Here is a 144,179-nt window from a genome sequence, read left to right as displayed (position 1 = left end):
AATTCGTGCTAAAGAATCCTTTCTTCTTCCTTTTCGTCACCCGAATTTGTAATGTTTGTACCAGGCTGGTATAAATCTTCCAAGGATCAGTAAATTTAATTTCCTTTTGTTCTTCCTCAAGTAATTTAGCCCGCCACTGGTCGCCACCTAGACAGTTAAATAACTGGTATGTCACTAACATGGATCTTTATTTAAATATACGCGTGTCGTGGCTGGACAGGCACTGTTTTCTTTTGAACGCGAGTGCCTGAACCTCTCGCTCTTGGTCTGAAAATCCTGCCGTTCTGAATGAAGCAAACAAAACTGGTAGAGCTGAGCTCACCGCCTTAGCGCACTAATCAGCGCAAGCTATTACAGCTTTCGCTTCACAATTTAGCCCTGAATTTGGCCGTGCAATCTAGATCATCAGCGGTGATTGTAACCACGTTTACATAGGCGAAACGGGAAAGTTCCCCAGAAGATTGAAAGAGCATCAGCGCGATGTTGATAACCACAAAGTGGCTTCCAATGCGATTGCCGAGCACGCGCACGAAAAAACGCATGATATCGCCTGGGACAACGCCGCAATTCTTTCCAAAGAGCGGAACCTGACGGCACGGCTTTTGCTTGAGTCATCATTCATCCAGACGACACCTGATACTATGAACCGGAAGGAAGGGACGATGCCACCCGTGTACATACAGTCATTACGTCATATTCTGCGTATTCAAGTTTCGACCACTGCCATTTTAGCCTCATTGTGAACAAGGAACCCGTATGGGTTCCGAAACGTCAATTTGTTATTACTTTGACTTGGTCAGTGACTGTAATCTTTTGCTTCCAGTAAGAGAAAGCCTAGATGAATAATGAGAATTAGCGAAATCTGATTTGGCTACCAATCTCTTCCCACTCTCTCCTTCCTCTCGCAGTTCCCCTCTCTATCCTCTCCCCAAACGTAGAGAGGGGATTTCCCTCCCTCGATTTTGCTTCTGATAGGCGCCACCTTTCACGATTGGCAGGTGGAAATGAAATTAAAATAAATTTGTTAAATTGCATTCAAATCGAATCGATTCATGAATTAAGGCCTTTCGGCTGACGCTGCAGATTCCACAGCAAAGTGCAAAGCTATATGGCTAAATCAAAGCTGCAACAGATTTCACTGCAAAATTCGAGACGGCGTGCTGCATTCCATGAAAAATATCGAACAATTTCGCGAAGGTCTAGAAAATCGCAGTCGAGCTCAAGGCAGAACAAAGCCAGTGCTCTTGCCGATTACGATAAAACTTGTGCCGGAATAATCCAGCCTGTTGTAATGTGAACGACTCGCCGAAAGGTCAGATGCGAAAGAGAAACGCGCACACACACGCGCACACACACAAACACACACGCACGCACGCACGCACGCACGCACGCACGCGAGCAACGCTTTGGGTGATTCTGCAGTATCCTTTTTCCACTAATCTACGAATGTGGATTACCACCAGGCATGTTATTTCTACTCTGCTGCGTTCCGGTGCATTTGCTCAAATAGGTACTGAAAATTGAGGGGAAAAAAATATCAGGGGCGCGATCAGGCTACATATGTAAAATGCGTAATAGCTGTCTTTAATATGGACACCGCTGGCTCACAGCAATAAATAGAATGGACAACCTCCTGAATAAACACAAAATATATGTAAGCAAGATATATATATATATATATATATATATATATATATATATATATATATATATATATATATATATATATATATATATATATATGATCGCACATTCGGGCCTTTCGAATGTACCATCGTGTAATACAAAAAAGAAGTGTGCTTCTGCTAGCCTCGTGTGTTCATACAAACCAACAAGAAATTAAAAGAAAGTAAGGCATCTATTCACCCACCCGAGTGGCTCGGTATAGAGTCCTTCTTCTAAAGCGGGAAATGCGAGTATATAGTGGCGGTGCGGCTGCTGCCAACACTCGAGCTCCATCATTCATCTTCTTTTCTTCACCATCTGGACATATTGCCGGAGAAATATGACGCGTAAACTGATGGCGGGTTTCATGTTTGAGAAGCGAGCAATAAATGTAAGTAGGGCTGTTTATGAGGATATTTGGTTCTCGTTCCTTTCTATGCGGCCGTCCTCTCCGAGCCACCACTTACGCTGGACGACGGCTCCAACCTGTTGGGACATTTTGTGCTTTCACATCGGCCGGCGTGACTCCGGAAAAAGCATCCCGCGCAGACTGTGGGTGAGCGTAGCCGTGAGTGATGACTTTCACCGATTATGAATGTTTTAAAGAAAAATAGGAGGCCGAGATGATCTCGACCTTTCTGTAAATGCAATGGCTAGGAGGCGGTTTGTGTGGGCTTTTTGCGTGCTAGTGAATACTGCCTTATCCGAGAAGTTAAAAAAAAGGTCTGAAGTTCAGTTATTGAAGACCATGAATGTTTGAGTTTATATGGTGAGTGCATTCTTATTTCACACTTATTAGAACTCTCGCAGGGACGTTATTCGTGATTGCCGGTTCGTTATGGTACAACGTATTGAGATGCATTCTTCATTTAACGCTCTTGATACCCACTTTGCTCAACACATCTGAACGCGCATGTGACCCCACCATTGTCGCGGCCTGTCAGGTCGCAATAAGTAGTATGTCTGTAAGCTTCTTTGTGCGTTGTCATGAATATTGGTGCTACTCCCAGAAGATGTGGGAAGCGGTCGCCGGGCTTCGGCAGCGACAGCACATCCCTTCGTGGGGGTCATTGTCGCAATGCTTTTGCCGTAAGGCCAAGCATAATGCAATATTTGCTGCGAGGCTCGTACCAGAGTCTGTGCACTCTCGGTTGCTCCTCCCGCATAGATGGAATATGGCGCGACTGCTGCCTCATAGCGGGCCTCTCGTTCACGACGTAGATGTTGAAGGGTATTGCGGCGCCGCTTCTTCATGATTTCTTTGAAGTTTGAGGGGTCCAGCGTGCGGGTGTGTGCACTCGCTAAGGTTGTTTGTGTGTTCGGCGTGGTATCCATCTTGTATGCTGGTGCTGGAACCTCGCTATTGCAGCACTCACTGCCTCCGATGGCGGCGTGTGCAGGCAACTAGGAAGTCGCGTCAGTGATATTGAGCTTGAGGCCCAGTTCTTGAAATATATATCGACTGAATCGATGACGACTCTCGGGTATGTGTATGGGCTCTGCACACCCGTCCACATGTTTCATATGCGCGAGACGAGTACGTGGAGAGGTAGAGTCTATGCCTGGAGTCTTGAAGAGGAAATGTTCGTTGGGCCCTCTCACCTTCTTTGAAGAGATCTGTACGCAGTGTCACCGCAGTGTCGACATCGTCGACGATGGGGCCGCAGCCACGCTCACAAAGCGATGGGTGATGTTTACCCACGCCACTCTGCGGACATGGATTGGAATGCATGTCCGCATTCCAATACCGCATTCCGCATTCCATACCGCATTTAATGCGGTGTGTCCTGTTGGCCAAGAAGATTTTGTTTTTATGAATGTGAGCCTGCAGCAACACATCCAAGGCAGTCTCGTGATCTCAGGGATTGCTGTATGTGGGACGGCGTCGTAGGCCTTGCAAACGTTTACGGCAACCACAGTCCTCGGCTGCACAGACGAGTGTACATCAAAAACCTGATGCAGCAGCGTGAGCAGCGCGTCCTGAGGGCGTAAGCAGAATTCTGTTCGGTGAGAATTAAAAACGGTGTTGAAAAACGTGGAAACGAGGGCAAAACGGCACCATAGCTTCGGCTCCTGTTGCATCAGCTAGGTCCAAGTTGTTGTTGTCATCCACAATTGTGTCCGTGTGCAGTTTTTCGGCCTACTGCTCGTCTTGTGGCCTACTTGTCCTGCCGTAGAGGCCTTAGGAGCCGTATGGCTGGAATAGGAAATTTGTGGCAGCTGCCCCGCTTCACCACAGTAACGATGGCTTTAGCTTAACGGTTTACGTTTACATAAGCATTTAGAAGGCACTACCTACTGATCACGTGTCTACACAAGCGGCACTCCTCGCTTCAAGCAATACTGGTCCGTTACATGAATTACAATCTTTACGTTCGTCAAAAAATGAAACGCTAGTCAGATCCCCTCCTTGGTTCTATACGATGCCGGGTGAGAATAGACTGGGGGCCTTTGCGGCCCCAAATGTAAGATGTGAAAATTCATCTGTTGCTCGCAAGCTTCAGGCTAATGCTGAAGGACGAAAACACGCTATAGTCCCGACCGTATCACAGAACACGCTCTCGCATTATCGCGTTATGTTCCCTGACAACTATAAAAAAAACCTGATGCAAAAACTGAGAATGCCTTTTTAATGACATGCTGCCGTGTAACCACCTAGGAGGCATTAAAAGAAAAGCAATGTTTCTGTCTTCCCTATAGCGCACTACCCGCTCAATGACAGCTTCGTGCTGCTCGCCAGAGCGTTCAGCGCATTTCTACGTCAGGCGCTGCAGCGTGTGTCTGCGACCGCTGCCAGGAGCGGTGAACTTCAAAATAGGCATGAACAGGCTCGGATATTTTTTTCTGTCCTGGTTGTTGTTTTACCGTCCCCTAACGTCATGATTCCTGAGCCGCTCCATCTGAGGCAGGTGCTAGAGGTGCTGATACTTGGAAGCACAATCGCGGTGTAGATTCAAGTGCTGAACGCTCCAAAAATGTTTTCTTCCTTTTTCCCTTTTCTTGCTTCAGCAATCCTATTGTCCACAAACTGATTACAAAGTATAGTATTTCTCTCCTGTAAGCCAGATTTCCTTCAGAACGCATTGCATTGGAGTCCATGAAATATTAAATCCGCGTTTGGAGCAAGGCTCACATCGTCAGGTCCTGGTTTTCGGACGATTGATCGACAAGCAGCCTGTGCTGTAGAAGCAAAAATGCAAAGCCTCTTATGTGCCGGGATAAAAGTATGGATAACAAACCTTTACAAAATGCACATATTCCTGCGTGTAACTTTATTGCTTACTGATCTGCTGTATCCACGTGCGGCGAGAACAGCGCGTGTAGTAGCACAAGCGCTCTTCATGTGCTCTCAAAAGCCCGAAGAGCATGTCTACCCTCTATAAGGAACGAAAACGCCTGTAGTCAAGGGGGCAAAAAGGGCGCTTTCTTCTTAATTTTTTGCGCAATATGTAATGTAGGCTAGAGAATGACCATTCATGCCTCACCGATGCCTAGATTTGCTCTCACGTAGTCTTTGTTAGCTGTAAGCACAAATAAAAAAACGCCCTGAATTGTTCGCCTACCTCTGTTGCGAATGAGTGACAGCCCCCGCTTCTAGTTTATTCGAATGGTTTTTTCGTCAGCAAACACGTCATTAACGAAGTTTTAGACCACAATGCACGCCCCTGGATTTATCATGGTATTCTTCTTTGTAATGATCAATTATATCCGCTCAGTTATAAAGGTATACTCATCTTGTTTACCTTTGTTGCAGTGAATGTCGTAGCTCACAAACAATTTCATTCCAACATCGTAACGGCGGCTCATTTCGCGGTGATTTAACAGCATTCGGGCAGCCATGTTAGGGAAGAATTTTTGTCCTTCGCATTCAACTCGTTCCACAGAGACGGCTTTCCGTCCACACATCTCTGCTTTGTTCACCGCACACGACGGCTCTCGCGAGAGTGCCTCCGAAGATGGGGTCCTCAGTGTACTGTACCGAATGCGGAAGAAGGAGGAGCAGCAGCAAGGAAACAGAGTGGCTAAATGACTTCGAGGACGTCCTAAAAGCAGGATAGCTCTGCTGACTGCCGCAGATGGTGGCGCCCTTTTGCGCCATTCTTTCTTTCGGCAGATAATGCGGGTGCCACGCTGCTACAGTGACGCGTAAGCGCCTCGCTGCCGTGTTGTTTTTCTTTGCATCTTTGCTTGTTTGTCCTCGTGCTCCGATCAATAGCGGCCAGCTTTATAAGGCCGCCGGCTCCTCCAAGTGCCCCAAAAGTTCCCGGCGGAATTGCGCTGGCAGCACTTCCTCCTAGTTGGTGAGAAGGCCCCGAATTCTTCGGTCGCAAAAAGTGGGAGATGGCCCTTCCGTAACAGTGATGGAGGTAGAGCGTCAAAAAGAAAATCATGAAAATATACGCCCTACCCTAGCTGTTTTTCTTTTCCATGCCGTCGCCGAGTAAAGGTAGGAAGCATGGTCTCTTCCACTACCAGTAGATGTCATCGCTAGGTGTGTTAGAGGCACTTTGGATCTGGCACAGCTCGGAACATTTACTGCAGTAACTAATCTCAGGTTGAGGCGATTCCAGTGAGTCTGCAGTCGAAAAGAGAGCACTAATATTGTCTCTCCAATACTGAAGTGGAACTTTGTTGAGCATTTGAAACAATGCGCCATTTGAAGCCGCTCTGGTAGAAGGAAGATAAACTCGCGCTTTACCAATGTTATGGATCTATTGATACTGTCCTTCACAACATGTTTATGAGCTGACAAATTTATTGTATTTTGTAATGTTTATTTCTTGTATTGTGTGGTATCATTTCTTTTCGCATTAGGCAAGAACGGTGACAACATAAAACGAGCGTTGACTGAGACTTGCCTTCTTATTACGAAAAAATTAGGAGGACCTTAATCTCCACCTTAAAGCTTTTACGCGACAGTGTTTATAGTCATTTGATACTTTATTTCTTAATTGGTACCTATTTCTAATTACATACACTCATTAGCATACATGTCTGTATACAAGGCCACGTAATTTACCACAAGACACACAAGGTCTGCTTTTAATTAAGCCGAACAAACGTGCCTCACTTGCCTAGAGGTAGCACGTCCTACCCACGTCTGACTCGGAACCCAAAGGCATGGGTTCGATTCAAAACTAATCATCCAATTGTCTTTTCAGCGTAATCAATTCGCGTTGCATCCTTAGATGTCATCGCGACATTTGTGTCATTTAACTCACTTTTGAATATTTTCATTCCACAGCTCAAAGTGTGACGGTGACGACGCGACCCTCTCGACCAGTCGTTATTTTTTTGACATGCCAACGCCAACAACTACGGCGGTACCTCTGCTGAGAAGAAGCTCAAAGCTGTCTCGTAACACATGCACGTACAGGCAGGCTGGAACTCATCAACTGCAGTCGAAATTCTCTCATTGTAAAATCGAAGCCTTCTTCATGATGCACAAATCTCCTTTATTAATGCGTTAGTTTTCTTGCAAGAAGAGATCACACAGAAAGACATCCCGAAGCCGAAGACTGAAATGGGAACTCCGGCGAAAGGTAAGTAAAATAAGGATTTCAAATAGCCCCAAAGAAGAAAATTTTAATTGAGAGCATACGTGCTATTGCTGCTATTGCTGTTCTTCAATACGAAATTGTTGTTCTCTTCAGTAGAGGATGGGAAGGTAGGTGTTAAAGGGACTCTGGGGACAACTCCGTTCAGTCATTGTGCTCTGGAAAAAATGATGTTTTGGCTGTTTAAGGCTATTTTGACCTCTGTCTGGCAGCAAAATGCGCATTTGTCGCCCAGAAAATTGGACTTGAAAATCTTCCCACCAATTGATTCAAACTCGTAATGCCCTTGCCTGCACTTTAAGGTAGTTACCTCTCCTCCAGCTCACTCCCTTGTTCCTTTGTTCCTTTTTTACCCTCATGTAGGCGTATTCCTGTTTAGAGTGTGAAGCGATGTGTTGCCACCATTTTGAGGTGCATGGCGATGTAGGGTAGCCTTTGGGATCATCGGTCCAGAAACGGTGTCGACGTAGGGCGCTTTACTTGCGTAATTGGCTGTGACGCCGACAGCTGTATGTCTTTTTGGCATTTTCTAGCTTACAACAGCTCAGTTTTTAGTGATAGAGGTCTCTTTGGGACTAGAACGCGGTGGCACTCGCCGATACAGGCCAATTTTATTTTCGCTTAGTGTCCTTTCGAAAGGTTATGTGAAGTTGTAGAGTCCCGTTTCACAAAGCGTCAGTGCCCCGTCGCGTCAGTGGCTCATGACGCTTAGATTAGTGCCCCGATCGGCTTGTGTTGCCCCCCTTCGAACGTATTGTGCTGCGTAATTGTCAAGATAGTCTTGACAATGAAGCAGCCATGTTGCGGATAAGAGCGTCTCCCACGGTCCCCTTCGTATAGATCATACTGTTTCTTTCTTCATCAAAATTTATTTCCCCTCGGGCCACACACATCTTACACTGCTCATTTTCTGCACTCCCCCCACCCCTCAAAAATATCTGGTTTCGACAGTCTTCCTGGGTGTGTGCCGCAATGAACGGCAGTGCTATGGTCGTTATTGAAGAAGCAAACCTGTCACAGCAGGTAGACGCTCAAAATGTCTAGAGATTTTGGGGGCCACCGGGCCATCGCATGTGGGTGGGTGTATCTGAAGGGAGAGATCCCGCCCGCAGCTTTCAGTCATCAGAAACGAAAGAGACATTCCTAGCAGCCTAGCAGGGGCTTGTCCCGCCCGTATTTCGTTGTCTTCATCGGCGTGTGTCTTGTTCCTGCTAACCAAAACAGATCAAATGCCGGCATTCGCAATTTCACGCGGGACTCCGGTAAAGATATGATGACGGGCTTAAATAATTGCGAAATATCACATGCGCTCAGACCACACAAGATATATTCAAGCGCTTTCAGGTCGGCAGTACTGATCGACAAAGGCAACAGATATTTAAACATTTCTCAAAAGTAAATCGCTGCTTTCGTTTTGCGTTCTGCAATACAGTTGCTTAGCATGAGTACAGCGGATGTTCATACGCAGAAGTTCTCCAAATAAAGTCTAGTTTGGATAGGATTATTGGTTAATGCGGTTAGTATTTACCTCGGTCTGAGTGGAGACATTCAATATTACGCGCCATTAAATTTCTACAGAAATACGATATGTTGCTTCAGCGGTCGTAGGCGCTCGTAGAGCACGAAGAACGATTTCTATGTAAAAGACACCATGGTGCACTTTTTCGATTATGCTGCCCGTTTGAAGCAGCGGCTCAATTTCGCCGCACTCGCGAATGGCACACCCACGACGTCTCTGAATCATCCTGGGAGTCTAATGTAGAGCTGATGCCACAAGCTCGTCGCGGTGCAACAGAAGTGTTCTGTTACAAGCAGAGCTCGGCTTCTTGTGAACAGGGAGAGCCTGCTTCGATACAGAAGTCGCCCACTTTGGCAGAAAATAATGGTGGTAGACATATAGAATTTCACTTTTAAAACGTGCACATCGCGCACCATTCCTGCCCAGCCCGCGCGGTGCATATATACCCTTGGTATCGCTGGCAATTCGCGAAGTTACCGTGAGACGGAGCTGTGGTTCATGTTAGGTCTGAAGGCTAGGTGTAGCAGGCAGTACGACTTTTTAAAATATTGTATATCGCCCCGAAATGTGGTGTTTGCAATTCTGCCCGCCGCGCGGCGCTCCAATACACTGTAGCGCAGCAAAAGACGAGGACACAAGAGACGAGAGACGAACACTACGAGCGCCAACTTCCAACAAATTTTATTCTCCTGAAGCATCACATTTATACACCAGAAAACAGTAATCACACGTGCGAACAGTATCGATTTCTTAGAAAAACGAGCTCTTTATCTGAGAGGAGAATGGAAGGTGTGCTTACACACGAGCATCCTGACCTATTTATCTTTTCGGCTTCAATGATTTCGCGCGTTAACCTTTCTCTACTTTTTCCTATTGCAAGACTTTTATCAAAGAAAGGCTTACAGAGTTTTGACTTGCATGCGAGAATGTGGTCAACCAGCGATCCGCCTTGCCCGTTTCTGACGTTGCGAGCGTGTTCCATTAGGCGCTCGTTCAGACATCTCCCCGTCTGGCCGATATAGTGTTTCCCGCATGACAAGGGAATTTGATATACAACACCTTCATCGCACGTGACGTAGGGCTTCTGGTGCCTAGTTGCGCATCCGCGCGCTTTGTTGGTGTTGGTTTTTCCCAGTTTGCACAACGTTGCAAATTTTTTCGGCGCCGAGAACACGACGGTCGCATTCGCTCGTTGACCAATTCTTTTTAAATTGTGGGAAATCTTGTGTAGATAAGGTAATACAACAAGGTTTTTCCGTTCACGAGGAACTGGGTTTGCGTTACATTGATTTTCGGGTTTCATTCTCTTAACAAGTTTTTCTGCAACAGAAACTTGAACATGGGAGGGGTATCCGGCATTAGTAAGCCTCTTGGACTGCTCTTGAAAACTATCGGTCATCATGTGCGGACAGGATTTCTGGAGAGCATTTCGAAAACATAAATTGACAATACCTCTTTTTATCAGTTTTTAATGAGCGGAGTGACATGGCAGCATCGGCTTGTTGCTTCCCGGCTGGTAGGCCCAGCATATGTTATGAGCGTGAAAGGTGAAGTTAATATCTAAAAATCTAATGGAATTATCGATGGGCAATTCGCATGTTCAAACAAGCGGTTTAAAATGTTCTGTCATGGTAGTTAAAATGCTATGAGCCTTTGACTCAAGTGAGCCTGGGTCACACTTAACTAGAATAAAAAAGTCATCAACAAATCTAACGACCTTGATTACGTCCAAGCTGTTAAGGTGGCTGGAAACAGCCTTGTCAAGTTTTGTTAAAAACAGATTACTCAGAATTGGCACTATGCACGACCCCATGCATATCCCTTCTTTCTGAAGGTAGGGTTTTCCTTCCCAGTTAATGAACGTTGACAGCAAGTAAATAGCTAAAATTTCTAAAAAACTGCTCGCCGACACACCCGCCGCATTCTGGAAAGCAACACACCCGAACTCATCTATGCACTCCTCTACACAGCACAGCACCTTGTCGTTCGGCAGCGAGTAATATATATCCTTAACATCCACTGAAAATGCAACCATGCTGTTATCAGAGCGCGACCGAACAAAGTCTAAAATTTCGTCAGATTTCTTAACCATAAAGGGGTCGTCAAGCGGTAAAAGGTTAAGTTTGCTTTGTAAGTACATTGAAACCGTTTTTTGCCATGTGCCAGTTTCAGAGATGATCACCCTGAATGGTTTTTCTGGTTTATGGGTTTTTGCACTGAAAAACACGTCTAAAAAATCTTTTCGTCCATCACCTATTTCTTTAGCCAGCTTGGTAAGGTTTAACTTGTTGCATAGCTTCTTCGCTTTAGCTTTTACTTTTGACATCATTACTTTGTTGCGGCAGTTAAATACAGAAGACACGGCTTCGTCAGCCTTGGACTTGTAAAGTTCACACGATAGAATCGCAAAGCCACCTTCCTTGTCAGCAGGCAGCGCTGCTTAACTTGCGTACTCTCGCTAGAAATGTCTAGGTTGTTCTCGAGGTATCAAGACTACGCGGAACGGACTTTGTAACGGTCTCACGACCGGTTACGACGAGTGCCTACTTGGCCGAGTTTACTTCGTTTTGTTGTGGCCACAAGCTCCCCGTTACCAGCAGCTCCCTTTCAAGGCTTCTGTCAACCATCATTGTTCCTGTCGGTGCCGTATCGTCGCTTACGCCGCTCACATCTTCTCTTCAACGTCGGGCATATGTGACCTTGCCTTCAGTAGTCGAATATTTACCACGGCTGAACAGCTATATATCCCGAATTAAGTGTTTATACGCGGTTATTTTAGGGCCTTGACATTACTGAGAGCATTAAGTTTGCTTATCTGCAACGCGGGAGCCAGAGAAATTTCTGTCATCGCTAACCTTTGTGAGAAATCTTTCTATATGAGAAATGAATGTTTATTCAGACAGCAGAAATTGCTTCGTGCATTCGTCAAGCCTAGAAAGAGAAACGGTAATAGCTAAAGACGAGAGCTTTAGTCATAACTTGAAGGCTAAGCACTTGCAGTGCACAAACTAGCACACGTGTTAGCCTGAAAGTAATCAGTACATTGAATATTCTTTTTGGAAATATATATTAAGCACCATAAAACGCATGCGAGTGTTACGACTAGAATAGCGTAATTACGGCAGCTTCGTCGTCACCGAAACAACCAGGCTATATGATCAAAATGTGCGCATTAGGGAAATGTTCGCCGGCAATCTAGGGAACGCGTGCTTAAAGCTTGAGCCACGATACTGTCTTAATCACCTTTGGCGGGAACAAGGAATCGTGTAACATCGCGTACTATCGGCGCACACCAACGAGGCCGTGATGTACAGTCTTTGTCAAAAATATACAGCCCAAGGGGCTTGTTTCCAAGCACTGTAGTAGGGCTCATAAGCACATTTGACAGTCCTAAGCTTGCGAGGGTTGATGAGTTAAATTCCTCCCGCCTTCGTGAGATTAAGGTCCCTGAGTATGCAAGAGGCACCGCACTGCAGAGCTCAGAAGCAGACCCCTTGGGCCGTATACTTTTGACAAACACTGTACGTACTATCGGGGACAGAAGTGCGCAGGACGCGCCAGCGCTCGCAAAAAACGTATATCACTGGCGGCGGTGTATTTTTCTCTTGCCGTGCCTATTCCTGCTGTAAGGGACGGTCGTGGGAGAATGTGCTAAGAAGGGTGTTCCAGACTATACGCTTCTTACGCGATGCAACGCTACGGCAGCAGCCAGCTGCTGGTAAAATTCAAAAAGAGAATCAATTCGCCGGTGCGTTATCAGTTTGGCGGCGTGCGCTAGGAAGCGGGTTAGTTTTTTCTATTCATCGTGAGGGCTGCTTCTCGCGCTAAGCACCGGGGACGCAGAAAAAGAGAGAGAAAAAAACGTTTAATGCATAGAATGTTTGGGTGCCCGTTGACAATTTTACCGCCGCTCTTGCCTGGTCCTCCGAATGTGAGCTGGACAGTGCCGCCTCCCAGTTCTCCGGTGTTGGCTTATTGATTTTTTGTATAGCTGGGGTTTTCCGGCCTGTCCATACCATATGGTATAAGTCAGCCGCTTCACCGAAGAAAGCGCAGTGCGGATCTTACGGATTTGAAAACATGTAGCTGAATTTGACAGGATTTATATAAGTATTCGATTGCAATTTCCATAAAAAGACCACGCAGAGCATGAGCGTTAAGACGAGCACCCCTTGGCGGGCGAAATGGACGCGCCATTCTCGCACCACTAGGTGGCTGTGGTGATGCGGCGATGCGTTTGAGCCACCCTCGGCGCGTCCTGGGTACTTCTGTCCTCTATAGTACCGGCGTATATGCGCAGTGCGCGTCGGACATGTGCTGCCCCAAACATATAGGAGGCTGTGACTGCACATATAAGCTTGTTCCTCGCAGCCCTGCTCGAATACGCGAATAGTAATCGAGGCCACACACTCCCCGTTCCCACTATACGTGATTAAGGTGGTACTGTATATTGTCACGTAGTGGTGACGGCAATCGAAGGAGCGTTGAAGACGGACAAAATGTCTTCTAAAAGAAAACTGTTTATTGGGCTGACTTGCGCCCACAATGGACTCAATCACTCGGCGGCGGCGAAGCGACAAGCGTGCTCGGCGGTCGTCGAACAGAATGCCCGCCGCTGTCGGCCGTGCTTAAGTTAAAGTTCATAGCGAACCTTTGAGATAAAGCGTGCAAAGTTACTAGAACATTCCGGAACAACGTAGAATCAGCTCTGCCTGGCTGCGATCAATGGATATAAATCTAGTCGCGTCTTGCGTCGCAAACAAAGCTATAAAGTGGTGTGGCGGCAAGTTTCAAGAACGAACAAACACTGCAAATATTCGCGGCATTACTCCCCTCTCAAAGAAGCATCGACCCGATGCATTAAAACAAATAATGCGACTAGTAACAGATAAAACAGATCTTGCGAAAATAGAGTATGAAAATGTAGCGTCCTTTAGCGCGCATAATAAGGCTTCACCCGGACTATATGGACAACTTCTGGTCGTACGCGGCGTCGCTGGGATGCAGTCATTGCGTCAGGGATGACTTCATAATCCAGTTCACCTAGCCGACGAAGAACCTTGTACGGGCCGAAATAGCGGCGCAAAAGCTTTTCACTCAATCCACGGCAGCGAAACGGCGTCCAAACCCAGACTTGGTCTCCTGGCTTGTATTCCGCGTTGCGTCTTCGTAGATTGTCGCGTCTGGCGTCGGTCCGCTGCTGATCTTTGATCCGTAATCGGGCAAGTCTTCGAGCTTCTTCTGCGCGTTGAAGGTAGGCGGCAACGTCGACGTTCTCTTCTTCTGTAACGTTGGGCAGCATGGCGTCTAGCGTGGTCGTGGCCTCCCTGCCATGGACGAGCCTAAAAGGCGTCATCTGGGTGGTCTCCTGCACTGCGGTGTTGTAGGCGAAGACGACGTAAGGCAGGATGACATCCCAGGTTTTGTGTTCGGCATCGACATACATGGCGAGCATATCGGCGATGGTTTTGTTCAGGCGCTCGCTCAGTCCGTTGGTCTGCGGATGGTATGCAGTTGTCTTCCGGTGGCTCGATTGGCTGTAACACAGGACGGCTTGCGTTAGTTCCGCAGTGAATGTTGTTCCTCTGTCTGTGATGAGCACATCAGGAGGGCCGTTTCGAAGAAGAATGCACTCCACGAAAAATTTGGCGACTTCTGCTGCTGTTCTGTTCGGTAGGGCTTTCGCCTCGGCGTAGCGGGTCAGGTAGTCGGTCGCTATGATGATCCACTTATTTCCAGACGTTGACTTTGGAAAAGGGCCAAGCAAGTCCATGCCAATCTGCTGAAAGGGCCTTGAGGGAGGTTCAATGGGGTTCAGAAATCCTGCTGGTCGTGTGGGAGGGGTCTTTCGTCGCTGACAATCTCGGCAGGTTTTCACATAATGTGCGACATCGGCAGACAGTCGGGGCCAGTAATACTTGCCTTGAATGCGGCGAAGGGTGCGAGTAAACCCGAAATGTCCATCTGTCGGCTCGTCGTGTGAAGTGTGTAGAACTTCTTCGCCGAGACAAGCAGGTAAAACAAGGAGGTAGGCTGTTTTGCTCGCTGCAAAGTTTTTCTTCACAAGGACCTCATTCTGCACACAGAAGGAAGACAGTCCTAGCTTGATTGAAGCGAGGGGTGAAGAAACCTTGCCTTCGAGGTACTCGATGAGGCGTTTTAGGTCGGGGTCCGAGCGTTGCTGCTGAGCAAAAGAGCTGGGGCTGATGGGTCCCAGGAAGGCGTCCTCATCGTCGTCCGGCGGCGGTGTATCTACAGCGGCTTGTGAGAGGCAATCGGCATCAGAGTGCTTGCGTCCGGACTTGTAAAGGACGGTGACGTCAAACTCCTGGAGACGCAGACTCCATCGAGCGAGTCGGCCAGAGGGGTCCTTCAAATTGGCAAGCCAGCACAGCGCGTGGTGATCGCTGACCACCTTGAACGGTCGTCTGTACAGGTAGGGGCGGAATTTTGACGTAGCCCAGATGATGGCAAGGCACTCCTTCTCAGTTGTCAAATAGTTAGCCTCGGCCTTGGAAAGGGAACGGCTAGCGTATGCAATGACTTGCTCCAGCCCGTCGCTTTTTTGAACGAGGATGGCGATTAGGCCCACGCTGCTTGCGTCGGTATGAATTTCAGTATCGGCGTTTTCATCAAAATGCGCGAGGATCGGTGGGGACTGTAAACGACGCTTAAGTTCCTTGAAGGCTTCTGCTTTCGGCGCTTCCCATTTAAACGGCACGTCAACTTTCGTCAGTTGGTTCAGGGGCTCCGCGATGCGCGAAATGTTTTTCACAAATTGTCGGTAATATGCGCACAGTCCGAGAAATCTGCGCACTGCTTTTTTATCGGCCGGTGGTGGAAACTGTTCAATAGCAGCTGTTTTCTGCAGGTCTGGGCGTACTCCCTCCTTGCTAACGATGGGGCCTAGAAACAGCAGCTCTTCGTAGGCAAAGTGTCACTTCTCTGCTTTCAAGGTTAGGCCAGACGACTTGATGGCGTCTAGTACTGTTCGAAGTCTTTTGAGGTGCTCTTCAAAGTTCGAGGCGAAGAAAACGATGTCATCTAAATATACCAGACAAATTTCCCACTTCAGGCCTGCCAGCACTGTATCCATTACTTGCTTAAACGTCGCTGGTGCGGAACAGAGACCAAATGGCATCACCTAGAACTCAAACAGCCCATCCAGGGTGACGAATGCTGTCTTCTCGTGATCTCTTTCGTCGACCTCAATTTTCCAGTAGCGGCTCTTGAGGTCCATCGATGAGAAATGCTTGGCGTTGCAGAGGAGTTCCAGCGTGTCGTCGATGCGGAGGAGGGGGTAGACGTCCTTCTTCGTTATGTTGTTCAAGCGGCGGTAATCCACGCAGAATCGAAGTGCGCCGTCTTTCTTTCTCACTAGAACAACCCGTGCCGTCCATGGGCTCTTTGAAGGCTGGATGACGTCGTCGCGAAGCATTTCTTCGACTTGGTCCCGGATGGCTTGTCGTTCTCGCGGTGAGACACGGTAGGGGCTTTGACGGAGAGGTCGGACGTGTTGGTCCGTTATGATGCTATGCTTGGCAATTGGCGTTTGTCGGACCTTCGGGGAAGTCGAAAAACACTCACTGTGGCTTCGAAGCAGATTACGGATCTGGTCTTGTCTGTTTCGGGTCAGGGCTTGGTTGATGTCGAAAATAGGCGAGTTTCCTTGGTCAGGCGAATCTTCTGCGGAGGGGTCGGAGAGGGCGAAGGAGTCTCGTACGTCGGATATTTCGTCGGAGAAAGCAATCGTCGTTCCCCTGTTAATGTGCGGGTGTTCTTCGCTGAAGTTATTCAGCAGTACTTCGGCCTGGCCATTTCGGAAATGTGCGATGCCTCTGGCGATGCTGATTCCTCGGTCTAGAAACAACTGCATGTTCCTCTCGATGATGGCTTCAGCGTTATTGGCTTTCGTGGCGCCTACGGTCACGATAACGCTTGAACGGGGTGGGACGCCCACTTCTTCCTCCAGAACACTCAGAGAAACGTGATTTTCCCGATTTCTCATCGAAGCGATGGCTTCGTCCGTCAAAAGCGTGATCAGCTTGGATCGCAGGTCGATGATCGCCTGATGCTCATTAAGGAAATCCATACACAAGATCACTTTGCGGGAGCATTACGGTAGCACAACAAAGGTCACAGGATAGGTATGTCATTTGACAGTCACTCGCGCTGTGCATCGTCCTGATGGCGTAATGAGGTGGCCCCCTGCGGTTGCGAATTTGTGGGCCATCCCAAGCCGTTGTGACTTTTCTCAGCTGCGCAGCGAATGTTCCATTCATCACCGAGTAATCGGCTCCTGTGTCGACTAGAGCGCTAACTTCCGGCTGTCGATAGTCACTTCTAAGTCGGAGGTCCTGGCTCTTGCATTGCATGTCGCTCTCGGCTTCGGCTCACGGCTTCGTCGCGTATGCGAGTCGCGGGTGTGGCGTGTGGTCGAAGCTTTTCTGGGTGGCGGCGTCGTTTTGAAGGCAGTTTGCGTCGTGGTCGGGGTTGTCATTTTGTACGGCGTCGGTGCAGCGAGTGCTGCTTCTTCATGCGGCGTCGCGGGTGCAGTGTCTTCATGGGGCGTTGTCGGTGGAGAATCTTCGGTGTTTAGCTCGTGAGCAACCTCACCTCCAGAGGTTGCTGTCTTTACTTTCCCCTACGGGGGCTGGGAGACCTTCCTCGTACCGCGGCTGCGTACCTGCAGCGTGGCGACGCAAAGCGCGAGGTTGACGGCGATGGTGAGCGCGAAAAGCGTTTTGGCGTGTACTCCTCTCGACGCAGGTACTCGTCGATTTCCTGCGGACGTTGGCCGAAGCGTGGTCGTGGGGGCGTTAACGGCAAATCCTCGAAGACTAATACTTCGGTACGGGCAGTGATGATTATGGCCGGCTTCACTGCCATGGAAGCACAACGGCCGGTTGTCGGAAGTTCTCCAGGCGTCGCATTTCCTGGGGCTTGAGCGTCGATCGTAGGCAGGGTAGGCGGGGGCAGGAGGGTGGCGTTCGGGAACAAGTTGTTCATGTCGGACAGGATGTAGGGGTTTTCGTTGGGGCTGAGGAGTCCTTACTGCAGCGGCGCAGGTCATGGCCTGAGGTTCTGTGGCCATCGGGGTGCCAAGTGCCTGTTGCACTTCTTCCCGTACCACATCCATCAGAGTCGCTGCTTGTGGCTGTGAGGAGGATAGCAGTAATCAGCGTAGCTCCTCTCGAATGATTTCGCGGATAACTTCCCGCAAGCTGTCGCTGGTGGTGGCCGTCGTGTCCGAACAGATTGCACAGGCAGAGGAAGGACGGTTGTACTGCCGAGCTCGGACGTCGAGGGTCTTCTCAATCGTGCAGGCTTCTTGCATGAATTTCTCGACCGTATTTGGCGGCTGGAGGACGAGGCTGCCAAAGAGATGTTCTTTTACGCCGCGCATTAAAAACTGAACTTTCTTTTCCTCGGTCATCCCGGGGTCGGCGCGGCGAAATAGGCGCTCCATCTCCTCGACGTAACCACGGACGGGCTGATTCGGAAGCTGGATCTTGGTCTCGAGAGGTCGTTCTGGTCTTTCTTTCCTCACGACACTGGTGAATACCTTCAATAGTTCTCTCTTGAATAGCTCCTATTTCGTAAGGGACGACGCGTGGTTTTCATACCACGTGCGTGCGGAGCAATCCAATGAGAAAAATACGTGTCCAATTTTTTCCGCATCATCCCACTTGTTGAATGATGCCACGCGCTCAAATTGGTCCAACCATTCTTCGGGGTCTTCGCCTAGGGATCCATTAAATGTTGGCGGCACCCGCGGCTGCTGCAGTATGATCGGTGTCGACATCTTCGGCGAGGTTGCGGTGCTCGTAGCAGCGTCTTTTCGCGGTCTGGTGCGGTCCGGCAGGGTCCCAAACTCAGGTTCCTCTCCCTGGAGACGTCGGTTGGCTCGCTGAGCTACTGGCTCGTCCTCGGGTGCGAAGCGCTGAGGGCTGGCGTCACGACTTGAAAGGGGCGTTCGGAACATGAAAGGCTACCCAGCACCTTCACCAGATGTCACGTAGTGGTGACGGCAGTCGAAGGAGCGATGAAGACGGACAAAATGTCTTCTAGAACAAAACTATTTATCGGGATGACTTGCGCCCACAATGGACTGAATCACTCGGCGGCGGCGAAGCGACAAAGGTGTTCAGTGGTCGTCGAACAGAATGCCCCCCGCTGTCGTCCGTGCTCAATTTAAAGCTGATTGCGAGCTTTCGAGATAAAGCGTGCAAAGTTACTAGAACATTCCGGAACAACATAGAATCAGCTCTGCCTGGCTGCGATCAATCGAGGTGAATCTAGTCGCGTCTTGCGTCGCAAACAACGCGATACAGTGGTGTGGCGGCAAATTTGAAGAACGAACAAACACTGCAAATATTTGCGGCAATATAATGTAGCGTTCCGCGCGTTCGGTAAGGAACTCGGAGAGGTTAACTTGAGTCTAGAATTATAGTCTAAACGCCACCACAAGTTGCAGATGATGGTCAGCGTTTGCATTAGTCGCCGTTCCTCAAAACGGCCAGCATAGAACTGCAATGCCTTACAGGCGCGAGCAAAAGAGATAAGCACAAATGACGCCAGCGGAGCGGCAAAATCGCGCCTCGAGGCTGGCCGCAGTTTGCGAACACGCCTTGTTATCGGTGTGTTCGTAACCGCAGCGCCGATCGTTGTCGTCTGCCGCTCTTGCGACGCGTCACTTGTGGTAATATTTTTTGCTCGCGCCTGTACATAATGGCGCTTTGCAGAAGTCTTTTCACTGAGAACCGCGTATTTGCAGTAGTAACAAACCACAACTAATCCTTGGCTACCGAGTGACGACCATTTTTTCCTGCCGGTGATGCACTGTAAGCTATAAGTCAAAACCAAAAAAAAAGTATACCTTTTAACTTTGTTGAGGCATCATGGTGTTGCATGAACTGAAAAATATATCTACTTTATTTCTACACGACGTCTAGTGGGAGCACTGGTCTTTGTCAGGCCCGCAAAGAAAAAAGCCAGTAGGGCGGCGTGTTCTTCGTCCGAAAAAGCGATCTCTTAGTAAACTGCCCGTGGCTTCTGTAGCCCTGTAGATGTGTAGCGTTGTTGGATGTTTCATGTTGTTGTCCGTTGCGACTGATGTAAAAAAAAGCTATTTTTTTAATACAACTTCTGCTTAGGTGTTCAAATAAGTGTAAGTTCATAACGCATGAGGGGCCAGATTCACCCATTTTTTACGTCAGACGTAAGATATCTACGCGATTTGTCGAGAAGTTAGTGCTGAAGAGTCATGACAACTTATGAAAATGGCGCAACCCAGTCCCGGTGACTTATGAAAGACCATATTTGTTAATTTATTTCTTGCCTGACTAAGTTTTTCCGCATCTTGTTTGTTCCTTCTTGTCGCACTCTTTAAAGTAACCAGATGCTGTTGTCTCGAAATTTGGAAGGGCTTATGATCACAATGCTTATTAGACCCGCCTACAAAAGGTTCATCATATACACCACTCTCCTGCTCTAAAGCGAGTTAGTGTAGTGTACTCAGAATAATCCATCAAGGGAGATGAATTTTAAACAAAATTTATATACCTGCGCTGCTTTTCTGTGCTGTCGGTGGGTGGTGATTGTGGCTATTTTCTGGTTTTCAAATGAGTCACCGAAAGCACAAATCCAATCTCCACAAAGCAGACGACACCTTGCTTGTATAGTGCAATCTCCTTGATTCAATGACACCCTTCTGAGCTCTTACAGATAGGTTTAAATTTTCTTTCTTTCCTCACACAATATCGGACTAGAGCGATACTTTACTGACTGCTACGTAGTGCGATTTAAAAAAATGTGTAATTTGGTGCTTGCTTGCTTTCGATTTGTTCATTATTGATTTTATGTATCCTAATGCCCCCTCTGCTTCGACCCAAGGACCCGCAGTATGTTCTAAATAAATAAATACATCTGGCCTCGTTAATTATCAGTCGAACCGCCTAAAGCAAATTTTGTGAAGTTGTTCGTACCTTGCAAGTCAAAAGTAAACACACGGCTTCACCAGAAACCGAAGCTGTTGCAGGGCAAGCGGATGGGCTCTAACGGAGCCCCAGTGAAGAACATGGCGCAGATTGACTTCCGACAAAGAGAGCACAGCGCTCGCGTGCTCTCTTGTGCCAACAAAACAGTTCTTGTGCCAACAGAAGCGGCACTTACCTGAGTACTCCTACGACCAAGAAGTCCTTATGGTCCTAGAGGTTGTCGTAATGCGGTGCATGTAGTTGCCGTTTTTGAAGAGCTGGACGCAGTCAATATTCGAATTTCTCCCTTGCGACGCTAGTTGAGTGGAGGATTAGGATGAAAAACTTTATTAAACAAAAATGAGTGGCTCTTGGTTATGGGTGAGGCCTTCATTCCAGGGCTCCACTGGCTTGAGCGGCCCTGCGTGCCTGTTGGATGAGGGCCCGTTGGCCCTCCCGGTTATCGCTGGTCAGCAGCGCCTCCCACCGCTCAACAGACGTGTTTTCCGTCTGTAGATTGTTTGGTTTGGCCCCACATCCCCACGAAATGTGCAAGAGTGTAGGGCGGGCCTGGCACATGGAACACGTGCCGGCATATATAATCTTGGTTGCATCACTTGTAGTCTATGGGGGTTTGGAAACTTGTGATATGTATGTGCCGCCAGGAGACGGCGTCTGTGGTGCCTAATCCCCGATGACAAGGGGGGGCTCGGGTGTGGCGAAGACAGTGGAAATCAAAACGTTCGATACACGTGGAGGGGGTAGAGGGGCAAAAGCGAGCATGGTGGGTGGCACCCCCGCTCGGTTGATGATGCCTCGAACATATGCCCCCTCCTTTCTCCCCAGTTCCTCGTGGTCTGTAGTCCAGGTGATTCGATAGAGGTTGGTGAGGGGTGTAGTTCCCGTGAGTCGGCTGATGTGGTTGGGAACTCGGCCGCGCAGAAAGTTTAGAGGAGAGTGTTGTGAGTCTTTGCTTACATGTGCTCCTTCGGCCTTGGGACTCGTCCAGAGCAGTATGTCAACGTTGTATGCCTAAGCGGCTACAGCGCGGGGCTGGTTGCTTATCAGTGGCAGAGGCCATTGTCCTGCAACCTCGGTGGTGGTGGTATGATAATGATGATGTTGTATTCTGATTTCATACATACAGTGTTGTGCACCTCTGTATTATTACATGTTGTTTCGGAGTGCAGTGAGACGCTACGTAACGCAGCGTCTGGTGAATTTGCTGAATAATGCTTACAGCAGTTGGTGTGCCTTTATGAAGTTATGTAGAGCTTGACGCAATGGCCACCGTGTTTTGTCGCAGTCTCCACAAATTGTAATACGAAGTTGTTATTATGGAGTAAAATAGTAAAGCGGCGGATTCGTTTTCGCCTCTATTTTGTTTGCGGCGTTATTTGTTTGTGTCATTGCTTGTGCTTACAGTGCTTGTACACCTGAATGCGCATATGCTCTTCGACATCGTTTCTTTAAATTTTAGACACTTGAGAGAGCTTTATGTATCTTTTTACACGCCTTTTTAATCGTTTAGCAGCTAATTCAGAAAGCGATCCGTAGCCTGCGGTAAGTGGAAGATGTTTCTTTCTCACACGTATGAGAAAATAATTAAGTTGAGAAATAACGAATTACACACACACACACGTTCTGTCGCAGCACTTTTTATTGTAGTATGCTCACTATTATGCTACATGGCTACAAACAATAAGCCAAAAATTTATTAGTTATAGAAAGGCTATATCCGCAAGCAGTTATTTTTTTTTGGCAATGATCATATCGTCGACATGTAAACGAAAGAAAAACAGGTGATGTGTTTCCAACGATGAGGCTATCAAAATATGATGATCTCGAAGATTCACGTGATCGGTAATGAATCGTATATACAAGCATACTTTCTCGAAAAGGAATCAGAAAGAGCGGTCCTATACATAACACGTGACACAGCCTGACTGCGCGATCTATAGAGCCAATGCGACGGCCAGCGCGAAAGAACAGTTGTCGTTGAAGAACATGCTCGTTACGGCAGTTCCCTTCAAAGCACCACAGCAATAAGAAAAAGGCGCCCTTTTCTGCACTAAGCAAAGCCTAATGAAATGCGGCTTCTGTTGAGTTTTAGCGACACCGACTTTGAACGCTGTCAGCGAACTTGCAGCACGCGGGAAATGTCACCTTTGTAGATTTTCTCTGATTAGCCCCAAATTGCTATTTTTTTAATTCTTAGAAACATTCGTATTAAGCAAAAAGTCAAAACAAATAGTTGCTGATAGCGGGGAAAGAGTAATCGCGAACCTTCGTGAAAATGTGAAAGAATTTTCGGATATTACGAGCGACATGGCCTATCTACAGAAAAACTGATCATCAGTACCGGCTCCAGGCTCCACTTGAACACTGCCATTCCTATGGCAATAGTTTTCAGTAAAGCAGAAAGCTAAGTGCGCCGGGCGAGTTTAAAACTGCGAAAGCAGCCTTGAGGGCTGTACGAATATTTTAGCAATTAAGACCCGCTCCGTTCCCCCGTCTAGACACTAGATGATCGGCTCGAACTGCCTTAATTTCCTAGTGCACCGAAGCCAGAAGCTGGATATGCTCGAAGACCTTTGCAGATTCCGTTTTCATAATAAGTTTTTGAGGATTAGCCTGCTTCGTACTTTAGGCCATGCAGAAAAAGAATGTTTGCAGAGTATTGCTGGATGTAAAACGAAATGTCTGTCGTTCATTCAAACGATTCATCATCATAGTGCTTTTGTTTTTGTTAGAAATTCATGCGAATTCATCTTCTTCCTCACCTACAGCATGCAGTCAAGAATGCTTTTACTTACGACTTCTAGTCAAGCTCGCCAAAATTACAAGCGTTGCAAAATGAAATTGCCAAACAACTCCCGTGCGCTTATAAAGCATTGCCATGTCTATTTTACTCTTCGCTAGGCCGAAGACGACGTTGGGACTTGAATGGTACTCAAAATATTTTGTTGTTTTCGTTTCTCATCAAGCCTTCCTTTGAGTGCATTGGGATTTGCATACAACCTACTGACTGGTTGAGGCTAAGAAGGAAGAATTTCCGTGAATTCTATCAGGGAACATGTAAACGGCCGTATCACCCGAATCGATTGACGTAACAGTTTAAAAACTCTGCGCAATTCGCACGCCCCGTTCCTTTCATGACAATCTAAGTAAAAATATAAATCGTTAGAGAAACTGTCTGATGAGACGTGGCTACGCTGTAGCCACAACCGCCTCTCCTGCACTCCAAAATGTTCAACTCTTGTTCGGCTGGGCGAGACACAGACCTTGCAATTAGTGACTTCGGCAAATGCAACAAACTGAAAACATCACGGACACAGTTTGCATTTTCAGCTCGATTTCGCACATAATAAACGACATCATGCAACTTGTTTTTTTAAAAAGCACAAAATATTTCTTTTGGGTTTGCCAATATCACTGACTAATAAACTTCGCCATATATTTCTTTAAAAGCAGTGCCTCCATCAGCGCGGAGTGACACACAATGGTTGTGCACCTCGTTAAAGTGCGCATTCTAAATTCGAGGATTTACAAACGCAGTATAAGCAACGTCTCGTAACAGGCATACAGTCATTTCCAAAGTTACGCTTACACTTGGACGTTCGCATCATGAACGAGCAAAATCCCCGCCGCCGAAATGCTGCGCACTTGATGTGCGCAGAGTTGTGCCAAATTTGAGTTGAGGTGGCGAGAGCGCAACCTCATGCATGCATTCTTAACGGGTAGCCGGGAGCGACTAGATTTTCTCCGTAGGGTGAAATCGGTCCCGTACGAATCCCGCTCGTCTCCGGGTTTTCTGCCAGAAAGTAAGCAGAGGCGGCGGGTTTCGCTCGTCCTTGTCTCTGAATATTCAAGTGTGGAAGTTGGACAAGGCTGGCCAGCGCGAGGTACTCACTGAAGCATAACGCTCCTGTAGCGCGAGCGTTACTCTCGACGAATGGTGCATGCATGTGCACACATAATCAGCACAAAATTCCAAGAAGACAACAACCTTTCGTTATCACATGGTCATCAGCAGCAGGCAGAACAAATGAATGATTGGAATGATATGCACACTGAACGTATAACACTCATGTACGGAAGCTTTATATCTCACTGCCATCGACAGAAGTACGTTGTCAGCTAAATATCTACTGGTGGCACGAATAATAAAGTTTTTCGTTAGAGCATAGCGCACAACCGGCAAAACCTTGAAGAAAAGGTAGTTCATTAAACTTCCCATGTGACAGGCCTTGTGCTATAAAGAAAGGGCAAGTTAAACTCATGTGTTGTGCATGATTACCAGTAACACAACATCGCCCGGAGTCGAGTAATACCAGAAAGGGTTTCTCTATGACTGAAATGTGAGCACACCCAAAAACAAAACAGACCTCGGCTAGATTAGAAACACACCCATGCATAACCCTCTCAAAAAATAAATCCAATTTTGACGTTGTGTAACGAGGTCAGCGAACATTAAGAGTGGCTGATATTTTGTCGTCTCATGTGCTATCTGTATCTCAGCACTGCTAGTTATAATGTAGCAGCTCATGCACAAGCCCAGGGTTATTGAACATCAGTTTAGTTGCGAGGCAAGTGCGGATGATTGCAAGGTACTGTTTTTAAAATATTGAAGGTAATGGTCCACTCCTCCGATGAGCAGCGATATCCTTCTTTTAAACTTTGTCCATCGCTAACGAGTAGTTGAGAATGTCATGGAAAAGAAACGGACAGCACTTTTCACGACAGCAAAAACGTTCATAGCAACAAAATGCAAGCGTCCTAAAGAGAGATAGATCTGTTCATATACTGATTGTTATAGTAGAACCTTACGGGATGCAGACAAATTGCGTTCATAAGCAACTTCCTGTTGAAAAATGCCCTCGTCCAGAATTTCTGGGTATGAGCGCATGTAATATCCTTTTCTCTTGCGTCCTTTTTAATACATATTAAACATTTGAAATCAGACCAGCATACGCACTTTTCTATCTTCATATAAATGGAACCGCCAATAGTGCCGTCTTTTTTTCATTGACGTCAAATAAGCCCCTCTAAAGAAGCGGGCATCACTGAGCACGGCATGTGATGGCAACAAATACAGAAATGCGCGACAAAGAATTTTTGGAGGCCTGTAGCAAGCTCAACAGTTTATTTTCTTTTTTTTTGCGTTGGCTTTTCCTCTTAAAATGACCAATTATATAACTTCGAGTATTTTTTAAGTTTCTCTCAATTCATGTAACGTCGCCACCGAGCAAACGAATTCACTATGTTTCCATTAACTATGTGCATGAGAAGCGCTTCCGTTCTCTTGCTTGAACTTTCTTTCATGAAGTTGTGGCGTTCATGCAATGTGGCGTCCATGAAATCAAGGCGATGAGCTGGGCTAGTTGGTGTGTCATCATTAATTCAATGATGCGGGATTAGGGCAAGACACGAGCTTTGCGAGCTATGCCTGTCTTCTTCTTTGTCCGTGTCCTAGTTATATGCACTAGTTTTTTTAATTAATGGCGTCATTGAAGCCTTCTGTCGATCGGCAGTGAGAAATTGCGCTTTAAACAGGGTGAATTCATTCATTAAGACCGCCTAGAGTATGAGAGAGCTTCAAGGTTTCTGCTAGTTGCACACTTGAGACAGCGCTAACACGCTTCTTCTTCTTAGTCATTGTTTCCCGAAATGTAGCGCAACGTTGCATTATCTGTTCGGGAGGCATTTTGAGTATCATTATCACTGTGAACACAACCTCTGCCTCCAAGCAACCATAGACAAGCATAGGCATTACCTCCAGAAAAGCACACAACTCGAAGTGACGAGGCCCCGCGGAACTGCGACGGCTCCCACATCTGGAATAAGTATAGCCCAAGGGCGAAATGTTTGCAATTACAGCGCACCGTCGCGACAAAGCGCCGTGAATATTTTTCTCTCTCTCTCAGAAAGTCAAGTCTTTGCACACCACAATGGGACGGCACCGAAGGGAAGCTTGTTGAGGTGTCTTCTCTGGCGTCCTGCGCAAAGCGAGCAGCACAACCAAATGTATCGCCGAAACGTCCTTTCCGTCCATTTCCTTTAATAATTCACTGCCCCGTGTCACTCGGTATAAGCACTGACACAACACAGCACAGCAAAGCACTCTCGACGACGTCACTCTCACGTGATCACCACGACATCACGTTCCGGAAACGTCGCCATTCGCAGCGAGCAGGATCGAGGCTCGAGGTCGAACCACGCATGTGCCGTCGGCCACGTTCAATGGCTCTCTTTCACCAATGGTGGCACGGGTAGTTGCTGCGCAGAATCACTGATACGCGGCCGATAGCTCGAAGGGTGCAGATACACGGGCACTTCTTCATTGCCTTCTATGCCGGTAGAGGCACTGTGAGGCTATGGTGAGATGTACGAATAGCCCGCTCTGAAGGCCGTCCAATGAGCGCTGAGTGAACGACAGTAAGCGTGACGTCACAGTCTGTACGTCTTCTGCAGGCTCTTTTTTTTTCCAAATCGTCGACTTGAGGGGAGGCGACTGCCGTTGTGTGGAAATCAGAGCCCTTTCCCCACGCGCGCATTTGGTTCGACTGTCTTTGTTTTATTTTGCTTTTGTTTTGCATTTGGTCCCACTTTGCTCGCCCATCAGTCAAGGCAACGCTGGGTTTCTAATCTCCTTGTGTGTTCGATAGAGTATACATGAAAAGTTATCAAGCTTGTAAAAGGGTCTAGTTCCTCGTTTTTCATGGATAACTTCTTTGAAAGGAAGCCTAAGATAGGTGCACTTCATCATTAGAGCAAGCTAATAATAGCAGGTGGTTCGCACATGCACATTTAGAAGTATTTAGAAGAAAAGACACTTAGGGAAGAAAATGCCGTATGAAATTTTTTTCCTCACCTTAGCATGCACGATTTTTTTAGCGAGGGGCTTCCAGAATCTCTTACGTTTTACTTATCTACTAGAGAAGAAGGCGATGTAGCGTGTGCGAATGGTTACGGCAATGTTATTGTGCTTGTGCCGTCCAGTTGTACTTCTTCGTGCGCTTCTTTTCCTCACTTTCACATCGGCCAGTATTATTGCGCACATCTTGTTACAATTCCTCTTCTGGGATTATTTAATCACCAGAGGAAAAGTGGTTATTTTAGAATTTATTAGAAAATAATATAGTTTGCTAATATCCTTTCGTCTCCTGCTTCTTGCCTATAAGCTTCAAGGTGACTGTCAAAACTGCAAAAAGCCTAATCCTTGCCTAATTTCAGTTACTGGAATTCTAATATACTATCCGGCATTAGGTTGTATTGTTTTTCAGCCGCTGTTTCACTGCTTTTTTTTTTTTACACAAGCACACATATTTTTCAATCCTTGTATTTTCTAATGGCCACGAATATAGCACCAGTGATGCCGTCAAAAAAAGATTTCGGGTTATTCTTTGAAACGTAGACTATGGAGTATATCAAGTAATTTCATTTAGCTTTCTGGCTGAAAAAGAGTGTTCGATTATTTCTTACTGGCACTATTTTCGTACATAAGTTTTATTATGATATGCTCATCTTGATTAACGCGATGTTTGAATGTCACAGCGGAGTCGGCGTGTGGCCTTTGCTTTTCAGCTTGAATTAATCCTCGATACTACGACTATCTAAAGTGTTGGTCCAGGAATGAAGCAATGAGTTCTGCCGCTGTATGGCGGCCACAAGTTCACGGTAATACTCAGTATGCGTCGCTTTCTATCACAACCATATGTGGCCCTAGCGCCAATAGAAAGACAAGTTTGAAAGAAAATAATATATCCGGGACTTTATGATCACTAGCTACGCACTGTGTTTCGTTCTACTAAATAACGACCTAACCTTATTGAAAATAGTAAAGTAAGTGTTCGTTCCTCCTGACGACATCAGGATCAAGGGAGTTAACACGACTATATGACAGAGATATGTGCTTAGTATCATCGCGTCATTCGAAAAGATGCGCAGTTTAACGATCTCTTAATATCAGGCGTGCACCTGTCACTGGTGCCGTAACAAGGTAGACAACGAAAGGCGAGAAAGGCAGTTTGAGTGGGCAACGCTGACGAGAGTGTAAAACAGGAAGAGCGGCTCCTCGGTTCAGGGACTATGTGCTTGAGAGAATCGTTTTCGTACGTCTGCGTTGAAAGGTGCACTCGCAACGGTGACGTAATGAGTATCGCAACAAACGAGCTATCTCCTGCTGTAAGCTAGAAGCTCTCTAAGCTAACGTCTCAAGAACGCGTTTCCTATAGACTAAGTGAAAGCTGTGCCGTCTGTGTCGCCCTAATCACAGAGTTACACATCTGCGTTGCTTGGTCGGGAAAAAGAAGCGTATGTACAATAGTACGGGGTATACCTGAGTTATATGTATGCAGTGTGTTTCCTCTCCTGAAGACGTTTGGTTCACCGAAGGAATCAAGAAGGCGAAACTGTCTTGTATTGATACATGATATATAGATACGCTTATATATTCTATAGTAATATGTCAACATGTGCCTCAGTTTTTATCGACAAGGCCAGAAATCAGGGTTAACTGAGAGGCAGATATGTCCATATCTAGAGCGAACTACTGCAGAAAAGTGGTTCTTTGAACGAGGGTAGAGTACCTTTAGAAAATCATGTCGAAGTTAAAAAGCCAGTGACAGCCGCCTAACAACCTTCCTGGTGCCAAGTCGCGAAAAGCACAGCCATGCAAAAGTTTTCCATCAAAGATTTTTGTACAAGGAAGCAAACCGTGGGGGCTTTGTCAGTGCAGTGTTATTCTCATTCTAAAAGTACTTGGTCATGACCTGTAAAGCTGTATGCAAGGCTGCACACTTCTATAACTACACAGATTTGCACGATAGCGTGCGAGGTTGATATATGTGCCAAGCTTCCCTTACGAGAGGTTGGGAGATTCTGCAATATTATCTTTCAATCGCACAGAAACAGTCATCATGAAACCGAACATAATGAACCACTCTTTTGTTACACTTGTATGCCATCTCCAGCAGATGTAATGAACTTTGGCAGAAATACTCCTCTTACGTCGGTAGCTACTCTTATAAACCTACTACTGAAGTCAATCTAGAAGCGAGATCAGCTATGAATCACGTATAAACCAAGACCGCACGGTGCTGCTAATTACACCGCACGCACATAAAACAAGAAAAACGAAAGCAACTGTTTCATATAACGCGCAAGAAATTATTACAACTAAATTCTTGCTCTCACTTCACTTTCTCTGGGCACTGCGCAGTAAGACACGTCAGATCCGAAAGCAACCACCCGCAAGGCCAGAACACTTCTGTCGTCAGCGGCAAGCTTGCAGGGGTCACGAATGTAGACGGCCACTTCTTGCACGCACTGATTGCTCCTTCTAAAAGCAAGCTTCACTATTCGATGGCTCCCTCAGCGCTTGCCAGTATAGATTTAGTAGTGGCTGTGCAACACAAGTGGCAAGCGAGACGCACTTTCCGGGAGAAACAGCGTGGCCACCAGAGTCAACGCAGCACAGTGCGCCGTTGGGATGAGTCACGGGGACCGCGGGGCTTACGCAAAATTGGCCTGCATAGTTGGTGCCTGGTCCGGTGTGGTGACGCCGTTGAATATACCTGTGCGAGAAAAGAGCAGGAAACAAAGTGATGAAAAGCACTGATATTTTGCGCCGGTTTCTTTATCACTCACGCATGTTAAGCAGTACTTTGCAGTATAGGATCCTTATTATGACTTCGATTCCTCGAGAGATAAATCCCTCGAAACTCTTGCCGATCAGCTGAAGCAGCATAGTGGATGTACCGTCGGGCTGCTCAGTTGCAATGCAAAGCGTCGCCACCAGAACGCGTTAAATTGGGCCAATATATTTCTTAGCGTATGGCCTCAGACGCGGCAGTCCGCGCTGCAGCATCAATATTCTCAAGAGGCGCACCAGTTCGACAAATCGACTTGGATGTTGCCGCAGTTTCGCAGCAGCGATCGAAAACTTGGTTATTGTTGTTCATGAGTAAAATTAAATTTCCATACGCAGAATACAGTTATATGCTTCTATGTTTACATTAAGTTTTGTTTTTGGATGTGTTGTGCTTCAGTGAGGGCGGTGCGTTTCCGATGACAACGCAAATAACCACGGCAAATTCGTTTCCTAGATACTTCCGGTTCCAGATTGTTTCCACTCGTCGCCTGTTACATCGCAGTCGTCATTGGCTCTGGCATCGCTTATTCACTAATTCATTTTTGGTGCGATATCACTGATTTCATTGTATCATCACAGGACCATACCGTACTGCGTATGTGCATGACGTGAGCGCAGAAATGCGTTATACTGTGAGTGAATGTGTGTATGGATTGTAGTACTACAATGGCGTATGTTCTACTGTGACTGAATATGTGCATATATTGTGACCTCTGGAGTGGACTGTGTAGTGGACTGTGTGGATTGATTGGGTGCATAGATGATGACTGTGGGAGAGAATGTGTGCTATTACAAGAGACTGTGCGCATAGCGGGGTAGATGCGACAGTCTTTAGGACATTTTAATATAGAAAGGACGCTACGGTGGAGCAATTGCCGGAAGATAAAGCAAGGCTAACCCCACCTGTAGCATTTAACACCTCAACTCAACTCAACTCGCAGAAATAGACCATCTCGAAACGTAGGCGCGCGCTGCCATGGTTAATATCCTGGCGTAGGCTGGCACTTGTGCACATGTGTTACCGCCAGTTTCACTTGCGTTTGAAAGAGTTTAATGCAACAGCCGTTGCATGTTCGTTTTTTTTTTTGCCTCATCGCGAAGCGATTAAACCTGTAAAAGTAAGCGAGGGAACCACCGGCGGCGCGAACAGATGAGCTTCACTGGCCACAGCACGAGAGCATTCATGCTACCGCCGCAGCCGATCACGCCTCGTGGTAAACTGCGACACACTCTCACGCTGTGCATTGCACATCGTCTTCTTCATCAACCAATGCTACTATCAAATTAATATTCGCGCCTTGAGCTATGTGGCGGTAGTCACAGAGAGATGTGCGCTGCATGCGCTGGCGTGGACAGCGTTGTGGCAGGAACACGGCACTAGAGCGATACGTGTTGACGGTGACAACACTGCTGCAGAAACGTGACACCGGAGCATATGCCGCCGGCGTACTTTGAGTAAATTGGCATTGACGACAAGAAGGTTCAAGATGCGCACAACTGGCCCTCTGGGTCAGCGGACACTTCAATCGCGCTTTCAGATACGTGGCGGTGGTGTCCACCTGCAAAAACTGCGCTTTCGCGCCATATTTCGTGCTTAGCAAGTCTAAACCGCCAGCCTATTTTTTCCCCCGTGAGTCTTTGCGTTTACTCCGAAAAAGCAATGCAGCACACCCACTCGTAAAAGCGGTTTACGTAAATGAAGCGAGATTCAAACTTTCTGTCCCACTGTAGTAAGCTGTCCAACTGCACATGCCCTGCACTTTTCGTGGAACCTCCAAGCCGCAACTGCTTCCGCTGCTTCAGCCATTCGGTGCTCGCTTCAGGTCTTTATAGGGAATCAATGTTAGAATATGGACCCAGGTGAGCTGCTTTGAAACCAGCTGGGTAAATGCCAGCAGTTAAGGCGACGGTGAGCGAGGCCTTCATTCGGTGGGGAAAAATTGATGACAGCACCAATAAAGAATCATAAAATAACTATATCAAATGTTCATATAACCTATCCTTCACTTGCCTCTTTGTGACAAAAAAAAACGATAATGTGGACTCAAGTTTAACTTCTCAGAAACTTCGCGGTATAGCGTTTCGTTACAAGGCGATGCTCGCTATCCGGCCAGTCATGATATCCAACGAGTATGGTACCAGCCAATCACCGATTGCGCTTAAATGAGACGACTTTTGTGAGCCTCTCACCTGGTGCCTGGCCCTTGGTTTAAACATAGCGTTCAAGGTGCTGGCGTAAAGTGCTAGTAGCTAGATGTCGTCACGGCATGGTTGCCATCATGGAGAAACTATACCAGAACAAGTGCGCATTTTGCTCGCCCTGCGAATGTGCGATGACTGGGCCGAAGTATTTGTCCTATCGCGCAGCTTTTCGAAAAGCACGAAAAAAACAAACAAACAAAAATTAGCTGCGGTTTAACTACTGCTGAACCTGGTTAGAGAGCGAAAGCTATGGTGTATCGGGCAAGTAGACACGGCTTGGCGTCTGTAACGTTGCGTGCGTTCCGCACACTAGATAGGCAGCGCGCCCACCCTGGCCCCCTAGCAGCTGCCAGTGAAATTAATGGTTCATCGCGAGAGGTTGGTCGCCCAATTAAAGCTGCGGCCTATTCTGCCGCCCTCTACCGGCGAATCGAAAGGTCAAAGGTCAAGTGGTGCAACACCAATGGTGGAGCACATATGGTAAGGCCTATAGCCCCACTTGACCTCTCGCTCACTTGAAGGTCAATCGGCAATGCACGGCGAAATAGGCTTTACCTAGTCTAGTGAAGCTTTCACTTCAAAAAGCCAAAATCTGCCGGCGTGATGTTGCGACTAGAGCTCGTCAGTGCTGCAACAAAATTTTTGCTTATTATTATTATTATAGCTTAATGTTTGCTCTTTATTTGCTTTTAGCAGCTGCAAAGCAGCGTTACTGGTACTTACCCAAATGTGTCAGTTTAGAATTCTATGTGGAAAGAAAGACAAAACGGAAAGTCTCTCGCTTTATCGGCGCCTCATCTCAGGCAAATTAGTGATGGCTCCTAGGATCGCGTATTTCAGCTGCTGGGCTTTATAATTAACGGGCCATCGTCTCGTAGGCTCCGGAGGCTGTGTAGCGTTTACGCGTATATTCACGTATGCATAAACATATATGCTCTTTTACACGTAGTGTTGATTCACTATGTGTTCATTGATCGATCGATCTGTTAATTTATTCGTGTATTGATTGATTGACTGATTGGTTGGTTGGTTGATTGATTGATTGATTGATTGATTGATTGATTGATTGATTGATTGATTGATTGATTGATTGATTGATTGATTGATTGATTGATTGATTGATTACATGTACTTTTCTCATGCATAAGACTGTTTCTTGCTTGCTTTCCACGCTTCACAAGCGGACGAGGACTTCGCAAGCGCGTTTGTTGTTGTCTTCACCCTATGCTTTCCAAAGGTTAAAATATTCTAGCGTATTCCACGACCCCCTGCGATTACAGGATGATCATTACTTTACTAAGCAGGGCTTGTCTAACAAATGCCTCGATTTCCTTTGTAAAAGAAAAAAAGTTCCTCCGAAGTCTTTCCATCGGGGTTAACTGCTTCGCGCTGCTTTCAGCATCGCCGCCGAGCGCAGCAGATTCATGAAAGAGTGAGATGAAGCGGCGAGAACGAGGTTAACGTATTGCCGGTTCTTGCGAGCATGAATGAACCCTGGGGATCTTTTCGTCTTCGAAAATGCACACCACAAAGAGAAAAATAAACATCAAAGGAAAAAGTCACATCTCCAGCGATTTGAAATTAGACCAAAGCGCATTCTGGAGCTACGATGACGCCGAAAGAATAAGGGATATAGAAAAGACGTTTTCAATTACGATTTTACATTTTCCACCGCCGTCGGCGGCCCCCGCGCGAGCAAGCGTAATCACCTCTGCTGAAGAAAGACAGATGCTGTGCTACACATAGCTGCCGGAAGCAAACGAAGACGGAGGGCTCCACGCGGGCCGATCAGAAACGACGATATGAGTTTCTCTCGCGAAGCGCACGCCGCCGGACAAGAGCAGCAAGAAAGTCCTCGCTACTTGTATTTATGATTTCTTGAGTTTTGTAAAAAAAACAAACAACGTACGCAACTAAATACGCCAAGGTTGGGGTCTGATGTACCAGCGGGAACCAGATAACTGTGATATCATGATCGCCGGTCTCTCAGTGCTTCCGCGAACAAAGAACGCTGTGGCCTAGAGGGAAACTTCTCAGTTTCCCTTTGTTTGTATTTTCCGCTAACTTAAACTGCTGTTTAGTAGTCTGCTCGCCAGCACCAGGTGGCAGAGTCATCAGACCTGAAGCGCAATCTGCGAAGCCATGTGCCCTTACGCCTGCCGTCCAATAGTGCCGGCAACGGTCAATGCGTGCGTGACTGTGTGCTCCATAGAAAGTAATAGCACGGCTTCCATTACGAGGTAATGGAAGAGAAGCATGTACAGCCGAGAGCAATGCCAGTTTCGTTTTAGTTCCGCCCTCATTCGGTGATCATTTGCGTGCTTCGAGATGACGATTCGGGATGAGACACCAGCGGAAAATTCTTTGCCCAGAGTCGTTTCGAATGGCATGAAGCCAAAGCTTACGAGAAGAGGTCAACAGTCACGACTGAAAAGTGACAACTGAAGAGAAGGTGACAACTGCATGATTACGTCCATTGCATGATTACTTCGCCTACGATAGTTGATTTTTGGGCATGTAATATGTTCAGTTCTATACAGAGTCAGTTTTTGTATTGTATACGCTAGCCGCGTTTTCCTTGCATATAACATTGCGTATAATATTGTTTTGTTGTCATATTGCAATCACGTATCTGCACTGCTCTACCTTGTTATGGTCTCTTGGGCCTCGTCAAGCTGCCCCGAGCAGCTTTTTGCCCACGAGCTCCAACCATGTAAACTTGTGGCGAAATAAATGAATTGAATATAATTGAACTAAAGACTGTGCAGTAAAAAAAAATGGCGGTGGTTTAGCTCTGGTTAAACCTCGAGTGACGCGACAGCTACAACTGGCTGAAAGTAACTTGGTCACGTGACCAACCGCGTGATTAACAACGTGATCAGCCACGGCGCCGCTCCGCCGGCAGCTGCTCCACGCCATGTGACCAACCACGTGACAGCACGTGGCTGCGCAGCCACAGAGTGGCGGCGCCGCCACGCTGAAGGCTCGAAATGTTACCGTAATGTAGCTATCGCTACAAAAACGCAGGTCTGCAGTCAGTACAAACCAGGCCCCGTTGGCTATCGAATTGCCTAGTTTCTCACTCAGGATGCCGACCTTATTCATTGTCTCGTTGATTGTTATCTTTGTCTATGAACGCCAATCAGTCGCGAACTAATTTTCTGTACAAAAACATACAGACAGGCCGATATCAAACGCGAATGCGCCCTTTGGCGCTGGAGCTCACACTTTCAGCGTGGAACACGGGAGAGTTTTGCAACCTCCGCCTCAAGGCACTGGACCCTGGACTGCGCCTTCGTCTTCCACGTAACTTAGCACGTCGCGAAGCAACAATGTTATGCCGTTTATGGATCGGTGTTGCTTTTACCAACCACTATGCTTTCCGGATGGGGATGGCCGAAATTCCGGCCTGTGAAAGCTGTGGTTGTGAGGAAACCATCGCTCATCTTCTCTGTGAGTGCCTTGCATTTGCGAGTGCAAAACATACACTGTGTTGTGCCCTGGACCGCCTCGATCCTCGCCCATTAACAGAGCAAAAGATCCTGGGTCCGTGGCCACAGCAGTCGACTGCCTTCAAAACATACAAGGCACTCTTTGCCTACTTGACAGCGACTGGATTGAGTGACAAATTGTGACAGCGTTGTGCTTGTGTGTGTGTTATGCCTTTTTTCCCTTCTCTCTTCCTCCTTTTATTCCCCTAATCCCTCTTCCCCAGCGCAGGGTAGCCAACCGGAACCCTTTTCTGGTTAACGTCCCATCCTTTCCCTCCTCCTCTTTATCTATCTCATAGGGCGTACTTTTTCACTTTGCAGCGATGTACCCCTATTGTAACCGCTTTGTGAATATGTACTTCGATATAACTTTTGCGCAAAATGATGAATCCGGTTCGGTTGCAACTCAAAGTATGCAGGCAAGGTATTTTGTTTTGCTCATAGGAGATGCTCGCGTTTCATTCCGGCCTGAATGTACCCCCTTTGTCAAAAGTAATCGAGCAGCAGATTCTGCTTCTCAACCGTATAGTGCGCCATTACGGCGCATCTAAAGATCTAAAGGTGTCAAAACGTGAGGACCAGGGCTCACCTTACTTTGCACAGATTCAGAGCTTAAGAGCTGCCGTAAGGGCTTCGCTGCGCGGCTAAGAAGCAAAACACCATGGCCCGGTTACTTCTGGCAAAGACACTGTGACTCTCGTAAATACGTGCCCTTGTTCTCAAAACTCTGTATACATGTTTCGAGCGATCTCATTAAAACCATCGTTAAAATGAAATCGTCTAATTCTAATTGTCTCATTTTGGGCACTCGAGAGGCTCCAAGGCAAGTGTGAGCATGCCGACTAATGTTGCATTATAGCTACCGAAAAAACGTTTTAGCATTCGCGTCTCCTTACTTCCTACGAACGTTCGCCTGCGAATCAGCACACTTCTCGATATCTGTGATTTCGCAGATCGCATTGGAAACGTTTGCAGTTCTGAATTAATACAGCGATGACTGCCGCTTTGTGGCTGATTTTGGGAAGCGTTTGTCTAATGTAACTTCTCGTTAATATGTTATCTCGAGTTCTATCATGTGGGACGGCAACGGGATATTAGGTAGTGCGTCATTAATGCTGCCAAAGTTGACATCGTAAGTTTTTAAAAGCGAACAAATGTATCTGTTAGCGCGCGACCCTGTCGGCATAACAGCACTTGAAATACAATGGGTAAAAAATTAATTCGGTTCCAATTTTAGTAACCAGGTTGAGTTGGGAATAGTTTTTCAGCGCATGCTTCAAGTGTTTCTTGAAAAAAATATATAAAGCTCACAATAAAATGGCTGTCTTTGTAAGATTATGTGGCTTGCGTTCGATTGTCAGAGTTGTAATTCCCAGTTCACATGAGCCCTCTCATTAGGCCTACGCGTGGAAGGCGATACTTCAAATGCCCGTACACTTCAGAAATTGGGCGACGCGTAATCCGAAACACTTGGAACAGATTAATCTGGTCCCTCTCGTTATGCCTTCCTTTTGTCGTCGGAAATCGTGTTGAACGTGTAACTGTCGTAGCATTCCTCGCAACAAAATCTAAATGATACAATCAATGTCATTGCCCTTACCACATTGCGCTTGGCAACAAGTTTTTTTTTAAGACACTAGATGTTTGTTTGTAGATAAACTCAGAAAAATTTCCGTTCCTCCTTTCTTCTCCTAAGCGAAAATGGGGAGCGGGTAAGATGCATAAATTTTGTAACTTGTTACCTGTTTGCCCAAGTACAATCACGGGCGTGACGATTTGGGCGAGTTGATTTTGACAGTGTCACGTTTAGCACAAACACGGGATGGGACATGAAGACGAGAACACACACACTGACGCTACTAACAATCAGGATGAACAATATGAAAAAAAAAACAAGTAGAAGCCATACGGGCGGAAATCAAACGCGACCTCCGTCACGTTGGCTCACTCCTTAAGGTCTCCCGTTCTTTATCTTGCAAAGCAAGAGATGCAGCGCTCACGGGCTCAGAGCCATATTGATGAATGTTTCCGTGCCTCAGCGATGTCACGTGTCAGCTGATGCCTGTCCGAAGAGATCAATTTTCAACGCTCAAATCCTTGCCTACATCTCTTGCAAGAACGGCAATGAAATGTAAAGTGACCTCCAATGCTTTGGTCTACCTTGCGGCCATGTTCTCAAGAGTCGTTCGTTTGTGGAAAGACAAAAGCACAAGGTAGACAACGGCTGCATTTACAGTCCACAAATTTCATTTGGTGTCTCATAGTGCATCACCCGTTTCCATGCATAACCTCGCCCGCTGTTCTTTTCTTCATATGCCGACCTGTGTCTGTGCAAAAAGTGTTAGAAATATGAGAAGGAACAGCCTCTTAGCATGAAGTCAACGGTAATATATACCACAAACATAAGTCAGAAAAATAATCTTTTTTTTTTCATTCTAAGTTGTTTTCCTGCAGCCTCATGGTTCTATTATTGCCTTTTCAAGTTGTAAGCATAGCCTTTTTTTTTTCTCAAGAGTGATAAACTGCGTGTTGCATTAATACGCGGGACGTGTCAATGTCACAAGGCATGCTCGGCAATTTTTGACGCTATCCGCAGAGGCAGCTTCGGAGGTTGCACGCATTATCATTACTGCACTGTAATCCGCCCATGATATGTCATGGATGTGATAACCACGCTAGTGAGGACAGTAGCAGGCTGCGCTCTTTCGCTTGATTGATTTCGCTCTTTTAAGCGGCGCGTGTTCACCGTATCTTAGAGTGACAGATTGTGTGCTGTTTCGTCATAACATTAACTATTGCGGAGACATAACAAAAACATCTTTCCGTAAAGTGGCATAGCCCTGATTTGGACTTGTCTCTAGAGAAGGGGGACCAGCCATCGTTCTGCTGCTGCAGCCTGAAAGTCACAGATCCTGTTCCCAACCTCACTGACCGCATGTCCCAAATGGCAGAGCGCGACAAAGGCTGCGGGCTGTAAGCTGAGATTTTCCGATTGCTGAGTAAAGAATGTCCCCGAGGCAGCCGACCGAACCGTTACAAAGCCATTGTAACCTTTCACAGCATCATCGCCCTTCACAGCATATGTGCTATCCTTGCTCCATCAGTGCCACGTGTTGCCATATGGCTGAGGACACCAGGCGCACTTTATTTTCCTTGGCCCAGACACGCACACACGCCCTGAGCGTCAACCGCGTCTCGTCGAGCTGAAGCCGCACGCGGCGCGCAGAGCCAGGCCAAGCCGGCCGCTCCAGCTCCATCTCGCTAAGTGGACCGCCGACAACGGTGCGCTGGGGGTGGTTTTCCTCTCTTGCCTGCTGCAAACCTTAGCTCTGTGGCTCGCCTCCTTTGACACCACAATCGATGGCAGACGTTATCCGAGGCGCTTACAAGGGCAACAGCGGCAGCCGCTATCGGCCTGACAGCCGTATTATACCTGCGTGTTTGCAGAGACGACGAGCGAGTACATTCCCGTGTTTCGTGGCGTCTCGATACGACAATACGCTCGTCAGACAGAGAACAGAGAGAGACGCAAGAGCACCGAGTAGTCCCTCTTTTTTCGCTTTTTGTCTTTTTTTTCTCCCTCGTCATTTTCTTTTACAGCCTCCTTGTTCATACCCTCCCCACGGGCGGAAACCTTCGTCCTGTGTCCTCTTTTCCACGTATGACGACGCAGTTTAATACGTTTCTTTCAACTCTGCGGGCTTTTGTTCTTGCGTCGGCGCCAGTCGTTGCCTCATTCTTTTTCTATTGTTTCCTTCCTTGTTGTTATTCTCCTCCGCGTCCTCTCTGTCCCCTCCTCTTTCCACCGCTCGCTATGGGACGGGACAAGTGGCGCGAGTCTCGAAGACGAATGGCACCCGGTCTGGCTCATTGAAATTTATGGCCGCGACAAGAAGGAAGGAAGAAGAGGGGGGCTGCACTTCCACTTTCAGGTGGCTGCCAGTATTCGCAGTGCTCTTGTGTTTGTGATTGCTGCTTCGAAGTAGCGCCCGCCGCCACCTTTGCTGCTGTCCTAAGGAGAACAGCGGCAGCGCAGTACTGAGGGCCAGCAGGGCTTCCAGAGTGGCACTGTTTGTTCTTTTTCGTGGTGCAGAGCAGGGGAGGCGCGCGCACTGCAATATGCTGAGTGCTTCTGCCACTTTTATTGCTGCTGATCTGCTTTTTCGCTCTTTGTTTTATTTTTTGGGGGGTTGGCTTCCACTGAGGGACAACGGCTGTCATATTTTCACCGCGTGACATTTCTGCGCAGAAATTTGATCGCCAAGTGGTGGGGACGTCGCCTGATTCACGGTTGTTGCAAACGGCTGCTCCTTGTACTACAGAAAAAGAATCGATTGTCAATAGCAAAAGGCGCTCTGGTAATGCCTTTGTGCTCGTGGGAAGATGAATCTGGCGTATCTTAAAATTTCTGGCGAGCAACTGTAGCTTCGGCAGATATTATTGAGGCTGTACTAAAATCGTTGAAACGTAACAAAGTACGCGTCGCCAACTATTGTTTGAGCAGAAAAGCTGTAATAATAACACCATTAAATCAAACAGCAGTGCCAAGTGTTCTTTCTTTCTGACGGCGATCATGGATTGAAATAACGCAGCCGTTGCATTCAAAGGGTACGAAAGGCAGTCAAGCTGCATAAAAACAATATTTATAATATCTATTCACGTACAACACGTGGGTAATTCAAATTCAAGATTAAAATTCGTCATTGCTGTTTGAAAAAAGCGTCGGTCACTTTGTACAGCAAGAGTTTCTCTGCATTGAATGTGCGTGTTTATTACGCACCAACCCGGCAGTGATCTTCTACTACGTCGCAGTATTTATAAAAAATAAAACAACAGAATTTGTCGATGCCCAGAAGATGAGGAAAAATCTGCTTTTTGATAGTAAGAGGACCAGTATACGAGGTGCGTTTCCTTACAATGTCACGTGGTACGGGAAGGCGTCTTGCGTCAGTGCCGTCATGTGGAATGCCATGCTGTGTTTTGTTTGTGAATCAGACAAAGCCTGCAATTTTTTTTTTAGAAAACACGACACACCGTCAACTGTGTTTGTAGAACGAAGTGGTGGTCATGTACGCGAGAACGAATCTGTAATCCGCCTAGAATAAAAAGGAAAACAAACTCGCTGAAGGGCGCTTTGTATTTCTGTTGAGCACCGACGTCAAGAAACTTTGAAAGCCGTTGATCCAACGCTCATTGCGCTATACGTATATGAGGAGGACAGGTTTTCTGATGATTGATATCGAAAGCATTGAGACATGAACTTTCGCCTTGGAGACGCGAATATTTCGTACCATCGAGAATATCGTTATTTCGGGGATCATCTATGCTTGTACTGGTATTAGTCTGTTCAGTAGTTTAATTGTGCCTCGCCGTGAGTTGTAGTCTGCACCTCACCCTGAGCGATATAACACGCGTCATGTTTAAGCGACGGCACTCAAGAGCAGCCGCGGCGACAGCGGCGCCGCCTAGCGCTCCTTCTAACGGCAAAAACAAGCGTCCATATAAACGCCGAGAACCTTAGCAAGTTAGTTACGCCGCCGTATTTGGTGATCTCATTTCTCTGTGCCTCTGCCCACCACGTATAGAGCTTCTCTCGAGGGATGCACTGCGCTGCGTTGCGCTCGGGCGATATTTATCAACGCGCAGCTTAGGCGCTCCCACGCCGGACGGCACCGGCTTGGGCGCGCAGTCTTGGTTCGTTTAACCCCGCGTCTCTCCATAAATAGCTTCACGCTACTGCTATTAACGAGCCACCTTGCGTACTGCACACCCCTCCGTATAACAAGCGGTGCCAATGCTTGCGTCGCGTTCCCTTTCATAAGATTTTATGCACTTTGTGCACAGGTCCATACTTGACTTTTTTATTTTCTTGGACATATACGGGGCTTGTTAATGTGGTTGACATTTTTAAAAAATCGAACTGCAGCATTAAAAAATTGACTAACTGGCACTCTGCGCATGGTCACTACTGGTAATCAGCCGCCTTAGTTTTTTTTTTCTTTTTAACCGTATTGGTGGGTTAGGTTTATTCTGCGACTGGTATAAGTGCGAGATCTTCCAAGAAGAGGCTCTACTTTCGTTTTCAAGACATCAGTAACAAGTTCCTTATTTGTGTTTCCAGTAGAGCCTTCCAGGCCTTAAATATGCGGCACTAAAAACCATAAAGATCTTCGTTGCAAGACTTTGCAGCAATAACTTTATTAGATAAGTTTCCAAAAATTTTCGGATTCGTAGTCGTAGCAGTACTTGGTATCGTGTGTTTTGTTGGCAACACAGTGGTAGTTGTACCTTGTGGCATGCAAAAATTCAGTGCCGCTTCTCATTCCTTAGACCATTTGAGTGCACGTGAGTGAAATTGGCGATTATTGTTTCCAAAAATGTTAAAATTCAAAATTCTTCGATGGTTTCTGAAAAGTAAGCACTTTGAACTAACGTAAACTAATGCTACGAGTGAATATGGCGAGTGCTTTGGTGAATACTTTCAAAACTTTTCAGAAATAGGCTTCTTGGGGTAAAAATATGGCTTTTGCGGCATAGTATTACCAGTGTTGGCGGACACCAGAAAACCGGTGAATCGCCTTAAGTACTGAGCGGGTTAACTAATTTTTAATAAATAACTTTTTAACTAGTAGAGATAGGCACCTAGTTGCAATTAGAGATTTGTTTCCGGTCGATAGTAATAGGCATATTAGTTTTTAGAATTTCGAAAACGCGATTACCGTTGGCGCTGTGGCTCGACAAAATTTGGCTTCTTCCACCAATTACTTGCACGGGAGAGGTATCTTTGCCTGCGTGCTTTCAAAAACGCATGCATTTTCGCACAATGCAGCCATATTTTGTCGAGCCACAGCGACGAGATTAATCGCGTTTTCGAAATTCTAAAAACTTGCATGGCTATTACTAACGACTGGCTACAAATGTCTAATTGCAGTTAAAAGTCATTGTCAGAAATTACTTATCCACCTTCTTACTTAAGGCAATTCACTGGCTTTCTGGTGTCCGCCAACACTGGTAACACTATGCCGCAAAACATATTTTTACCCCTAAAAGCCTGTTTTTGAAAATTTTTGAGTCTTGTCTGAAACACCTGGTATAGCTGTCAGCACTTCTTATATGGTCAAGTAGGAGGCCTACTGTAATATAATGCATCACTGATACGTTGGCTGCAGAAATAGGTAAAAATGACTGCGCTTACCCTACGCTGCTGAAGTGTCGAAACTCACTAAGAGAAAGCGTAAGCGTCATTTGCTTTTTTTTTGTAAATCTCTGGCCCTCTCACCCCTTCCTTAATTTGTTTCTTCACGGTACGGTCCAGGTGTCTACTGCGCCTTTATAAATAATTGTTTACCAACCGCGGTGGCTCAGTGGTTAGAGCGCTCGGCTGCTTATCCAAGAACACACACTTCATAATGCGAGCGAATATGTGTTGCTTTAGTAACTCTATACTTTCTTCTCTTTATCCGATATTAGTTTTCAGTAATTTGCCTGTTCGATTCCAGTGGGTGCAGGCTACTAAGGCACCCAATGTTAGGGCAAGAATAATTGCTCTAACAATGTCCGCGCAGTTCGTTTGGGTCCTTCATCATGCGACTAGGAAGTTGGTATTAGCCTTCCAACCATTATGCGAATTAAATGAAACAAAACGTTATACCAACTAAATGTAGCGTCAATCGGAAGTGATAAGTGACTATAAATTGTAGTAATTTGGATTGCGAAAAGCGACAGACATACATGCTATATGCGTGGCAAGAATTAGCGGCAGGTGGCAAGAAATATTATTATGGAGTTAAAGATCTGTGCAATGAAAACTAATATTTTAGTGTGCCTTCGCCCCTCCTGTCAAGCCGAAACTTTATAGAACAACAGCTTGTATTATATGTTTACTTCGCGTAGCAGCGTCGCTTGTGCATCAGTTAAAACTAAAAAAAAAAATTCTTGGAAATGCCTCTGCTCAAAAATTGTTTTTCTGTTCGCAAGGCTAAAACGCGAAACTAGATTAATTTTTTTGCTTTTTTTTTGCAATACCGGGCACTACTTTGGCTCGGCTTTTTCTGAGCACCAATTCACTTATGCTCTTGCATATGTTCATCAAGTCATTTTAATTTTGGTGTTTCGTAAGTATTTCTTCACGAAAGTTGTCAGAAGAGTTATCATTTCAAGCAACATTTATAAGAGAACCTGCCCGCAGACGCCAACTACACACGAAGAGATAAGAAAGTGCGAGTTTTTTGGTTGTCGTTGTTCATGGCTCACCCACGCTTCGGGCTGCGACTTTGAGGTTCTGAGCGAGTTTTTCAGCACTGAATCCGTATACGCGGAACCATGCATGTATGCGCAACAAATACTTTTTTTTCAGGGAGGAAATACGTAGAATCTGAATTCTGTTGAAGGACCGCCAGGGCCAGTCTTAAGATGAGCACGAAGAAACCGGCGCAGCTGTTGTTCGTCTACTCTCCAGACGCAAACACAGCTGCGTGCACCCTGTATATGCAAAATGTTCGAAAGATTTCGTGTCGCCACACTTGGAGATGAAAGAGCGCAGTCACGCATGTATGCGTTCGGTCACAGGTGCGAGCGTTGCACTCAGAAAATACTCGCGCTACGAAATAAGAGAGGCAGGGAAAAGTGATGGCAAAGGCAGAGAACTTGACTAAAGTAAAAGCGAATTCCACTACTTAGAAAGTCCAAACTAAAGTTAGCCCTGCCAGAAAACCCTGCCAGAAAAGTTTGGCAGGGTTGTGTGGCAGGCCTCTTGGTGATTCATTTGCAAAAAGTTCTCCGACGCGGCAGCACGAACTAAACAGAGAAGAAATACAGCACAGGGCGCTGCGGGCTGTCTCTCTTCCCGGTCTCTTCTCCGTGCGGCACCGACGGATTCTTTTTTAATGGGAAAGCATTACTGGTCCCATTACGAGAAAAGCCCGCGGCGTGTGCGTGTGCGAACTCGCAGATGGTACAGAAAATCTCAGCGATGGCAAGAAAAAAGGGTGACGTCATCATGTGGCCCTATGAAGCTCACGGCATGCCAAGCGCCATCTTCCCCGACATTGGCACCAAAATTGGGGCGCAACCGTTTGTGGTACAGCGTTTCAGGTGGGCCATACGATTTCTCGTTCTATATAGCTTACATGCGATAGTCAAGTTGGAGGCTCGCTTGCGACAGGGATTCGAACCGGCGACATATGCACGTTAAATTCTATGCCTTCCCAGACTATCGTATCAAAATTGTGATGCAACCGTTCGTCGTACAGGGTTCCGGGCGGTGTCATACGGGCGTGGACACCACCCTAAGCACTGTACGACGCTTTGGCTTTCACAAACTAGTAGAAAAGGATTTAATGCATGTGCAAACATTACGCACAAACAATGCACCCAGGTACAGTAATTCTCTCGCACTCCCCCACACGAATGAACTCTTATTGTCTCTGCCGAATTTCCTTTTCGAATTGACTGCAAATGTAGCTCGCACTGGCTGTCGGCATAAGCAGTCTTGAAACTAGATTATCTTAAGCTTTCTGTTCCTTGCCCTAGCATTTTTTTGTATTCTTTTGAATGCAAAGTGCGAAATAAATTGAATTGAATTCCGGTAAGCAAGCGAAGTGTTGTCAACGTCCGAGCAGCTTCGTGAATACGGCCCCGGATTTTAAGAAGGACAATGCGCGGCCACCTGCTGACCGCATTGTGTTCCGGGACGAAGCGATCGCCACAGCAGCTCCTTCGCCCCTGCCTTGCATTCACGTCCCGAGATCTTCCTTCCGAGACGCGTTTCGATGCGCGCTCCGGGAAAATCGATCCACTCGCTGCCCCTGTTTTTGAGTCTCCGAGCGCTGCGTATCTTTGGTTGTTTCCCTGGGCTGTGTTCAAGACAGTCACGCGAAGGCAACACGCGGCGAAAGAGCGAACAAAATAAAATAAAAGGCCACGAACCGGGGAGGAGCAACTTTCATTTTTTGTCTGTTGTTCGTTGCTTTCAATCTTCTTTTCTTCATCCCGCAACTTTTCTCTCCAAGACAGGCTCAGAAAGGCGTGAGCCGAACGAGCAAAGATATCTTCCTCGAACACACCGCGGTCTACTTTCTAACGTACTTTTGCTGCGATATCTTTTGGTATTACGGTGCTTTGAGCGAAGGGGAAAAAAAAACAAATTAGCGACTGCACTAATCGTCGGTAACAACTGACAATTAGAGCTCCTACGCAATCCGGTAAATCTCTGTCGTGTAGTGAATAGAATGCAGGAGGCTTAGGAGGATTAATCACGATGTAGGTTCTAGTTAGTGTTCGTACCCAGGGGAAACAGGATTAAGAAGTACAAAGGCAGCGAGCTGAGATGAAAAGCGAACAAATACCAAGCCCACGAGTAAATGCGCCACGCTATTGCACCTACATGGTATAGCACAAAGCTAAGACCAGGGGCTACCCGATCAGTGAGCTCCGGTTGTTCTCTGTGTGAGTAACTGCCGAACAAAGCGCCTTAGGGTCCTGTCTCGGATACCGCGGGCCTATTGTCCAACCTTCTTAGTGCGCTGGAGGGAAACAGCGAGCTCCTCTTTTACAAACGGAAGCCTGGAGAACTGCAAATGAGGTGTCGGATTATTTCCTCGCAATCACTGGAGCCGACGGTCATTAGAGCCAGTAAGGATTAGGCGTCGGCCACGACCACTCCTGAAACGAGCAGACGATGAACGTTACGCGCGCTGGGAGTGGCCAGGTGGGTTTGGAGATACAGAATGCCTTTCAAGAACGACTGAAGGAATGCTGTACTGAGGAAGGGTAATCCTTACACACGCTTTTATCTTATATTAAGTCTTGTTCATACCAAGACAGTTCGCACGCAAATTACGTTTCAAATCAGGGAGATAAGTCACAAAGGGCGTAAAGTCTTAAGACGAAGGAATTCAATCACTTCCTTGACTAACCGTCGTCTTAATCTCAATAGGGCCGAAGCCTTATACACCACGGAAATGACCAGGGAGGCCAAGGTGTGAAAGCTGTGTTATACACCGGTGAAGCCACCAACGGACCCCTACACGCTACAAAAACACAACGCTGCAGAGAAAGCGTTAAGTCCACGTTTGTGTACAAACGCTTGCGCAGCACTGTAAAGAAATTATAGCCTCAGCGAAGCCTTTCCTGCTCCCTTAGCAAATTTTCCCTTAGTCTGGGGCATAAATTAGACGGCGTTATGAACGTAGGTAATCCTTTGCGCGAAACAGTTCGTTTCCGAAAATCATTCAAGTGTTCTAGCCTTGAGCCTGTTTTAAAGGCTGTACATTGTAGTCCCTTATACCAACATCTTCAGTTGCGTAAGTCGCTGGTGCGTTGAACAGCGCCCGAGGTCTGCATATGTAAACGCATTGAGCACGAAAGGCGATTGACCATAGCGACGGAAATTACTATGGTTTATTCGACAGAGGTAGGCTGTTAAGCGTCAGAGTTTAGCATAGCTGTTGCAGACTGGTCGACAGCGCTGCCGGCCAGGGGAGCAAATTAGCATGAAATTTACTTCCGGCGAGACTCAGACTGGCCGTGGAACCATCTTCGGTCCGTTTGTTCTAACTTGAAATTCTTCTTCAAACTTAATTATGGGACCCGGAAACGAGCTTGGCAACAAGTGTACAAAAATTGTTTCTGGCGAGCAGGAAAGCATAGCTTGCAGAACGTAAAGTTTTGGTTATTAAGTCGCCGTGCTTTGGCATGAACATTTTAAGGCCGAAAATTGGGTAGAGGCAGGGGGGAGGGGGTTCGGTGTACAGGAGTATTTTATTACCGAGCCATTTTAAAATGCTGGTGTAAGCAAGCCTTTGGCTCAAATTATGACAAGTGTAAGAGATAATTTGGCACGCATGATTTCTCCAGCGCATTTTGGTGAACGAGGGGTTTAAGCATAGGTCGAATAGAGATAACTTTAACAGTAAAAGTCTTTTGGTTCTCTGTCGCTGGCAAAATTTATTAAAGACATTCAATGTATTGTTTTTCACCATATCGGTATAAGCCATGAAGACAAACCGCTCTTTCAAAAACACTTTCTTGGTGTTCTTTAAAGTAACTTTAAAGTCTGGATGGTTACAACGCATGCATGTTACGGCACGAAGGAGTCAGTCCTTCGAAATGCTGAATAATCTGCCCTTGCAACTCAGAAAGGAGCTCCTCAACTTCATCAATCGAGTTTGGGAGACTGGCGATGTTCCTCTGTCATGGAAGATGACACATGTAGTTCCGGTACTGAAGCCTGGCAAAGACATGACAGACCTTGCCTCGTATCGCCCAGTGTCATTGACCTCCTGTGTAGCTAAGTTGATGAAGAAGGTGGTAAATGAACGCTTATCATGGTGGCTTGAGGACAGCAAGGCACTGCCATCCTGTATGACAGGATTCCGCCGAGGTCTCCGGAGTGGACTACTTTATACTGTGAGTGAATGTGTGTATGGAGTGTGGCACTACAATGGCCTATGTGCTATTGTGACTGAATATGTGCATAGATGGTGACTTCTGGAGTGGACTGTGATGTGAACTGTGTGGATTGATTGTGTGCATAGATGGTGTCTGCGGGAGAGAATGTGTGCTATTATAAGAGACTGTGCGCTTAGCGGGGTAGATGCGGCATTGTTAATATCGAAGGGACGCTGCGGTGGAGCAATTGCCGGCAGACAAAGCAAGGCTAACCCCACCTGTAGCATTCAACACCTCAACCTCAACCTCATTCCTTCGAAATATCCCACTAGTCCGATGGCTGCGTTCGCTGGCCGCGGTTCCTTCAACAAGGAGCTTTGGTTACACGAAAAACGCTAGAACAAGAAAACGGCCTGAAATTTGTCGAGATTTTGAAAGTCAAAACTGAAACCGGATTTAAGAATGAGACATATGTGATGCGTGCGTGCTCAGAAGAATGACATGCTACAAAAATAATAGAAATTTGGGTAACAATAAATGACTTTGCAATTGTTGCCATTGGCATGCTACTGCGTCATTATGGAAATATTCCCAACGAGCGAGACAACTTTTCTCTACCGTGTGCTTCAAAGGAGAAATGGATGTAACGGAGACGACTAGCGTAGCTTTTTCCGCAAATTCCAATCATAATGGCTGCAAAAAAAAAAGGGGGGGGGGGGATTCGACCTGTATCTGAAAAATCTATTAGCGAAAATCTCAGAACTCTCATGGACAAGTACATACCCCAAGGGCATTGGCCTGTCTATGCTGAGCAGTTTTTTTTTTTCATGAACGCAGCCATGTCCGAAAGGCTAAAATTGCGCTTTGGTTCTTTTCTCTCTTTTTTTTTTCGTTCCATCCTGCTGCCGCCTACAGCTTCATTCTCCCGTTTTTTTTCTCGTTTTTTTTACCTGCGCTGCCGTCTGCCGTTTGGGTCGGGAAACGCTGCTAGAGTAAAATTAAATTGTAATGAGCGCTTTAGCTCTCGGGAGGAAAGTAGTAATTGCTAGAATCAGCTATAGACGGGCTGTTTGCCGAAGTTATATTCGCTACATGATATATTTTCATCGCTGGTGCTATATGCATTTTCCGCTTAAAGGGGCTGTGAAGGGGGCTCTAATAAAGTTGCCGCATACCTGGCATACTAAAGCACGCCGCCTCACGATTAGTGTCTAGCAAGGATTTTTTAAATGCGCTTTGTAGAAGCTGAGTCATCTGTAGTTAAAATTTGAATTTCAGCGTCTTCGCGCCTTTACATCTCCTCTCGTCACTTTTTGCACGCAGGAAGGTAGGCGCTCCTTCGCCAACCACCCTCTGGGAGCGGAGCTCCCCGACCCGCCGGAGCTAAGCGGCTTATTGGCCGCGGCCACGGTAGCTACCTGACGTCTGAAAGAATCTAACCAATGGCCACCTCTCACCTTGTCTACGCAGATGCGGGGAACGGAGGAGGGTGCGAGCATGAAAAAGTCGCCAGGAAGGGCTCGCCAACTTTGACACGCGATTGTGAGTCGTCTGCTGCGTGTAGAAGAGTATTATTTGGCTCTGGTTTTCATGGCAACACAGTGCAGTGATTAAGTAAGTTAATGTGCTCTCCTCGAAAGGCTTTTCAAAGCCCCTTTAAGGAGCATGTCAGCATGCGGTAAAAACACGTCAGTAGAGCAGCAGTACGCACAGCAGGCCGATGCCAAGTGACGGAGAAGCAGTCCCATCCCTTCCCATCTCGCTGACTGAACTTCGCCGGGATTAAAGAAAAGAACCGTTTGTTTGCCCGGCAGAAGCGTTTCTAGGAACGCCCACAAGTGATGCAGACACGCGTCCTCATCGTCATTAGCATTACTGTTATTGCGCATGCGCAGTTATAAAAGAAACTAAACAGCAGATGAAGGCCTCGCTGCAAGCAAGAGAAGCGCGGAAAGAGACTTCCTCGCGTGCACAGAGAAAGCCAAAAGAAGTCCGGGCAGGCGCAATGCCTCCTCCAACAGCAAGGCTTCGGGGGTGAAAGGGTGGGGAGTCGGCCGCAAAGCACCGATGCCGCAGCCAGGCCAAGCGAGGAGTGCTCGGCAAATAGGCTGTGCCTGGCCCTTTGCATATTTAAGCGTGCCAAGAAAGACCGGCCGGTTGTTTCGCGGCTGCCAACTATGCGACGACGTCGTCCACGCGACGGTGGCTCCCACTGCCGAGAAAAAGCGCTGCTTCGGCCGCGTACTGCTCAGCATCTTTGTGCGTTTTCAGGGGACATTTATTGCGACTTGTTTATGTGCTTTCCGGGCGCAACGCGTGCCACCGCACTACCTCTGGCCTATACTTCGGCGCGTTTAAGAGGCTCTCAGAAAGTGAACCGCGCTCGGAACGAGGTTTAGCTTGACTCTGGTCTCGAGAGAAGAACCGGCACAGAGCACGCTATCGCAGCAGCTCTTGGATTTGGGCCCCGAGTTCGCGTCGAGGCGCGCGATAAAGAGAACAAGCCCGAATAGAGTGTCTAGAAAGGCGGGCAGGCACAGGGTTTTGCTTATGCGCTGCTTGGTTCGAAGGTCTTTTTCGCTTCGTGCGAAAACAAAGCCAACTTATAAACCTACAAAACAGTCAAGGATCACTTCGATCTTTCTCTGCTGCATGCGGTCTTAATGCATTCCCACTTCCCACGAAGCAGAGTTTTTTTTACTCGTGGAACCCGATACAAACGTTAAAATAATTGAAATAACGGAGCCGGTACACGTTCCAGCAGTGGAACCGGCGAGTATTGCTGATGGCCGCTTGTAGCAAGCAGGACAATTTGCAAGATAGTTATTAATTACATAGTTGTTACTTATCACTTAAATTACCTAACTGTCCTCCACCTTATCCACCTTCAGTAGCTGTCCCAAAGGACGAGAACTTGGCTGGGCAGCTAGCGGCGCAACACTTTTCTGCACTTCGGCCACATTTGCGTTACGCGAGGCTTGTAGCGCGACAGAGTCCCTCTCTTGAATCGACCGCGCACGAACTCTGCCTATATACAAGATTCACATATGTGCGCACACTGTGATGTTGTGGGGGTGGTGTGAACCATTTCGTCTTAGCGTGCCCGCGTTTTTGTGCCGAGCGTGAGACACTCCTGGGGAACCTGAGAAGGGTGAACGTTCCCATCGGCGACGTCTCACGCATCGTGTACCCCTTCCGAACTGAGCGACGATTATAGTCACGATCACTACTGACGTGCCTAGAGGACACTGGCCTTTTGGAACAGTGGCAGAGAGGCAATCACTTAAATCAGTGACTCAGGCGGTGCAATTGCCGGTATAGGCCACTGTAAGGCTAATGCCGCCTGTATATTTAGACCACCACCACCGCCAGACAAATTCAAGAAATTCAGCAACGCCTTTGATAAGGTGTCACATGGCATACTTCTCTATAAGATGGAATGTATGGGTGTGCCTTTTTTATCATTCGATGGATTCAGGCTTACCTTACAGAAAGACGGCATTATGTTGAAATTAATAAGACCACTTCTAGTGTTGTTAGTGTTCACTCAGGAGTTCCCTAGGGAAGTGTGCTTGGACCATTGTTGTTTTTAATATATGTCAATGATTTAGTTACGGTTGTTCCTGAAGTTGTCTCTGTTAAGTTATTCGCAGACGACTGTGTGGTGCTTAAACAAATTTCATCTGAACATGACCACATCTCTGTACAAAAAGCAGTTTTGCCATTGAAGAATGGTGTCTGAAATGGGCTATGGAACCTAATAGTGAAAAAACTGTTGTCTTACGTATAACTAGAAAGAAGTCTCCCAGTTTGCTTCCTTACGTTCTTCGCAGCAATATGATTTTGGAAGTTGAGAAATATAAATATTTAGATGTAACACTTGACAATAAGTTAAAATGGTCGGCACATGTTACTAATACTCCTACAGCTGCATTACGAAAACTATGGGTTTTACGAAGAAAACTAAAAACTGCCCCAGCACACATAAAAAATTTGACTTACGAAACTTGTGTGCTTGTATGCTTCAGTAGTGTGCGACTCATATACGATAAAAGACATAATAACCCTTGAAAAAGTCGATAGGAAACGGTGAGGTTTATATACGAAAAATGCAAAAGGGAAGACTCTCCCTCGCAGTTAGTGATCTCAGATAACATTCATATACTACAAACCCACAGAAACATTAATAGACTGATATTCTTGTTTAATAATTTAACAGGAAAAAATAAACTCAAGCTTCCAGTGTGCATTAAGCGTCCTCTAGAGATAAGGACTAGGAGCGTTCATGAGCATTCACTTGCTCCCCTTTTCGCCAAAACTGATAGTTCTAAATAAAGTTTTTTTCCCTAGAACAGTTCAAGACTGTAATTCGTTACCGGCATCTATTTTTTCCTCACAAAATTTTTCTGATGCGTTACATCGTCTACTTACCTGCTAATATTGTTTATATGTATGATTTGTATCCGTGTGCTGTTAATATTGTATAATTTTATTTATTTGGTTTATTCTTTTGGTGTCCGTGTGCTGTTAATATTGTATAATTTTACTCTTTTGGTTATGTAACAATGTAAATTCATTCCTGTTTGGGCCAAGCAATAGCCTGCAGTATTCTGAAATAAAATAAATAAATGAAATAAATAAATAACAATTGCAAGCTTGGAGCCAAGTGCGGGACAAGGAACTCATAACACATTACTGGCACCAATGAATGTGTTATGAGTTCTTTGTCACCAGGCTTACAATTTTTGCAACTCTGAAAATGCATAAACTAGCCCAACTCAAAGTACAAATGAAAGAAACTAAGAACGATTCCAACATTTTTTTTTTGCTGCTTCTTGAAGGAAGTGCGGACACTGGCAAAGTACGAGGTTGCGCCTCCTTAGTCCCGTATATCGCCGGCGATTTCTTCGACTCGGCCGCGCCGCTGGAGCGAACGCTCACTGGACGGGGTTTGTTCTAAGCTTGCGCTCTTACCGCGGTGGGCATTTTGATGTTCGTGGCCAGCAAAGGAAAAGCTTTCATAATAACAGTATCCCCATACGGTGTGAGTTCCTCCATGCACTCTGTTCTTTGCAACTTGTCACAAGTGCTCAGAGGTCAGAACGTTGGCAAGGCAATCATTGGTAATAAATTCGACCGATATAAGATGGTCAAAACAGTCTTGCTCGAACGGTGCGGCCGTCGATACTGCTGCTTTAATTTCTTTCTCCGCTTTGAATGCTTGGCTAACTAAGTTGTATGACTTGCAAAGAGCGTATAGTCAATCACGCACCGGTACATAGCCTCTGCAATTACGCTCCAAAGGTAACTTCTTCAGTCTCCTTGCATACAGTGAGTTTTCTTAGAATTATTCGCCGCAGGCATTAAGAATGCCGTACAATTCCCGGCCATGGAAAGCGACGTTTTCTATAGCACGCGACAAGGCAGTACGAGAGGCATAGGCGTGGCCTCACTCCTACTAAGAACACTGGTGGCGCCTTTCTTGACATGTCTTGTCCACGAGTGCAACACGGTGCACTTGTTCCCAGAGGGAGTGCTCCGCTTACTGAGGTGCTATTTTTGAAGACGCAGCGCCACCATAATAGCGAGGCCCAGAAGGCGCCCGATAGTATCATAAATGACACAATCAGTTGTTTCCCAAGCTTGTGCAGCAAAAACAGTATAAAACATAAGCATTTATCTGCACTTCTTGTCAGAAACTAGCGCTACCGCACAGCGCTAGTCCGCAGCAGTAATTTTCAAGACCAGGGTGGGTCCGCTGATCACATGCAGGTCAGCGCTTGTGTTCCCAAGAAGCAGCCCTGACGTTATGAATGTTAGTTGCTGGCTCAGCTTGTCTAACTCACTTTATTCACTTCATTCAGCAAAATGAGACGTAGAAAAGCCAACAGCAATTAAGTTTCACTCCATGCACATATATCCAAATCACTGACCCCTCCCCCTCCCTTCCCCCCGACGTTGCAACTATTATATTACACACCAAAAAGATTTTAAGCAAACTGCAAGCCTATGCACTGGTTGCCTCTGCCACTAGTTGAGATAAGACGCAAACAGAGAAATCAGGTGTAAATCTAAGATGTCTTTTTTTCTTTTTCTTCGGAGGTGTCCAGGCCTCTCCAATCAGGGTGATTCGGCGGTGATGAAGCAAGAGACGATGTTGTCGATGACGACCTTGAAGAAATATATTTACAAAATTTAGAGCACTGCAAAGTGCAAGTTGGATGGCAGGTGCTGCCACCGGTGGGGCTTGTGCGAACCAAGTTGCTCTTTCCAAGCAACCTCTCGCGACCAGTCGTTAGTTTAACTGCCACCTACGACGGTCGTCAGTTCGCTCACAATCCAGTGGACAGGTTGTAGTGACGCCACAAGATCACGTGACCTAGGTGACCCTACCGGAGATTCTTTGCTCACAATGACGACGACAACGTCGCGGGAATTTTGGCAGAACGCGAGCTTTAACGCTATCGCGTTACAGCAGTATCATAATTCAGTTATTTTGCTGGATAGGTAACAAGCAATGTGTGTCTCCGTTGCTTTCAGGCGGTGGCACATAGCTGTCCGCAAAACCGGAATAAACTTTACTGAGAAGCATTCAACGTGCCAGGCCAGATGCTAAGCTAAGCATGTCTGCCAAGCTCGTTCGCACTGGCGAGCGCTGTTGTACCTGCGACGGCGTCTGCAGGCTCGGAGAGAAGCACTGCGGCACGGGGCGCAAAGCGGGCCGCCGGGGGCGGCATGCAGTGCCGGCGGCGACCGTACGATCGATGTCTGCAGCCGGAGGCTCCCAGGTGAGGGAGGCACGGCGGGAGCCCCCGAATCGATGCGCCGCGAGTCACGTGACGGGGCCTGCGACGCTGCCCACACCGCCGACGACGACTACGGGGGGTCCTGACGCGACGCGACGCCCCACGGCGCAGACCGCTGCGAGCGCGGCGCTTAGCTGCGCTCCCCCCCCCCCCCCCCCCCCCCCCCACCGCCCGTGGCTTAAGTTACGCTTTCATTGAATCGCCGCCCCAGGTAGCGCGCACGCGGAAGCGCCCGGTAGCTTTGTCCAGCGCTGAGGACGCGCATCTTGAGAAAGTCCCTCCCAAGGTGGCAAAGCAGCGACTTTGCACGTTTCACAGTTAACACTGCTCGCGTGAATACTATAACTTCTCTAATGCGGGACGCCATAATGAGTTGCGGCAACAAACTCTTTTGCGACTATAATTAAAGGAAACACTTGCGTACTATGCGCTCACTGTACAGACGCACTCTGACCTTAGTGCTGGCATTGAATGAAGTTTTCACCTCCATCCTCCTCCTCCTCCTGAACAGGCAGGAGACTGGCGGCAAAAGCGCACAAGTTATACGTGGCACGCAACGTGGCTTTGAAAGAAAATGAAGCATATTGAAAGGAATTTCGGCAAGCCGACCGGCTTTCAAAGCAGGTAACGGAAAGCGTAGATGATATCGTGAAACAAAGCCATTCAGACTGGTCGAAATTATTCCGGAGCCCTCCACTACGACACCTCTTTCTTCCTTTCTTCTCTCAGTGGCTCCTTAATCCCTTCCCTTACGACGCGGTTCAGGTGTCCGCCGAGATGTGAGACTGCGCCATTTTCTTTCCCCAACGACCAAGACTGAGAGGTCAGTCTCGCAATAGTCAACAGCTGACCATAACAGAAAATTATGTGCAGGCCAGCTTGTACGAATTGTGTTGTCGCATCAACACATCACATCGAGAAAGCGGAGAAGCTCCAGAAATTCAGGTGTATTTCGCTCCACAATGGATCGGGCCAAACGAGAAGCTGAGGCCAGAGGGATGCTGCACCACTAAGGTGCCTCCCGGAGTGACAGTCTTCCCCCTCATCCTTCTCCACGGACGCCGTTCTTGTTGTTCTTTGCCCTTGTAGTGAGCATTCATTGCACGCCCTGTGCTTTATGTGACGCTTGCCATTAGTCAAGCCGTTTTTTTTAGCAGAAGCATGTACACAATATGCGCTAGCGGTAACAGGGGGTTTCATTGCCTGCTGCTGCTTTCTTTTTTTTCTGAATTTGCTCATTGCCTTCTGAGGGACGTAGCGTCGTTAGAGTCCCTGCAGAAACCGCCGAATTAGAAAAAGGTCATGTTGTGTTCGTATTGTTGGATTTGCTCTCAACTTTGCTGCCACGCACGAGTGTGTGGCTATTCCGTTTTTTTTTTTTTTTTGAAGAGATACAACGACTGTTTTAGAGCGTGAGAAATATGTTGGCACGGATTTGAGCATCTAGTCGTGCAGTGCGTTTGCAGGCATCATCCAGGGAGCGTTCATCTCCACTTCGACCCGCCGCACTTTTGCGGCTCAGGCCTACCCGCACACGAACAGCGTCTAAGTTTTACCTGATTATATTTGCGATAACCATTGTAAATGCATCGTAGGCAACGGGCAATAAGCTGAGTGGTCTGTAATTTTTAACTTCCTTGACGACTTCTTTCTTATCTACTGTATAAAAATGATTTTAGCGTCCTTCGGGATTCTGTAAGCTCGAGGTCATAATTCATTGTGTACACAGGGTGGCTAGTTTTTCTAGCACAATCTACCTGCCGTCCCTCAACAGAACTTCTGTTACCTGATCTTCACCAGCTCATTCCCCCCTTTGAATTGCTCCTAAAGGCTTTCTTTACTTCCTCTTTCGTTACTGGCGGGATGTCCAATTGCTGTGCACTATACTCTCTCTCTCTCAGAAACGTCCTTATTACATTGGCTACTTTATAGATTTACGTAAACCTCTTCGCCTGCTATAGATACCTTATCCATATGCTATTGACATTGCCGTAATTGTTCTTAAAGCGTAGGTTGATTTTTGTCTATGCCTAGTATTGTCTTCACCACTTTTAGGCCACCTCCGTTCTTAAGAACATGTTCAATTCTCTCCATATTAAACTTCCTTATGTCGACTACCTTTCGCTTATTGATCTTTGATAGCTCTGCCAGTTCTGTACCGTCTGCGTGGTTAGACGCCTTCATAGAACTATGCACCAACTAGCCCAGCAACAAGTGTTACTTGAACGCCTTCATGCTTTGGCGTTTCACGCGACAGCGTATGCAGCTCGTTCGGTCGAAAATCCGTCAGCGTAGTTGTAGTCGGCACCACGTGTCGGAAATAATTGGGAGATGCGTAGAAAAATTGTATCAGGGTAATTTGGTAGTGATTGATGATTGATTGGTGTGTGGTAGGCAATGACGAGTTAATGAAATCTTTGTAATTAATTGATTAGTGAAAGGAATGAAAAAAACGAAATATTTGAAAAAAAGGGGTTCAAAGATATCAAACTCCTCATAATGAAAAAATTCATTGCTTGATGGTGGTGATTAGGAAAATGTAGAGTGTATATTTGATCAATTAACTAATTGAAACAACTGAGAAAAAATGAAAAATGCGTTCAAATGTGTTTCCAAGGGGCAAAGCGTCGCACCGAACTGGCGATGGCGTTCCGTGGACTCCCTGGCAGCACTGCAACACTCTCTCGCGTTCCGCTCTTAACGGCTAAGCTCAAGCGTCCTTCAATTTTCTTAATAAGATCTTTCGTCTCCTAAGATAGCTTGCCGGTATCCTGTCGACCTGTCCTACCGCCTACTTCTACTGCACATTCCGTAATGATAGCTGCGAGATTATCGTTCATTGGCTGAACATTAAAGTCGTCGTCCTCAGTTAAAGCCGAATATCTGTTCTGCAGCTAGTTCCTGAATTACTTTGCTTTTCCTCTTACCACTAACTCATTGATGGGCGTCTGCCTCACTAGTTTCTTTTGTTCTCTATTCAAGCATTGGCGTACGACCCACACGTCTGATAGGGAACGATGTTTGGGCGCGTCAGTATTCACTGACTATACGTTGTAGAGCAGTAGAGGCATTAGACGGACTTAGCTGCTCGCAACACACTGCCTGTTCAGTATGAACCTTCTTCGTCTGTCTGGTGTCTCTTTTGCGCTACGAAGTATAGATGTGCGTTAAAGAATACAGAACCATCACCCTGTTACAGGCTTTGATTGAGGAATTTATGTCCTATCTATATCAACGGCAGCCTCTTTTACGATATCATTGCCTGTACCGAAAGGCGATTCTTGTCCTTTCTTCTTTCACTCCCTCCCTTATCCCTTCCCTAATGGCGCGGTTCAGGTGTCCAACGATATATGAGACAGATACTGCGCCATTTCCTTTCCCCCCAAAAACCAATTATTATTATTATTATGCTGATGAAATGCGTATGAAACTGTCTGCGCAGTACTCAGTTTTCTTTTTGTATTCTACATGTGTGTTTTCAAGGGGCTGTAGAGAAGGCTCGCATCTAGTCCGCTTTGCTTTAGACAATCGCACGCAGCCCCTGAAAAATTCTGCACTTTATTTGTTCGGCTGGGTGGCTAACATCATTAGCATTCTTCTCGATAAACTAGAACCTAAGGTGTTATCACAGTAAAAAAAATTGTGAAAAAATAATAAAACGTTAAAATTAACCAGGAAGGAGGCGTTCGTGCCATCTTCGACGGCTCAGTGGCGTTTTGGCACATCCCACCCCTTCATAACGGCTTCCAACGGCTCAAGGAGTGCAGACAACAAAGGCGTCGCTCGTTAACGTGACTCACTCATTCAGAGGGAGGCCGTAAACCTTGTGTTACTGCTGTCAGTGCACGCTTTCACGCGCAACTCTTTGTAGCGCAGCAAAGCGCGACCATAAAGGCTTCCGGCGTGGCGCGAGACCACGACGATATGAGAAGCGGACGCCGACGAAAGAAGAGAGAAAAATGTGCATAACGGAGAGTGAGGGCCCGCCGGTCACAAAAGGATGCTCTTCTTTGCAGCCCGCTGGCCATCGCTCGGGCGCATACAAAGCAGGCTTGGATGCCTCGCCCACAAACACGGGCGCTTTGCCGTTTGTGCAGAGGAACGCCGCTGCGATCGCCTTAATCGGTCTACGAGTGCGAGATTTTGGAGACACACAGAGAGAGAGAGATGTACTTTTGTGGAGATTAAAAAAGAAAGGTTGCAAGAGGGGCTTGGAATTCCGGGCGAAAATGAATATTACAATATAAAATTATATAGGCGTTAAAAGAAGCATTACAGGTACACACGTGAAACACTGCGTTCGTGTGCTACAGAAACGTATTTCCACTGAATGCCCTTTCATTTCAACTAGAATATTTTGTCCAAAGTGGGTGAAGGAACAAACGCGGGTTAACGACATCCTAGTCGAAATCAAGAGGAAGAAATGGGCTTGGACAGGGCATGTAATGCGAAGGCAAGACAACCGCTGGTCCTTAAGGGTAACTGAGTGGATTCCAAGAGAAGGCAAGCGTAGCAGGGGGCGGCAGAAAGTTAGGTAGGCGGATGAGATCAAGAAGTTTGCGGGCATACGGTGGTCGCAGCTGGCAAAGGACCGGGTTAATTCGAGAGACATGGAAGAGGCCTTTGCCCTGCAGTGGGTGTAGTCAGGCTGATGATGATGATGATGATGATGATGATGATGATGATGATGATGATGATGATGATGATGATGATGATGATGATGATGAAGAAGAAGAAGAAGAAGAAGATGATGATGATGATGATGATGATGATGATGATGATGATGATGATGATGATGATGATGATGATGATGATGATGATGATGATGATGATGATGATGATGATATCTTGTCATTCGTCCGCTACGCTTCTTCCAAGCTCACCTGCAGAATGACATCGGTAATATACATCCTCCTACCTGCGCGGCCACGTGTATAGAGCACGCTTCTAAGGACATCGGTGCCCTTAGTTGTTGTCCAGATGATATTCAACGAGGATTGCTATCCACAGTGGCTCTGCAGTGTTGGCAAAAAAGTGGGTCCCCGGACGATTTCATCCTCCTATTCTCCTAAATCCACCTGTATTACTTCAGGAAAATACCCGGAAATTCCGGACAAGCGCATTTCAACCGGAAGCTGTTCGTGAACGCACATTTCTGCACATTATGCACATTTTGCACATTATGAGAACGTACTATAACAATCAATGTATCCTCAGATTCTCAGTCGGGGCACTTGTAGTTTTCAGCTACTTATATCCAAAAACGCGTCCCTTTGGTTTTCTATGGAGTATTAACTACTCAGTGCGAGCGCAGAACAGCCTTGAAAACCGAGATTTTGCTACGCGTCGCAAAGTTTGACCATTCGCAACAATATTTTCATAACAGTATCTTACAAAATTCCCCAGTTGGCTCACTATTAAAAGTGATGTGCATGATATCTGGCATTGACCTATCCTCATAACTGCGCGGTCATGTTTTCAGTGAAGCCGCCGCGGTGGCTCAGTGGTTATGGCGCTCGGCTGCCGGCCCGAAAGACGCGGGTTCGATCCCGGCCGCGGCGGTCGAATTTCGATGAAGGCGAAATTCTAGAGGCCCGTGTACTGTGTGATGTCCGTGCACGCTAAAGAACCCCAGGTGGTCGAAATCTCCGGAGCCCTTCACTACGGCGTCCCTCACAGCCTGAGTCGCTTTGGGACGTTAAACCCCTATAAACCCATAAAAAACTATGTTTTCAGTGAGCTCGTTTAATGATACGAGGGCTGTTTATGAAAATCACTTTGGCCTTGGACTTGGACTGTTGCAAAAGTCAGCTCAGCAGTGTTGGCGGAAAACCCGAATTCTGCTCGTTAGAATGTGTTACTCTAATAAAGCATAAAAGCAACAAACCCTCAGCTTTTACACATTACCCATGGTGAGGAAGTAAGAGCAGTAAAAGCAAAAGATTACAGTCACTGACCAAGACAAAGTAATAACAAATTGACGTTTCGGAACCCGTACGGGTTCCTTGTTCACAATGAGGCTAAAATGGCAATGGTCGAAACTTAAATACCCAGAATATGACGTAATGACTGTATGTACACTGGTGGCATCGTCCCTTCCTTCCGGTTCATAGTATCAGGTGTCGTCTGGATGAATGATGACTCAAGCAAAAGCCGTGCCGTCAGGTTCCGCTCTTTGCAAAGAATTGCGGCGTTGTCCCAGGCGATATCATGCGTTTTTTCGTGCGCGTGCTCGGCAATCGCATTGGAAGCCACTTTGTGGTTATCAACATCGCGCTGATGCTCTTTCAATCTTCTGGGGAACTTTCCCGTTTCGCCTATGTAAACGTGGTTACAATCACCGCATGGGATTCGGTAGACAACGCCGGGAAAGCGTCCATTTGTCAATTTGTTATTAATTTGTTGTTACCGAAGCGTCAATTTGTTATTACTTTGACTTGGTCAGTGACTGTAATCTTTTGCTTCTACTAATGCCTGACCAGACGAGCTTTCGTCGAACCCTTGACTATGACTACTAAGAGCAGTAAGTTTGCTTCTTCCGGGGCTCACACTGATGAACTCAATGCAGTGCATACGTTTTGCTTGTACCGAAATCCTTCGCTTACACGCAGCACTGTCACTCGCGCTTTGTAGTCACTGGCATGAAAGATACAGGACACATTGGCTAGTTTATGAGGATTCTCCAAGTAGCACTAACGATGATGTCCAGTTTGCCTCAGCTCACGCTATCGCAGATTGCCAGTATTAGCCGAACAACCATTTGCCTTTTTCGTTTGCGAACAGATACATTGAATCGACCTGTGTGCAGCACGCGCAACCAGGGAAATCGACGCACCAGGAACTTACAGTGGTCCTTTTGCGTGGGAGGCAAACCACTAAGCAGTCCAGTATTACCCGTAAGCGCGTTCGTCGAGGTCGTACTAAAGTGAACGTTTTCTTTCCCCATAATTAAAACCCGTCCACAACTCCCTAATAACGAAGCTGAGTGCTCTTGAATAAATATTTAATTCGAAATTAATTAGTTCATTAATCCACGTTTACCGATTTGTTCCTGGAAAACCCGCTGTCTCTTCGTGCATTGTCACTCCCAAACTCCCCGTGTCTGTCGTTTCTCGTCGGCTGTCACGTCTCCGTTTCAGCACTATGTTTTCAATTTATATATATATATATATATTTGAAACACAAAATTCCCCAACCCTGCGGAAACCCATCTACAGAGTGTTCGAAAGTTTTTCTGTGACGTCACTGATATACCCTCTATTTTCTATTGGGAAATAATGGCCCACAACAGTTGCGTGGGCTTTACAAGAGAAACAAGTTAAATGCTTGGTTGGGGAATTGATAAATCAGAGTCGCATTAGGTTTTCGGCACGTGTGTCATGTGAAATCATATAGATTTCTAGCGATCACAATAACATCCAGTTGAAGTTTGCCCGTGTGCGTGTCCCTTTTCATGTCCTGTCTTGTGTGTGCGAAATTGTTTCCAACAAAGTATGCAGTACTAGCTGGCCTAGAATGCAACGCTCTTGAGATAACCTTTATAGAAGTGGGACTTCTCCCGAATACCTTAACCGATGATCTGGCACCATAACTGTCATTCATTCGTTCAGTTCGCCACTCTCACACACGCACGAGTAACGAAGCTTGTACAAAAGCATTACTCTGTGCCGTCATTGAACCCCTCGCCCCGTGAAGAGAGAGAGATGGAAATTTTCCATGGCTCTACATCTGCCCGCTCGTTCGGGCTGCACTCGAACCGACCCAGGGCGGCTATAACCACCGCCCCGCATTCACCGTCATTGCCGTGCAGGTCTCTTCGCAAAGTTGGCCTCGCGAACAGTGCTCAGCCACCCATTGTGCAATCCGCTCACTGCGCCAGCCATATGCCTCAACAAGGCGCCAACTTTCTCGCCGCTATCTTCCCTTTCTGTTTGTTCAGTCTAATCAGGCGCTCTCTTGCACCTGAAGCACCTCTCTTGTATTTTTTGGAATGTATCTGGTAAAGAGGCTCTTTTTTTATTCTTCTTTCTAGCGTGAATACCACGCCTGCATGTGACACTTGATTACCTGAGCGAGCAAGCGCTGTCGGTTCGTGTCTGAGGCGCCTTCATGAACACATGTTGTGTATGCGCTGGGAGTCTTTGCCCGCTTTTCGCATGTTCGCGTTGCCAAAAATGAATAAAAAGCACACTCAACTGCGCTGCGTGCTGTGTCTCGCGGTATGTGTGCGCCTTTTGTAAAAGGTACCCAGTAGTAGGATAAAAGAACTATTCAATTTTATTTCTATTATTTTTCGCCTTCCATCATTGGCTAAAGAACCATCACGCCCACTGTATCGCCGATATCAGCCAATTGGAATAGCGAATGATAACAATAGCAGATATTCATAATTGTCGTATATCGTATGACAAGAGGATATTGATCACGGAAATCGTAACTCCTATATGTTAGGTATCGTACAGACATTTACAATAACGGTTCTGGGCGTAGCTATATTTCTCGCTGGACTGTTGTGTGCATTTGACGCTAGCATAATGGAAGCGGCAGCGGAACCAGTTCGCAACTGTCCGGAGAGAAGGCTTTTCGACATCTCCCTCGCCCGATGCAAAGGTCTACAGAATTGGCATGTTTTGGGCCTGGCCGCTATTCGCGTGACCATGAGTGCTATTTCCACCACAAAAATCAGCCATACCGCTTTTTCTGATTACCTCTCAAAAGTGCCGAGTGTTGTGATCTTGTGACGGGAAAACGTGGCCATTCAAAACGCGTTTCTGCTCACACTCGTGTCTTGGTGTCGTATTCTCTACTTCTTTCTCTGAATGGTTTCAGGAAATATTTCGTTGTGCTGTGACAGGAAACGCCGACATTTAGGAGCTGGCCTTCAACTTCATGAGTGCATGTGTAGATCTGTTCACTTTGCGAAGAATTAAGACGCCGATACGCCTGAATACCCAAGAGCCAGGTTTTTATGCGACTGCTTTAATTTTAACGCTCACACACAACGGCCCGTGCTGTTTTCCGCGTCCCCTGTTTTTACTGCAGTTGCTTCCGTTTGGAATTTTGAGCACCAGTAACACGTCAAAAATTATCTTTCTGTTTTGTACAACTTCGATCATGAGCAGGATAGCCCAAGATTGGCTCAGATTGCGAACAGCTGTCTCGCCATTCACTAGAACATCATATTAACGCGGCAGGAGCCCGTGTCGCAGAAAAGGCAGCGTCGGCGTCGTTGACCGTAGGCGAAAAATATTAAAATACCCTGAGAAGCAGCCTAGGTGGCTGGTGGTACGTACGTGCCCACTGGATTGTGAGCAAGCTGCGCACCGTGCGAGTTGGCAGATAAATTAACGATTGGTCGCGAGATCTTGCTCGGGAATAGCAACCTGAGTCGCACAAGCCGTACCGATGGCAGCACCTGCCATCGCAGGGCAGTGGCGCACCGCAGAGCCGGTGCACCACTGCGCAAGGAGTACTGGTATGAGGACCCTCCAGGGATCTACGAAAGTAAAGTAGAGAATGTCCAACGCCGCATATATGGGGCTTAACCCATTACGCTATCGTGTCGTACCATTAAGGCGGAGCTTCAGTGTCAGCTCCAATTTTTTTTGTGGAAACTACATGGGTTCCACGTATTCTCATTGTGTGTGGGTAGACACCGGAGTCAATCAGGCTGCATCTGCGTATTTTTTTACTTTGGGCTTCTTGTAGATTTTTCTCCTTATTAAAAGCATTCTTCATGAAAAAAAAATGGAAACAAAACTCGCCATCACTGTGTACAGACGTCATTTGTGAAATATTTCAGGGATAAAAATGACTAATATTTCCTTCCATAATTCAGGGTAGTAGGCTAGGAGAGATCTTCTCCAGTGGCAGAAACACACAACGTGAGCTGATGATTTGAGCTCCCACAAATAAGGCAACAATCTTGAGCATTTACGTTTAGCATACTTGTTATAAATGTCATTGTGCATCGTCATGATTACTAAAAGCCAGCGGGAGTAAGAACTGCGGCAGTTCTCCCCACTTTTACCCCGCCGAAATGTTTCTTCATCAGAAACGGTTTTCCTTCTTGGCCCCTAGTCTCCATCGAGGCAGAAAGAAACAGGTACGCGCTGTCCTATGTTGCGATATATTTATGGCCTAAAAAATGTTAACAGGGACGCCCAATTACCTTACGTGTTCGCAGTACGATAGCATTAGACGTTGATGCCTTTACCGGAAGTGAGGTCACTTCCTTCCAGCCAATGGGTGAATTTTGTAACCGACGAAACAATTTTTCCCCGATGCTATCATTTAATGCTATCATATTAAAATGGGAGGCTTTCCGCTACCATTATAATACCATGCACTACTTCTCGCCGATAAATCCAATAGATGTCGATAACGGTTGCATACCGCACAAGAGAGTCATATAAGCAGCGAGCACATTTAGAGCGCATATACTGCATGGGAGGAAGCGCCAAATGGTGCAAAACGAAGAAGAAAAAGTTCGAGGTCCCTGCGGTAACCCGCACTGGAGGAATGCGAAAACATTGATGCCTCATCGTTTCTCTTTGCCCCTCTTTTCCTCTCTTTGCCTCTCTGTGCTTCACTTGACCCTGCTCCTCACATTTTCTCGATTAAGCCCGGATGTAAATTAAGTAAGTAACTTAATTTCGCAGGAAGTAATACAGTTAATTCCTGCGGGTGGCGTACAGCTAAAGGCTCGGAAGCCTGACGAAGCCTTAGGGTCATTCACACTTGAGAGTCGCAGAGGTCGCGCGACTGTTTTGGTCGAAAAGCGACAGTCGCAAACGGTCGCGTTGGTCGAAGAGCGACAGTCGCGGGCCAGTCGCTCGCTGCTCGATTTTGCAGCCCCGCGACTGCGAGTCGCAAACCGATGAACTAATCAGCGAGCGAGCCGAGCTTTCGGCAACGACGCCGTTCGCGGGTGCGCCGAGCGACGAACTGCGCTATTCCTTGGCTGCCGTAGTCGTCGCTAAGCCTAGCCGCTTTCACATCGATGCCGCAGCTGAGGGCGTTGTGGAACTGACGAGCGCTGAAACCAAGAGGCTACTTTCGTCATGGCTTTATTGTGAACCCCGTGTCATGATAATATAAAAATATGCTCGATTTGCGCGACGCGTTCAGCAGCGGAGAAAGCAGACGCCAGGCGATCGAGCCGTTTTGGGCAACAGCAGCAAAGCGGCTGTGAGAAAAAATTTGCTTGTATCCAGCACCTTGGTATTGGCCAACGACCCTCAAAATTGATTCATTTTTGAATTTTTGCTTCCCAGCGCATGGTATGAGCGTGAACAAACAACATACTAGTGCATTTTTCTGACGCTAGCGGCCGGCATCCGGGCTGGCTGGCAGGCCGCTTGTACGGCCGCGGTGCACATTGCCGCTATATCTTCCTCTTCGCTCAGGTCGTCGCAGCCAATTGCTAATATCGAGGGACCAAAGCACTTTCGAGGGCCAAGCGCGAGCGCAGGAGACGCGGCCAAAGCAGACGAAACTCTCGAAAGCGCGCGAACGGCGTCATTCCCAAGAGTTCTCATTTCAAACGAGAATCGAACGAGAAGGCGAACATCAGAAGTGTGAACATCGGTGCTGTCGAACTGCGGTGCAGTCGCAGGCGACTGCTGGTCGCGCGACCTCTGCGACTCTCAAGTGTGAATGAGCCCTTAGCCCCCATACACTTATTTACAGCCTGCAGCAGCAGAGTCACATTTTGTTTAGATAAAACACTTACGCGGTTACAATAGCGCAAACATATTCCGCACTTTCAAATACAGCAGAAAGAGTACAGCAATTAAAAAATACAATACTGCAATACAACACAAATACACTTCGGAGATTTTGTTAAGGAAAGAGGGTACAGATGCATCCATGTACAACCGAAACTAACATTTGATAGAATCCAAGGCAAAAACTAAAAAGACGTTACTGAAAGTTTCTAATAATACCATCTGGTAGAAATGAGCCATGATAGCTATCTACAAAGGTTTTTAGTGACACTTGTAGTTTGTTCATGGCTCTAAAAATATATTTGAGGAGAACAAGAATTCTTGATAATATTCGTTTAAAAGCTCTGATTGGCTGGATGAAGTCAATAACAGATTCGTGTAGGTTAACTAGTTTGACTAGTTGGTAGTCCATGCCCTGTTTGCCATAGTTAGTTCTAATTTTTTTAATCTTTCTTTTAGGGTTTCTAATTTCATATCTCGAGGAAGTATGGTAGATGTCATCAATACGCAACTGTTTTTTTTGTATATGCGTTGCATTGACCTTAAATTGTATACTTTCATAACTGGAAGGATGTTATATTTGGAGAAAAGAGGTTGCGTGGCTAGATTTTTTATTGGGCCTTTGTAGTTTTCTAGGATTCGAAGTAAGCGCTTCCGCAGAATTAGTATTCTCTCATAATTACCTTTGGTGGTAGTACCCCAAACAAGGATGCCATACAACAATTTGAATAAAATAACGTGTAATAAATTGATCTTTTCAACCATAAAGGTAAAATATCAGGTACTTTGGTTAGGCATCCAACGGAACGCGCCAGTTCCGAAATAAGATGATTGACATAACTCCAAGACAACTGTTCGTGAAACCATACTCCGAGGAACTTATGCACCTGTACTTTTTCCAAGTAATGGTATTCGAACATGACCTGAATATCAATTAAATTTTTGTTGATGGGCCTGAATACTATGTATTTAATTTTTTGTGCATTACGCCGTAAATTATTTTTTCCAGCCATCGCGACAATTCTACCTAATAGGCATTAACCTCCTCTCTTATTTCCTGAATGTTTCCACCTGTAAAAAATATGCTTGTGTCATTAGCGAATAGTGTGATGTTAGGTGTGTGCTCTAGCTCAGTGATGTCAGTAATATATAATAGAAATAGAACTGGTCCCAGTATTGAGCCTTGTGGGACACCTGCTTTTGTGCGTAATTTTTGGGACCTCACTTTGTTCAAAAAAACGTATTGTTGCCTCAGTGTCAAGAAACTCTGGAAGAGACTGAAGCCAATACCCCTAATTCCATATCTACTCAATTTTCTAAGCATGATATTATGATTCACCGAATCAAATGCTTTTCTCAAATCGAGAAATATACTCAAGGTATACAGTCTTTTATCAAGATTATCAATAATTTGATTTTTCACATTTATAAGTGCATCTTCTGTTGGTTTATTTTTTTGAAAACCATATTGAGATGGCGCGAGTATGTTATATTAAGGTATCCTATAAGGCGCTTATGAATACACTTTTCATAAATTTTTGAAAATGTGGGCAGGACAGAGATTGGACGATAATTTGAGATATCATTAATAGGACCACCTTTATGGACAAGAATTTCATTGGCCACCTTGAATTTCTGTGGAAAGATTCCAGTTTATTAAGAACGCGAGTATTGGACTAATAGTTGATGAGACTTCTTTTACTGGTGCTACCTTAATATCATCACATCCACTAGCAGCATCGGCATTTAATCCTTTTATTAACATGTCGACTTCACCGGGGATGACATCAAAGAGTACAAAAGAATTCGTTTGGCTAGTTTCACCATTGGTACAGTAGTCTTCAACCTGGTCTGTTTCAGTTATTGCTGCATTCACAAAGTAGTTGTTTATGGCATCAGCTAGGGGCTGCCCCTCTAAAATGGTGTTATTAATTTTTATCTGTTGAGGAGTGCTGCCAGCCTTGTTTCTTCCTGTCAAGTAATTGACTTCTTTCCATATTTTTTCGGGTCTGACTTTGTTTTGGAGAATAGTGATTCATAGTAATCTTTTTTTGCTTTCATTAGGTCACTATTTAATTTGTTCCGAAACCTCTTAAACTCAAGAAATAAAGCATAATCCTTGCTCGAGAGAAATTTACGAAACATTGTATTTTGTTTTATTATTTGATGAAGCCCTACAGTGATCCAAGGCTTACGAATTTTCTGTTTCCACATTGTCGCCCTTAGCAACGGAAAAGCAGCATTATAGCAGCATAGAAAAATTTCTAGAAACAGGTCGTATGCTTTATCTGCGGTTTTTTCTATGTACACTGGAGACCATTCTGCTTGTTCGATCAGTGTTCTGAATTTCCTCATTGAGGATTCGCATATACTCCGATGCTCAAAATAACGATTGTTATCCTTGACTTTCCGAAATACACGTCGGATGTCAATGTATATTGGCTGACGATCACTTAGATCACTTGTCAAAACCCCTGCTGTATAGTCCGAGTCATTAAGATTTGTTATTGCAACATCTATACTTGTGGAAGAGTTCAAAGTAATACAGGTAGGTCTGCAAATAGCATTTTCACAGCCATACGACATGATGAGATTTCTCAGGTCCCAGGTCGGTAAATCATCTTTGAGCAAGTCAGTGTTCACCAATTTCATCCAAATTCCCGATTACTACAATTAATTGTCTTACTTAATCAAATTCCATCAATTTCCCATTTCGAGTTTTCAAACTTGGCGGCATGCTTCGTTTTCAAATTTGGTGCCAGGCGTTGGCTCCGCACACACTTCTGGTTTTTCGAATTTGGCGCCACACGTTGCCCTGCCTCCGCCCACTTTTTGGACATTTTTGGCTCTAATTAATTAACTAATCAACTTATCGACATAATTTTCTTCGACATCAACCTCACATCACCCGTTTTCGTGACGACCATTCGTTTGACGCTACCTCTTCTAAGTTCCTCACAACTGCTGCGGACACGTTTTGCGGACACGACCTAGTCTACACAGCCTATTAAAGCTTTAGCTTTAATAACATCATTGGAAGGGGAGGCCGCTGCTGCCAAGCCTGCTCTTCGCTTGAAAGTACACGCAAACAAAAAGGAGACAACGCAAAGTGCAAGGGCCTTCTCGCAGTATTTCGGGTGAACCAGCGAGCCAACCTCAGTGCGATTTGTTAAAACACTGACACCCCATTATGCTTACCAACTGCCCGTTGGCGATCTTCCCAGTGCTTTCTGAGGGGCGCCACGGTGTCCGTCTTTCGCACGTCAATACGCTGCCCCTTTGCCGATATAAGCGCGCTTCCGTAAGGAAAATACACCTGCGTTCCAGTGTTTATTTTCACTGCTTTGCCCACAACGTTATTCTTGCCGTGACTGCTTTTCGGCCTCGTTTGTTTTCGCGGACACAGCTGCGCGCTCCTAGCGGTGCGCGGCTCACGTGACCTCCCTCTCCGAACAAAGGCCTCTGTGTCTGCGTTTCGGAACAAAGCGCGCTCTTCTCGCAGGGAGCGCGAAGGCGTCAAAAAACTGCCGACCGCCCGGCCTGCCACTAATGGGTTGCACGGAGGAAGAAAGAAGCCGGGCATTCAACGGAAGCATTCGCATTCAGTGTACATCGGCGCTGAGTGCTGGAGAACGAGATTTTTGGAAACTAAAATAAAAAAAAGAAAAGGTGTGGTTTAAAAGAGGTTCCTTACTGTGTGATGCTGGCGTGCTTCCTGTTTTTTTTTCATTTTCATTTTACTCACTCGCAAAGCACACGAGAAAAGATCAGAGGCCTGGGCCAAAGCAAATAAGGTTTCCTTAACCAATTAAAAAACGAATAAAACCAATGTGGTGGCCTAACCAGGAGCTGACCTTTCTGAGGATCTGGCAGCACCTTGAGCAAACATAGCTGCTTTGGGAGGTGAGATTTTTCAACGCTCTTTCTGTAGGTGTGGGTAAGTGGCGCCAGCAAAGGTGCGGAGAGACTGAAAACACACTTTCTTTCTGCAACTTTCTTCCTATCATGACAGATTAATGCATTGCCTGGAATAAATGTCCTTCGTGGAAAACTGTCCCGTCCATTGCACCATCAACACATGCATCGCGAGATTAGTGAAAAATAGCTAATAGTGGTTGATGCGGCCGGAGGGCAACATCTATAACTTTCCCGTTCTGGGGCTTACCCAGAACAATCCAGACTAAGAGAAATGTGTAACTTGTCAGGAGAAGCTAAGAACGCGTTCGAGATAGACGAAAAAAAGTTTGAAGAGAAGCTTTTCTTAACTCCGTAACGCCCCATCTATTCCTCTGATGCAGCGTGTCAAAATGGTAATAATCTTCACCTCTGCTCGAAGAACTACACGAATTTAACAGTCAACATGATTGCACAAACGTTCGGCTGCAACATATTTATCACAGAAAGGTCAAAGTGTCAGCGGCCAGAAGTTTAGAAGGCCTTCTGAAAGATAAATTCACGCAGGGAGACAAATTCTCGAAAAAAGACAAAAAAAAACAGCCTAAAATTTCCATGGTCAGTCGCCTGCATAGGCATGCGGTGGAGCAGTTTTTAATTTTTCTGTCTATTTACTGCACGCGCACGTATATTTTCACCCAGTTTTGTTGTCCTTAGACCTATAGATGCCATCAAAATGAGCCAAATTTATTTAGGCTCTAGTGACTTTTCCTCGCATCAAATGTGAATTGTTCCATTATTACTGTGAAGGGACGACTATTGATTAAATCCTGAAAGTTGATAATTAATATCGCGTTTTCTGTGTTATGGGAATTGTAGGGTTAAATTTGGGGATCGCGAAAAAACTAAATTTAGTGTAGTTATCAAAGAAATTTTTACGCCAGTATGTTCTTGCTTATTTTTATGTTCCCCGGTCCTTGCTGATGGCAACGCTCTTGCATGCTTACTTATTGTAGCATTCTTACGCCCCGCTGTCGTATATTGTTTTGTTTACTGATTACTCTGCATTTAGAGTGATTATGCTAGCTCTTTAATGTTACTTCTGCTGACATGCGCACTGTGTTCTCTGTGTTGCGTATTGTGTATACTGCAGCTACGTTGTGTTTTCTTGAGCTTTCTGTCGTCAGTAAAAGTGGTTTCTTCTAAAATGTGAAAAAGAATAGCTGGCGCTGCTACCAAGCGCAAGCTTCGATCTTCTCTAATGTCCATGTAAATGAAAAAAACGGAGAAAGAGGGTTTGTGGGACAAATAAAAGACTGATTAGCTCAATAAACATGGCTTAGCAGACACTCTGCATTGAAGTAATTTCATGAATATGCTTGGGTTGCTTTTTCCTCGTGCAGAGCTCAATACTGCAAATATACTCGATTTTGCATACAGGCGGAATTAATGAAGAGGAGATTACAACAATCTGCGCAGTTAAGCCCATTTTAAACTATTATAATGGTCCATCGGCAAACGTTCTCATTGCGAGGCCTGAAAAGAAGTTTGTTTATTCTTGCTCTTCGCCAAAGTTGGCGAAAGTGCCAGGTCGCTGAAACATGACGCGGACAGTTGAGCAAGAAATGCAATGTATTATGGAGTCTTTTGTTGTCGGGAAGCAAAGCAGCAAATGTGTTCTTTCTTGTGCTAGCCGCTGTGGTGGCTCAGGGGTTATGGCACTCGGCTGCTGACACGAAAGACGCGGGTTCGATCCCAGCCGCGGTGGTAGCATTTCGATGGGGGCGAAATGCTAGAGGCCCGTGTGCTGTGCCTTGTCAGTGCGCGTTAAACATCCCCAGGTGGTCAAAATTTTACGGAGGCCTCCACTACGGCACCCTTCATCGCCTGAGTTGCATTGAGACTTAAAACCCCAAAAAACTAAACTTAGCTTTCTTGTGCCCTTGGCTTTGTTATCTCTTGCATCTCTTTTTTTCATTAAACTGCTCATCCAAATTTTTGTGCGTTACTACAATCGCACAGCGCGGCACAGATTACCTATCTACTCAGAGTAATGTAGAAAAAACAGTACCGTGTTAGATCAACAAATAAACCAGTCAGTCAACCAGTCAATCCAGCAATCAATTAATCAATCAATCAATCGTCACTGTCGCTAAATATCCCAGTGTATTTGTATTCAAAAACGTTTTTAAACGCATCTGTTATCTGTACCATCTCTCTGAACAGATTGAAACAAGTCAACCTTATTACCATTGCACTCTTTCCCAAATCTTAGAAGCGTATTTTGCATTTTCAAAATAGTTTTGTTCTGAATGTATGGTCCCCCCATTGCGTTCGATGCCAAGTTCCAAGGTCGATGCTGAAGTAAAATGACTTTGGTTCCTGAGTGCGAACGTACCGTTGATAGTACCTTTCTGTACTACTCAGGTGCGCATTCTTCTTCAGACGTGAGAGAGAACGCTTTAGTGCGGGGTCGAATTCGACTAAACCCGAGAGAATGCAAGAAAACACCGTATTGCCTTTTCTTCCGGGCGACACATCATGCAGTAAGAGATAGGTGTAGGAAGGAATATGAAGGAGAAGGGAACTCACGAAGGCCCTGTCAAGTACCTGGCTTGTTGACTGATGCCGCTGCGAACTCCCTGCTGTGCTGGTGGTGCTTGATGGCGTTCATGCGCCGCGCCTGAGGCACCTGCGGTCCCGAGCTCGCCGCGGGTCCCGCGCCGGGCGGTTCGCCCACGAAGCGGCGCCGCTGCTTGGGCAGCTTCTCGCGCGCTTGCGTGTGCGAGTAGAACATGGTGAAGTTAGACACGATCACCGGCACGGGCAGACCGATCGTCAGCACGCCCGCGAGCGCGCACAAGGCTCCCACGAGCATGCCCACGTATGTCCTCGGCGCCATGTCCCCGTAGCCCACGGTGGTCATTGTGACGATGGCCCACCACAGGCCCTCGGGGATGCTGGTGAAGTCGTTGCGAGGGTTCGCCTGCAGCCTCTCCGCGTAGTAGACGAGGCTGGCGAAGATGACGATGCCCAGCACCAGGAAGAAGACCAGGAGGAACAGTTCCTTGGCCGAGGCCTTGAACGTGTGGATGAGGATCTTGAGCCCGCGCGAGTGGCGCGTCAGCTTGAACAACCTCAGGATTCGGATGATGGAGAAGAAGTCCAGGATGTCTGCGTTCTCCAGGTCTGCGGCCAGGTGCTGGAGCAGCATATCCGAGTAGAAGGACATGGTGGCGATGAAGTCGATGATGTTTATGGGCGCGCGCACGAAGTCTAGCTTTCGCGGGCTCACCACGAACCGGATGGTGATCTCGAAGGTGAACCAGGCGTTGCAGACACTCTCCACGTAGAAGAAGGCGTCGTGCGCGTCCGTCTTGACCTTGTCCAAAACCCAGGCGGTCGTGTTGCGCTGCGTGACGGTCCGGTTGACGATGACCGGCACGCGCATGTTTGGGTGCGTCTTGAGGCAGAAGGAGAGTATGGAGACGCAGATGAAGAAGACGGATATGACGGCCATGACCTTGGCCGCCAGCGACGAGTAAGGCTCGTCGAAGAGCAGCCAGATGCGCGGCTTGAGCCGCTGCCAGCAGGTCAGCTTTCCCGCGTAGTAGTCGTCCTCGACGCCGAACTTGCGCGCCAGCTCTTCATCGCTGGGCTTCTCGTTCTCTATGTCGAGCGTGTCCAGAATGGCCAGCGTGGCCTGCGTGTCTCTGTACACGGTGTACGTCATCCAGCAGCACGGTTCCACCTGCGCACGTACGAGAGAGCGAAGTTTGTCTCGTAGAAAGCAGTGCCATTTCACAGGCAATTTATGGCGTGGTAAAGCGCGTTTTGCTAAAGGCTAACCTCGCCGTCTTGCATGCTGGTGATCACACGTGTTGCACTTTTCCAACATTTCAGGACTAACTGAGTTCTTTCGTCAGGGGCTCAAGAAGAAGGGACGGGGTTCGTTTCGGAACGTTCTTATTTCCTTTTTAACCCTTGGCTAGTGTAACAGCGTCTTTCTTTATTGCATGAACCAACCGGGAACACTTCAGTCAAATTTGTTCACGGGCCGAATTTTCGTACCTGAAATTTCAAGCTGCAGCACCATATATAAGGCAGGATGGAAATGCATCAAACATGAAAGTCTAACGGTAACATTAGCGGCAGGCAGCCTAGGGCGCACAGGATATTTTTTTTATTCGTTCCTTAGTTCTAAGGTAATTAAGATTGATAAATTGTGCTTTCAAGTACTGGACATTCGTCTGAAAGCGTCGATAAAATTTGCAGTCTCGAATTAACGTCAGATAGTCCAAAACTTCAAAAAGTAGTTTTATTCTGAACTTTTCTTTCTTTGTTCTCTGAACAATGAGCACAACATCCCGGATGTCCGAGAGATTTTTGTAGCTCATGCACCCTGATAGCGACTGTGGTTGGGTTACCGTGGGCGCGTCATAGTAGTGGCTAGTAAGAGAAAAGCAATAGGCCCGAAATGTTCAGTAGAAGTGATCGTCACTTCAGACATTTTGTTTTCCGGCGCTTTGAGCATAGTGACAGAAATCAAAATAAAGCAGCTTCTTCAAAAATGATGCAACTGCTCTTCTCATGACCTATCTCCAGCTTTCTGATTGATTCGAACGGTTAAGAAGGTATTGTCCACCCACGGCAACTGGTTACTCTATCTCATAAGCAAACAAAGACACTCTGAAGTAGATTAAAGGTACGGCCAGTAATGCTGAACAAGTTTTACTGCCACAAATTATGGTATTCTTATATGACTTGGGATAAAGTTGCGGGAGAGAGCCAATATATTATATTTAAGATATGTAGGCAACAGCAATAGTTTTAAAGTTCTGTTTTGGCCGCTAACAATCTTTTGGCACTATTTGACCACGGCTGCCGTTGTGCTAAAAAAATCCACCACTATAAAAGTGATGCCTGCCACTCTTAGTGGCTTTTAGGCGATTTTCACTGAACAATAACACTTGAACAGGCGGGTCCTATGCCCCTAGTGAAGAATACCAAAAATAATACGCCTGCACAGCGAAAATAACGCACCTCTTTCATCGTGTCTCTTTTCAGCGACACTTTTCGCTTCCTTTCAATAGCAAAGATCAAAACGACAGCTACATGTGATAACGCGTCTTCATGGGCACATCCGTGGCCCGCACCTGATTTGCGTCCAGACCCCAAAACTCGAGCTCCTCTTCGAAGAGCGGCCCGCACACGTTGGTTGGGTAGTGCAGCTTGCCCGTGCGGTAGTAGTTCAGTATCTGTGCGAAGACGCCCGGGTGGCGGTCGAAGAAGTACTCGTTCAGTACGGGGTCGTAGTTGGCCAGGGCCTCGGTGAGCCGCGACAGGCGCGTGGCCGGGATCTTCTTGAGGGTCGTCTTGTACGTCTCGAAGCGTATGCCGCCCACGTTGAGGACGACGCGGTTTTCCACATCCAAGGTGCCGCGACTGTTGCTCGCGTGGTGGTACATGCTCTGGCGCCTTCAGGTCGGCATGTCCTCGGCACCTGCGTGAGGGAGACACGGACTTGCTCAGCACTTTGCGTATGCCCACTCTTCCATCCACCCGTCTGTCCATCGACATCCATCCCCTTTCCTGCCTCTGTGCGATTTTCAGCGAGTTCAGAGCCTGTTTATCCCGTCTGGGTTTTTCATCTAAGGCACAACAGCAACGGATAATTCATCCTGTGCAGCTGCATGTCACCTGTTGCCTAGTGGATATGAACGGACGTGTAAGGAGGAATCCAGACAAAATTTAGATGATCTGCACTGTTTCGTAAATCCCTTCCATCGAAACAACTTTTTCATACTTTTGGCTCACAAGAAAGAGAGATAAAGAGCCAAATGGTTCTTTCCACGCATCTGATTGCGAAGACAACAGCGCAGCTGAATGCTTCATATTGTCACTCCGCTGAGGAAAGATTGAGCACGTACTATGGCGCAGAACGCGCATGCGTATGTGCGTGCATGGCTTAGTGTTAGATGGTTGTCAACAGCACACAGAAAGGTTCACAGGTACGCTTCTCTGTGTCTTTATCGATGTGAAACCAACCGAATAATTTTACATTGCGCTTACTTCGGTATCCGTAGAGCATGCAGCATTCATTTGTGACACATGTTTTTTGCTAGCAGTGAGTCTTGAGAGTTTACGCAGTTTAATTTCCCCTGCTTTCTGTGTCGCTTTGTTCGCCATGCACTCTACGGCGACAAGAGAAAGAATTCATGGGGGCACCTAATTACATTGCGGGTTGGCATTCAGACAGCATTGTTGATGCCTTACACGGAGTTTTGCGTCATTCGTTCCAGGTTGTGTTTGCGGACCCCTGCACGTCTGCCTGCGCTCAACCAGGCATACATTCGCGTCATCTATAGCTAAGGGTAGTCGTTTCCGGAAGTTGTCCAGAGGTGGAAACAAGGAGATGCAATGAAGATATATCGAAACATTTAATTGTCACTTGCGGTCCTGGGAATTGTGACCGACGGCGCATTTTTTTTAGCAGTGAAGGTCCTAATGCTATCGTATGAAAATGGGGGGAGCACATGCTTCGTATCACCCTCTTGTCTATAATTTGGCGGCAATATACACACCGTAGCGCTGACAAAATTATTTTCGCGTGGTCGAATCTGCGGTAGAGAGAAAAACTGGTTTTATCCTCAAATTCGATTGTGTGAATTCGCCGCCACGGAACATCCAAGCGGCTTTAACCATTTGGAAGCTGTATTTTTCTTTCTCAGAAAAATACAGCAGCCTGCAAGAGAAACCGCTATGGCACACTGCGCGCTCCTGAAGTTTATTATTTCTGCTCTCACAGACAAAGCCAAACGCAAAAGAGGCCGCCCAGTGCAGAAATGCAGTAGCAGTGTCGTGTACACCCGTTTCTCTTTCATCTGTCGGCGTCGTCTCTCCGGCTTTCCTTTATTTCATTTATTTCGTGCACCGGCGACATTTTGCGGAAATTTACGCGCACCGCACCAATAGCGACGCGCGTCACATTTTCTCTCGGCCTGGAAGCAGCAGCAAGCGCTGGCACCGTCCGCTACCGTGCTATTCGCCCCGGGGCAGCAGAGGCAAACAAACCGTTGCTTCCCCGAGCCACAATAGCAGCTCACGCTTGCGCAAACTGTCACAATTGCCCGCTGTGTGCGCGCGGAGTGTGGCGTGTACAGACAGACAGCGACGGGGCTGTGTAGGATTTAGAGAACGAACCCACCCTGTCGCACTTGCATCGTCCCGCCGTGTTTTCGCGGCCGCCGCTCTGCTCGCCTCGGCCATAATCGATGGCCGGCCCCCCTTGCCGCCCGTCCGTAGACCGGCGCAGGTGTCGAAACACGCAGGGCCTCTCAGGAGCGCGCTGCTGGGAGGGAAGGTGTGCACACTCGCGAGCTCTGGATTCGCGCACCGGGCTCTCGCTGAGGGAGGAAAGGGGGGGGGGGCTGCAATGGGCGAGGGGAAAGCCATTACCTCTTGTTTGGCGCCGCAGCTCGGCGCGGCCGACAATTTCGCCCGAACGACGGGCTGAGGAGGAGAAGAAGGTGGCGAACAAGAGGAAGAACCTGGGAGCTCGGCTCTCCCTTCAAGCGTAGTTCTTCTTACGGTGGCGGCCGGGGTAAGAAGAACGACCGCCTACTTCGCTGCCGCGCCAAACTGGGTTTTCGCTAAATCAGGCTGCACTCAGTGCGGAAGACTGAGCCGCCTCCGCGCCGCAGATCAATCGGACGGAGGTCGCTGCTGAGGAAAGCACGGCCGCTATAGGATTTCCACCACCGCTGTGGGGTTGGAATGGGTGCTGTCCTCCGACGGTGGCCCGCCACTGCTTTATTCGAGAGCGCTCGTTGATCGCGCGGCAGTCTTCCTTGCTTCCTGTAACTCCCGAATTCGTGGTAGTTCGTTCGGCGCTTTTCTTTTCTCTTTCAGCACCTGTGTCCGGTTCTTTCGGCTACAATTCGTTGGCCGCTTCATCAGCATCAGTTAGCGGTTAGGAGGGTAAGCGCTGCGCCTCCAGACAAGAAGACGCTGTGCAAATTTTGGCAATTACTCGGGCGAATCGAGTCAGTGAACGTCGATTTGTGTGTGTGTGTGTGTGTGTGTGTGTGTGTGTGTGTGTGTGTGTGTGTGTGTGTGTGTGTGTGTGTGTGTGTGTGTGTGTGTGTGTGTGTGTGTGTGTGTGTGTGTGTGTGTGTGTGTGTGTGTGTGTGTGTGTGTGTGTGTGTGTGTGTGTGTGTGTGTGTGTGTGTGTGTGTGTGTGTGTGTGTGTGTGTGTGTGTGTGTGTGTGTGTGTGTGTGTGTGTGTGTGTGTGTGTGTGTGTGTGTGTGTGTGTGTGTGTGTGTGTGTGTGTGTGTGTGTGTGTGTGTGTGTGTGTGTGTGTGTGTGTGTGTGTGTGTGTGTGTGTGTGTGTGTGTGTGTGTGCGCGCGCGCGTGCGTGCGTGCGTGCGTGCGTGCGTGCGTGCGTGCGTGCGTGCGTGCGTGCGTGCGTGCGTGCGTGCGTGCGAGCGAGCGCGCCCGGGGGGGGGGGGGGGTTGTCATCGTTAAAGGAAAGCATGCATAAACATCAGCAGAGTTCCTTTGATTTATGTAGCATACACCAAATAAAGCGTGTGTCCGTATTACTCAGTTTTTCATGTACTTGAAAAAATAAGATACATTTGCTTGATCCACACACGCAGCAGTGCACTTTTTCTGTGAGTAATAAATTGATCACGAAAGTATAACTGACCGCAACAGGCGCTAACATTGTCTCTTTTCTGCCACCTCCGGTTCAAGCCATAGATCCCGAAGATGATATATCTGCTTGGCTAGACGAATAAATTACTGTTCTTGGTTCATAACATGCAATCAGCATTTCAATAATGTTTATCACTGCTGTGCTTCACATGTGTATATATGAGTGGATTTTCTGCTTTTGTTTTTCAAAAATGATGTTTACTGCCAACTGCTTTGAAGCGCTAACATCACTGCATGTATATAGCACGATTTTAGTTTTATAGCCCGCTAATAAAAGTTGTGCAACTCACGAGGTTTGGCTAGATGCCGTAGGAGCATTCAACATAACTCTGTCTGCACATTTTTTATCATATAAAAATAGATATCAACAAACACAGGCGCGTTTGCACTGCCTGCTTAATAGCGCCAACTGTAATAAGTTCCTTTCGGTTAAAGCTCGCCGTATATTCCAGCGGTCTCCTCCTGTTTATGCATGCTTTACATGCAAATGAAAAGTTCCACGTCGTCATTCATTCAGCACTAGGCGAAGTTTTCCAAGAATGAGCTTCAGTGAACAATTATACATATCCTCGTCAGACCCTGCGTACAATAAGATGCGCATTTGATATTTGCAGAAAATTAAAAAAACGCATCACTTCCTAAACCTACGTGCTATTGGAAGACAGAAAGTACTCACTGTACCCCCACGTAGTCAGCTTTACAAGAACTGTGTAAAGATGGGTGCGCTCTGAGCAGCCTCGCAAATTCGTAGCTTTGTCTAAGTCAGCTTTCTGCTCCAATCGGCCAAATAACTCTCAAGTTTATCCTGCTTTTCCATAATACAAATTCGGATTTGGATTTAAATATGCGTTCTGTCGTGAGTGTAGTATCTATACGTCATCGATGTTAGTGCATGTACCCGGATGCTCAGAATCCCGTCGCAGAGGTCATAGAGAAGACTGTTGGGTCTATGCAGCTGCAAATTCTTCTGTACATTCAGGGAAACACCCGGGATACAGAAATATATTTCAATTAACGCTGAAAAACGTGAATTTCTTTAGGGTCTAACGAAGATATAAGACGTATCCACATTATTACTTACTTTGCTGAAAAATGACCGCCACGCTCTGTGAATGTGTACAGAAATGCATTCAAGCAATCCTTCAAAGAGTGCCCTAGAAAACAGGACGAAATAACGAAGGCGCCTTTATGACGTTTTTGACATTACTGTGCTTCACTCGGGACGTCCATGCTGCAAGGTTTTCGGATATTTTAATGCGTTACTGAGGCCACAGAGTTATAGTCTCCCAATTGGCTGCGCAAAGTAGCGACAGTTTTTTAGTAGACAGATAGTGAGATTTGTACGGAAAATTCCTTCTCAAAGTTGCAGTTCCACAGTCGTCGGTGAGCGGTGTGTTAATTCTTGTTGGTGATATATCGCTTACCGTCCTGACATGCAGGTTTGCTTCTCTGAAGCAAAGGCGCCTTCGGGACAATCAAACTTAACCATTCATCAGCTAATTACGACAGCCAACATGCTGTGCAAAAATATCATGTTAGAGGACCACTGCTTCATGACGCTACAAATCCACCCAATCGTCACTACGTGGAGCTGGAAAAAACTAGACGGGGCACTTAAGTTCTGCCTTAAGGATATGAAGCGATAGCATTAATGTATTAATCAGTTCATATATCCGTGGGAGTCATCATAACACTCCAGGCGCAGTTGTGCAGTGGTTAAGCGACGCGCCACTGCCCTGCGATGGCAGGTGCTCCCGGCGATGGGTCATGTGCTACTCAGGTTGCTCTTCCAGAGAAAAGAGAAAAGAACGATACGCGAGTGCATATTTAGGGTAATCAGGATGTCTTAAACCGCGAGGAGGAAGCGGTTTTAATGCTAAGAGTAGCGACACTGTGATGCAGAGTTTCGTTCTTGTGTTTATTACCTTTCGTTTCTTTTTCAAACAGAGCTACATTTCCGTTTTGACTGGTTATTTCCCGTCACAAAAAAATAAAAACGACAGGCCGGCACCTTGAGCTGGGAGCGACCCACCCAAGAAAGAATGTGAATGTTCTCCGGTTTATTTGATACAAGGATTAAAAAGAAAATAAAAATACCAGGCTCACGTTCCCCATCTTTATCGACGATTGCCGAATCCCACCGCGACGATTGCTTCCTCAGGCCACACGAAACGGCCCTTCCTCGCTTAGTGCGCCCCAGGGCGTTTTCATTCCGACCACAGGCGTCGGGCGTATATGACGCGCTATTTTCAGGCCTTTCACACTTGGCATTCTGTCCAGTTCTCCGCAACTCTTGCGCAACGCTCAAATGTAGGAAGAAGGTAACAGCGGGATGTATACAGCGGATTTCCTGCACTGGTGAAAGTGCTCGTTGAGTGATCAGTTCACTTTTCCTCCTGTTATTGTGGTGACTGCTTAGGGCGCCTTCTCGGGAGTGCACAGTGTCGTATGTCACAAGTTAACACTGTCGACTTCTCCTCCAATGAGAACCTTGTCTATGTTCGCCCTGCAGCAATCTCTTTTGGCTGCTGGGGGGAATTGAGGCGCCGTACATCTGACGCAGTCAGTTCCTCCGCCGGAAAAAAAAAAAGTCAAAGTAGCGTGTCCCCCCCCCCCCCCCTCCCGCTACTTCCTTCACCCTTTTCTAAAGTGATGAAGAGACGTTGACATCTTAGCACTTAGAAGTTTCGCTTGCAGGAACGCACCTTTTAATTCTCCAAAGGCATTACGCATTAAAGGAACACCGAAAAGCTCTGTCTTCTGTTCACGGAAAAAATCCATTCTGTGGCCCTCTCTGTGGCTATGTCGACGTTTGTCCAGCAGCGAAAGACGCATTTCATTGCAGAGAAAATTGGTTTTTAAAAGTTTCATGACACTCGATTCCAAACTCTTGTAAATGATGAAATGAACTGCGCGATCACTGTTTGAAAGCGAATATTGGCGTTACCTAGCCTCCAGAATCTGTGCGAAGATGTTTGCCTTGACGCATTGCACTGTTTGGATTACTGGCCGGTGGGCGACGCCACTTGTATTTCACTTCTTTTTTCTTCAAGTGTTCTTGCTTGTAAAATGTCTATTTTCAATGAGAATAGCGTATTTGTCGCTACAGCGCGGTAATTTATCTTTGTAGGCCAACTTGAGTTGGTCGTCAGCGTCTCTTTAAGCACGCTGACTAATCGCTCAGCTCTCTGTTCAAAAACATGCTCACCGAAAAGTCGTACAGCGCGGTTCCTCTCAGATGGCTTGAGTAATCAGTGAAGGGGCTCTGAATGCGATCGCAGTCACGTTGCTTCGAGGCAAGATTTCTATCGTCTAGACTTCAGGAAAACATGTAAGCTCAGGGAGACGATTCCAGGAGCACGAACGACCTATTTATTCTGTGAGCGTGCACGTCGTAGCACGATGTTTATTTTGTTATGCCGACTATAACTTGAATATCTCTAGCGACGACCCTGTTTTTTAAGCTCGACAAAGCACGTTAAATTTTTGCGCTTGCAAGCCACAGTGAACCTATATTCGAACATCTTCTCGTAACTCCGGTAGTGTAAAAGCTAATTAAAAACGATAACCAATCAATTACATTCATCATCAATTCAATTGCGTACACTGCATGACGTTTAGTTACATTGGGGTGACATGAAACACTCCAGTGTGTTCTAAGGGAACACCAACTCTCGCTCCAATAGCATGTGTTAAAATTTACCAGATTTTTTTTTATTCCTTACATCTATAACGCACCTTACTTTAGCGCACCGCTACGCTGCTGCACATTTTATCTCGTAAGTCCACACGCTGCTACCGTCTAATCAAAATTGCAGTCACCGCACGAAACCCGCACAGCTGCGCTTCATGTCTTATATCTTTCTCGCCGGCACCTCAGTATTTAAAAATTTTCCCAACCGTTTATTAAATAAGTGGGGCGCCGACAAATGGGCGGTTGTTATTGCAGTGCACGGGAAGGAATGCTCACAGAGCAAGGATGCGTACTCATGAAAAGTAAAAAGGCCCTCGGCAAGCTGCTAACTGCCATAATAAAGTTAGTGTAACACAATGAAGTTCCACCGTCCTCCTTTCTGTTTATTTTGTGTCTTCCGTTTTTTTTTCTGTAAAACGCGTCCTTCAGATCTTTTTTACGAATGTTCGCGTGCATTTCCCGCACTCTTTAGTGCACTTCTTGCGACCCACATCTCTCTCGCTCTCTCCCTGCAATATTCAGCAAGCGAGAGAGAGTGGGAAGTTGGGGAAAGTGCGAGGGAGTTGAGGAAAGCCAGCGACGACGACCCCCCGAAGGGCCATCGTGGGAGGCCGTATAGGCGGCGAACAGGCCCTTATCCGGCGCGGCCACGGGGCGTGCACGCCGCTTCCAGGCAATTTCACGGGCCGAAGGAAAATAGGGAGGGTGTGGAGGAGGAGGAAAGTTGTGCTTTTTCCTACCTCTGCCGCCAGTGAGCGCGGGCGTGGACACACGCGGAGCTCCGCTTTGCGGTAAGACAGTGCTCGAGGCGCCCTAGCATAAAGGGGAAGCACTTAATGGCTCACGTGACGTTGCAGTGGGATAATTTGGTTGCAGACAAACAAACTGGCACAGAGAAGGGGGGGGGGGGGGCTAAGGGCGGCAATACGCCTATGCTGCTTTTATTCATTCCTATCTCTATCGCATCCGTGTCATCTCTTAAGAGATGCGAAAAGCTCCCACTGTTAATGGATTAATCCCTGCAATGTTTGTTTCCCAAAAGTACTTCACATATATGCTTCAGCTAATACTTGCTGCACAGAGTTTTATAATGCCAGTCACATTATAAAACCAAGAAGTATGAGGTATAGAAGAAATCGAGCGAAAAACCCTGCCTTTCCGGTGTTGCAGGTGCTTTCTCGGTACTGCACACTCCACCAAAAACGGTGTGTGAAAACGGTGACGGCCGCTCCAGTCAAACGCAACCATCCCCGGTGCCCAGAGGGCACGATGTACGTTTTTTCCAAGCGTTGCATTCCGAGTTGAAATTGAAAAGCGCGACGCGTGGCGCACAAAGCGTAGTCGAGAGATATACGGAGAGTGCGGCGGTATGGGAACCCGAGAGACCCGGAAAGAATATAGCGAAGCAAAAAAGAAAAGGCACCACAGGACGGAACCTGGCGAGTGCAAAGCAGTGCTATCCACGTCCCCAGACACCCCGGTGATCAGCACAGCATATACCCCTGTCTAGCTGTCCTGAGAGGAAGGAATATTTCCACGTGGATTATATGCGCTTAGAGCGGTCACAAGGTCACTTAATTTAATTCAATATCGAGATATGTTCCAAAGTTAGACGCAGTGCTGCTACCAGAATGATTCACTTGAGTTATTAACTCTGATTTAAAAAAAGAACGATTTCTGGCCAAACGGCTATAGCTAATAGTTATAAGGACAGTCTGGATGTGGCACTTTCTCTTACACGCAATACGAACTTTATAAATCTGCTGTTATGTCTGCCTTACAAGGACTGTTCCCCTGATCTTGATACCGCTTTTATTGGAACGAAGAGCAAAGAGCGCATCCCAAGAGAAATCGTGGAATCGGAACTGATATGTAACCTTGAGGAAGCCTGCGTCCGTTCCGCATCTATCAGCCTCTGCGACAAAGTGCTGACCTATTTGCGCATGCGTTGACGATGACCACGGCTCAGACAGGATGCATTTATGCGTGGAAACATTCACAATAAGGGTTGTTGGAAGCTCAGCGTAGTCCTCGTCGTTTCTTCTCCGTCCCTGTTCTTTTTCGTGCTGTCTTCGCTTCAGTTTTAATAACGTTTGTAACTATAGGCCTTTTTAAATACAGCTCCATTAGTAATAACAGTACTGGATCACCCTCTTGAAAGTTAATGCAAGTGCCCTAACAGCTTTTCAGCAGAGAGGTTATTGCTTTCCTATCTTTAATCAAGTGCGTATTTAGCGGCACTGGCTTCACAAAGCTAGCTCTTTTATCCTGTTGCAGCGTGACGAATGGTTCGAAAAAGTCATTATGAACGTATATAGTAAGCTTTCAGCCCATGGAAGCAACTTTTTGAAGGCACGAAACAGCTGACATCGAAGCTGTAATCTGCCGTATTCCCTGCTTTCGTTATTACTTGATATTTTATTCTCTTTTCTCCTTTTTATTTCCTTTGGTTCTTTCTTTTTTGTGTAGCCGCTTTCCAAATGTTTTGCACCTAGCCACCGTCATTCTCGAATTTTTACCGAAAGGTAAAAGCCGAAATCTCTCCAGCGGACTTGAGAAATAAAATCCAAGGCTCTAAATTGCAGTAGGACTGAAGGGTGTAAAAAAGGTGGCTCTGTACTCTTTACCGCATTGCTTCGTCTTGCAGCTACCAATACCGACACCACGTTGTTTACCGTGTTAACATGAAATTTGTCGCGAGAGAGAGTTTTTAGTTGAGTTATAAGAGGAAAGTCAGCGCGCTCCGAGCTTTGAAAAAGCACTTCAGCAATCAAGACTGGCAATCACCCTAGTAAAATTAAGGTACTACAGAAGCCCATATGAGTGCAGCCTTAAAAATTGGAAAAAGAAACCGCCCCAGTAACCTGTGAAACTGCTACTTTACATGCAAAACCAGGCACAGCACTTAAAAAGGCTCAAGAGACTGGCAGTTGCACTTCCTCTAGCCTCCAAGCTTAAGCTTAAAGGAGCCGCACTCCGTCAAGGCAGTGAGCCCACATAGGGCACTGTGAAAATGGTTGTGAGTGAGTTAACCAAAACTGAATACCACGTAAAGCAATTTAGGCAACAGTGCCCAAGCACAATTAGGAGCCAGCGCTCAGATCCTGGTACGTGACACTTCGCGTGATAACCACACTAGAAGGTAGTCGTAGTTGGCCCAATAACCACCGTCTGAATTCTTGGAAACCGCGTTTTCACTCCGTTTTATTTACTTTACGTTCTGTTCATAGCTGCGTCTCTTATTCCTCCTTCATACCCCTCACTCAATCTTTTTTTTAGGGGCTGAATTGTCTTCTTAAGCACGTGCGACTATCAAGGAAGCTTAAGATCTTATTAAGGAAAATAAACGCATAAACATAAAAAATTACAAACTAGAAAGAGTTAAACCATATTTATCGCTTAAACGAACGTATAAGGGCAGGCGCAATTAAAGAGAAAAAATACGTCATTCGGCAACTACAAGGCTCCGTCTACGCAATCTTTCTTTCTTTAGCGCACATGCAGGAGTGCTGCTTGCCGGAAATGTCATGATGGCGTGCGCTTCGAGTTTACCGTATAGCTGCAACGAGTTCTAAGCCCAGATGCTGCGGACCCAGCTGCAGAAACGGCTAGATGGAAAATAATGTGAGTCGCGGGAAAACCTAAATGATACTCTGCTCTCGAAGACAGAAGCAGCTGGTAAGGAGGACTGACGATACTAATTAGCGCCCTATTAACTGCTTTCCGTCGAGGCGCAGCGCGGTGGCTAACGATCCGGCCGATGAGCAATAATTAACCTTTCCGATAAGCGTGAGCGTTCTCAATAAGGTCAGCCGAGTCAGGTTGACGGCAAAAGCAAAATACGCGGTCAGAACTTGCGGAGGAAAAAAGCGGAAGCTCCGAATGCGTTCTCAGCTGCGTATTTTACTTTTTCTTGCAGCGGGGTCTTTCCGTGTCGTTCAAACATTCGCCGTTTTTTTTTAATCTGCTCAAGATGCGATACTTGTTATATTTTTACTTTCTAAAAGACGCTTTTTGAAACTGTGGTTGGTTGGCGAACCGCGTTAATTCATTAGTTCAGACCGTTACAAAAATTTACTTAGGCAGTACATAGACAGTCCATAGATTGTATAAATTTCTGTAATGGTCTATAGTCTATAGACTTTCTATAGACAAACTCTAGAGAACAGTCTATAGGCAGAAATTATCGCAGAGAGAGTCTATGGACAATCTATAGATTTATGGCCATATACTTTCATTATGCTTTTTTTCTTACAGTCTGTAGACTATGAATCGACAAAATTAAATATTTATTGGAAGGCAATAGAGTCTATCGGATGGCTATAGACTGTCTATAGACCATTTTTATAAGGGAGCGCGTCATGTACAACGGTTGTAGTTGAACGTGAAATAGAAAAAAAATACAAAAAGATAAAGGAGTCGGAAATTTCATCACACATGCGTCATCGGAATTATTTTTCTCAAAATAAAGTGCACAAGGCAAACAAAATGTCGCCGACGGGTGTGCGCCGCGAATGAAAGGAGTGAATACGCAACTAAAGCGACGAGAAAAGTGGGACAGAAACCTGTATCGCCTTGCATAAAGCATGAAAGCTGTTGTCGACGGAAAAAAAGGACGAGAAAAAAAACGAGAGCAGCTGGCTGACGGCCCAAGAATCATAACTCGCTGTTTTGTGAGGATGAATGCTTGATTTGTCGACATGCGTGTATGAGTCATTTCTGTCTGCACTTGACACTAAATTCAATCTTGTTTCAAGCAAAAGCAGGACTTTTTTTGCGTGTGTTAGGACCCCATGCATGTGAGACAGTCGTCTTCTTGTAGGCATGTTTTCTCTGTATAAATAGCTTCTCCCTGTAATATAGTTTTTTTCCTTTTTTCTAGCTCAAATTCGAATAATCAAAAAATCTGGACGGACCAGCAAGGCGCGAGTAACAGGAAGTTTGCTTTCATTGGCGTAAAAAATGAATCATTTTTATTTGCCTCAAACAAGGTGCATCGGAAGCGAACGTACAAGCTATAGTATCCGAATCCACCACATATCTCCCGTGATAGCCGCAAAAGGGTTGCAATAAGCTAAGTGAATAACGACATAAGCTGCGGTGGCGAATCGAGCATCTTAGATGACTTGCCGCTGTCATCATCGTCATCACCCGCTATCATCATCAGCAGCAGCTTGAGAGTCCAAACGTCTCTCCCATGTCTCTCCAATCAACCCTGTCCTTTTCCAGCTGCGACCACCGTATGTCCGCAAACTTCTTGACCTCATCCGCCCACCTTATTGCTGCCCCCTGCTACGCTTGCCTTTTCTTGGAATCCACTCCGTTACCCTTTAGGACCAGCGGTTATCTTGCCTTCGCATTACATGCCCTGCCCAAGCCCATTTCTTCCTCTTGATTTCGACTAGGATGTCATTAACCCGCGTTTGTTCCCTCACCCACTCTGCCCGCTTCCGGTCTCTTAGCGTTACACCTATCATTTTTCTCTCCATAGCTCGCTGCGTTTTCCTTAAGCTGAACCCTTTTCGTTAGCCTCCACGTTCCCTCCCCGTAGGTGAGTACCGGTAAGATACAGCTGTTGTATGCTTCTCTCATGAGGAATATAGGAAAACTGCCATTCATGATCTGAGAGAAGCGGCCAAATACGATCCACCCCATTCTTATCCTTCTAGCTACTTCCCCCCCATGATCCAGATCAGCTGTCACTACCTGCCCTAAGTAGACAAATTCTCTTACTTCCTCGAAGTGCTGCTCTCCGCTCCATTTCTTGTTTATCTTTCCCTCTCGCGTTCCTTTCTTACCCTCTCCTCAGCCCTCCTTTCGCCAGCGTCACCAGCGAAAGACAACGACCACTGACGGCTGCCCCGTCTCTGCCGGCCGATGAATATTTATCGGGGACAAATGCGTCGCCTAATCAAAAAGGACGGCCGCGTTGAGCGGATCGGCGTTTCCATCCTCTTTTCTTCGGCTCCCTCGCGCAACGTGCCGGTATGACCTTTTGTCTCCTGCTTGCCGATTGCTACCGCGAGACGTACCTTCCCTTCTCGCCATTATGGGCTTGTCGTCGTTTGGCGTCGGCACATCTTTGGGGTCTTGTTTATTCTGCTCTTCCTATCTGCCCCCGCTTCTTCGTTTCCTTTCTTCCTCACGTTACTGTCGCTTCGACTATCTTTCGGCATTCAAATGTATGCCTGTGTTTCACTCAAGGACCTGCAACTACATTTATTGCTAGGTCCTTGCCCTGACTTTTCACAGGTAATAACACTGTTCTAACCATCGCTGCGAACTTCCGAACACAATCGGCGCTGAACGACATGGTGGGGGGAAAAAGCACCAGCTTACGGTCCTGGCGGCTTAGTGCGTCTATAGCTATCTCTTTGAAGTTCTTCCGCATCAAAAAAAAAAGGGGGGGGGGGGCATCTGGTCCAAGCAAACTTTCATATAGCTGGCCTTTGTCGCATGAACCGGTATCCCACTGTGTCCCTTCTCGGACGAACCATTCTGTCATGGAATTCTTTCCGGAGCATCACGTGATTAAGGATTTTTTATTACTATCGTTCTTACTCTGTATCGTTCTGGTCTACTACTTTCACCTATACCATACAGGATTGACGAGTATGCGCAATAGAACAAATCGCGCACCCCTCTAGCAAACCACCCCAATCTCTGACGTTGGACACAGGCGCTTTGGCAGCAGGACAACAGGGATATTTTTTCAAGTTTTACTGCAGAAGTGCCAACGCAGCCACCATCGTGCCAAATGCGTCGAGCTGCATACGTTGATGCTACCAAAAAAGCTAGCCTAGCTCGACGGCTAAGTGCAAGTGTAATAACTGCACGACATTCCCGCTCGAATAATAGCCGTTTTTCAAGAGGGCAGCGGTTTCTCCCAGCCACGTTCTGTTCTTTCTGATATCACAATGCCTGCGTTTGGACAGATGGAAAGGACCAACCGAGAACCTACAAGGTGGCATTGAAAGAAGGAAGTTTAAGACACCACCATTCGGCGGTGAGCACTTCATCTGGAACTTGCAAACTGGAGAAAGATGACACCTGTAACATAGGACCATCCCTCGGGTACGCTGGAGGAGTGGACACGGCCAGCTGGTGGCCTGGATGAAGAGCTTGAAGTGCTTCATCTCTCCTCGCTTTCTTCGCTCATCCAGTTTCTGCTGGTTCGTTATGCATCGCTAAATGCAACAGAAGGGAACGCTAACTGTTATGTGGAGGGTTTCTCCATCCTTTGAGAAATTAATATTGTGTAAAACACACGGCTAGACAAAGTTGCCGTGAAAATTGTTTACAAGTAAAGGAAAGGCGTAGTAGGCGCCTCATTTCTTGGTGGATATCTCCACCGTGCCACGACGGAAGGGAGGGAGGATGGAGTGAAAGATTTGTGGAGTTTAACGTCCCGAAGCGACACATGGACTATGAGAGACGCCATATTAGAGAGCTCCGGATAGGTTTCGACTACTTGGGGTTCTTTAACGTCCACTGACATCGCACAGTACACGGGTTTCTAGGATTTCACCTCCATTGAAATTCGAACTCCGCGGCCAGGCTCGTACCCGCGTATTTCGGGTCAGCAGCCGTGCGCCATAACAACTAAGCTAATGCGGCGATAGCTTCTTCAGTCAGTTCTTTCACCTGGGCAAGGATCCCAGAGCGCCTTTTCTTTTTCTTCGACGCCATCAATGGTCCAGGCTAATGCGCCAAACTCGACCCAAAAGGTGTCCCAAGATGAAATCGACAAGGCCTACTTCCAGCCGGATGGCTTACGAGCCGCACCTTGGCATGCAGACGCTGCTTTCGCCCTCACTCGCCCGCTCCCTCTCGCCCTTTTCTTTCGTCGCTCTGGTCGATTGCTTTGGCGGCGCTATCAGAGCGGAGCCTCTCCCCCGGCCATATATTTCGGCCGGCGAACGCCTCCCCTGCATATGCAGCGTCGTTTTCGGCAGGCGACCGTCCTGGTCGACGGCAGGCCGCTCTTCGATCGCCAGAAATAGGAATGGCGCTGTAGCCAGCGGGGGTTCGCCGCCCGTTCCTCATGCCTAATGGATCTCACCGCGGCGGCGCGTCGCGAGAGCGACAACCAAGGAAGGCACGGCGCTCGTCATCAAGCCCCGGTGGCGCATATTCTTTACCGCCTTTTTTCTCTCTCCCTCTGCTCAAGGCCAGCCTGTCTGTCAGCGTGCTGATTGCTGTGGGCGCATGGGTAACGAGCCACGCCGGCGGAGAATGAAAACCCATTGCGTAATCTTACGGCGACCTCCTCGCCCCTCTCTCTCCGTTACTCACTGTACGTCCTGTTTTTATGCCCTCTGGTATCCCTTTCTCGACACTTCCTTTCTTGTCGCTTTGCGACATTCCAGGCCATCGATACCATTTCATTTATCGCATTTGAGTCTGATTTCTGACTGAAACTAACACCCCTGTCACACGGGCACCGCAAAGGCTTTGAGAATCAGGATAAAGGCGTAAGGAGTGCAGCTACACGGCACAAATTCTGCGCCTTTGCCGCTGAGGGCCTTGGAGGCGAAGGCGCCCGTCAGGGACCTTTGGAGCCCAAAGAGAACCTGTGATCGCAGTGCCGTCCAACGTCAAAAAGTAAAAGCGATGAAAAAAAATAGAGGCAGCCAACAATGTTTGAAAACATCTTAAAAAATACAAAAGCTGTGTCTGGCTTTGCTTTTTGTGCGGGTGTTTATATTTTATGCCTATATTTCAAGACAGTAAAAGTGTTGCAGCAACACCGAGTGCCCCTGCAGTGGCCAAGGCAATACACAATACCTGCTGCTAATGATGAGAGTAGCTCTTGCAGTACTTTTAAGGAAGCTCTCAGAATAAAAAGGAATTGTCTGAGCTCAACGAATGAACACAATTTATTTTTTTTTACACTTTAACAATGAGTTTAATTTTTAAAAACTCACTTCAGCCGCCTCGTGCACAGCATCGGCTTCTATGCCTGAACGACTGTTTCACCTTTGGGTTGCACCGCGTAGCTAAGTCGCTGCTCCTTTAAGCTTTCGCTCATTTTGTGAAAAAAGGTGCCTTTGCTGGAAAGGCCTTCGAGGAATGCCGTGTGACAGGGGTATAAAATAGAGAAAGCGCGGAATATTAATATATTACCTCTCCGATTATGTTTTCCCATTCGTGCATTTGACCTGCACAGCTCTTTGTGCTTTTGCTATTGGCGGCTAAATGCACAGCCTCCACCAACACCAGTCCGGAACGCGCTTGGACGGCCTCCTAGCTGCCGGTGGCATCACCGGTCACGTAATTATGGCATCATAGTCACGTGATGTCGCGCCCCTAAATGGGTCAAGTGCGAGTGAATCACTGACAGCTTCGCTGTAAAATGTACGGCGCCACCTTTTTTGCGCTCCTGTGAAGAATATTGCCAATGACCCATGCAGGGACAGAAAATTCTGGTAGCTTATAGGTAATCTTGAAAAATGTCTTGGCACAAGGACTGTAGCAGCAACTTTTTGTTTTCACGTTGTCTACTTTATTGAGTTAGAGAGGCTTGCTTCAACTTCCTGCGGTATTGTTGCGCCGAGACACTTTAGCATAAGAAAGCAGATCACAAACCAATGATTTAGCAAAAACAAAATCTTTGGCACACACAGAAACCACCGACGGCACTGTTATGACTACGTATATTATGATCATATTTCAACTAGCATTAACTAACACGATTTATGAGTTCCCCTATCCTCTGTGCTTGGATTTCTTTTGCGTGTTCATTGCGCATTACTTCTACTACCTTCCATTTATTCCCCTGTAATTTTCCCAGGTGTTCCTTCCTGACACCTGAAACAATCGACGATGATAAACTCCACGACGACACCCCTGTATTTAGCTCAAAGCTACCTTGAAATCTTCACGAGCGGTCCTCAAAGGCAAAGCAAGCGTTCCATTCTTCAAGAACAGCAGAAAGGGTCTTCTTACCAGGCTCGACGATAGTGCCGTAAAAAGAAAGCAAGCGACGCTTTACTCTCTCGCCTTCGATAGGGCGCGCCTTTTAAATCTTTAGATCACTTCGGAAAGCGGGCGCGCAGATTGAATCTCACGCCGCATTCGAGTTCCCTGCATGAGCCGTTTCCTTTTACTTCTCGTCGAGCAGATTGGTTCCGGCCAGGAACAACAGGTAATTGAATAGTCGTTTCGCAACGGCCCGCCGACCACTTGAAGGGGATTCGCCCGCAGAGGACGCGAAGCGGAGAAAGTGGAGGGGAGGGGAAAACGGAAAGGTTAATAGGTTTCGCCGAGCAAACACTGTATTGAGTTACCAGCTGCGCGAACGGAAAAAGAGAAAGAAAGGGTGTTCGCAGAAAATTGCAATAAATGGCCAATGAAGAACGTCTCACCCCGCTTCCTACATATATGCACGCACGTAGTACGCAGAGATTAAAGCAGCTTTCTTACAGCGTGTTATGCAGGTGGGCAAGATTGAGATATAAGTGGAAGAGGAGACGCAGCCGAGTCGTATTCGCAATTCTGAGCCGCTTACTTTGAGCTTGTTTGTTTCTTACCTGAGTTGCTTTGCTTTCTAATTCAAGGCTAAGTGGGAGAGAGCTTCAGCTTACGTGTGGTTACGTACGTTCTTAGGATAAGGTACGGAGGTAATACCCCGTCGTCTGCGGACTTCACGAGGAACGCCGGGAGCAAATTTATGTGTTCGCAGCATTCTATAAATGTTTGTTTCCGCACCTATCGAGAAAGGTAGATGGTCTCGCTGCTTTTCTGGTTATTATTTCTTTGTCGCTTTTGTTGTGAAGGAGTCGGAGCAAATGACTTTTCAGTCTGATTTTTTGTGGATTGCAAAACAGAGCGGGGGAAGAGAAAGGGGGGGGGGGGGGGTAACGTTGCGAAGCAACTTAGACTATGATGAACGCCGTAGTGAAGGGCTTCAGATTAATGCAGACCACCTGGGGTTCTTTAACTTACGCTGACATCACACAGCACATGCGTTTTTTTTTCTATTTCGCCGCCATCGAAATACGACCGCCGCGGCAGGGATCGAACCCGCGACATTGGAGTCAGCAGCAGAACGCACAGCCGTTGAGTGGCAGCAGCGGAACTTTCGGTGTGATGGCACTCCAACCATTAGGGGAGGTATGGGTTCGAGGTAAAGCGTAAGTGGCTTGTAGGAAACACTCAGAATACGGAATCTGGTTCGAATCAAATATTTGATGAAAAAGGTGCAAATCATAACACTCAGGCCCACTAAAAAGCGACGGCTGGCAAGACAGCAGTTCGTTCAAGTAGTAGGCCACAACAATTACAAGGGCGTCGCGCTGTTCTGGGCAGGCATGAGAAGGGCAGATACTAGATACGATAACAGGAGTTGCTACTTTTCACAACCAAAAAAATTAGGGCTGTGCGAATATTCGAAATTTTCAAAAAGCGACTCGAATATCATCCTGTTCGATTCGCTGAACCAATCAAGTAGCACATGTTAAAAATAGTTCGAAACTAGTGGAATATGTTGCCAAATTCTTGAATAATTGGCACAGCGCAATTTTTTTTGGCGACTGCTCCAACAAGGCCCACATAGCAGCAGCACAGCATAGTGCCGCGACCTGGCTGCGAAAGATGGAACGTCCGCGCCACGACGCGCTCCATTCGTGCTGCGGCGTTCATTGGGCGACACGGCAAGGTTCAGACAGCTCTGGCTGGCCCTGCCTTGATGCGCGATGTTTGACGCCATGCCTCATAGCTCTCAGCTGTGGTCGGATGTGGCGCTGATTTATTCGCTGTCATCTTCCACAGGAAAAGATAATTTTAGCGCATTAATGATATGACAGTTATAGAGACTACACACTGACTTTGTGTTGCGTATTTCCTAGTTGAGATGAGTGCGGTGTGTTTGGACAGCTATAACTCCATGAGTTTGGAGTTAAAGTGCAATACCACACCGACGTCGCCAGCGCTTCGCCGTATCGGACGCATATTCATCGTGTACGAATATTCCCATAAGTAACAAGTATTCATTCGCACGAATATTCGATTTGTGTTCCACTCTGTGCGATCACTGTTCGATTATTGTTCAGTTCGGCGGCGAAGCTTCACTATTCGCATTTTCGTATTCGATTCGGTTTAATAATAATAATAATAATAATAATAATAATAATAATAATAATAATAATAATAATAATAATAATAATAATAATAATAATAATAGGTTTCGGGGGAAAGGAAATGGCGCAGTATCTGTCTCACATATCGGCGGACACCTGAACCGCGCCGTAAGGGAAGGGATAAAGGAGAGAGCGAAAGAAGAAAGGAAGAGAGAAGTGCCGTAGTGGAGGGCTCCGGAATAATTTCGACCACCTGGGGATCTTTAACGTGCACTGACATCGCACAGCATACGGGCGCCTTAGCGTTTTTCCTCCATAAAAACGCAGCCGCTGCGGTCGGGTTCGAACCCGGGAACTCCGGATCAGTAGTCGAGCGCCCTAACCACTGAGCCACCGCGGCGGGTCGATTCGGTTGTGCAAAAGTCATTTTCGCACATCCCAGATAAATGAGTCAGGAACAGCTGAGAATCGAACCCAAGACCTCACACTCCGCAGCGGAACATATGCAGAGCCACCGAACCGGGCTCATGATACAAATCACCGACACCCAAGAAGCACAGTTCGACCCCCCCATGCAGTGACACTTTTTCCTTAACGTAAACACTTCCCCTTATCATTCTGTTTTACTTTTGTCTGCACCTCTTGGCAAGCAGTGCAATCCCAGTACAAAGCCGCAATTATCTTCCCTTGGTAAGGCTTTTACGGCACCAGTTAATATTTCCCTTTATTCATTTTACATTATTGGGCTGTACTACACCTTCTTGTTCGCCCACATGTCCAGACGTCTGCGCTGGCAGCGCACCGGAGTTGCGCGCCGAGGCGCAATCACGGCCTCTAATCAGGCAGCGGAAGCATTGAGTCATTTCAGTGCGCGAAAATTATCAGCCCTCGTGCACAGTGCCTTATCCCTGCGGGGATTGTCCTGAACCGAAGAAAGAGAGATAGAAGGGGAAAAAAGAAGGCTGGGAGGTGTAGGGCAGCCTACTGTAATGTTCCAAAACCAAACTAGGCAACCCATCAGTATAGCTGCACTTTTACAGACTATGTAGTACGTCAAAACCATGGCGGGTCATCTTTCGCCATTACTTTGCTCGCCCGTACCGCCGCATTTCGCAAAGCGCCCCATAAAAAGGCGTCTTCCATGGACGCGGTTCCCTGCAGCCTTTGCACAAAAACAAGCGAGCCAGTCCGGTTCCGTTATGCGGCCGTGCCTGCATGGCCTCGACGTGACGACCTCGGACAAACCTAACTTGACCGATGAGGATCGGCCCCACGCACAGCGCGGGCGGTCCACGGGCGCCTCTGCCGATGGATGGCGTCGTTGACAGGGCGCTCACGGCGGCGCAGACAGTCGTCGATTCGAAATGGCGCCGTGACGGCCCCGTTACACGGTCCGAGTGGCGAGACACGGCGCCGTTGCAATCGATCAGGGCCAAATCGATGTGCCGATAGACACGCCCTCAGCTTCCAGCACACTCTCACCGACTCCAAGGACTGTCTTCTGTTTTTCCTCTACGTTTTACGCCGCTGTTCTGCCAAGTAACGCTGCCTTTGAAGCCCGTTTTTTAGCTCGGCGCTGATCTCGGGCCAGCTGTTGCTCCTGAAACAACAGGCTGCGTCTATCAGCAATATTTTCCTGCCTTGGCGCGTTTGGCAACAAGACAGTTGTTTTTGTTTTTTTTTAGATGCCGGTACCGAGATCAAAGCGCTCCTGAGGTTTGTTGGCTTCAAAATGGTGCCGTGAAGCTAACTCAGTTCTCGCTGCTATCAAATGATGTGGCCTGCTATTAAAGCCACTCATGGGACTCACTTGTGTAGTATCAGCGTCACTTGAAACTGCAGCTTTTTCCATGCATTAGGTGTCACATCTGTCGCGTTTCTGCCTTCACCGTGTCGCGCGCACCCCACATGATTTAAGTTCGGAAGAGTCACTTTCGGACTACGGCAGCAACAGCTGACAGCCACACAAAGATGCTGAACTGGGCGGTCCTCTTCCCCACAGCCGTGGCGCAGAGGCGAAGGCTAGCCTACGGGGAAGAGTAGGAAAGGAGGATAGGAGAGGGCATTGATCGGTTGGATCAGCCGTATCTAGCTACCATTGAAAAAATAGAAGAGGTGCTGCATCGGCGCTTGCACCACAAAATGGCCTGTGCAGTGGCATGTGTGAACACATCCACTTTTTCTCGGCATTTCGTTTGGGGGAGCGTAAAATACATTTTTGCACATTTCTGTACCAACTTGAAATCGGACAGCGTCTTGCTGTGGCCTGTGTTCTGAAAAAACAAATGTTTTCGCCTGGAGAGTACTTGCGCTACCATCAGCATTAAAGTGAAACTCAGTATTTGTGGTGCAGAGAATCGTGCTTAACGGTTTACAGCCCGAAAGGCAAAAGATACAGGAAGGAGCGAAAGTATTGACGAAGCACGTGCACCACAAATAACTATCCCCCGATTCTTGTCATGTTATTGTTATTCATGGGGACGGTTCAAGTCACGGCCTCTTTTGATATGTATACAAATTGTGTTCACAGTGTGAGGAGACGCTACGTGTTCTTGGAAGCTGTTCTAAAATACTTCATTTATAAATAATGCAGGCGATGGAACTCGTGAAAAAAGATAAATTGTGGCAGTTTTAAGAGTGCTGCTTTGCTAATACTCAAGTGCAAGGTAAGAGGTAAAGAACTGAGCGTTTCATATCTATATTTATGACTTTGTCTTTCGTGCTTTCTGCAGTCGCCACTGATAGCGTATAAGCCGGTTCTAGAAGAATAGAATGCATGCATAGCGGACGACACGTACGAAAACACTCCGCTCACGAGATGCGCTCTGAGGTAAGCTCAATGCGCATGTGCGCAACATTGTTGCCGCGCTGCTGTTCTACTCTATATAGCGCTGAACGCCCCTCGCTTCCGTGTTCGCGGCTGAAATGCGTTTGCGTTGGCATCGCCTAAGCTGCCGCGCCGTTGTATTGTGCGTACCTTCAAGCACACGAATGGTAAGCAGCCTAATGTTTCGCTCTCCTGCAGTCGCAGCTCGGCCATAAAAGACGACCCGGCTATGCAAGTTAAACCTTGTAGCATAGCGTCAGTGTCTGATCACCAGAGAGATACAAACAATAATCACTGTAATGGAGATGGAGTGGTCCACCATGTCAAACTCCAATCCTCACGCTGTCAACGAACTTGTCAAATCTAGAAGCACAATGAAGTTGGCCTGCTTCAATGCAACCACAGCCGTGCCGATCGATCAAATGACCACGAATTTGCCAGAGGCTAATGAGATAGCATCCTGGCACAAAAGAAAATAAATGCAAGAAAACAGAGCGCTGCAAAAGAGGAAACTGGCCGATCTCAATGCACCTGTACGAGGAGCAGAGCAAACAATGACTCGCTCTCTCTCGACGTATAGTGTTTACTTACATGTTGCCTCACCGCGAGGTGATATGCCGGCCGCTCGGCTTCAGTTCGGAGTAGCGCCCCCTCCGCACCCTGTTGCCGCTCTAACAAACGACGAAGCCTCAAACGCGCCGTTATTTGAGCGAGCCAGCGCCGTTATAGGCTGCACGCTGGCGGCGGTTTACACTAGGCGCTCTTTATACCACGCTGATCTCCTCGCATGATCGGGCCGCGGTGGTCGGGGCCAGGGGTCGGTCATATATTTCGTCCCATTTGGCTGATAGGCCCTGGGGCGAAGGATGTACCACGTATTACCGGCCTGACGCTCGTGAACGCGCTGGCCATGCTGCGTATACGACCATGCAGCCAGGCTGGCGGAAAGGGATACCGGTGCCGAAGGCGGGGGGAAGTCACACCGTCGTAAAGCGGGTAGATTTCACGGCCGTCCTGGGAAATTCTAACGGGGTCCCCTGCGCTTTGCCCACCCTTGAAACGGAGAAAGGGGGTGGAGGCCACTGGTTGCAGAGGTCCCTCTACGCGAAACCGCGGGGGAATCGTCGTTGAAGGAAACGTAACGTGTTTACAGACAAACGGGGTGGGGTTCCAGGCGGGACGCAAAAATGGGGTTAGGTTTAACGATGAGCCTGAAGGTCAGACCTTAGATCGGAGCTGGGGAGGGTCAACAAACGAGACTCGTACGCGTGGACTATGTAATGTCATGTAAGGTCATGTCATGTAGTTAATGTGCGTAGGGTCAATGTAATGTCCGGAATACGGCGAAACAAGCTAAAGAGAGAGAGAGGGAATACGTCGACGCCTCCTCATTCCGTAAGAAGAAATTTCGGATTTAAGAACCAATTAAGGTTTTAAAAATGAATTTTACATGCGAGGCCGCCCCCTCCCATCTACTACCCCATGCGTCAACTCTGATAGTTGCCCCGAGCTCCATTCCCGGAAGCGAGTCGTTGTCACATGATGTAGCCCAGCCGGAATCTTGGTGCTATTTGAGTATACGTGACGGTGGAACAAAGTGATAAAAGGTTTTGGAGGGGAAGGAAGTTGTCGAAAACCAGTTTCCTGCTCTCCAATATGCTGCCAGCTCGCTTTCGAGACACGTACGGGTAGAGGCAGTATACCATGTGCTGTGGATATGTGTATTTTGTTAGTTCTGCTTGGAGAACACGGGCATGCAATTGGGAGGCGTGCAGTTCGCTCTACACGAAGCCTGTTGGGCACCACTTTTACGCTTAGACACACACGTGCTGAGGAAGGCCGAAAAGGACGTCTCTGCATCACGCGAGTTCGCAAAAAATCGCCCTATTAAGTATTTGGTGCATCAAATCCAGTCGCGCCAGTAACTAATCTTGTTGAAGTTTGCGCCCTTCGGCCCATCCATGTCTGTCCAAGAACGCTGGCGATCATTTAGATTCCTTGGCCCGAGACCTTCCTGACATTTGAGGAATCTCCGCTGCTCACTCGGATGCTTCGCAAGGCACAGCTGCTACTCCGTGACTCGTCTTAAAATATTTTTGCCGTGTTCCGGCGCACAGATGTTTTCATGAATTCGTGAGGCGGTAGATCAGTGTGACATTTTCACAGGGAATATTATTTCTCGTTATCAAAGTAGCATATCCATAATACATCTTCTTCAGCAATGCACGAACGCTTAAGGACAGCCAATCAGCAGTCGTAGATGTGGCCAGCATTCCGTAATGCACACCACTCGTTTCCTCGTCACGAGGGCACGTAGCTTTCAACACTCGATATCGAAGACCTTTCGCGCTCCCAGACGTTCATAAGAAACGACTTGCACAGATCTAGCAACAAAAACGTCCCTCTGCAGAAACCTGAAAAGCCACCACATGCCTATCTTCCCCATTTGTGTTGCGGGGAAGACTTCGTTTCGAAAGATCGGCACCGTTTCAAGAAGCGTTCCTCAACCATGTTTAAACCGTGTCTCATTCTTGTGTTGAAACGCTCTCGCACATGCACATGCCTTGTATTCATTTTTCTGCACCATGAACGCCGGCTGGTCATGTTTCTTCACTAATAAAAATAATATCAATGCAATATGAAAGACGTTATTAGCTGCTGCGCTCCGAAAGCAAATATATGTAACGTGGCTGTCATCTAAATCAAACAGACGCCTTGACGGCTTAAAGCCACCGATAAGCAGCCGTCCAATACGCGTGCATTTTCAAAATTCGATTATCATGTCTATATTTAGAAACTATGACCGCTATTTGTACTGACTGCAAAGTTTGCCCAGCTCGCAGCTCCGTCATAGGCCGCTGCTTCTAAATAAATATTAATTAAATATCGGCATTACTATTACTGAACGATCTTCCGTGAATGACAGAAATATCAGTCTGCGAAGTACAACTTAAAACCATTTTAACTTCTGAAGGAATTCCTTGCGGTAGATTTTCTCAGTAAAAAAAAAAATTGAACTTTCTTCGCATGTCTCTCGGTTTGTAGAACTACCTGCGCTCTGTCGAGCCCGTGTTTTAACTGGTTACGCCTACTTTTCATCTGTAAGCAAGTACTAAGACGTCTGATCGAAAAACAAGCAGGGTGTAGCCTTCCTGCATCGTGCAAGAGACTGCACTGTGGCGTAATCATAATACTGTCGGCGGCGAAGACAAGCGTCTAACTGCAAACACCAGTAGAAGAATGTAGGACATCATATGCATGTACTGCGTCATCTTCCCGTGATCAATACCTTCTCTTTCTGCCAGCTGACTTTGAAGTGGAGATCTCTAACTGCCGAATTTTCGAGGCTGATCGCATAAGTTTTCCGTGAATGATTCGGAACCGTGGTTACGGTAATACTGATAGCACGGAGCAAAATATCGTAAGTGTTGTTGTAACAGGCCAGTCGCTTTGAAAATTCAGACTCTGATTTGTTCGAACTAGTTATAGAGTCTACATAAGTGCGAACAAATTTTAACCAAAAATACATTTCGCTGACCGTTGAGGATTTTCCTGTAATATGTACTTTCTGTATTGTGTTCGTCCTGTGGTCCTGTCTGTACCGATTACATGAATCACTATTACTTGTTCGACAAAAATGGAATGAAACGTCAGCCACGTGATTTTTCGTGCAAGGATGAAGAATAACAGCGACATATTAGAAGTAACGTTAATCGTCCATGAAAATACCGAAAGAAAAAGCGGGTGCCTCTCTTTCTCTTGAAAGGGAGGGGGGGGGGGGGGGCGTGGTCCGTTAAGAGCCGAATTTCTTACTTCCTGCCGGTTACAAATGTAACTGGTTGTAGGCAATCTAGGCAAATCGTTCAAATCAGCATCATACAACGCTTCATGTTAGCATGGTAAGTTTCCTTGAGCAAGCAAAAGCACTCAACTATGCGGCAGCGCGAGTTACTCGTCTCGGAAATGGTCCGTTGCGAGCACACTCCCGTGGTCAAGGGGGAAAGTTAAGTGAAAGATTCGTGGCTTACCAGCACATTCGCCGCAAACGAGTGCGTGCGTCAGTCTCCGCACGAAATCCGAGCCGTCGCTGGACCCTCCAGGACAGAATTAACGCCTTCTACACCCACGAATTCGTTGGAGGAAGATTCACTGCTCGTCTCGTCGCAAATTAGTCGTAGTCGCATGCATAAGGGCTGGAGCAGTCCCGCTGGAGAGGGAACGCAAAGTCTGACGCAGCTCTCGGCTTTTTGTGTCGATTGTGCCAACGCGTGAGGCGCCACGATATCGACAAAAGACGTACCACGCCGCTGAGAGACGGCATCGATAAATGCCTCCGCTTGCAGCGCTTTGCGTGGCGCGTCGACTTGCTCCCCAGGCTACAGCCAACGAAAGGTTACATACTTGCCGGGGCAGAGCGGGCAACCGGCTTCACAAAGGATGCTTAATCTTTTGACGTCAAACTGACGCAGTGCCTCGGGAGCGCCATCTGTGAGACAATGCACGGTGCGAGCCTTCTGCCTCTTCACCCTCACTTAGTGGACCGGACACCTGCGGGCTGAGCAGCGCACAGATGCGCGGCAAACTGCGGGGTATTTGAACATCTCTGTCAAAGTAGCGTACCGGACTAGGTTTAAAGGCCCCTGACCACTCTCCAGTCGATTTGCTGCTCTTCGGGGGTCATCAGGCATCGTCCAAGAAGTGCGCGGCCGCAAATCTGTGTTTGTCTTAGGAATCATTAACAGCACAGCTACGGCAGTCGCACGTCGCAATCAAGCGATTTCGCCACGCGTCTCTCCGCCGCGGCCTCTAGGAGTCGGTTTCTCTCACCCGCCCGAGCGACGAGGCTTCCCAAGCGAAATTTCCCTTTCACCTCCGGTTTTAGGAGGAGGAGGAGGAGCGGAGTAGGTCCTAATACGTCACGACTGCGCCTCATTTGGAGTTTTTCATTTTGCTTTTTGCTTCCCTGCGTATTTGTAGCGGCGCTTCCCGGAGCTCGTCGATGTGAACATGTCGACTTGAGGAGCACCCCCCCCCCCCCCTCCCAAACTGACTCGCGATTTGCGCGAAACACGATTGTGAGTATGGGAGGGAGGGAGCACGAAAATGTGCAAGCAGCCGACACAGTGCGCCCGCCTGCGTGTACGGTAAAATAGGAAGAAATCAACGATACGAGAGATGAACAAAGAGCAGTGTAGGTACACATACCTTGCAACTACATACTGGACCACAGCAAGAATCTGTAATGTGGGCTTTTTTGATACATCGAAACGACGGGTGTCACAAAAACAAAACAACCAGCAGACTTCGAGACGTCGCCCGTGATTCAGAATGGCGGTCCACTGAAGCACATTGCGTTGTGCCGTAACAACGAACATTTGGGTGCCAGCGCAGAGGAGGATGAGGGTGGCTCTGTCAAAACAACGGGCTTTAATTTGGATTTTCACCACCTCTCAGGGCGCACACGGTTCTAATAATCAGCAGAGGTAACCATAAATGTCCGATCTACACACTGGGCTTATTTACGTCAAATGCCCAAACCTGGTCTGGGGCCCTGACGGAAAGCTGTCACGTATAGAGAACTTCCGGCTTCTCCGCAGCCCTTACCGGCAGAAACAAAGGCTGAAAACCAAATGTAATTACGCACCCAGTGTACTTCCAAAAATAAAGAATCAAAGCAGCATCATCTAAGCTCGGACGCTTAGACACGTTTGCATGCAGCGTGGTGTTTTGTACTATCGGGGATAAAATTGGTTTACTCCACGCAGCGCATAGAGTTTCTTACTATTAACTAGAGGGAAAGCTGGCGCCCCGCCTATGCATGGAGCTTCCTCGAGACCACCTGCACCACCACGGGCGCTCTAAGCATCATGGGGCGGAGAGCTACCGACTGCAGAACTACAACTTTTGGCCGAAAAATAAGGAAAAAACAAACGTTGTTCGATAAACAAGAATATCCTATCATTCAATATCCTGTCTATAAATCGTAACAAACGAGCAGAAAAGCATATGAATGCAAATTTTGTTCAAAATAAGCGATGTCTTGCTCTCCTATTGGCCAAGCATTGCAGACCCGAAAAGCCAATATTTCTTGTTTACCAAGCGCACATTTATATAGAATTATGTTTTTGAAAAAAAAGTTCCTTCAACATTTAGGGTTTTCCGCAGTATTTCGGACAGCAAAAACCTTTTATTGGCGTCGTGTGCTGTTGCATTTTCGCTACTATGGCTTTTGCACACTACTTTTACGCCGAAGTCGTCTGCGCGCGGAGCGTTCCGTGGATACTGAATGGGACATCTCAGTAACGCCACTCTGTGTTCCTGAAAAAAACCTACTGTCCCGCACCAAGTAGCTCATCGCCCCATGATGCTTTGCGTGCTCATGGAGGTTCAGGTGCAGCGCCGCCATCTCTCCCTCTAGTTAATAGTAAGAAACTCTATGACGCAGCGGGAGCCGGAGCAACGGAAAACTGCATTGTAACGCCATCTAAAGCACGAAACCTTGAAACGAGTCAAGCAACACGCCTGCAGGTAATAAAGGGTTATTTATCGTCTGTCCGGATCTCAGATGCCGCCAGTAGATAGCGTTACGATGCAATATCTCGTTGCTTCGGCTCCCGTTGAGTGGAGTATGCCACTTTTTCTCCCGATAGTACATATAGCGACTTAAGCTACATTGCGTCATCACGGCGAACCTTTCCTTCGCGATTTACCGTGCGGTCAATCTCATCGTGTTCCGTTTACTCTTCCGAAGCCGTCTCCTTCGCGTTCTCGTTTGAGGCCTTCATACTTTCTTTTTTAATTTATCGCCTTGGCTTAAATTAGTTTCTTTTGGCGTGTGCGATTTCGAAGGTTCTTCTCAGCGCATTATTAACGTAGAGACCGGAGCAGGACAAGCGCTACTTCCAACTACGTTTATTGAGCAGGAATGGTAGCCAACGTATATTGTGTGGATTCTTGGAAAGCAAATTTTTTTTTAATAAGGCGATGTTGAAACTTCTTTAGAGCTGATTCAGCACACAGAGTGGCGATCGATGCCTTTACAGATTTCGATTGAGCTGAAAAGAAGGAAAGCAGTCTCTTCTTTCCTCTATTCAAATATTGATGACAGAGATAATATTTCGCTTAAACGAGGATAATATCTGAAAACAGGAGTTCATACTTTCTGCGGTAATTCGTGAGTAGAGGTTAGGCCTTTGCCAAATCTCTTAAAAAACGTCGAGAAATGCATAATAGAGTTGGCGAAAGCCTAACCTTCAACTCCGAACGCAGGGAAGTCGTGCCCATATATAATTCTGAAGAGTAAAGCACGAGCAATAAATCTTAAATCTGCATCAACGATCATTTATTCCTTAATTTTCATACACTCTATACAAGGAGCGTGGTGATCAGCTTTAATTTTTGCGCTGTTCTTCAAACGGGCTAAATAGAAAAAACCAAGGTGGGAAATAAAAAAGGTAAAAGAAATACGAGTGAGGAGAAAACGTGTAAGGAAGAAAAAAAGTGTTCACCGCAAATTATCGCATTATGCTCGCGTTCCGGAGATATCCGGGGGCATGCTGATGCAATTAGCGACAACGCGTTCGCATTTTTTCCCTGCGGGTTTGGGGCGAGCTAAACAAAAGTGGAATTGATAGCCCCAAAAGCGTCAGAGTGCACTAAACGCCGCGAACCGTGGCGTGGGGTGGCGGCCTGCGCGAGCATCAGGATGGTGAGGCGCGACTGCGGAGTCAGCTCGTAGCTTCGCACAGACTCGAAGCCAGCACCGCTCTCACAGCATCCGCGCTTTATATATATATATATATATATATATATATATATATATATATATATATATATATATATATATATATATATATATATATATATATATATATATATATATATATATATATATATATATATATATATATATATATATATATATATATATTTCCGTACGGACGCCAAGCGAGGAAAACGAGCGAGCAGCGAGTGTGGCAGTCGAAGGAGAGGAGGTGGCGAGATCGAGGAAATCCCCGCATCAGCACCTCATTTCCATAGCAGCAGCTGCTGCTGTTGCTGCTGCCGGTGCTCCGGCACGAAGAAAGAGGTTGCCCGGCGCGGCTTGCGCCCTATTGATCCGAGGGCCGCGATGCGATGAAGTATTGCTCATCGCTCCGCCGGAAACTCCGCAGAACGTGTTCCCCGGACCGTTCTCTTAAGCACGTCCACCGCCGCTGCCCAGGGAGTCTGGTGCTTCGAAAGGGTTGCGCTGACTTGACTGCACTCAGCGGGGCGCGTTTCTCTTCCCTGAGGGAGGGGACTCCTGACAAGCGGATATTCTTTTTTTTGCTGTTTCGCGTGGCTGGGGTTGTACCTTCAGGGAAGATGTACATGGTAGTTTGCAGTTTCGTGTTTACACATTTTTCTCCTTATTTAAAGCTCTAAGCACGAGTGCAGACTCGGCTGAACGTCGAGTACTGCCTGTGCGTCGCAAAGATAGCACCACTCCCTTCTGACTCCACTGCTGCAGTAGTGCACACTTGACTCACCAGTGATAAGAAAGAATGCGATACGCGGAAGTTATCCGAGGAATAGTTAACGTATCAGTAGTTTATCCGTGTCTCTTGACGAATCGTCTTCGTGTGTTTGCACTTGACAGCAAAACCCTTATTCGGTATAACATAATGATTCTTCTCGATATCACTGACGTGGCTTTGCCTGAGCCAACGACGAAATGCGAAAGTAAAGAGTATTTCATGGAATTTGAAGCGACTCGTTACATTTTCCCGGCTATGATTGCAAACGTGCACAGCACTTTTGGTCTTTGTTTTTCTAGTTCTTGCGGCAAAATATTGTTCGTCGTTATTAGCGAACGGGCAGCGATCTAATTTCTATGCTGTATTGAAGAGCAAGTCTACAAGTATATGCGCCCGTGAACTCCGTCCATAGTTTGTGTTGAAGTAAGATAATCTTCCAGAACCTGCCCCTCATCACCAATGCCGGAGCTTCACTATGCCGCTATTTTTCCCCCATTCTCGACATAGCAAAATTACGTGTAAAACGAGCATTTGGGCACGTTGGTACATTCTCAAGGCGTAACTGGAGCGCTAGAACAACCAACACAAACAATAAACACTCGCAGAAACAGATAATCTCTGCACTCAGAGCTGATTTATTTCAGCAAGGCATGGTGAGTATAAAGGCAGCGTCGCGCAAGCGCGCATAGTCGTTATATTGACCCTGCCTTGGTGAAATAAATTGCTTGTGAGTGCAGCGATCGCCCCTGTCTGCGGGTGGTTCTTTTTTGTTTTTTTTGTGTGTCGTGGTTCTTGCGGCACAGTTATGCCACAAAAATTTAATGTATTTCCATGCGTCTTGCAAGTACCTCTTCTCGGCCATATGGTCCTTGATAAGTAGCCTGTTATATTCTGCATTTCTTGCACCAATTACCAGTAGCTTAATGCATTACTAGCCAAATATTTCATGCGTTAAAGGTAGCAATGCAATGCTAAATTGGGCACCCCACATTTACAGAGAGTAAATTGCGAAAGCCTGAGTTTGTATAAGCCTGAGTTTTTACAGGTAAAGCCAACCTGTCTCACCTCACTATTCTGCTGAATATCTTAGCTAATAAAAGGTCTGGACCAGTTATTAGTAGGCTTTTAAGAATGGCCTACAAACGTTTGGATTTCTAAATGTATTGCCGAGCTGCTATACAGAAAATGTGACGTTTTGTATCCTAATACAATATGCGCCTCCTGCCTCCAGAGGTTTGTTTCATATTTTCAGAAGGTTACAAAATTACTCAGAAAACTTTACACGTGTTTATGCTTAGAAATGAGAAAAATTATTTACTAAAGAAGCCTTTGTGCGGAACGTCAACGCTTGCCACGGCAATGAGAAAAATTAAAACCACTAGTCATAACACTGTCTTCCTTGCGCGTACTATACGTATACAGCGGTGACAATAACAGTCTGCATGTGATTCATTTGTGTAAAATCTTAGGCGAAGCACCCTGTATACCGAACCCGCCTTATCTTGTTATGCGCCGCCTCTCTACCATCGTGTCATGTACTCGTCGCTGTTTTCTAGCCTCTAATTTTAAACTTAAAGCGCGAGCACGAAAGTGAGTTTTAATATGATTCGGTCATAAAATCCGTCATCGTTCATAAAATTTCGCTCATTGGCAGGACGAAAGTGACGTCACCAGACCGGTTATTTCCCATTGGCTAAGTGGAAATGACGTCACCAACCGGGAATGATGTCACCGGATAGAATAATATCCACTGACTACAGGAGTGGCCTCACGCAACAGGACGTTAAGTCACTTTCGGTAAAAGCATGGACAGATTTTAATGTTATCACATTGCCAACACATAACTTAATTAGATGTCCTTGTGAATTTTTTGAATACTGAAGGATTAGCTTACTGTACCCTATTTGAAAGACATTTGATAAAGAGCTATGGGAGTGGTTTTTACCCTGCTTTGGGCGCAGTAAGGTTGATGACAACGATGAAGAGTCTTACGTAGAGAAGGCAAGAAGCTTCAAGGGAACTATACGGGTGTCATTAATAAATGTCCACGCAATTAGCATGATTCGCAAGCAGGAACGGGAGCTGCCTGCGCAATATAGGCACGAATAAATGGGCGCGACAGTGCACGGGCCAAGCAGCCTCTCTTTCAATCGAAAGTAAGCAACCCGTAATCATCAGCCAAAAGGAAAGAAGCGCAGCAGCAGAGAGAAGGCACAGCCCGGGTCACGCGCAGCAAGAACACAGAGGTCGGCGAGGAAGGCGAAGCGTCGTACATTAACTAGCGAAGCAACGGTAGCTTCGCGCCTAATCGTCAAGACATTACCGGCGGCACAGCGACAAACAGAGAGGCGGGCCAAAGGGAACGAGGGCGCACCGGAAGGGGCTGCAGCGGCGAGAGGAGACATCGTCGCCGCCGTTGGGCCGGTGAGGGCGGAGCGAGATGGATGTCTCCTGTTAACGTCGCCGACAATGAGAAGGGGGCGGCTCCGTGAAAAATGGCCGCCGCCCTCTTGAAGGACGCACGCGAGGCACCGCTCCGACGCGTGCCCCGCGGCGAGCAACGTGCGTGCCTGGTAGGTCTGCGCTCTCATTGTCTGCGGCGAGAGAACGCACGCCTCGACGAGCGGGCTCCATCGCCGACTGTCCGCGGGATTACGCTCTGTCCGAGCCCCTCTCTCTTGCTCTAGTCTAGTGAGAGGTGCTTGTGGTGAGGAGGCGGGAGTCGGCTGCTTGATGCTCGCTAATTAGACGCCTTCACCATTTGTATCGCCGAGGATGGACCGCAGCCGCGCACCTGCTGCCTTTATCGAGCTGCGCCCAGATCGCACACGGCATCCGAAGGCGCCATCGGGAACGGAGGCTGCAGAGGGGATGCAGCCCCGCGTAATGGTCTGCCGCGCGAAAGCGCTCGCTCTGCTCGTGTCCTGGGATTGTGCTGATGGGGAGACCGAGAAGGCGCGGACAATGACGGAGTGTACCAGTGGTTCCCTTCGGAAAGAATCAGGGCCTCCTCCACGTCATCGCTGTCGCCAGCTTGAACTCGTTGCCCCGCTTGGTAATAAAACAGAAGTTGACTAAGGCACGTTTATATCATTGGCCTACGCGCGACAGTTGCTCGTAGAAGGCCAGGATGTCACAAAGAGGCAGATATAAAAGCGGCGACGCAGGAAGAGCACTCGGGGCGGCTTTATACGCCGGGGCTGGAAGAAGGAGAGAGACATCAAAGCGATCCCGCTCTCGTCCTAGCCCGCGAATTGCCTCCTCGGCGGTGCGTCTCTTGAAACGCCTTCAGTCGGGACTTTTCAAGGACTTCTAAGCTTGTCAGCAGCACCCTCTGCTCTTTACAACATGAGGGCGGACGGAAAAGATAGTCGACGCTGGAATATCTAAGCCTTAAGGAAAGGGGGGGGGGGGGGGGAGCTAAGGCAGTAAAGGGATCACTGCGTTAAGCTTCGCTAAAGCATATTAGTCTAAATAAAGCATAAAGCTGGAGCAAGGAAGTCACCTGACGACTAGAGTAAAGGAAATTTTCTTAGAAGCTGCAGTATTTTTTACTGGAGTTTTTGTATTCGCCCTATTTTGCTTGAATCATATTTAGCCTCTAGTATTTTATGAATAAATTTAAATATAAACGAAGAGGCAATCGGGAAACGGGCTTGGTTGGCCTCTGATTAGGGCACACAATACTGACTTTGCAGCAAGCATGAATAATGTTCAAGCTCGTATTTTTATTTTCAACGCGAAGTTGAAGACGAGACGAAAAAGCTGTTTTTTGACAGAGTGTAAACAGCCTTGGGTCCCGTACAAGTCAAGAGTGGTCACAGTGCAGCGCATTACGTAAAAGTAACAATCGGACAAAATACATAATACATTTCGCACTATTATTAATAACAATAAGAATGGTACATATCGTCAAAAAAACTGAAAAGATTATATCAGAAAGAAGTCTCTAAATTCACAATTAACGCTTCCAGTATGTAAAAAGCCTCAGTAAAAACTGGCTCAGTAATGCATGCTATGAGGTGCACACACACTACTGGATGAAGGCACGAAAGCAATTCCTGAAAAACCACAATGAAACAGGAGTGCTCCACCTCCGCATATTTCCAAAGCCTTGCGAAATACTCTCTCAAATGCCCTCTTGTAGAGTTTCCAAAATAGTTTTTCTTTTTGTATTCATTTATCAAAGGTTTTGTGAGTGGCGAATTTAAGCGAACTTCCAATTTGTTTCATATTCATTAGATCCGAGCACTCATTTAAGCCATTGGCGTTCATGTTTAATGATAAGCTCTAAAATTGCACACAGGAGTACCTAATTTTTTCTCACCTAGGCAAGAGAACCATATTCTTCATCCGCAAAATTCGTATCCGAAACGAGCCGTAATGACCCCCAAGAAAGATTGTCATATTTTTTCCTCCGCTTAACATGCAACACGTGGATGTACGTGGATGAGTTCAGATTGCTATACGAATGAGCCGCTCCTCATCAAGGAAAATTATACTCTCTCGCATTAATGAAATATTTTTTTGTTAAATTAACATCAGCAACAGCCTCTTGCTCGAACTATGAGCTGGTCTGAAAAGACATGTAATGCGTTCCATCTTTTTTTTTAATCACAAAGGTGTTCTTTTTAAACGCAAAAAAAAAAAAATGATGGTCGATTTGCCTAGTTAAACGAATGCGAATTAGGTGCGCTAGCAGATCAATTTTCCTTTCAGTTCCAGTATTCTGATCCACTGTTAACAGATGGCAGTTGCTCGATTAGCGATAATGGCTTAATGTTCATATATGCGGAAATGGTAACTCTCTCCATTCATAGATCCCTTGGAGTCTTCATACCGCTCCTGGCTCAGTGGTGCAGCAACCAAGCGATGCGCTACTGCTTTTCTATGAAAGGTGCTGCTATCGGTGGGACATGGGTTGCTTGGGTTGGGTTGCCACCCAGGGCAGGCGAGCAGCCTGCCACAAAACCGGCTTCAGACAAACAGACAACGGCTAAATGCGGGGAATGGCCACTACAAGTGCTAGCACACTAAAACTTGCACCATCTGACACGCCGTCATCTGAAGCGTGTACCACCCTGCGTTGCATAGGCACTGCTAACTTTATATAAAACAGTAGAAAATGTTGATATCCGCTGACCGACTTTGCTCTCTAACAATGCGTAATTCTGTGCTACAAGGAACATATCTTCTGTTTCTGTGCATGGAATTCCACTGCTTATCGCCTCTACTGTGTATGCATTCTAAGGTTTGTCTTAATCCGTGTTTTATACTTTGTTCCTGCAGATGTTAAAAGTACGCCCACCTCTAAAATCTCTGCTTGGAACTATATACAAATCAGATGCAGCGCCGATAGCAGTGGGCTTTGTCTTTCCGTGATTCTTGCTTAATCCCAGCGCGCAGCATCATCATGCACCACCCAGCCAGAAGCAGAAATCCGTCTATTCCTAGCGTCTCGCAGTCGCTTCCTCCAGTGCGGTCATTTTTGTTATTATTTACCCCCCCCCCCCCCCCCTGCATGGTGAAATGAGCGGAGACAAAAGCGTAAATGATATATATATATATATATATATATATATATATATATATATATATATATATATATATATATATATATATATATATATATATATATATATATATATATATATATATATATATATATATATACCTTCCTACATTCATCAGAGTACTTTGTTCCAACAATACTGCATCGAAATATATAGGGGAAAAAAACAGGGCGAGTCGAGCATCCCTGTCTGCCCCGTACATTTCGTCAAACACGACGGGGGAAAAAAAAGGCAGACAGGCGGTAGCGGGTAAGGGGTTGAGGCAAAGGTGGACAAGAGGGGGCGGGAAGGAAAGTGTAGTGAAGAGGAAATCTTCAATGTGACATCTTAGGTACAGAAAGCCCGCACATGCACAAGCTGTCTTGGCTTTAAGCTTTCGTGTCAACGCTACACCAACGCCTGGTTTAATTAAGCCGCTCTGCTCGGGCCGTATATAACTTTTCGGTGGAAGCCACTTTCCAGGAACCCTCGTCGCTGCTGCCTTCCCGCGAAAAGAAGGAACCTTAATAGAAAGACGTGCCGTGCTCCGCTGTGACGACACAGCAGCAGATTGATATACGTCTTAAGCGTCGCTGGCGACGGCGGACACGCGACCGAAAAAGACGGCAAGTTTAAATATTCAGTGACTGGCTAGCACCCTTGTTTTTTTTTTTTTTGTCTCGTCTTTTCTTTATGTGTGTGTGCGCGTGTCTATAGTTTCGTTTTCAGTCGCGCCAAGTGCCGAAAGGATGATCGAACCAATCAAGTCCGCTGCGTCGCTCTTCACTTAATCCCGGCTGAGTTATGAGAACGCAATTTTGTGCGTGTCCCAGGCGAAGAATGTCGCTTCGAAATTCAGCAACGCAGCGGCGGCTTATATAAAACAGCGGGGCGTGGCTGTTCGTCCAGCACTGTGTTAACGCATAGCAGCGCCGCCGGGAGACAGCAAAATAAAATTCGTGGCACGTCCTCTATGCACTCTTCCGAAACATGCTGGGACAGTCAATTACCCGCTGCCAAGTCAATTACTTCCCGAAACGCAGTACACGCGCAGTCTCTCCGGGTGCAGACATCGGGGGAAAGAACGAGCTTGGGAGCGACGTGCACAGTCCAAGTCTAGGTGCTTACACTGGTTAGGCAAAAGAAGACGGGGTAATGTCAGAATCAGGCGTGTGCTTTAAATAGAAAGAGCTAGAATAGCAACCATTATGGAAGGCGAAAGTCTCACACATTAGTACCGAATGAATCGCCCATACTTTCGATACATATATGTGGCACTCTAAGTAGATAACCCGGATTGCGAAAATCCTTCCAAAGCTGCACCTAACGCCTGCACCTAAATTTTAAGAGATTATTCAAGAAACGACGACTTCTTTTCAAGCAAAGAATTTTGGAACCTTAATAAATGAGCAGGCTGCTACACAGACACAAAAAAAAAACGCCATAAAATCACATAGACAGTTCAAGTATCTGCACAGACCACATTCGAATCTCCAGCGCACCTGAAGGGGAAGAAAAAAATAAAGAAAGAGCATGAGATGTGCCTTCCGTGACTGAGAGCGACCCATCTCGAGAGAGCTGCGTTTCTCGTTTTGCTGTCTTCTTGTGAGTAATTTTATGCCCTGCTATCTGGGGACTGGATTGGATTTTTGTTTTAGCCAATAAGATGTGTCGGGAAAAAGCTTAGTACAGTTAACTAATGCAACCGCCAGAGTAAAATGAGCCACGAAACGTCTGTGCTGCAGAGGCCGCCTCAGAGCGCACCGCTACCTGAGCACTTACTTGCCCCTCACTTCCTCAATTTGCAAACCCATCTGCTCTAATTCCGGGATAGGAGCTTCAGCTGCGCACAGTGCTGAGGGCGCAAGAAAATGGAACGGCCGTGCTCTTTCACTTCCGCTTTTATCCTTCCGCCTCTCCTGGGATTCCGCATCCTCGGTGCATTCGTTGCTAGCTTTTGCAGCTGGAGAGGATCAAAAACGTCGTTTAGTAATTCGCTGCACACACGTTTAACTCCACCACACTTTATGCGCTTATCACACACCGAGCAGAGTCCTCTCATTTCTTTTTCTTGCGTCGTGTCCTTCCCTGTTTTCGCTCTCAACCAACCGTTTTGAGACGAGAAAGAGTGCTGAATTTTATTCTTTCTCTCTCTCCCTCTTTCTTTCTTTCTTTTTTTTTCTTTCTTTCTTTCGTTGTTCTTTCTTTTCTTTCTTTCTTCTTTTCTTTCTCTTTCTCTCCTTATTTCTTTCTGCTTGTCTTCCTTTCTTTTTTCTTTCTTTCGTTCTTTGTTTCCCGCCTTTAGTTCTTATCTCTTTTCATCTGCTTCTTTAGTTCTCCTTAATTCCTTCTGTAGTTCTCTCCTTCCTTTCTCTCTTTCTTTTTCTGCTTTTCGTTCTTTCGTCTTTGTGACATTCATCGACCTGGCTGCAAAAAGAGGTCGCCAAGGCGGCAAGAGCGAAATTAATAAACTTCCACCTTCCAGGTGCACGTGTGGTGTGCATAAATACATACACACAGAAGTGCAGGAGACGGAAACAAAGAGAAACAGAGTAGGCCTGGATCACGCGAGCAGGCGTGAGTCGGAGGCGGGCGAGGAGAAAGCTAGTGAGCAGCAGCAGCCGGGCGAGGGGAGCGATTATATTGGTGGGGAGCCGCCAAAAAGGAATCGATACGCGTTCCACATTTGGGGCCCCAGGTTGAAGAGGGGGAGAGGCGGCTGAGGGAGGCACCAAAAGTGTGTCGCCGTGGCCCCCGTCGCAGTCATCGGGCGCCCGTTGGGGTACGACCGCGGTGTCCGCTGCGTTCGACCGCCTCCGCTCCCGCCGACCGAGCGCCGCTGTGATCTCGGGGATGCGCACTTTCTGTGCCCACTGAAACGGCTCTGTCGATCCGATTGCTACCATTAGTCAGGCTCATTTAGGCAGTAAAATTGCTCTGTAAAGAGGCCCTAAAGCACTTTTTGAACCCAATAAAGGCGCCAGCCAAATAGCTAAAACCCGTGCTGGTCAACATCTGGCCCTATGAACTGCAATAGAATAACGAAGCTATGCGTCCTTTCGCGCGGAGTGACAGTAATATGTTTTAATTCAGAGACCAGATAATATAGACTCTTAGCTGACGTGCTTGACCACTCTCCGCAGAGTCACCTTGTACGAACCGTAATCGCTACAGACATAACAAAAACATATGATAACATCCTTCACTCTGCCATTCTTTCCTCCCTTCAAACTCTTGGTCTCCCTCACGGGTTCCTCCTCTCCATTCACGCCGTTTTAGCAAATCGAACCTTCAGCGTGCGTGTCCACGGAAAGCCCTTTGGTAACTTCACCTCCAATCGAGGAGTGCCGCAGGGCTCCGTTCTCGCCCCCACATTATTTAATGTGGCTTTAATTCCTCTTATTCGAGCCCTAGAGTCCATCCCTTCTATCCGCGTGCTTGCGTATGCCGATGATATATCCTTGTGATGCTGTCCTCCAGATGCGTCTATTCATCAGTCGGTCCTTCAACACGCGCTGGATGTATTGACGTCTCACCTCCCACCTCTGGGTCTAACACTGTCTCCTACTAAATCATGTTTCATTCGCATTGGAAATAAAGCCGGCTTACGGAAAGCTCCCCCTTTAAATTTTGCGGTACATAATTCTCTGATTCCTCAGGCAGAAACTGTTCGTATTCTTGGTCTTCTCCTCCATACATCTGGGACTGGCACCCCGTGGCTGACAGCCACCCGTAAATCGGCTCACGCTACTCTAGGTCTGATTCGTCGCATAGCTATGCGCTCTGGTGGCGCACGTGCTCATACAGCCCACCAGCTTGTGCGCTCTATCTTTCAGCCACGGATAGTATATCAGGCACAATTTCAACGTCTCACCCGCAGACAGTGGGATTCCCTTGAAGCTATCAATCGTGAGGCTATGCGCGTCATAATATATCTGCCTCGGTTAGCACCCATACCTGTGCTACAGGAGTTCGCCCAACTTAAAAACACCCAGTGAACTCATCGACCAACGGGTGGCAAATAAAGCTCGAAAACAGTCTCTCCAACTTCATCGTTTAAAGACACTTCCTCCGGGGTCATATTGCCAGCTCACTGACAATCGCCCCACTGTTTCCCCGTCGGTATCAGCAGCGTATCTGCCTGAAGAGTGCATATTATACACGGATGCATCACATTCTGCAGAGAGGGGAGATACTGCTGTGTATAGTCAATCTCATCCGCATCTCAACTCTCGTGCGACGTATGCTGCGGATACGTGCACTCCCCTCGCATTGGAGCTTCAAGCCATTTATAATGTCATTGCTTCCCATTCGCTCGTTCTAACATTCAATACAGTTCATATTTACACCGACTCCCGCGCCACCCTTAAACAGCTTAAGGCTTTTCGACGGACATTCCAGATTTCACAATCAATTCATGTGCTCTGCGCAAAGTATCCATGTCCTCTGCGCATACACTGGATTCGCGGCCATGCTCAGGATCCACATAACATTCAAGCGGATGCTATGACTCATCTTCATACATCAGGCGATCCGCCACCTTCCCCTCTTTCCCCAGATCCGTTCCTGTCCCATGTTTCCGATTCCGAAGTTCTGCGCCAGCGAACACGCGCTATAATTCCTCCGTGTCCGCACCGTCTCTACCGTAGTCTTACTTGGCAGAAGGAGGTATCTGTGCGCCGGATTCCGGCAGGGGTGGCTCTGACACCATCTGTCCGTCATCGGTGGCGTGCCAAAGATCTGCCAGCACCTGACAAGTGCCCCCACTGTAGCGCTGCACCGGACATTTGTGATGTCCAGCACTTGTTGTGGACGTGCCCGGCGACGGCTGCTATAAGAAATCGGCTCCTCAGGGAGGTGGGCCTGCGGTGGAACCGCGAAAGTGACTACGTGAAGTGGACTATGAACGACCGTTTCATCAGCAACCTCTGCGACTACCTCAGCGCAACGGGTCTGCACTCCTTCTTTTAACTTTCAATCCCGTGCAATCCTCCCCCACTTCCTTTTTCAACTTATGCCTCATAGCACACTTCTCGAATAAAAAAAAGAGATACATTCGCTTACCACTTTCAGCGCTTCGCTACCAATCGTAAACTACTGTTCGCTTCCGATACTGCTGAATATTGCTTTAGTTTTCTTGCATATTAATTTCTAGACCCAATGTTTTTCTTTGCTTGTCTTTTCAATTCATCCCCTCCGTGACTAAGCACGGCAATGCCATTAGTGAATCGCAGATTACTAAGGAACTCTTCATTAACTCTTATCCCCACTGTGTTCCCAGTCCAGACTTATGAATATCTGCTGTAAATGGGCTGTGAATAGCATTGGAGAGATCTTGTCTTTCTGCCTGACATCCTACCTTATCAGAATTTTGTTTCTGACTTTATGGAAGACTATGGTTGCTCTAGAGCCGTTATAAAATTCTTCCAGAATTTTTGCGTAAGGCTCATTTACACCCTGATGCTATAATGCGTGCATGACTGCTAAGGTTTCGACTGAGTAAAATGCTTTCTCGTAATCTATAAAGGCTATACTATATTGAGGTTGGTTATATTTTGTGCATTTCTGTGCCACCTTATTTATAGTGTGAGTGTGGTCTATTTTCGAGTAGCTTTTACTAAAGCCTGCCTGTTCATTTAGTTGGTTGAAGTCTAACACTGTCCCGATTCTATTAGCGAATGCCTTAGTAAACACCTTGTAGACAATGGACAGTACGATGATCGGTCTGTAATTTTTTGAGTCATTTACGTTCCATTTCTTATAGATAAGAGTTATGTTAGCGTTCTTCCAAGCTTCCGGTACGCTCGAAGTATAAAGCATGGCTTATACAGGGTAAATAATATTTCAAGTACGATTTTCCCACCGTCCTTCAACAGATCTGCAGCCTGATCCTCATCACTTGCTTTCTTTTGCATTACTCTTAAGTCTTTCTTGACTACCTCTTTCGCTACTGGGGGGATCTCCAATCACTGTGCACTACTGTCTTTCTGATTAAAGGCGTTATTATAATGACTGGTGTATAGGTTTGAGCAGAACTCTTAAGCTACTTCAACTATCTTATGCATATTGCTAATAGCATAGTTTACGCTAAATAATATTGTGTTCCGCATTGCGCGTGCGCCAAACGCTACAGAAGAAAAATTGGGTGGTCTTGTTCTAAAATGAAAATCGGTTATCGACCGTTGTTTTTTTTTTTTTTTGCAGAAGGAAAAAATGGCTAGATTGAAAATAACTAACAGGTTGTAGCAGTAATTCACACGCGGTGCAAGAATAGGTGGAGGCAGAAAGAACTTCGCAGCGTTGAACATCGTAAGGCAAGTTGGGAGGTTGTTATGTTCTGTGCAAAGCTAGCAATGCTATCACTTCGCTAGGCACGCTAGGTTTATTGGGGTATTTATTAGTACGAATTATAGGTCACACTAACAGCCCCTCGGGCATTTACGCATTGAGGACTATTGCGACAAAAATAAAACAGCAATGAAAATGAAGAAGGAGGTGATATAAACACAACTATGAATCGTCTTTTGACTGATGCACACAGTGACGTGTTGTAGATGCAGAATAATAGCGAAGCTAAAAGAAAGCTTCGAACGGAGGCCAACAAACGTATAGCCACAGGCGGCTGTGCAAACACTACAGACCCTGGGAGGCAACACGAGAGCCCTCACAGTGTCTGCCTCAAACCCCATATCATTTACCTCACCGCAGTCTCTATACTGGAGTCATGTCCCCAGAAAGTAGCTCGAGTAGCTTTCAATGCGGAAGCATTTTGTTTGCCGTCGCGCAATACGTTTTCGCCTTCACAGTCACAAAATTCCCTGATTGGTCGAGAGAGACCCATTACCGTGTGCTATGATCACAAGCTGCCCGCAGGAAAATTATATGTGTAACGTTAAGAGAAGGAAGACAGCAGAATAGTTCAGGGAATAAAAGCGGGCTAATTACATCGTAGTCGAAATCAATAGGAATAAATGCGATTGGGCAGGGCATGTAATGCGAAGGCAAGATAACCGATGGTCCTTAAGGGTAACGTAGTGGATTTCAAGAGAAGGCAAGCGTAGCGGAGGGCGGCAGAGAGTTAGGTGGGCGGACGAGGTTAAGAATTTTGCGGGGACAGGGTGGCCTCAGCTGGCAAGAGAGACGGTTAGTTGGAGAGACATGGGAGAGGCCTTTACCCTGCAGTGGGCGTAGTCAGGCTGATGATGATGGTGGTGATGATGATGATGAGTCGATATTAAGAGGAAGAAATGGGCTTGTGCAGGGCATGTAATGCGAAGGCAAGATAGCCGATGGTGCTTAAGACTAGCAGACTGGATTTTAAGAGAAGGCAAGCGTAGCAGGGGACAGCAGAAAGTTAGGTGTCCAGATGAGTTTAGGAAGTTTGCGGAGATAGGGCGGCCGCGGCTGGCACAGGACAGGGTTAATTAGAGAGACATGGGAGAGGCCTTTGCCCTGCAGTAGGCGTAGTCAGGACGATGACCATTCTAGAAGGCGATGACTTATGTATATCATATAAGAGCAATGAAACGAGCTCCAACCGGATTTCTGGCGTAAAAATCCCATGAACATTTGACACTCATTGCTGATAGCATATCAGGCAAGCTAAAAGCTATCGCTTTTTTTTAAGAATAGGGTAAATACTGGTTTGGTTTATGTGGGTTTAACGTCCCAAAGCGACTCAGGTTATGAGCAACGCCGTAGTGAAGGTCTCCGGAAATTTAGACCACCTGGGGTTCTTTAGCGTGCACTGACATCGCGCAGCACACGGGACTCCAGAATTTTCCCTCCATCGAAATTGGACTGCCGTGGCCGGGATTGAATCCGCGTCTTTCGTGTCAGCTGCCGAGCACCATAACCACTAACTAGGCCACCGCGACGGACTAATGTAGTGAAGAATTCCCCCGAGTTTTTCTAAATAGCACTTCAAGTCAGTAGAGGTGCATCCGCGCGAAAGTTTGCAGACACACATCTTGAGCGCTCTTATCGCTCACACTTCGGTTTAGCCATCGAGGCTGCGGAGGCGCGCTTTTACGGCAGCCAGATTAGCAAAATGTCTTACCTTACTTCCAGCACAGGTGCTTACATTTTACGAACGAGCAAGAATGCTTAGTATAGGAGGTACTTCTTTGGTTCTCTACATATCCTATATTTCGGTATTTCGTGCTTGAGATTCAAATGCGTATGGGTTCATTAAGTGCATCTCTACCCCTCCATCTCGCATACAAATCGCTCGAAGACGTTCGCCCCTCCCCCTCCTCCTCTTCCCAGCTGTGGCTGCGTCGCATGCCTCCATCGTCCGCTCGCAATTCTATTGCCGCCGGCGTCATTCCGCGGGAAATGAAGACCGGGCGAATAAATACCCCTTTTAAATTGTCCCTTCAAAAGAGCAGGATTCCTCATTCATTTTGCTGCGCGAACCCGCTCTTCCGGCCTCGTCCGCGCGTTTGGTGATCGACTCTCTCTCTCTATCCCCCCTCTTTCATTCCTTCTTTTCCCCTCCCATTTCGCTCTCTTCTTTAAATGGAACGTCTTCCATCCCGATTGTTCTTTTGAGACGCCGAATTGAGTATTCCTGGCGAACATACACAGCCTCATTTGCAAGCCGCGCGTCTTGGATGGTGGAAGAGATGAGCGTGCTGCAGTATTATTATTTTTTTCTTTTCCGTTTCATTTTCTCTCCAAGTGAGATTTTTTTTTTCCTTTCTTCAGCACCGAATCGTAGCGCGATCTGTCTCTCTCCGTCTTCCCTCTTTGGGTTTTATTCTTTCGTCCGCTGGTTATTTTTTTTATTCAGTATTCTCTCTTACGGTACGACTTCCTCCGCTATCGCTCTTCATAAAAGCAGGAGAAAGATAGAACCACGGACGGCTGACTCAGATCCTCGCACTCTCTTTCCGTGCATATGCTCAGAATCACACGTTGAGCTGCTGAAAAGACGCTTCCCCATATCCCCATCAAGACACTTCATGGTGTGTGCCTGGAATAGGGCTGAACGAAAAACGTGCATACTGTTTGCAATGCATTTAAAAGGGGCTGGCTTGCTGCAGAAACATTATTTATATTTTTCAGGTCCTAGTCTATTTCCTCGAAAAGTCAGACATTGTTTGACGCAAAGCTGTCCCTGTACCTAGACTTTTGTGTGTGCGTGTGCTGAAATTCAGTGTAGGTACAACCAGCGTGCTTCTATCAGCAACCAATACAATACAGATAGAAAGCTCTTTTACGGGGTCATGATCAGTGCATTAATTCCTGCAGAAGACCAGCCGACATTGCAGCTCAGCGTAGTGCTACCTATCGTTCTGTCTTTACGTTCGTTCATCTCGCCACTATGGGCAGAGAAGATGCCATGTTGCCTTGCCCCAGAAATGAAAGCGCTTTTCACTGCGTTTGAGGAGACGGCGTTGGGGAGATGTAAAAAGAGGTGTTCCCTGTACTACTTGCACCTGCATACTGGACCTGTGAGCTCAGTGGTTGTGGAATTCCGACGCTGAGAACGAGTCGGCCGGTTCAGTCTTGGCCGCGGCGGCCGCATTTTCATGCGGGCGAAATGCAGAAAAACATCCCCGAGAGTTTCATTATGTTCACTGCGTGTTTCACTGTCCGTTAAAAACCCGCATGGGGTCAGTTACTCAGAAGCCGTTCACTGCGGCGTGCCTCATTAGCTATCACTGCTGCTCGTTCGGAGGCTAAACATGTATGGACTATGAATCATTTTCCCACCAGGCAAAAAAAGTAGCGCAAATCTAACGGCGTTCCCGCAGCGCCATGAATGCGTTTGGCAGACACACGTTCGACGTATTCTTTCAGCGCATTCACGCCTATCGCACCAGCCCTGATGGTCGCCATCGCTCACGCATGCGTTGCCGTTTTGTCACATAGATGGGTGCTGTGTCAAGGTTTTGGGGCGGTTAAAGAAGATCGGCATCTCTGGTCTGGGGAATTGAAAAAGGCGAAGCGCTCACACGTTCGCGCGCATTCACCATGTGTTGTCGGTAACAAGCAAATCAGCAGAATGACTATCAACAGATTTTTTACCTGGAAATACAACTATCCCGGATAAATGCATTCAAACACAGTTAACCCAAAAACTCGTGAGCGTTTTTTTTTTCGGTCTCACAGCAAATATGTGAGTTGGCAGTAAACCCTCTTTTCTCACTAGAACCACTTACGTGAAGTGAGATAAATGCACTAAGAGCCATCATTTCGTAAAACAGAAAAACCTTTACTGCAGAAATTACAGGCTCTGACGTCATCTCATATACCTCTCGCTGCCAGCAATGAAAATTAGAGGTAGCTGGAAGCACTCACTAACTGCTGCAGGCAAAAAAAAACAGTTTTTAATCACCACCCTTCAGCGGCTAGCTAAACCGCCAAAATATACGTAGTCACTGTTAGCTCCAGAAAGGAACATAAAGTGACAAGAAAAATAAATAAAAGGAAAAAAATTTATTGCGTCAGCGTGGTTACACATGACTGTAGCACAAGTGTTTAAGCAAATATACACTGCGGTGTCGCTCCGCCGCAGAGAGAGCGTTTCAACCTAATGACGCAATTTGCGCAGCAGTTTTCGGGCCGACGATCAGCGGAAGCCGTGTGTAGCGACACAGTCGGCGTGTCTGCGAAGCACGGTTTATTTTTCGAGTCCCTCAGCTCGACCCAGTCTGTGAAAGAAACGTCGTGGATGCCACGGTGTCACAAGTTGGCGCATTCTTACGAAAAGTATTTCTACCAGTCACTTGTCCAAAGTTAGCATGCGCGCAGTGCTTTAGTGTTTTTAATGGATAACTCTTCAGGTGCTTTTAAATGCGCTGTTGTTAGTGAAACTCTGTGCTAACTGCATGGAGCTGCGACACGGCGCGGGGCTAACTTTAGGTGGCCTGGTTTGGTATCTATGCGTGGTCGTAAAATGCAGCGGCGCCGCTAACTTTCACGCATGGCGGTTGTGATGGCAGTTGCGAACTGCATGCGTTAAATGGTCACTGGAGGCTAACCACTAATTTCGCCTGCAGATATATTAACGCGTTCTAACGACGAAGAGGGCACTTTCGCTGGCGTTATAAGCCAGGAGAGAAATAACAAATTAACTAATAGGTAGTGTAACCACCGGCCGTTTTCATAAGAAAACTGTAATGACGTTAGTGCCGATTTTTGTGCGCGTATCTGAGGCTAGTTTGTACTATCATTCACTTCAAAAGAGTCAATGTATACGGAGTCCTTTTTGCTCATCCTGGTGCGACTTTGAACCGAGTGCAAGGCAAAAAAGGTTTAATTTTTAAAAGCAACCTTCTCATTAACGAGCACGTCTGTTGCTGCCGAAGAGACACCACCATTGGCAGAAACAGCCATAGAATCAATTTCTATAAAAGAAATAAATTAATTTCCAAGTGTCCCTTCAAGGCGTATGAGTCCTGTCGACGGTCCTTGAGGGATGCATTAGTTAGTTGTCTTTAGGTGCCTCTTTTTAACTCAGTCCGCTCTTCTTTTTTTTTTCCCGTGAAGTTTCGTTCGGTTATCAGCTGTGCAGAGACAGTTTCGCGGCGTCCAGGTAGCCGTTTAGGTGCATAACAACACGCATAAACTGCAACATATATAGCACTTCAAGATGTAGGAACATAATCAAAATACGCGGAATCGTAGAGATAATGCTAGAGAAAAACTCTGTAGTCTATCTCGTCGGTCGAAAGTATAGTGAAGGCGTAGCCCATTTGAGGACGGCTCATAGATTATGGTTGCCGCACATCGATGTAGAGCAGGGCTGCTGAACATCTTGCCGCTTTCGCCTGCTTCTCTTTTTACTCGAACTGGGCTGCGCGCATGGCTTCCCTGGCCGCTTTCGGAGGCTTTTCTTTTCGGGCTGGAAAGTGCACGTGGCATTTCGGCCACCGACGTTTCTAAGCGCAGATCTAATCCATGAAAGATAACGAAAACTACGATTTTAAGGTTGTAGCGCGAGAGGTTAAATTGCTTGAAACCAGTCTGCAATTTTATTCACGAATATATAATTGCATCAGGTAGATTCCTCTGCTAGAAGAGAAATAGTTCACTGCGTTTTTATTTCCGCCTTTTTTTAAATTCTTTTTAATCCAAATTCGTGTCTAGGCCACAAAACTATCCAATCACTCCACTCCTTGCCCATGAGTGAGTTTGTATCAGCGATGCAACCTTGGCCAATCTTCTACCGTGGGTATGTGCCATTAAGCCTCGGGACATCATCATCATCAAATTATAACAGGCTGGGCGGGATGCTCGAGCTGTGGCTGAGTGGTCTTAGATATGGGCAAGCGGAACTGCTCCGTTTACACTGGCGCTGGTTCGAATCTAGCTCGGAGGTATGGTATGTGAAAGTCTTTTTTTATACAGGATGCCATTCAAACAAAAAATTTCGGAAAGCTTCTGATATATTCAGCCTCAGGTAGCGCCACCTTCGCACTGAAGATCGGCTTCATGTGCCGCCTCAGGTTCGTCGTGGTTTCCAGACAATGTCTCTCTTGATTTGCCGAGAACAGAAGCTGGAAGCACTTCACGCTGCTCACGAATGCACAGATATCTATACTAGCTGTTTCTACACCAATAATAAATAACATAATTAATATGAACAGCTAGGAAAGTCGGGAAAAGTTTATTGAGAAGTGCGCGAAACTTGACTAAGATAGGGGTGAAAAGAACTTAAGGCGATAAAAAGCTGAGTGCAACACAACGCATAAAGTGCAGTTTTTTGGGTGCTGCCGAAGTGTGGTAAACGACATTCCAAAATCATGCGTCCTTGTTTACATCGGGAAAACTTTAATGTTCGGCTCAAGGGCACATGACCGCGTTGAAATCAGATCACTCCTATCAGGTTTCTGAGCATTGCAAGAAGAATTATCCTGTTTCAGTCCTATTTTTGGATAGCACCACTGTCCTTTGAAAGCATTCTGACAATTCAACTAAAAAGGCACTGAAGCTGTACAGATTCTAAGGTTGGGTAGTGATTGCATTAGTATGCCCTCAGTCGCGCTCGCAAGTGATGTAATCGCTTTTTTAGGTGGCCCCTGATCCTTGTCTTGTAGTGATTTTCCTGATGATTTTTCTGCATGGAACCGGTGCGGCTGCGTGATTTCTTCTGCGCATATATTCGCGTCTTCCTTTATAAAAATCTAGTTGCCGGTATCTCCTCTCTAGCGTCGTCTTATTCTCGTGTCCTTGTCAGGGTTCCCGCTTTTGCCAACGAAAAGCACAACAGTTTTCAGGCGGTATAAATTGCACATAAAATAATAAATGTCTATTTATACCATATATGGCTGTAGAGATATCTTTTTTGAGCCAGCCAATCGACGACTTGTGCCGCAACTCAGAGCTACGAGCATCTACTGAGCGATGACTCGCAGCGCCAATAGTTCGCACGAAATATAATTCAACGTGCTGGAGCGAATTTCCACAGCTTATATGGCAGAACAATGCATTACCTCGGAAAGGCGTGGTTCAGTGTTGACGCCTCGCACCAGGACGAATACTTCTTCAGCTATGAAACATTAGGAAAGCTGCATTGCATCTCTCCGTTGTCGTATGAGTGTGTTCATGTGTAAAAACCACTGATATATGCTAGCCTGCGTTGGAGAGTGGCTTTGGGGGAGAGAGGCAGTGACAGAATGGTACAACAAATAGTTAAGGAAGAATCTGCTAAAAAACTTTGCGGCCCCAAAATTGAGGTTGTGGCTAAAATATCTGTTTTTCATTAAAGAGCCCTCTCTTTCTCTCTTCACTCTCACTCATGTGAATATTAATGGTCATACTCTCTGTATTGAATCTGACATCGCACCAGCTACATTCAGGATTCGCTGATTACCACGCAGCACGTTCCATTCCAGCTGTGAGTCCGTTCTGACCAGCCGGGCAAACCCGAAGCCTTGGGCCGCGCGGCCCCAAAGGCCCTCGCACGCGCGCACATCGGTTGCTTGGAGGCCACGCTCGCTCCGTTCGATACTGTACGAGCGCGCAGAAATTCGGCCTGCCGAGCGTCGATCGATCCTAAATGTCACGTACAGCAGCCCGCGCTGGCGGGGTGCGCAAAAAAAAAATCTAGAGAAAAGGGTAGAAAAAAACAACAAACCGGCCAAATACCGTCGCGTCGATGCAAGGACGGTGATGGCGTTCGCGTATATCTCCAGCCGTTCTCCCTCACCCCCTTTTGTCTATGAGTCATCCCCAAGGAGGATGGCACTTAAAAGAGAAGACAGCCGGGGAGTTCGGTGAGCGTAGCTCTTTATCGTCGACACCTCTTGGATATAAAGGTCTCTACTTGGGACAGGCGCTCGTTTACTGCACGGCAGACGCACTAAGTCGGTCACGCACTCCACCTATTGGCGGCTACAGAGCGAGCTCCACATTTTTGCTTTCAAGTGGCAGAGCGGCAAGAAAGCAGTTGGAAGCTTCGGTATACTGCGGGCCAAGAAATGTGCACCGCACACCGACCACGGCCTTCCCATTGCGCTCAGCTTCAAAAGCCCTGGGGATGGTCTCGTGACACTTGTGTGCCATGCGTCTATTTAGCACTGCCCGTAGGTATACAGTAAAGGCACTGGCTCTGCCTCACACCTTGTCCACGCATCGACCGGAGTCCTGACATGCTTTCCAAATGCGATAGGCTTATGGTAGGAATCAACTTTCTCTGGAGTAGGCAATGGGAAACAGAATGTTTCCACTCATGGAGGTGTGTGAATCAAGCGGTTTCGCCTAACAAAATTATTTTGTTCTAAATGATCAACGTCAATCAAGAAACCAATGGGCAAAAGCAGCTCCATCCCATTGTGTGTGAATCAAGCGGTTCCGCCTAACAAAATTATTTTGTTCTAAATGATCGACTTCAATCAAGAAACCAGTGGGCAACAGCAGCTCTATCCAATTGTGTGGGAATCAAGCGGTTTCGCCTAACAAAATTATTTTGTTCTAAATTATCGACCTCAATCAAGAAACCAGTGGGCAAAAGCAGCTCCATCCCATTGTTTGTGAATCAAGCGGTTTCGCCTAACAAAATTATTTTGTTCTAAATGATCGACCTCTATCAAGAAACCAGTGGGCAAAAGCAGCTCTATTCTATTGTGTGTGAATCAAGCGGTTTCGCCTAACAAAATTATTTTGTTCTAAATGATCGACCTCAATCAAGAAACCAGTGGGCAAAAGCAGCTCCATCCCATTGTGTGTGAATCAAGCGGTTTCGCCTAACAAAATTATTTTGTTCTAAATAATCGACCTCAATCAAGAAGCCAGTGGGCAAAAGCAGCTCCATCCCATTGTGTGTGAATCAAGCGGCTTCGCCTAAGAAAATTATTTTGTTCTAAATTATCGACCTCAATCAAGAAACCAGTGGGCAAAAGCAGCTCCATCCCATTGTGTGTGAATCAAGCGGTTTCGCCTAACAAAATTATTTTGTTCTAAATGATCAACGTCAATCAAGAAACCAATGGGCAAAAGCAGCTCCATCCCATTGTGTGTGAATCAAGCGGTTCCGCCTAACAAAATTATTTTGTTCTAAATGATCGACTTCAATCAAGAAACCAGTGGGCAACAGCAGCTCTATCCAATTGTGTGGGAATCAAGCGGTTTCGCCTAACAAAATTATTTTGTTCTAAATTATCGACCTCAATCAAGAAACCAGTGGGCAAAAGCAGCTCCATCCCATTGTTTGTGAATCAAGCGGTTTCGCCTAACAAAATTATTTTGTTCTAAATGATCGACCTCTATCAAGAAACCAGTGGGCAAAAGCAGCTCTATTCTATTGTGTGTGAATCAAGCGGTTTCGCCTAACAAAATTATTTTGTTCTAAATGATCGACCTCAATCAAGAAACCAGTGGGCAAAAGCAGCTCCATCCCATTGTGTGTGAATCAAGCGGTTTCGCCTAACAAAATTATTTTGTTCTAAATAATCGACCTCAATCAAGAAGCCAGTGGGCAAAAGCAGCTCCATCCCATTGTGTGTGAATCAAGCGGCTTCGCCTAAGAAAATTATTTTGTTCTAAATTATCGACCTCAATCAAGAAACCAGTGGGCAAAAGCAGCTCCATCCCATTGTGTGTGAATCAAGCGGTTTCGCCTAACAAAATTATTTTGTTCTAAATGATCGACCTCAATCAAGAAACCAGCGGTCAAAAGCAGCTCCATCCCATTGTGTGTGAATCAAGTGGTTCCGCCTAAGAAAATTTTGTTCTAAATGATCAACCTCAATCAAGAAACCAGTGGGCAAAAGCAGCTCCATCCCATTGATGGCATCAGATTCACTCTCTGTGTCGCACAATACACTGTTCTTGTTACATAGCGTTTTTTACAATAATATGGGCAAAATTATGGCATACTATAACTGCGGGAGTTTAAATAGCTAGGCGCTGTGTTTCTTTAGTCTAAATAAAGATTCATGTGTTTGGTATTCAATAAACTGGTTTATATTATGTCACGCATATTTCTCGCCCTTTTTGGCAGTGCGTTGACTAAGGCACGACACTATATTAGTTTATTTGATTGTTGGCCTCCGCTGCTTCTGACTATCTGAAAATTTTTGCATTGATGCCTTCTTTGAGGCAATAATTGAATATCACCGAAACGCAGGTGAGCATTCAAGATCCCTAATGTAAAGGCTTGTCGACAGACTTCCAACTGAGTGCCTCGTACCTTGACCAATTTTTCTAGTCATGCAAGAATGGCTGAGTAGAACTATTCCATTTATAACAAGGTGGACAACTCAAGGCACTGGAATCGCATCACACCTTCTACGCTTGCCTGTCTAACGAAATAAACAAACAGACAGAAACTTTCGACAATGAGCGCCTTTAGCATTTTGGGCCAATCCTCTCGATTATCGAAAAACCAAGAGAGAGTAGTTAAAGCTCTTTAACTATTTCCTTTTTGGGCAACTTCACCTTAAGGCAGACACCACTGTTCTTCTGTGTGATGTAAAGCATGCTGCTTTATAGCATTCGCTTACAAGCGTGAACTGAGAGTGAAAAACAAAACGAAAGTGGCAAGAGAAGAGCGCAGCTTTCAAACTTTTCCCCCGAGTTTAGGCAAAAACGGAGAGAGCAGAATGTACGGGGAGAGAGAGAGCTGCTGTTCTTTACTCGAGTTTAATAAGAACGGAAAGACAGCGGCGCCGCTATCGGGCGAATGCCGGGCCCAGCGAAGTCGGGGCGGGAAAATGAGCTCTGCGCAGAGAGCCGCACGCACCAGTGCACCACCTCCTCTTTCTTTCTTTGTCTCTCGTTCTGGCTCACAGGCGCCATAGAAACGGCGCAGCCAAACTGAGCGCGTCTGTGCGGCCCCGGCCGAGAACGAGCGTCCGTAAACACGCCCGCGCCTGAAAGCGACGCTGCCACCGTCGCTGTGACCGTGACGCTGTGCGGTTGCGCTAACGCTAGGTTTTTTTTATTTTTCTGCCTTCTTCTCAATCGAAGGAAGAAAGGAAGATGCTGTGCACAATGCCACAGTGTTCTTTGCCCGAGAGCGTTGGTATGACGCGTTCCCGTGATTGAAGATCCGCTCTTTGGCGACCTCAAGATCTCTGAAGCTGATCGCACCCCAAGCGAACTCGCTTTACGCGAACGCAACGAGACGCCGGCTCCGAGGAGAACCTACGCGGTGGACAACAGTGCGGTGGAACACAGAAACAAGACGGAACAAGCGCTTCTTTGTCCCTTCCCTTCTGTTTCTATTCCACCGGCCTGTTCATCATGAACCTATCCCTTTCAGGAGCCACATTTTTTGTTTTTATTGAGAGCAATTATTTTTCGTCATAAGTAGTATAACCAGGCATCATGAAATCGAAGAACGGTCTTAGTTTCCCAGCGCGAAAGACCATCGGTTAAGTTTTTACAAGGATTCGTTAAATTTCGTGCAAAGAGTCAGGCTGGTAAGAAAGAGTTGTGTTCAACTGCCCGGATTTATCAGGTAATTACTCGGGAGATCATTGAATCAATCCGTTTTTCGAAGGTGCGGATTATGCTCGACATTAAGCAAGAACAATCGATGCGACCACTGGCAGCAAAATCTGTCTGCCTAAAAATACCAACATCACTGTCTTCTGAAATATTAGTTACTGCGTTCGCTATATGGCATGAAAACCCAATTTTTTTGCGACGAGATGTATGCTAAATTCAGTTGTAACAATAAAATCCCTGTTTGGTGCAGCAAAATGTGAAAAAAAAAAGCTACGAGCTTGCTCTGTACACTATTGTGTACAAAGCGCTCAGCCTACCCAACTAGCCTGCCAAACTTTCTTCGAAAACCTACGCCTTTGTGCATACCAGCACATGGGTTTCCCCGAAAGAAAAACAGAATATCATGGTTCTCAATGACACTACATATTTTTACTACCTGTTCTGTTGGTGGGTGCTCGCGCGTCATGGATGAATGTCCGCATGGAGGCTTGCATATATGCACGGAAGAATTCGGACGCTTATTTTTTTTTCTCCAGTTTCATGAACTTTCGTCAGTGTGTACGCAAGAAAATACTACTCAGGCTGAGCCTAGCTTTATGGCGACCATCTTGTAATCTATTCGACAGTAGATTTTCCGATGCAGGGATCCATCGAGATGCTCCCAACTGCCGAGACATAACGCAAGATCAGCAAGTTGTCTCAACCATAGACACATTTATCTGCATATGCTTCAGGAGAGTGCCGTTGTGCATCATCGTGGTATTGTTAAACAAAACATTTAACTTTGTATGACTTAGCGTGCCTAAGAGAAGCACGTGTTTAGCTCATTTGCTTTTAATCTTTTCTGTGATGCCCTGACTTTCAGCTAAGCAACTTGTAATATGCCTCCACCACGTTAAGGTTGACTATATTGTCCGGGCCATTGCTTCGTTACCTGACATTTATCTTACCTGTGTTTCCTATGGTATCGCAATTTATTTTCGTTCAACAAATGTCGGAGAAAGGTTCCCCTCTTAAAAACAATTTATTACCTTTGAAACAAAGGTGAGTGGCTCAGCGATAAATTGCTTTCTTGATTTCTTGGTAGCTGTCGCTCAATCTGGTGACGTTAATGTTCTTCAAGATGGATCGCCTGTATCGCATGTAAATAATTCTGGGTAAAGGTCGTGTATATCGAAATTATTATGCCAAACAAAACTAATCGTTGCAGGCAACCTTGCGCTACGACCAGACGAGGCAGTTCCAGGCTGCTAATGCGAATAAACCAGCCTCAAACACAGCTTTAAAAGCAGAAATAAAAGACTGCCGATAACCCATTGTGTATAGCAGAAAAATATTAGAGTGTACTGATGTAGAAGTTTTTGAGCATGACTAGTATGCGCACAAAATGTGTGTGTGTGTGTGGGGGGGGGGGGGCGGTGAGATACAAGAATGTATGTAAAACTAATAAATAACTAAATAAGGCTGACCCAAGTTTCTGTAGCACGCCAGTGTTCAAAGCGGACTGGACTGTGTTGACGTAGGCTACATTTAACAATACGACCACATGTGTTAAGCGGGGAAGAGAAGTGATATGCATAAAGCTGTTAATTAGTGAGGCAAAGTCGGTGGGAACTCCTACAGCTCGCCAGCCTTCAAAGCCACCTAAACTGCGGTCTGATAAGCAACGTAACTGCGCGCCATTAGGCGAAACTTGATTGGTAGCTTTGCAGCATTTAGACAGTGTGCTGTAATATGTGGTTCTAGGGAGCACAGCGTGTTTGTGTGTTTGAACACGCTCATCATTATCTACAATGTTATAGACTCCGGACTGATTAAAGAAAAACAGCGCATTCAAGACGGGCGCATAATGGCGTGGCGCTGCTTGTTATAAGGTGAGGTATTCAAATAGTACCTATTCTGCAAATTTAAGCTGTTTAATAGTGCGTGTGAAAAAACATTCCTCTCTTGAGCTTTTCTTAGCGCAGTGTTTTGTCGTGGTATGTTATTCCTCATTGCAGGAGAAGGCGCGGGAGCAACGCCTCTTTCCATTCAGGTGTCTCCTCCTTTCCATCTTTTTCTTGAATATGGCCGACATGGAGGCATTTCTGTCTAGGTAATGCATATGACACGTATTCCTTCCCCAGCGTGAAGAACACAACTCTAAAATTATTAACGATAAGCAGGCGCCTCGTCGTTTATTTTTGTCATTATATTTATTCTAAGGTTTGACCTTAAGCACGCGCATTAAGGTCATCATGTAAGACGTGCTCAAAACTCAGATTTGAATTTTGCTCTAGGCGTCTTTTCGGACCCAAGGACTATCTGAAGTTCAAATGGGCAACGTAATACGAACGTGCAGACCGTGTGAATCTCTATCTTTGTTTTCTAAATGCTTCCATCGGGTGTGCACGTGCGTTGTGCAGTCGTGTCATTTAAGGTTGTTTCGACATGGTGTTGGAAGTTAAACTTATGGCAGGTCTCCCCATCTTTCTACAAGTTTTCTGGATCTTCTCTCTTTCTCTCTCATTTACCATAGTATGATCCACATTGGCATCCATAAGGCGGTCCAGTCAAACAAAGAGCATTGCGGCGTTGTGAGATAGAGTTGTGCGAGAAAAGCTGCGAGATAGAAACAATCGTGGAAATGTTCTGCTGGGAACCTTCAGTTATGAGGAGCAGCAGTGACCGAGGGCTCGCTATACTTGCCTGCAGGTCATCACGGGCGCTGCAGCGTTGTCACTCGGGACACACAGTGGTGGCAGCGGCCAGCAGCCGAGTCAGCGTCGCTAGCGACGGCCTCGCGTCCACTGCTGGGCTGCGGAGGTCCTGCGGCTTGCGTCGACGACTCGCCCAGCTCAGAAGAAAGGCCTCTCATGGCTAGCGAACCACCGCAGAGGCGCCCTCAGCACGCACACAGTAGACGGGGCGACGCACAGAATAACGCCGACGCGATGTACCAACCCGCTCACGGGACGGCCCCAGCGACGGCTCCCTAACCAACGACAGCGATGACGTCGAGTCGCGAAGTGCCGTACGGCTACGGCACCTCTCTTCTGTCGGTCGCTTCGCCGTTCACCAGCGGACACGCGCGGCGACGACGCCGCTTCACTGGCCGAATGGTCCTCTCGGTGAGCAGCGACTCCAGCTTGTCGGGTGAGGAGCTCGGCGTTTGTGCTCTTTCGTTGTGTTCGTCACTTGGCGCGCGGGCGGTGTATAGTAGGCACAGAGGCGCGTGGGAGGCCACGACGGTGCGCGCAGCCCTGGGACAACCACCCCCCTTTTCGGAGGCGCGAAAAGGCGAAGCGGCCCGGAGCGGCCGGCCTTCCTGCGGCTGTCCTCACTGCGGTGCCTGCGGAGGCGCGCGGCGAGGGGGCGCCCTCTGGACGTGAGCGGCGCAGTTAAATTGATCTGATTTCCTTCCCTCCGCGGCTACAGCGCGGGTTATAGAAACGGGCGAGAGAGGGGGTGACCCCCACTCCCACTCCCGCCGCGCTACCACCTCTGTCGGTGACGATGACGACGACGACGACCTGACCCCCTCACACATACACACTTGCAGGAACGCAGCACACCCAAGAAACGCTGCCCCGCCACGCACGGGCGGCCTTCTGCCGCCCGCCTCTCCACTCCCTACTCCCTTCCAGGCTTCGAGCGCGAAGTGTAGGTGGCTTCGGCGGGCGGAAATCGGGAAACTTAATTGGCCCGCTGGCGGCAGCAAGCTTCTGAATGTCGTTCATTCATTCCACGGCCCTTTGGCGCCCACTTGAGAGCCTTCGTGCGTACCGATTGTATCTGCTGTCGCGTGAGCAGTCTTTTCATGCAAAGACTCACTGTTGTAGTACAATGCGTGTCCCACCACGTTTTTCATAAGCGAGGCTCTCAAATTGTTATTGTGTGCTTATTGTGGGAAAAGAAGAAAGACCCTTTCCCCATTCCTAAAACCCGAATCCACGTTCGCTTCCTTTTTTTTTTCCACACTTGCAAGATGGCTTCGCTGCTTTATGACATATATTGCAATAAAGCCTACTTTACAGAGTAGGCTGATGGGTTTATGGTTCTGATGGCCTAGGCATGACGCTTATACTTGGAATTTCGTGATCATTCTTCTTCGACGCCACTGCATCACGTTTTAGCTTCTGACTAGTTGAACAGATAGTAAGATTACCGGTTGCAATTATCTGCCCTGTCTCCTGATTTTTCTCTGTTGTCTCGGTCATGTGGTTATTTCCAAGTGCATGCGAAAAGTTTGAACGGCCGTGCACGGAAAAATTTTCTCCCAATACTAATCCCGAATTTCGGTTTCTGTTGTTCAAAATACGTAACTCACGCAAGGCATTAGTGGTACAGTGATGAGCTGTGGTAAAATTTTTAATATTGATGTTCATAACAATCTCAGTTGCGTTTGATACGAACAGAAAGCTGGGCGACTTTGTTTATATGCATCGTGGAAAAAGCGCATGAATACAATGGAGTTAATTTTCATGGATGCATGAAGTTAATTTTCAGTTCAGAGTTAGCGCTCGTCCTCGTGGTTTCTCATCCTGTCGTCTTCACGCGCTTTTTCCACCATGCCTTTCATACCTTCCTGCTCTATTTTTTTTATTTCATCCAGATCAATGGTTCATCAAGTTATTGTGTTGCATTTCCACTTTCACATCTCAATATATGCTCAATTTTCCTCATGCAGTGCCCTCTTATGAGATCCTGGGGTAAAAATACATAAATAATAAGTAATTACCGGACGCGTTCTTTAATAAAACTGTTGCCGCCGAAAGGCAATCATAATACTTTGAAATTGCTTTTCAAATTAAGCTGTACGTTATTCATATCTTACACCCAGCAATATTGTAAACGCCCCGAACATCCCCTTTGGATGGCATGAGTTGACGCAAGTCATCCCAGGCGCCAAAAATTCTCTTCATTTGGAGACACTACGTCCTCATCCTCGCAGAGTGGTCTCTTTGGTTTGCCCCGATGGTTCTATTTTCTTCTGGAAGCGTGATTGCTTTGTCTTATTCTATTTATTTTGCCTTCACTACCTGCAGATTCAACTGAGCGGGAGACCTTTCCGAAAACACGGACTGCCGTGGATGAAACAAAATGTAGAGAACACTAGTGCCCCCCCCCCCCCCCCCCACGGGTGTATTTCAGTTCTTCTCCTCTTCATGTTAAGCGTATTGTTGTCTATTCGTGTTCTGCCTGCCAAAATGGGTACTTGTTGATGCCAAGTTTTTGTTCTATGTTAGCTGGGAAGTTATGTTTTCCTGATGCTAATCATTGTGGTTCTGGCGACACGTTGTGACGTGGGTGCTGAGACCTTTCTTCAGACTGCGTACGTTTACTTGCAGTGGTTACTGATAGTGGTGGTGCTGGTCCTATCAGGTTCAAGACACGCACTCACTAAGATGCATGCTCAAACACTGTGTGGAAGATAGAGACCCTTAACATTTATTTATCTAAAAAATGTCCTCAGGGCAGTAAATGCAGCGTAGAGGAGAGTAGTTAGACAAGAATATAAACAAACAGCATGAGCATAATGGCACAAAAAGTTGCTAGTTATACAATGTTAACTAATGACTTATTGAATAAACGGCGATCAGCAATCAGTGCTAGTGATGCACGAGGGTGATTCCACTCTTCGGGTGTCCGGGGCAAAACGAAATGAGAGTAAGTTTTAGTTCCTCAAATGACGGGTATTCCAACCTTTTGAACGTGATTCGTCCGGGGTTACACGTACTATGGAGGAAATAATTTTTTCCCCGTAGCGAAGCCACCCGGTGAGATACAGTTTGGTAAGAGAAAGACGAAGACGAAGACTAGCTTCCGTAGTTGTTATACTTGCAGTTTAGTTGTAGCAGTTAGAGTAAATCGAGCATAATTATTTTGGACCATTTCTAACGGGTTCATTAAGTTCTGCTGGCAAAGCTACCATATTGCTGCTACATTCTCGAGCTTAGGTATGATGAGTGCCTTGTACGCTACGAGTTTCAGATATGAAGCGGCTTTGGGAAAGTTACGCCGCAGATATTTCCGTGTCTTGTTGGCATTATTAACGATGTGTACGACATGAAAAATTCAAGTGAGGTTGTTTGCAGTGTGAGTCTACGGAGTCTAAAATGATGTCATTAAGGTGATATGAGGGCATATTGTTAGTCACTCGAAACAGATCCATAAATTTGTTAACAATAAGCTCTATTATACATGATTTGCACCCCATTAAGACAGAATTGAGGTCATATTGAAGCGTTAATATGTCGCTATCACATGCTATTTGCCTAAATATTCCGCAATTCCCGGCGAACAAGAGTATGTAATATGAAGTGCTGGAAGGAAGGTCGTTAATGTAAATGAGGAAAAAAAGTGGATCGAACCCTGAACCTTGAAGAACAGCGCACTGACCGCACTCGTCTCCGAGACGAGATCCTTAACTGAAACGAACTGTATACAGCTTCTGAGGAAAAATTGAAGCCAGGTAAGAATTTCTGGGTTCAGGTCAATCTGTTGCAGAGTGTGTAGTAGCAAGCTAAGAAAAACTTCATCGAACGCTTAGGCGAAATTTAAGAACACGCAGTCGGCTAGTGAGCTACGATCCAGAATGGCATGCAGCTTATTAGTGAGGGATGCAAGTTATGATTCAGAACATGTTTTTAAAACGCCGTGTTGAAATCGCTAGAAGAAATATTTTCATTTTAAGAAGATAGCCAGATTATGAAACAAGATGCGTTCTAGTAGTTTGCAAACAATTTTCATGTGAGAAATTGGCTGATAATTTATCTGAGAAATCGGCTGATAATTTATCTCATGAAAATCTCCGGACAATTTAGCCGACAATTCATGACACCTGATTTCTGCAATGTAATCACTTTCCCGACCTTCCATGCGGTGAAGCCTCGTCATGCGACCGCTGGAAAATTTTGTTAGTGTAATGAAAGAAGTGCACTTTGTTCTGATTAGATCGCAACCCGGAGAAAAAAATTTCACTCAGGGCATTATTTCTCAGCTTTGTCAGGTTCAAATGTTACTACAAACAGGCAAATAATCAACAGCTTTTGTACTGGGAAGCGGGGGATTTCTGATGACGGAGAAATTAGAAGTAAAAACATCGTTTAGCATAGAAGCTGCTGGTTAAAAGGTATACTGGTTGCAGCATTGTCGACAAGGGCAATACTATAGCTTTCGTTCGGATTAATGGTGTGCTAAAAGTTTCTCCAGCTATTAATAGCATGGATGGCAGAATAACTTGTTTTAGTGCTGGTATGTATTCGCGTGAAGTAGTTTTGTAAGCTTTCCACCGGTCATTGCTAGAGCAATTTGTCAAATTTATAGAGAAGCTTTTTCTTGCTTGGCACTCGCTTGATAATAGTATCCTACCAGGGATCACTGCTGTTAGAGGTGAGGTAACTTTGCGAGATGGCATAGAATCATCAGTTAAGTCCTTAATTTTTTCGGCAAACAATTCCTAACTGAATTGAACACTGCGAATATTAAAATCTGCCAAAAAGCTATCTAAGAATACCCAGAGCTCAGTGTTTATTGCTCAAAATTGGCATTGTTCTAATTACGATTTATTTTTGTTTTCTTCGCATTTCTCTGTCGAGACGCGTTCGTTCGGAAAGTTACGAGGAAATGGTCACTCAGGCATGACACGTAACAAATGTCAGAAATAAAAGTGAGTTACAATGTAAGAATTAGGTCAGTGGTACTTAATACGGAATGCACGGTTCTAGTAGCTACTTTTACGAATTGAGTAAGAAAGAAGACAGAGCATAAGTTAAGAAATTCTTTAGCTAAAATCGAGAAGTGTCGAATGGCAACATGATCAGTGTTCCATGTTATGTATGGAATATTAAAATCGCTTATCAGGAACAAAGACAATGGAATGCTAACGAGGAATTAAAATTGGTTTTTGAGGAAAGGTATATGTCTCACATATCGGCGGACGCCTGAACCGCGCCGTAAGGGAAGAGATGAAGGAGGGAGGGAAAGAAGAAAGGAAGAAAGAGGTGCCCGTAGTGGAGGGCTCCGGAATAATTTCGAGAATCTGGGGATATTTAAGCTCCACTGACATCGCACAGCACACGGGCGCTTTCGGCGCAGAATCTATTTTGCGGCCTTAGACTATATTATATTCGTGCGGAAGCTCGGAAGTAGGAATTAGCTGTTCGTTCTCTAAGCGTCCAGAATGAATTAGAGAAGCCATGGCTTGTCGTAGTTCGAAAGATCGAGCGAAAGTGCATCTTTCCTTTTTGCCTTGAGCCCAGCTGCCTGCTTTAGAAAAACGTTTTGCGTTTAATTTGTACAATTTTCTGAGCTCTGCCTGTTACGTTCCCAGAGTGAAAAATATACAACTCTCTTCTCTAACCTGCCGTTGTGTATTATGTTTTAATGAGATCGAACTTTTTCAAATTCGGCATTTGTTGTCTCTCACTGGCAATGTGTGTACTAAATCTTTTCAACCAATTTGCAAGTCAAAGTGTTCTAGTTATTTCGGATTTTGCGGTTATTTGCCGACGTCTGCTTATTTTTGTATTCTTCCCTCTCAGATGTTGCCTAATGCAGTAAAAAACCTTGGTTCTTCCCGCTATTTTTAGGTGCGTATTCGTAAATAAGAATTAATAAGGTCACAGGTTACAAAAACGATTGCAAAGCTTTTTAACGCTCTGCACTGAAGCAAAGACATTGCAAAGGTAGCCAGCAGTTTATCGTTAAATTACTTCGCAGAAGTAATTCATTACATACCGCAGTTGCTCACGCGTAAAAGTAGTTCAATCGCTGCAATTTCATTACAGCGTTTTCTGCGCTCTCATGCCTGCATCCGTCGCAGCTATGCTCGCGTGCGTGACGCTTTGAAGCCTGGCTTAGTCCCTTTTCAATTAGCGCGGAGCCGCGGGTCACAGTCGGAGCTTTGCCGTCGTCTGATTCTAAGCAGTAAGCTCGGCAACGAAACACGGTAGCGAAAGAAACGTATAAACAAACTCAGTCAGCAGCGGGGATTACACGTGCCCACGCTCAATGAGAGCGAACAGAGGCTCGGAGGAATGGGGCGAGCTGGTTCCGGCGCTGCTAGGGCGGCTGGGTTTAGGGCGGGAAACACGCGTGAGATGCATTCGCGTCAGCGTTCTTCTTGGTCGCCCACAAACACTGAGGAGAGCGGCACTGTGGATGCTTAACTGCGTGAAATGGCACGCGCCTACTTTGCGCCAATCTGCGATTCTCCCATTCAGCATCTGTGCTTTGTAGGAATTCGCTGACACGGCGCCCAAGTTACCAATGCCCGCAAGTGCGACGGCATGTCGGCGGGCTCCAAAGGTATTCGTGCAAATCAAAAGGTGGTACAGTATCCTGTTAGTTATTTCTCTGAAGCCAGAGCAAGAGCCCTTATGCCGGTGCGCACAATAGCTGAGACGCAGCGCAGAGGCGGGAGCCAAAGTGGCGGCTACGGAGGCGTGCCTAACAAATGCGCGGGCGAGCGGTCACCCTATGCATATATCTTGAAAACAGGCGCTGCGCCGTCAGACAGCGCTGGCATGCAGTTCTGCAAGTTCCTCTCCACTTTTGTTCACGACTTTACGGACTGTGGCGAGTAGCCGATGCAGTACACCAAAAACGGAACGAGTGAGATCGGACGTGGTGTCGGAAAAAAAAAAGGGGGGGGGGGGTGCTGTCTTTTCAAACTACGTGGGCTCTCCCTGCTTTTTTTTCTTCAGTCTTCAGTGAAAATGACTACTTTGTTTACTGGTATAGCTGGTTCTCTGGCGAATCAAGCTACCCGTGCCGCAGTACGTCGCGAAGGAAAGAGCCGAAATGGAAATAGATACCAAATAAAGGCACAATTATTCATTAGCGGCCACTCAAGTGCAGCCATATGGCTTTCACGTGAGCTTTCTAGTTGAAAAAAAAAATAATTCGTCCCGGAGCGAGGATTGACTAAACAGATACCTGTGATGCGTTCTTGAATCCATATTTTCGCCAGGTCGGCAATGACGACAACAAGCAGGCACGGTAAAACAAGGAGAAAGGAAAGTCTGAAATGTGAAGTGAATGGTAAAGTGACACAGTTGTCGAGTTGGGATAGGAAATAATTATAAGCTGGCTAGAACATCGGAGCAGCATTCGCGGCCAAAATGTCACCGTCAAGGAAGAGAGATGATAGCAGATATCGCAAGACTGACTAGATGGAAACGCCATCAGCTCATTTATTTACGCGGAAAGAGCCCGCAAACAGTGAAAAAGAAATGCGAGGCCATAGGGAGGAAAGTGTGTCCTCACCATCAGACATGCCTCACTCTAGAGGACGGAGTTATGATTTGCAAGAATAAGAAGCGGACGCATGCATATTTGGCCAGTGCAGGGAGCGGTATAAGGACGAGCGTAGGAATCGAGCAATTACGCGTTGAGAGCACAAAAAGAATCAAAGCATAACCGAAATGATAAGACATCGCATGAGCTGCGAGGCATACAATATGGCCTTTTAAGCGAAAAAGAAATCCAGCCAGAAGAATACAGCACATAAAGGCAGCACACTTGGAAACAGAGAGGAAAGGAAAAGAGGCAAATGGAGGGAGAGAGAGAAGGAGGAAGAGGGGGCATGACACGACCGCCGACGCCGCCATCATCTGATGTTTGATTCATGTGCAAAAGAGGCTTCTCTTTCTCGCTTTCGTTTTCCTCTTTTTGGCGGCAGCTGCACTCAGCCAAATTCTATCGAGCGCGGCTGCTATAGTGGGAGAGCTCGCGCGTCGCGTAAATAAACGATTAGCCATATTTCTAAGCCTGGGGTCTGGACCACGTGCGTTCCCTCCTCGCCGCGCCCTGCGCGTATTTTCTTTTTGCAAGATTTTTTTCCTGTTCTTCTCCTACATCGGCCGCAGCACGCACATTTTTGACTGCGCATGTTGTTTAGAATTTCTTTTTTCCCGCGTTGAGCTTGCTTGTTTAATAACCTCTACCCGCATGCCACGTCACGAACCACTGTAGGATTTGTGACTGCTTGTTTACGTCACTCCCATCTCTGCCACTCTCTTTCTCCCTCGCTATCGTCGCTGTCCGTCGCTGATGCTGGCGAAAAATAGAAGGGGAGACGTACGAATCGTATTTTGTAGGGCACCATGTCGGACTGGCTGACGGCGACGAGAGTCTAGTGGCCGTGGGATAAATAATTCAAAGGATGCAAATGTACATCGCACCTTTAAGGGCGGCGAGGGTATTGCATCCGGCGGTCCAAGCGAAGTGAGCTGTGGTTGGCTTCCTTTATGTGGCTGTCCTTTTTTTCTTTGCCTTTAATTACCCGACCCCTTTGCCTCGAGAGGCACAGGCTGTCACGTGGGACACCGAACTGCCTCGCATCGAGCGTATCTCTCTTGCTGCTGGCAGTCATCTGTTTTTCTAAGAGGGACAAACACATTTTGGCCAACTGTGCTCATATTTTTCATGGGAAGAAAGCTTGGAAGATCTGTAGAGTAACCGGTCGTTTCGCAAAACCACTTGGATTCGAACCGCATACCTCCTGCTTCCGCTTACGAGGGCGACACTCTCAAAGCAGACCGCGGTGTGTTAAGAACGCGGGCCTTGTATTGCTTATCGCATCAGACCAATTTTAGTTGGCTGTTGGCAGACACAATTTTGACACAATTTGACACAATTTTGTGCCCGAGACCGAGTGGTGCCTTCGAGAGAGATAGAGAACAACTTTATTTGTCACGTGAGGGTCGGGGTTAAGGCAGCTGGGCCGAGTGTGGCCCCCAGGAGGGGGGAGACGTCTTGAGCCCACGAGAGGAGTGCTAGTTGTGTTTTGTCTGGTCTTGCAAGAAGTTGAATCCATGGATCCAACCTTCCGCGGAGGGAGCTGATAGTAATGTTTGTGGTTGCGGGTTACCCTCGAATCCCCAGGGGATGTGCGTCTGAGTGGCAAACACTCCGTGGTCGCTGTTAGGACAGACGGGGTCGTATTCCCCGTCAGTGATGAGGTATAGTCTAGAATGACTGAGAATGGAATTGGTGTGCAGTCTGCGAAGCATGGTGGCTTGCTCTCGGTCGAGGTCGAGGTGGGGAGGCGGATACACGCGTCTTGTCGCCTTGAAGGAGTTGGTGATCTCCGCATAGGATAGGGGGGCCTCGGCCAGAGCATCCGGGTTCGAGAGGCTCGCTGCCCGGTTTGGTTAGGCATCGGGCAAAACTGCCGACCCCTTCACTCCCAGAGTTCCCGCATGCGCAGGTACCCACACTAAGCTTACAGTGCGGTCTAGAGTGCAGCCGCAGAGGATGCGTGCGGCAGGTAGACAAATTGAGTTCGTCGAGAAATTTTCAATGGCTCTTTAGAGTCACTGAGAATCGTGCGTGTGCGGGTATCTGCGATGGCCAGCGCGATCGCGAACTCTTCGGCAGCGGTTAGGAGAGAAGAGGAGAAGGGCTTTAGTGGAACAGAAGAGGTCTGCCTGGTTGTCGGCCTGGCATGCTACTCCAGGCAGCGGTTGGGGAGCGTGTGCTCAATGCGGCGGCGTTGATAAGGGGAGGGGGGGGGGGGGGGGGGGAGGTTGGCGTGGCTACGCAGGCCACGTATGTGATGGAGTCGCATTTCGCCGCGTCCACGTACATGGCGTGTTCGTTGGTGGAGTACGTGTCGTCCAGAGCCTTGGCCTTGAGTTGTCGGCGCGTATCGTGGCGGCAGGGCAACAGGTTCTTGGCCATGGGTTTAACGATCAGCCGACTCCAGTTTGAAGAGGAGAAGTGGGGTGGATGAAACCTGTAGAGTTGAAGTTAAGACGATCGAGAACGTAACGACGGTGTTTGGTGCGAGAGAGACGGTATATCTGGGCAGTCTTGTGTGCTTCGATACGCTTTGTGAGGGTGTTGTATACCCAGAGCTGGAGCAGACGCTGCGTGCTGGCGAACCGGGGCAGTCCCATTGCCGCCTTGTACGCCGAGCGGATGACGCTTTTTACTGCCTCTTCATCTTTGCGCGTGCAGGTGGTAATAGGGGTATGAGTAGACAATCCTACTAAGAAGGAAGGCTTGTGTGAGGCGACAGAGGTCGGTCTCCCGCATGCCTCTGCGGCGAGTGGCGATGCGGCGGATGAGGCCGTTGATCTGGTGGGCAGTGGTTCGGAGCCTTTGGATGGCTTCCGTGATCTGCGTGTTTTTCTTCACCAGCATAGCTAACACGCAGGTGGTCTGCACGGGAGGTATGAGGTGGGTGTAGATGTGGAGTGCAATGGGCTCTTGGGGGTCGCGCACGGGTCGGAGAACCCGCCTATCCCTGATGACTAACAGTTCGGATTTGGTGGGAGAGCAAACGAGACTGCTTTCCTGCACGAAAGCGCGGACAGTGCCGATTGCCTGTTGGAGTGAATCTTGTATCTCTCCGTTCGAGCCAGAGTTGGTCCAGTGGGGCATATCGTCGGCGTATAGTGAGTGTTAGATATGGGGCATGGTGTCCGAGAAGTGAGGGGAGGCCTCGAATAATGACTTTAAAGAGGAACGGAGACAAGACTGCTCCCTGTGGTGTCCCCCGGGTGCCCACGGTGATTTTCTCGCTACAGAGATCTCCAATGTGGAGATATGCAGGGCGGTTGTGGAGAAAGTTGGCAATATAGTTGCAGGTGCGGGTGCCTACATTCATCTGGGGGAAGTTCGTCAGTATAGATGCGTGTGATACGTTGTCGAACGCCTTACTGACGTCGAGGCCGAGAGTGGTGCGTGCGGCCCGGATGAGACCCGGGTCGAGTATGTCGTGTTGTATCTGCCACATGACGTCCTGAGTGGACAGTCCAGCCCGTAAACTAATCACGGTGGGGGAAGGATGTCCTCCTTGTCTACGTGGGTGTGAAGTCTGTGTAGAATTACGTGCTCCATAACCTTCCCCAGGCAAGACGTGAGTGAGATGGGCCGGAGGTTGCCCAGCTCGAATCGTTTGCCTGGTTTAGGTATGAAGATTACCTTGGCATGCTGCCAGGTGTCTGGAAGGCCAACTTTATGCCAGTGGTGGTTGAAAAGGTCCGCAAATGCATCAACCGAAT

At 46.9% G+C, this 144,179-nt stretch overlaps 1 protein-coding gene across 5 annotated transcripts; it reads right to left on the bottom strand.

Moving 5' to 3' along the window:
- Window positions 1-25,882: 25,882 nt before the first annotated feature.
- LOC144098333 (potassium voltage-gated channel protein Shaw-like) lies at window positions 25,883-133,508 on the bottom strand. Of its 5 annotated transcripts, none has more exons than XM_077630892.1 (4): window positions 132,871-133,508; window positions 76,044-76,390; window positions 73,498-74,638; window positions 25,883-30,298 (listed from the first exon to the last, which is right to left on the bottom strand). In XM_077630892.1, exons 2-4 carry the CDS (start codon window positions 76,353-76,355, stop codon window positions 30,237-30,239), a joined length of 1,515 nt encoding a protein of 504 aa, XP_077487018.1. In that variant the 5' UTR covers window positions 76,356-76,390; window positions 132,871-133,508; the 3' UTR covers window positions 25,883-30,236. The 5 variants fall into 5 exon arrangements, with proteins under 5 accessions (XP_077487018.1, XP_077487019.1, XP_077487021.1 ...); XM_077630893.1 differs by lacking the exon at window positions 132,871-133,508 and adding an exon at window positions 102,236-102,558; XM_077630895.1 differs by having other exon boundaries at window positions 25,884-30,298; window positions 73,480-74,638; window positions 132,871-133,503.
- Between the last annotated feature and the right edge of the window lie 10,671 nt (window positions 133,509-144,179).

Source organism: Amblyomma americanum, chromosome 7 (assembly GCF_052857255.1).
Source record: "Amblyomma americanum isolate KBUSLIRL-KWMA chromosome 7, ASM5285725v1, whole genome shotgun sequence".
NCBI classification, from domain to species: Eukaryota; Metazoa; Arthropoda; class Arachnida; order Ixodida; family Ixodidae; genus Amblyomma; species Amblyomma americanum.
Note: the sequence above shows the minus strand (reverse complement) of the source record. Positions and strands in the feature narration are given on the sequence as shown.

Excerpts from the sequence above, each read along its gene's own strand:
- LOC144098333 (XM_077630892.1), bottom strand. The coding sequence starts at position 76,355 with ATGTACCACCACGCGAGCAACAGTCGCGGCACCTTGGATGTGGAAAAC. Across the intron at positions 74,639-76,043 it reads GGGGTCTGGACGCAAATCAG|GTGGAACCGTGCTGCTGGAT; the intron begins GTGCGGGCCACG and ends GTACGTGCGCAG. Across the intron at positions 30,299-73,497 it reads GGCATCAGTCAACAAGCCAG|GTATATTCAACGGCGTCACC; the intron begins GTACTTGACAGG and ends TTTCTCGCACAG.